The sequence below is a fragment of the Pteronotus mesoamericanus genome, unplaced genomic scaffold (assembly GCF_021234165.1).
Source record: "Pteronotus mesoamericanus isolate MK-2021 breed Mesoamerican mustached bat unplaced genomic scaffold, CSHL_Meso_final contig_78, whole genome shotgun sequence".
Classification (NCBI taxonomy): domain Eukaryota; kingdom Metazoa; phylum Chordata; class Mammalia; order Chiroptera; family Mormoopidae; genus Pteronotus; species Pteronotus mesoamericanus.
The window spans coordinates 18,389,575-18,529,570 of record NW_026555258.1 but is presented as its reverse complement, the minus strand read 5'-3'; the positions used below and the strand labels follow the sequence as shown (position 1 = coordinate 18,529,570).

Here is a 139,996-nt window from a genome sequence, read left to right as displayed (position 1 = left end):
AAGGTCAGAGGGAGGGCAAAATATGGAAATGAGATGTACTCTCAAACAACTTTTGAACACTGGCTTTTAAAATGGGAAACAGTATGTCTTTACTCATAATTTGGACAGATGCGTGGTCTTCAGCTGTTGGTATGAATGAGATCTGGGAATAAAGTTATCTTCTAGTAATGTCTCCATATTTGTTGCAGACACATGAGGATCGTTGTCAGAAGAAAGAAGGGTCGTTTTTTGGAGAAACACTGTAATTAATACTAATAATGACTTAAAGAAGATCCAACATAGGACTTACTATGAAATTGTGGACTGTTCTAAATACTTTTCCTATATTAGCTCAGGAAAAAACATGGGCTTGGAGTCACTTAGGTCTGAATCCAAGTCCTGGTCCCATTACTTTATAGCTGTGAGGTCATAGGAAGAAGGTTCTTAAACTCCAACATTAACTGTCTTCAAAAGTAAAATACTCTTAAGGAGGTTGTGTTAGCAGATGAGATCAGGTATGCACGAACATCAATGGGTGCTAGTGCAGAACGGTGCTTTTCCTCTGCGTTTGATACACTGGGAGCCTTCAGATGAGGCATGTTGGTGTCACATGAACCTTGTCTGGAGGCCAGTGAGTACTTGGCTGTTCTGATATCACATGATATGGAATATTCACATGAATGGCCATGAATTTTAGAAAGACTGTGTGCCTCTTTCTGCTTGGGAAAAACAGCCCATTCCTATGACATGTTTTCTACAAACACGGAGAGGTTTGGAGACAAAGGATCTGGTAGGATTCACCAAAGTCAAAGGAGACATTGCAAGAATGCAAAGACTAAATATCTAGTACGAAGATGATGAAATTAATTTGCATTTCCTTTCTGGGTCCTGTGATTTAAGATTGTATTAAGATTGCATTTCTGGAGAGGTAGCTAAATGTCTGCATTCACTAGAAACATTTATTACTTGTGAACTGGCACTTGTAAAAAGAGTGACTTATACCTTGTTTCCTTTTATCAAAAAAAGTCTGATATGTGATATTTGCCTTTCCACACATACAATTATTAGTAAAGAGTGTAGATGGTTGATGGTCATAATCCTTAGTACTAAAAGACTTGCTGATTACAATAGTCAACAACCACAACTGCTTTGGGAGTGGGGCTAGCCCTTATCATTAAGCTGATTTTGCAACTGAAGGGAGGAATGTGAGCATAGAAAGACATGACCTAGCCAAAGCCACAGCTAGTTGAGGGCAAGGATAAGACTAAAAATCAAAGAACCCTGAATTTCAAATCACAATTCCTATTCAACCTTTGCTAACCTTTGTAGGGGTTCAGAACGAGTCACCCCAATATTGCCTCTTTGGTATTGAGACAGGATAGTAAGACGCTGGGAAAATTCCTGGGCAAGTGGAATGGGGAAACTGAGGCCAGAAAATTAAACAAGGCCAAACAGTTTGAGCAACTTACAGCCAGCTGGTGAATTGCAAGACCTTGTCTCCCCTAAGGACGCCTGAGAGCAAAGGCTTCTCCCTCTCTTCCCTAACCAGAGAACACATAACCTCCTGGCCATAAACCACAGGCCTCTGGGGAAGAGAGAAAAGCTAATCCGAATGTAGAGATAACATTGGAGCTGCCTGACTTCCCTTTCAGCTCCCCTCCCTAGAGAGACAGCATCTGAGCTCCTCTTAGGCATTTCCCCCTCCCAAATTATCCCCTAGATAAACTCGCCTCTGCAAGCTCCAGGGAAGGGGGATGATAGGGTTTAACCTGCCGCCTTCTCAGACTGCTGGCCTCTGATATTAATAAAAGCCAATTATAGTCCACTTCCTGTCTCTGCGTTTTGGCTGAGCAGCAACAGGCAGCACGAGGCCTGAGACTCAGTCTCAGCTGCCCTCCGGTTTCAGTGTGAGGATCCTTTCTGAGCTAAAGGCAACCAAGACCCTGCATGCTTAAGAGAAACTTCTCCACCTCCCTCCTCCCCCTGCCCCCCCCACACACTCTCTACCTAGAAGGATTGGAATTGGGCCTTGCCCATAGAAAGAGATTATCAGAGCTACTCTTTTGTGTGTGTGTGTCTGTGACCTATCTACAGGGCAGGGCAAATTTCTCATTACTGCAAACCTCCTCTTAATAGTCCTGCGATGACCTTCCTCCACTCTGAAGCCCCAAGGTGACCCTTAGCACAGAATATCATGTATACCTCATTTTCCCATTCTGTCTTCCGACCTCTCATGTATGTGGGTGGGTCTCTGACTTTCTTATGAATGTGGGGTTCCCATACATATGCATATCATTAAATTTGGTCATTGTCCTTGCTATCTGTCTCTTTGATTATTGGACCAGCTCAAAGATCCTTAAGGGAAGAGGAAAGTTTTTTTCCTCATCCACAATTTCAACAATTTTATGGTTCTTTTCGTTGGCTGTGCTTGTGGGATTCAACATGGACTTTGTTGTTGTTTTTTGGTATCTATAATAAACAGACAAAAGAATTATAATTGAATCTCTTCCTATTTCTTTTACACGCACATGCACACATAGTCTATTGAGGAAATGTCTTCCTAAGCAAAGACTTTTCTATCATATGTGCTTACAGATAATAAAAAGATAAATTCATGGTTGTTGATGAAAAGAGGCCACATACTAAACCTGACAAGCTCAGGGGAGGCCTACACGGGGGGCCTTACAAACTCAGAGACTGAAAGTAACCACATTAGATGATATGAAATTAAAACTTTCTAACTAAAAGAAGTACCTGTCTGGTAGTCATGTCCTAGGGTGGTATTTTTCCCTAAGAAAAGTCAATATTTACCTTAACTGAAGTCTGTCTGCTGCCTTTTTGCACCAAGGATAACATACCTGATAACATGCTTTTGCAATCAAAGCACAGGCACCTCACAAGAGTGAAGACCACAATCCCCTCATTATTGTTATCGTGTTAATTGTTGACTATTAACCATCTTGTACCCACCTTTATAAAAGAATTTTGTGTCTACCATTTTATTTTGTATCCAACCCCAAAGGTTCCCCCTGTCCCTTTGCTTTCTCCCGCCACCCTAATCTATCACCAGTGGATTTCATGTAACCTACTTACGCCTCCTCTTTTGATTGTAATGTATTAAAACTGCCATTTTCCAGAGCGCTTTCTCAGTCCGATGAGATTTTACTTCCCAGCACTTGTCAGTTTGACTCAAATAAACTCATAAAAATTCTTACAGGTTCGGATGCTTCTTACGTTGACGTGGTCCAGCTGAGTCCTTTTGGGGGGACTTGTAGGCTAAGATGCTGTATATAGAGATACAAGGAACACTTTAGGACATAAGGTGGTTCACTTACACGCTATGTGTGTTACTCTGTTCCTGGCCCTTTCAGTTTAGCTAGCCCATGCAGAGCATGTCAGAGTCAGTCAGCAGTACCAGACCTCTGTGCTGGCTTTTGCCTAGGTTTGGGGCATGGGTCTTGCCACCCCCATCTTAGGATGCCTGAGTATCATGTTATTTTGAATTCTCACCTTGCTGAGCTCTCCGATGCTCTGCTACACTCTGGTTTGAGGGAACTATCTCAGGTTGTCTCTGGCGGACTGGTTTCGTACTCCCAGAAATTTTAAGTAACAGGCTTTGTAGCCATGATCTGTTTTATAGCCAAGCTAATGGCTGGAAAATATTTTCAGATATTGCAGATTGTCTTCCTTTTGGTCCTTGTGCTTTCTTGAACAAGCTACCCTCTTCCCAGCTTTCTTGAGTAAGCTATTCGATGGCAGTAACAGCTTGCAGGGGCATCCAAACTTTTGGCGTCTCTGGGCCACACTGGAAGAAGAAGAGTTGTCTTGGGCCACATATTAAATACACAAACACTAAAGAAAACCAAAAAAAAAAAAAAAAAAAAAAAATCTCATAATGTTTTAAGTAAATTTACGATTTTGTGTTGGGCCACATTCATAGCCACCCTGGGCTGCAGGTGGCCCACGGGCTGCAGCTGGATACCCCGACAGGGACTGCCCCAGAGGAAGGACTACACAGCCAAGGACAAGAAGTCAAATTCTTGGCTTTGACTGCAAAACTAGGCCCTTGAAGTTGATAACATTGAAAATAGGCTTGCCAGGAGACTTTTTTGAACTGCAATAGTTGGGCTGTTTGAAAGTGAAAGTATTTTTCAGTTCTGAAGCTTGGCTTTGACAATCAAGAGTCAAAATCCATATACAGAATTATACTATAATTGTTAGACTTTGGATCAATATATTAAGAACAATTTTCATAGCCAAAAGGAAGTAAAATTCCCAGGACTTGGCAGGAGAAAAAGAACTGGAAAGGATATGAAAATAACTTGGCTTCATGGGGGGTTTTCCATCCTTTACGCTTCTCAGGCTGAGTTCCAAGAGCGATACTGAAGAACTACACCAACTGCTGCGCTGAGTCTTAGGGGGCTCTCAGAGCAGGAGAACCATCATCAAGCTCCCAGGGTGTTGCCTGGTGAGATAGCACAACTAGTGGTAAAGCCTTGTCTCTCAGAGGGAGCAAATGAACAGAGGAAGAGCAATGGCTAAATGAGGCAACCAGGTAGATGGGCCTGAGGTATCTCCTGGGAGTTCTGAACACCCTTGTGTGGTATGGGAGAACTTTCAAAAGTTCCTATGCCACAATATGACAGTGATACAGAGATCTGATTAGATAACTTGGCAGGGGCAGGGCTGGAGGAATAAGCAATGGCAGTCAGTCTAGGACAGGATTGGCTGAGTAGCTGAATGCCTCCAGAGTGCATGGAATTATGGGCTAGAAGGTTTGAAATAAAAGAGGGCTAGCTCTCTGGTGGCTGGCTCAGGCTCTTGGGCTCCCTTGCTGGCTCTCTTCTTCCTCAAGGATTCTTGGATGATCATTCTGCAGCTGCCTGCATTTCCCAGTGGATGGTATTTTGGATGGGAAGGAACTCCAGGCACAGCCTAGGATCAGGCCGGCCTAGTAGAGGGACGCAGGTTTATTTTTTCAGTGTTTAGAGGGGATGAAGTGTGAGGCAGAAGCCTGCCATTCTTCCAAAATTGTGTAGCTTTTATATCCTATGTTGTTTTAGTTTATAAACTAACCCTATTGAAATAAGATGATTTAAATTAACAAGGGGAAATGAAAGAACTCAGGTGTTAAAGAGTTTAACCTTTAGTGATAGGCTTAAGTGATTAAAGCTATAACTAAAGAGTTAAGAGTTTAGCCTTAATTGATAAGCCGAGGTGTCTAATTCATGTGGAAAGATGTTATTCCAAACTTTGTGAAGATTTTGAAGAAAGACTCCTTTCCTTTGTCACCAGAACTTTGCCTCTGGAATTTTGCCTAGATGGCGGCTGTGGGCAACAGGACACCAAGTGCTGTTCGGTAACAACAGTGCCTCAAAAAAGTAAACATGGAATTACCATTATGATTCATCAATTTTACTGTTGGCTATATACTCAAAAGAATGGAAAGAAGGAATTTGTTGACACAAGAAAATATCCATGCACCGGCTGGTGTGGCTCAGTGGATTGAGCACCAGCCTGTGAACCAAAGGGTGACTGGTTTGACTCCCAGTCGGGGCACATAGCTGGGTTGTGGGCCAGGTCCTTGGTAGGTGGTGTGTGAGAGGCAACCACACAGAGATGTTTCTGTCCCTCTCTTTCTCCCTCTCTTCCCTCTCTCTAAAAATAAATAAATAAAATCTTTAAAAATAAAAAAAGAAAAGAAAATGCCCAGACCTATATAGAGAACTTTTGTGAGTTTGAGTCAAACAGATAAGCATAGAAACAAAATCTCAACACAGTGAGAAAAATGGTTCCAGGAAATGACACTTTGCATCTTCTTTTATGCATTTGGGATTAAAGAGGGAACACTAGGAAGGTTACAGGAAGGTAAGAGAAAGCAAGGTGGGTATCTGATTATAGGATAGTTAACGAGATTATGTGCTCTCTTGAGGGTGGTCCTCCTTTGGGACGAGGGGTCTGAAAAGAGGCATTTCAAAGAGGCATTGACCTAGATGTGCAGCAACAATGGACAGGGCTTGCTTAAGTTACAGATCAGTATTTTGCTAAAGAAGTTACATGCCTGGGGCATGACTACCAACCATGACCTGGCCAGTTAGGAACTTATTATCAGATCAGCCTGTGAGGTTACTTTCCATAGGACCCACTTTTATTATCCACCAACTCAAACATATATTTTTATAACCATGATTACAGCAGCATTACTCACAATAACCAAAATGTGGAAACAACCTAAATGTCTATCAACAAATAACTAGATGAATAAAATGTGGTATATACATACAATGGAATATTACTCAGCCTTAAAAAGGAATGAAATTCTGATACATGGTCCTATAAAATAATGTGCTGACTGAAATAGCTAGATGCAAAAGGACAAATACTATATGATTCTGCTTCATTTCTTTAATATGAAAATTTCTCCTTTCCTTTTGACTCGAACTGGCCTCATCCAGTACTCTGTCTCACCTGCCTCTTTCTCCCTTGCATGTCCCCTCCCTTAACATTAAGCCCTCAGGACAATGAGATTCTGATCAGCATCAAATAATCAGGAACACACTGATCAACTACTCCCTACCCTAGCACCGACTGATCAGTAGAGACCATGACCCTAACTCCCTTTGCCACCGTGATTAATGATTTTTCCCCTATATGACCCATCCCCTGGAAGCAATCGGGAGCCAGGTCTTTGAGCATTAGCTCACTGGTGACTCCAGGTGTGGGCCACTTCCTCACATAGTAAACCTTTATTTTCTTTGCTGCAAACTCCTGTTCATGTCTTATGAGGTTTGATGTATGCAGTCAAATGGACCCCTTTAATCAGGCAACCAGTTTGGGATGATGGAAAAGTTGTGGAAATGGAAAGTGGTGATAATTGTACACCAATGCAAATGTGAACATGATGCCACCGAACTGTACACTTAAAATGGTGAAGATGGGAATTTTTATGTGATGTTATTTACCATAATTTTTTTAATCAAGGGGGAAAAAGTTCCTATGCCCACAGTAGGAAGACAAAAATGACTGAAAGTGAGGCCAGTGGACCTGGAGAGGTCAAGACAAGGAGGCAATGGAGTGACTTGTGAAGTTTTGGTGACTAGTGAATCAAAGGGACACAGACATTTCAGCATAGTTATAGTGGAAACAGGCAACCAAAACAAGGGAACTGGATCGTTCCTCTCGGCAAAAGCCACCTACATGGTTTGCTAATAAAGATGAACCATATTCCTCTCCCCGAAGGTCAGCATGATAAATCGCCCAGGATTTAGATCATCCAGAACTTAGATTACTACTAAGAGGAGGCAGAAAAGGGTGAAAAGAGAAAATACTAACTTGACTATTTATATAAAAATGATTGAGCTTAAATTGAAAGTTACCAAGATTACTTTGGGTTAGGTTTTCCATCAGCAGTGAAATAAGGACTCAAGAACCAAGGTAAGTTGAGTTATAAGAAGCTCTTTTCCATTTTGCAGGCATAAATGTCTATGACTATGAAATAACTCCCATTGCATTGTTATGTGCCTTTTCCAAACCTAAAACTAAAGTGCTCCTCGAATCTGAGGCAATCTCGAAGCCCTTCTGTGAGTAATGGAGTTCTGCTTGGCTCAAGATTCCTGCTCATCCTTGGGCTCGCCATCTGAGATGGCCACACAGTTTCACTGATGTCCAACCCTGGGCCAGCCCCAGAATGTGGGTGTTCATGGAGCTGGATCTTCGGGGTAACTACCATTAAAGTAATGAACAAACATGGCTCTCCAGGTCCCATGTTATATCTTAGCCTTTGAGAACACCTTTATGCTATTCAAACTTTTGGATAATCCTCCTACTATCATCTTCTAGTGGTTAATGGTAAGGATCCAGAAGGGGCTCCTGGATCCTTACCATTATATTAATGGTAACTATTAATAACTGCTGTTAATAATTGCTAATCTGTATTACATACTAACTCTGTGCTGGCACTGTGCTGAGTATTTTACATGATTATCCCAATGAAGCATCACAACACATCTATGAGGTAAGTACTACTATTAAGTATATTTTGCAGAAAAGGCAACTGAAGTTTAGGAAAAGCAGATAACTTGCTCCAGGTCACACAGCTAGTATGTAACAGAGCTAGGAAGAACCCAGACACCTGACTTCACAGCTCAAATGTTAATCATGACACTGCGTTGCTTATGTTATTGAGCCATCCTTCTTATCTACTCAAAAGATCTAGCTTCACATGGCTCACTGACATGGATATTCATGGATGCAAAATAGTAAGAACTGGCTTACCGTTAGATATGTGTCTGAGGACTTGCATGTTGATTACTGGTCCACATAAACAAGGCATCCACATGATACTTAATAAGTTTACAATGGTTTTGAAATAGGACTTTCTCAAAATTATGAAGAGCATTTAGCATATCTTAGGGTTTGCTAGTCTTACGGGCAACTCATCCCCCTGATTCTATCCAAGCCACCTCATGAAAGAGAACATATTACGTGATGCCATCATCAGGCCATGAAAAACCCTCAAGATTGCAAGCCTTCTCCACCCCCTATACCATCTGTCCCTCTGGTGTACTGTTATCCTGTTCATATAGGAGCCAGGTAACTGTGACTTCCACAACTACCTCATATAGGAATGAGAGCAAATGGTTTTAAAGGCTGCCTTAGAAGCATGATGGTTAAATCACAGAGGAGCTTGGAGCAACTGAGATAGACCTAGAGACTTACTTCATGTCATACGAATTGGTCCAGCTTTTTGTTTCTGTCCTGTAGGCACTGGGCCAGCAGGTAGATCACACCTTATCTCACACACAAGGGAAATAAAAGTACAAGCCTTTCTTCATTCTTTATTTCCTCTGCCCTGGGATATCTCAGCAGCCCAGCCCCAGCGAAGACGGGATACTGTCTGGTACGGGAAGCACGCCGATGCTCTTCACCTGAGCTTGGTTAGGACCGCCAAGCCATCCAGCGTTGACCCGAAGAAACGCAGGATCTGCAGGGGGCCTGTTCTAACCAGGAGCAGCCTATTAAATCCAGGCCAGAGAAGCCCACCTCCAGGTGTTTTGTCATCTTGAAATGAGCCTAGTCAACCTCTCCAGGCTATCCAAAACCCTGAACACTCACTCTTCACGGAGACATTTGTTAGCCTGACTTGTTCTTTTCTAATGTATGACAGTAATGACAACTGAACTAGATGTAAAAACCACCAAAGGCCTAAGGAATTGCTCACCTATTTCTGGTCCTGAATGACATCTTCCAGGACATGTCCTTTCCACATAAAATCCTTCCAGAATTTTAAAGTTTTGAAAGAAGATTATTTTCAAGCTATAATCCAGCACTAAGCAAATTATTAATCAAGAAGGATAAGGGAAGAAAACAGATATTTTCACCAAAAAAAAAAAAAAGACTGAAATGTTACGTTTCAAGCACCTGTTGTTAAAACTTACTTGAAGATGGACCCCAAGAAAATTACGGAACAAACCAGGGAAGATGAGACATGGAATCCAGAAAACAGTGTGCCACTCTCACTCAGTAAAGCAGTGGAAGGACGTTCCTTGATAAAGATAATTAGCAAGACTATAGAGGAACTAGTCCAGATTGAAGCTGGAAGATTAAGGGCTTTTGGAGGAAAGTTTACAGAACTAAAGGGAACCCAATATTAAAGAAAGTATTTATTTTTATTTTTATTGAATTTATTGGGGTGACATTGGTTAATAAAATTACATAGGTTTCACAGGTACAATTCTATAATACATCATCTGTATACTGTATTGTATGTTCACCGACCCATGTCAAATCTCCTTCCATCATCATATATCCTCTCTTTACTCTCTCCTACCTCCCCAAGCCCCCTTTCCTTCTGGTAGTCACTAGACTGTTGTCTGTCTAAAAGTATTTTTGACAACTTGGAAAATTTGTGGAAAATATAAATACAAATAAATCAAGAAGAAAGAAAAGCCATTAGAAATTCCAGGAAAAGAATTATGAAATATGGAACAAAATGAAATAAGAAAAATGATAGTAAAGAGAAAACATAAATTAAGATGGTAGAATTAAGTTAAATTTTGTTATTAATTACAAAACAAATAAATTAATTAAACGCACCTAAATAAAGGCAAAAATTATCAAAGTGGATTTTGAAAAATATAGCTCTATGTGTCTGAAGCAAAACTACCCCAAAAGGACGGAAATAGATGGATGGAAATAGGTCATTTAAATATTAATCCTGTAGAAGCTGGGGTAGCAATATTAATATAAGACAAATATGATTTAAGGTAAATAAGAAACAAACTAAAATGTAGCATACTTTTAACCAGTTGATAGTATAAGAAAATAAGTGCCTTGATTTGACCTGGACACTAGAAACAATCTGTTTTAAATAGCTGAAGGATGATGACATTGAAGGAGAAAATGTAATCCTAACACGCCGCCTGGCCCAGCACCACACACCATTTACATTGCCATACTAATGCAAAAGTTGTTGATTGGTTTGCAATTTTGAGATTCATCTCAAAAAAAAAAAAGGAAGTCTTGGTTGCAGTTCGAGGCAGAATGCATATGTCAACAGCTTGGTGAAGTAAAAATAAAAGTGTGCTGCCGGTGCTGGCATGTGGAAGGGGGAAGAATGTGTATGGGAATTACCACTCTCATGTAATTCCCATAAAGAGTCAAAGGCCCCATCAAAAGTTGATGGAATAAGAAGTGGAAGTTTAAGCATATATTTTAAAGTTAAACAGATAATCAATGCCAACATAAATCAATAAAAGAACTAAAGATAATAATATAAAATTATCCACAGGAATGGTGAACCGAATCTTCAACTTCAATGAATGAGAGTCAACAGAATGATTAGAACTGATAAATCAAGAAATAGGGGCACAAGAATGTATATATAACATGACGGAGGTAACAAATGGAAGTTCTCAACTCTCAGAAAAGGCTGCCTGCTAAGGACAGAACTGAGGATGCAGCGGGGGTGGTGTGTGAGACTATTGTTTCTTATGATAAGCGGAACTGTTTGCTATGTTCCCATATCCATAAAATACTTCAGTAAAAGTAGAAATTAAGATGAAATTTAAATAGAGGAGCTGTATCACGAACGAACCCTCACTCTTTGGGCCTGGGCCACTCTACTCCACATTTTCCCATCGGGAAGGTTCTGTGCAGCCCGAACAAATTATTGGCAGTATGTGCTGGAGCCGCTGGGTGTATAGCTTGAAAGGAGCCCTATCTCCATGGCCTTTCTGAGACTTCTTTTGATACTGGCTTTGACCCTGAAATTTTGGTTGTTGGAAATTATCAACCGTTGTTGGTAACAACCACACAGTCTCACATCAGCTAACACTGAGGTCAGTGGCTTTGGGTCCTTCCTGTTTTAAGTGGAATATATAAATTTGTTTCCCTGCCAGGGGGCAGCAGTCAACAAATCATTAGAATTTTTACCTGCATGTTCAGAAAACATATTAGTGGCATTGCAAAATTTTGACAAGGGTTTTTATTGTTCAGCCAAAGCGCTTTTGTTCACCACAGATAAAATTTCTGACGAAGAATGACTGTCTCTTTGAGGAAGACAGCAGAGGTAAGAAGAAGACTTGCCTTCCTCTGTACTTTTCAAACTTGGGGCATGGATGCTCTTTTTTTTTTTACAAAGAGTCTATGGAACCCACTGGCTTCGATCTCTAAAGCTTACATTGATAATATTACTAATGTTTAAGGCTCTCTTTATGGGTTTTTAAGAAAAGCAGGGCTTTTAGAACCTAAGCCCAAAGATCCTGCTGACAATTTTACAGAGAAGACACCCAATAAATATTTGCCGGGCACCCAATAAATATTTTCTGACCTCGGTGTTGTTAATGCTGATAATGATTATGACAGTGCGAATGATGAGACGAGCAAGAACTCATTTTGTCACCGTGCAAGCCAAAGCTCTGGAACTTTGTGAAGAGTCAACACATGGATTTCCCCACGATGGCATCTCAGCAATGCCATTGCTCATTTTCCTCAGGGCTGCCCTCTGCCCTTGACACGACTTCTACTCCGTATAGAGAGTCTCTCTTCCATACTTTCTCAGCGTATTATTCTGCCCCCAGAATGGGTTTTCCAAATATCTCATCATCAAGTCTGACTAGAAATCCCCTCCACTCTCTCGGTAGTTGATGCTGTGTTTGAGAATGACCCATGCATTTGGGAGGAATCTACCCGTCAGGAAGCCGTAAGTGCTTACTAGTCAAGCAAAGCATCATACATAGAAAGCATATTATTAAGTGGTGTGTTCTTATCTTTTTCATGCCAAACACATCCACTAAAGCATTGTCTGGCAATTACACACCTGCAGGCCGGAGGCAGAGGGGGAGACACCTGAGATCATTGCCACCTAAACACACAATTTAGCGCAATTAATCAGGCATCAGCTGTCTGAATACAGCATAGCCCAAGGCTGATCCTCGTATTCTATGTCCGTCATCACATGGACATGATTTTTGTCCAGAGGATTCTCTGTCTCTACTCCTCCCTCTCTTCTTTCTTCCCTTTTTCCTTCCTTCTCTCACCTTTGAACTATATGTACCAAACACTGCTTCAGTAAAAAGGTGCCAAGAATCACATGCCAACTTTACAGTTAGGAAAGTCTGAAAGACCCCATATCAGGAGCTATTGTGGGTTTTTGTCACACTCTGACTCAGGGATAAGTGGAACAAACTCCAATTAAAACAGAGTTACATCTGCTTGAGTAACATCCTCTCCTACACCCACAAGGTAATTTGGTCTGGAAGATTCTGTGGGCAATTATTAATAAGTACAATGGATGGAAGTGTCTGGGCTCTTTGAAGGAGGAACAGAAGGGACCACTGCACAGTATGGTTATACAAGTCAGGCTTTGCAAAGGAGTGCCTGGTGGAGGTGAGTCAGGGCAAAAATCTGGCTCCCTAAGCCAGAAGGGTTAAGGGTGCAGAGGACAAGCACCTTTTCCTCATTCCCACAAAGGTACTGCATGTTTTAGGGGGCAGATCTGTGTTCTTTGTAATTTTTTTGATGGAAGGTCAGGGAGTTATAAACCAGAGTGTGAACACAGGCTGCGTGGAGAGGGATAGGCTTTCTGGAGCAAGATACAGAAGGGCCATCACCATCCACATCAGGCTCCTGCTTTGAAACAGCCTCGGGCCAGTGTTTCTCAGAAGACCCTGATACGTTTCTCACTTGGGATTCAGACTTCATAATGGGTCTTCCGGTTTCTAGTCCCTCCTCATGTTAGTTCTGTTGATGTTTATCTCCCAAATAAATATTTCCCCTGAACATAAATATAGTCTCTTCATCCTCACTGATAGTTTCATATGGGAAGTCTCTAGGGAATCCCCAGAAATATGCAATTGGACTTGAATTCTAAAGATTTAAGGAGATATGGCCTTGAACTGCTGACTTCCCAGGGCCAATCTATTGTCACCTAAAGATCCTGCCTGGAATAAAGATCCAGATTTCAGTTGTGGTTATGATTCTAACTCTATGCCTGCTCTTGCATAAGTCCCTACCTCTCTCTGGGCTTCAATCTCTTGGTCTGTACAATACAAGGACTGGGTCCTTATTGTTCTCTCAGGCTGTGGTTATACCCAGTTTGGCTTCCAGATGTTAGAAGCATAAAAGCAACTTGGCAGCAAGTCCTGGTGGGTAGCCTAGTGGAGCCTACGCCTAGGAGAGGAGGGAGAAAAGACAGTTGGAAGTCTCAGAGCCCTGTGCTTCTCCCATCCCATTCAGGCCAAGTGAATCAAGGATATAATTGCTATTGGCATAATAGACATTACTGTTCTTACTTCATCTTCAGCTTCTCCTTTTGTCCATTAAGCCCTGTGGAAGTTGCCACTCCTCCCACCTGTACATGAGTATGCAGGATGCTACAGTGAAAAACCAGATTTGAAGTCACAGTTCCACCCCTTATTCGTTATGTGACTGATTTCACAGTTTCCTAATCTGTAAAGTGGAGATAATGTTTACATAAGGGAGTTGCGGTGAAGATTAAATGAGATTTTATTTTAAAAAGCACATAGCACAGGACCTGGCTGATACAGGATACCTCCCTTCCCCTTCTTCCCCTCTTCCCTTCCTGCCCCCACCAGTGTACACATGTCAATACAGACCGTTGCAGTCTTGCACCCTGGAGGAGTGGACTGACTGGCTAATGACACAAGGTCAGGTGTGCAACAAGTAAACACTTGACTCTTTGTGGCTTGAAATCGCACCCCTGCCATTTTTTCATTTTGAGTTTCACCTGAAGAGATGTCTCATTAGAATGATGAAAACATCTACTTTTCTCTCTGAAGCAATGGTTGCCTCTAATTATGCTGGATGTGTTAATCCTACGTGTGTCTATGGAAGAGATTAGCATCCAATGGATCCCATCGAATGGCACTGGGAGATCCCCTTAAGTTTCAACCTCAGCGTCCTCTAAGTTGACCACCTTCCACCATCCATTATGATGTGAAGCCTCATCGATACCAAGCTGTTGCTTGAAGAATTTTACCTTCTAACTTAAGCAGCCCATTTACCTCTGGAGTATTCTCTTTTAATGGAATGTACAATGTGCAACAACCACACGCTGTTCCTATCTGTATAAGACAAGCGAGTTAGTATAATGTGCTGATTAAGAGCAAGGTCTCCATATCTGATTTTGGAGACTGTCTCTTCTACTCACTGGCTTTGTGACCTTGGGTATAGTTAACTTTCCAGTTTCCTTATCTAAAAAATTGGGCCAATGGGGCCAACCTGCTGAGGTGGTTAAGATGATTGAGTGTGTGTGTGTATGTGTATAGTTTCTGGTACATAAGTTCTCATAAATATCTATTATTATTAACAATGATAATGATGTTTTTCCTCATTATAAGTTGTCATATCATAGAACAAAGCTGAGAATGGCTCTGTTAACTGCAGAAGACCTAGAACTTGAACCACTTGTTTCAGAGATATACCTAGCTGCATGTTCTAGAAACCTTATCTTGAGACAGGTCATTATAACTGGAAGAAAAGACCACATACAGAAGGTGGAAGATACATGATGTGAAGGGCAGTTTTCTGCTTATTGTTCTCCTACCTGATCTTACGAGAGAGTCCCTCTGTCTGTCAGGAGGGATACCTAAGACCAGTAAGGTCAGAATGGCTGTGAATTCCTGATCACCAGTCTTCTTTGCCTTGTTGATTTGATGATCATGACCCAACCATCCCCTGGACCTTCTAGATCATGGTCTTTTACTTCAGTCTGCTGCTGTGAACAGTATATGCAACTTGTGTCAGACCAAATGCTTTGAGTACTTGATTGATGGAATTTCTTGGGAGGAAAAAAGCAAAAGAGATGCTCTTGGCTCTAACCTCATGCCTAAACCCTAACAGTGTGCGTGCTTCTGGTGCTGAAGGCCTGAGTCTTTAGGAGGGACACAGTGAAGAATCTGTTGGTAAGGGTTCCCCTGGCTTTCAGTCAACCCTGCCATGGGAAAAAAAAAAAAGGCAGGAACTAGGGTGTATTAGGATTACTAAGGCTTCTTGGCAGTCAGAGCAAGCAATAACTACCCACTGCTGATCATTCTCAACTTGCTTGACCAGCTGAGGAAATCTGGGATATTCACACTGTCTGAACTCATGGAAATGTGTAACTTCAGAATCTAGGAGGAAGCCTGGAAGTCAGGATCCTCCAGTGACTCAGACATTCTGAATACTGAGGGACGCCCTTCAGTTTCTGTACTTGAAGACATTAATATTTAGAAGAGCAGAGAATGAGGGATAAATAAAAACTGTCCTTTCCATACTCCCTCTACCACAAGGCTGAGCAGAGAGAACAGCATTCTTACATCCCAGTGTAATTTGTAGACTATTATTCCTGTATCCACAAGTAAAAAATTTTCCTCTGTTGAATTTCAGGCCATTAGGTTATATCATAGCTCCCTTTCTTGACTCAAACTGCTATCTTCCTTGTCCCTCCCCTAAATTTTTTTACCTCTGTCCCCTGATCCATCTCCAGTCCCCAAATCACCATGGATGACCACAATATCCACATGGATGACCTCTCCCACAGCTTCATGACTATTCAGCCCCATGACCACCATGTAACTAGTCAGCCCCATTTTTAGACCAATCTTGGGTCTTGTCAACTGCCCCAAACTACTCCACCTCCACAATTTTAAATGCAATATGCTGCCCTCTGGCTTCAGCTTTCCATTTCTATCACTCTTTGCTCCTTCTAGACCATTTTCTTCCAGCCTATTTGTCTCTCCCCAATCCAACCTAATTTCTTAGCTCTTCAGATCAACTTTTGTGTTGACAAAACTATCTGTTCTTTTGTCCCTTTAACCTTGTATCTAACTTACCTGGATAAACAGCTGGGCTTTCTGCCATGACACATCACTGGTCAGTGCTCCCATTCCTCATAGCAGTTATTTTAAACTTCTTTATTCTCTTCAAATTATCTACCCCTTCTGCATCCCACCTTACCCTTCACCCTTACAAGATGACCTCATTTAATACTTTGGAGAGAAAATAAAAGTATTAGAGTACCTTAAATCTTTGTTCCTCATTTCCATTATGTAAAATTACCTTCTTCAGTCTATATCCTTTCCTCCTTTCTCTGGTCTAAAGCAAATCCTCTGATCTAAAGCTGTGCTCTGAGATGTGCCCTCTTGGCTTCCTCATGTGCCACACTCATCAGTTAACTCTCTAGTGTTATTGTTTCCCTCTCTACCTGCATCTCAGAAGCCCCTATACCAGATAAGTCCGTTTTCACTAGGCCTTTGCCTTACATGGGAAATATCCTCTTTGAGTGTTTCTTTGGGGGCACCATTGATAGAAGTAAGAAAATCAGAAAAGGGGAAATATTTTTTAGGAATAGGATTAGGAGTTGGAACATTAGTTTTTAAAATACAGAGTTTGATGGGCCATTCCAGTAGAAATGTAAAGTAGGAGGTTTGGAGAGGCACACATGTATCTTTAGGAGAGAGATAATCTTAGACATCCAACTCTGTTCCTTACTCTGACATAACAAAGCCACATGACTACATATTAACTTGGATGGGATGGGGATGTCCCTGAGTATTTCTTTTCCTCGTGTTTTTCTCAAACTGGCCTTTAAATTTGGGCATATTAGCACATTGAATTTAAATGTATTTCAGTTTAAAATGCAGATGTTATCTCTGAATTTCATCTCAATCTCTAGTCTTATGATTGAGTAGGAAATGACTGTGTCACCCTGGGTCTTTTTTAGGAATTCTTGTATTTTTGTGTAATTGAGAAGCCAGTTAGGGACAACATGCTGCCATGTTTATAAAAAAAAAAAAAAAAAAAAAAAAAGGCTCCCAAAACTCTTGTTTAAAAAGGACTTCAGTATTTCTCTGGGAGACAAAGTGCACTCTTCTGCAGATGTCTCAACCTCTCTTTTTGAGTACTACCTTCTAACAGAGTATATGCTACATTGGCAGCAGAAAGAAGAGGCTGAGAAATGCTGATGAACACTTGGGTAGCATGCCTTTGGCCTTTGGTTGAAACTACTCAGAAGAAGTTGAGCATATTCCAAATTCTCTCTGATAAAGTTGAGCTTTATTTCTCTGATTGATAATTGCTTTGTCAGTCTCAATTACCTCTTTACATACTTTAAAATTATCTTATGTAACTTTGAACTACCACAATCATCAGTCTTTTTTTCATGACAACACGTGGGTTATAAATATTATCAAAGTGCACTTGAACATTCATCAGAAACTTGAAGTTCGCCTTGAACTAACAGGATGTCATTCATCATTGTACATGAATATCTACAGTGCAGCTCTGCCAAATGGTCATCTGCCTTCTCTTTGAATCATGGGTTATTTATTTAGAGTTCAGATAGAAAAAAATCTGTAAACAAAAAGACAGACTAGAATGATAAGACTAGAAGAGTCTTTAAAAGGTCACCTACTCTTTTTGGACACTTTACTGTAAAAGCCATCCCATAGAGGAGATGTGTCCCTCTTGACCTCCTCATGTGCCACACTCATCAGTTAACTCTCTGGTATTATTGTTTCCCTCTCTACCTGCATCTCAGAAGCCCCTATACCAGATAGGTCCCTTTTCACTAGGCCTTTGTCTTACGTTGGAAATATCCTCTTTGAGTGTTTCTTTGGGGGCACCATTGATAGAAGTAAGAAAATCAGGAAAGGGGAAATATTTTTTAGGAATAGGATTAGGAATATGCTATTCCTGTCTCCACTCCTTTCTTCCTTACTATCTCTCTTCTTCCTTGTCTTCCTCTTTACACATTTACTGAGCACTCACAATATGCCAGGTTCTATGTTAAATGTTGAGGATTTAGTGATGACTGTTTAATACTCTGTCTCATAGAGGAAAGAGAGAACATGTTATTACATCCAGGACCCCAGGCAGTACACCTATATTCCTTAACTCAACTGAGTGAACAGGAAATATTTCCGGGGAAGAGATGCTTGAACTCATCCTTTAAAGGATTAGTTGCTATTAGCCAAACAGAAAGAGGGGAAAGGACTTTCCAAAGAGAAGGGATGTCATGAAGCAATGCCATTTGTGAGAAGAGTGAGAGCATGTGATGATGGTAATTATAAATAAGTGGCCTGACTGAGCATAATGTGTAAATGAGGATAAAAGAGAGTTCTTGTCACCTACTCTGATAATGACACTTCAGTAAAAAATGAAATTAATCCTTAATTTTAACACTCTTCTTTATTGAATTCTTTAAAAAGCTAACAAGAATAAAATGCGATTGTATATCATTTAATCAGAACTGCCTTAGCGTCAAATACAGGAAGAGGAAACTCAAAGGAAGTTTTTCATCTCTTCAACTTCGTTTTAAGACTTACTCTTACTAGTTGCTCAGGGCAATAGTTATTAATAGAAAAAAATCAAGGAAATAATTTCTCAATTATTCTCAGCTGATTTTCCTGGCAATGTTTTTATTAAAATAAGAAGGATGTTAATAGTATTTTTTGTAGGATAGAGGAGCATGACCACTTGTATCAAATAGTATCCAAGCTTTAAAGTGTTCCAAGTCATTTTGGATTAACCTCAGGAAATGCTGATGTAGGTCCAATTGTTATACTCACAAGACTGTTCTTTAGCTTCATTGTGCCTTCAGAGGCAGACAGTAATAAATCTGAAAGCAAGGTCACATGACTTTTAGAACTGATGTCACTGAAGTCTCTTTGAATCTCTCCCTCTTGATTTCTGTCCTGCCTTTTGATCCCATCCTTCCTCTTTGCTCCTCCCTCCCTTCCTTCCTTCCTTCCTTCCTTCCTTCCTTCCTTCCTTCCTTCCTTCCTTCCTTCCTTCCTTCCTTCCTTCCTTCCTTCCTTCCCTCCTCTCTCTCTCTCTTCCCTGCTTATTTTTTTCCTGTTAGTATATGTCTTATGCCTACCAGTATCTCTTTGGACATTTAATTTTTTTTCTAGTTTTCCTAAAAAGAAACTTGAAATAATTCTTCAGACTTCTCACTCCTCAAGGAATATCAAATGAGTTTCTCTTATGATTCCTCACATACTCATACTTCCATGCTTGACAGAAGCACACGTGGAATGAGATTATCATCTGTGTCACTCAGGAGGAAGTCTTGTAGAGTATCCTGTTTAATCTTGTCCCTGCCCTGTTTGGCATTTTTAACAGGGATGCAAATGATGACATAGGTGACAGAATTACCAAATCTGCGGGTGAATCAAAGTCAAGAAGGATAGATGAGACCATAAATGGCAAAATCAAATTCCACAATGATCTCAATTGGCTGGAATTCTCATATGAAACCAACAAGCTGAAATTTAAATCAGGCAGACGTAAATCCAAAGTGTTAAATTTAAGGAGAACGTATAGAAACTCAAGTCCTGACAGGTTAGCTCATGTGGACTCGGTTGAAGTATTTTAATAACATATTAGCTTGATAGAAGCCCAAAGCATGAAGCAGCTTTTGAAAAGACCAACACATTATTAGACTGTGGATTAGAAGTCAGGTCCAGATCAAAGAAAGAAATTGTCATACTGCACTATGCATTGTCATATCATATTAGAGACATGATTTTCCTATGGTGAGGCAGAACAGGTGAGGGGGATGGAGAAGGAAGGACAGTGAAGTCACAAAACTAAGAGGCTCTAAAACCATGTCAGATGAAAGGGTGAAAAAACTTGGAAAGAAACCAGGAGGAGGGGACCTGTTAGACGAATTCACCTATTCCAAGGTCAATGTGAGCCAGGGAATAGCCCAAGAGGAAGGTAGCGATATAGCTTCAGTCAGCCCTCATCTCTACCTTATCTGTGTCCCCTGCCCAGTTTCTCTTATCCCTGTGAGTTCTAAAAAGAGTCTAAACTCCTTCCATCACTGTCCTTAGCTCTAAGTATACAGATTTATCTGTCTAGTATGACTAAGGTATGGGCAGTGTCAGCTTCATGGGTGTATGATCTGTGCTGTTGCGCAGGCCCTGGGCTTGGAAGCACCCTTTGTGATATTTAATGTCCCCTTCTTAAAATCCGTAACAGTTTTTGAACAAGAGGCCTGGCATGTTCACTTTGCACTGAGCCCTACAAATTGCGTAGTCAGTCCTGGGTATAGGACCAGCTGGAGTTTTCTAAAAGGAAGTTTGTCTATGAAAATGAGCTAGCAGACAATGTCAGACACACTGATTGCTAGAAAAATAAAATAAAATTTCAGATTACAGGTTAATCCCAAAGTGAACAAGAACTCAGCCAAAAGTACAGCTAAAACAGTTAAGAGAACCTATACCTTCTGATTTCTTTTCACCTCATTTTTATGGGCCCAAAATGTTAAATTAAGCTATGCACATGATCTGAAGTTGATTTTGGATGGCAAGAAAACCAACCTGTGGGGTTTGCAGCCCAGGGTCCCTGCGAGGAATGGGCCTCGGACACTGGACACCGGCTCTAGCGTCCTCACCGCTTGCCAGTCTCCCGTTTCTGACCTCCTCCTTTGGCGTCCTTCTAACCATTGGAGAGTGCTGGGGCTCTGGCTTTTTAGGTTTGGCTCTAGTCACTTCCTTTCTGTTTACTAGTCAATGGGAAACGGCAGTTACACAAAATGGAGACTCTTGTCTTTCTCAGCTGTTATTGGCATCCTGTAAGGTTGCCAGATTTAGCAATTAAAAATACAGGATGCCCAGTTAAATTTCAATTTTAGATAAATGATGGATACTTTTTAGTTTATGTTCTGAATATGGCATAACATATACGTACGCTAATTTTTTGTATTCTAGCTGAAATTAAAGTGTAGTTGAATGTCTTATATTTTACCCCAGGGATGCTGGGCTCTCCCAGACACTGAGGAGATGCCCGTCGTCTAGTCTTGCTGGAGGCCACTTGTAGCTTCAGTTTTCTCCAGACCAAGACTGCCTCCTAGCCTCCTCGCAAGCCACCTTTAGTGCTTCTGCAACAACTTCCGCTTTCTCTCTTGTTCCCATTTCAACAAGAGCAGAAATGACTAACGGATCCTGAATTTATGAACAGTGAGGTATCTTTCCAAATTCACATTACTGTTTCTTCTGATTTACTCAAAATCTCTTGCATAATTCCATTTCCATATCTCCAGAGAAGTCATTGTTAGTAAATTTTGCAACAGAGGTTGTGACAGATGTTCTGACCATTATTTCCCCAATAGCTTTTATAGTGCATGACACCCCATGGAGTTCAATAAATATTTATTGAATGAGTTAATTAAAGAATAAATTCTGAACAGAATGTTTGTTAGAGCAGATGGAACAGAGTGTTTTATTTTATTTCAGAGATAGCTTTGAGACATCTATACCTATTTATGCATAGGATACGTTTGTGAAAAAGCTATTTGTACATGGACAGGTTATATGTTTATGTTTGGATAGGCATACGAGAAAGAGAGAGGGTGTGTATGTGTCTCTGTGTGGTGGGACAGAGTGTATGCGTATTGAATGGAGCCCTAATGTGTTGGTGAGTGCATACACCAATGTACATGTCTCTGACAAGTGTGTATGTTTGGTTAGTATGTGTGTGGTGCAGGCCCCATGATTACAGTAAGACCTTACAAGAAAGAAAGCCAAATCACTATTACACAGTATTTCTGTCTGACCTGCTTATCCTGTTTATGTTGTCTCCAGGTACCAGGAAGGTACACTAAATGCAGATACACTAAGTCCAGGCTCAGAGCAGGCTGACTGTGAATAAAAGATCTTAGCCCCTCCCTTTGGGTTAGTCATGCCAAAAACACAAGTGGCAGTGAGATTCCCACACAGTGCCTCCTCATTTATGTCCTGGACATGGCCTTCAGTGTGCTAACCCAGAACTCAGGGGTGAAGGGTACAAGAAAGATGTGTCCACCCTGAGGGTTTTGTGTGGTCACCCTCTCAGCATGGCTGAATCTGAGCCACATCCCTGAGATGGACATACCAGCCTTATTGTCTATATACAGTATTAATATTTTATTCACCTCTGTCCTAGAAATTTGTATACCCATAGATTGTTAGGTCGGAGCTCCTCTAGCTAGTGGTTCTCATTCAGGATAATGGGGAGGTGGTAGTAACTCTAACAGAAGATTAGACTTTGAATGAGTGTGCGGATGGGAGAATCGTTGAGTGCTCCTTACCTAACTTGAATGCCACTCTTTACTCCTCTAACTAAGACATCCTGCTTGGGCCCAGTTCCTCCTTATTTTAGAGAATAGAAATCTAAGACCCAGAAAGGGTAAGAATCCTGTTTAAGGTGAAATGATGTTATGATCAGCATGCGTTTTGCCAGGCTGAGGTTCTCTGAAACAGTTAGGACATTAACGTTTTATATGTGGATCTGTATGTATTTAGCTCCATCATTGCAAGCCTGAACCCGGCATCTGAACTAAACCATTCTTTGTGAAATTAATTAGAAAAAAACAAAGGTTTGTTACAACATAAAATGGGACATGAGGGACATAATAAATATACTACCTGAGTTTCAATAAAAACTGAAAGATGAGCATTCATGACTTATGAGATACTTGAAATACACATTCATAATGGATAATAAACTAAAAATATCAGGTGATGTAAACAAGCATTTTTATGCATTAATATTCTAGGAAGGGACTCTGGTCTTCCAAATCTTCCAAAATTAGAAAGCTGTGTGCCTAGGAAATCTGTTTCCTAGAAGAAATCTCCCAAACTTTTTACCTTCCTAACTTGTCTTCACCCTTTACACTGGCCTTCAGATTTTGCTATAGAACTCAGAGAAAAAAAATTTCGGAACCCCTTAAATTTATCTGTCATTTACTTCCTGCTCGCTTTGATCCCAAGTTTACTTTGTTTACCGCTCAAAAAGAGGAACAACAAAAAGAAACTCATAATTTAGAGTCAAATCTCTCTGTAAATACTGGCTCTGTCTCTCACCGTGTGACCCTGGGCAAGCTTCTTAACTTCTCTTAGCCTCAACTTCTCCAACTGTAAAATTGTATGATAATGACTACTGTAAATAATTGTAGAAATTAAATGGTTTGCATATATTGAATACTGGCCCAGGCAGGCAATAAATAGGAGAGCCCATTTCCTTCAGCAGATGCTTTTACCTTTGTCAGCTGTGCTGACAGGTGCCTTTGTCCTGCAGAGTCACCAAAGGCAGGAAATAACCCCAAGCTTCATGTGCCAGTGGAGCCCAGCCAGGCCACCACTGGGGCGTGATGGGTGAGGTGCTTTTCCTGGGCGCAGAATTTAAGGAGATGTCAAAAAACTCAGTAAGTAAGATAAATAATATTTAAAGTAATATTTTTTAACTTTTTTTAATTGTCATTCAAGTACAGTTGTCTCTATTTTCCCCTCACCACCCCTCCCTGCCCCTACCCATCCCCACCTCCGTAAAGTTGTATTTTTAAAATAAAAACTGATGTTTTGGGTGATGAAGGATCCTAATAATTTCCTAGGTTCTAAAGTTAGATAGTGGTGATAGTTGCACAACTTTGCAAATATACTGAAAAACCACTGAATTGGACACTTTCAAAGGATGAATTTTGTGGCATGTGAGTTACGTCTCAATAAAGCTATTATTTAAAAATTAATACCCAAACCCCACAATGAACATAATATCAAAATGTTAATGAAAGTAAGGATTAGACCAGAGCCTACCCAAACCCAAGATGTGCCATTCCAGATTTCAGATAAGTGGTAACAGAAAAAAAACACAATAAAAAGTAAGCAAAAATAAAACAAACAAAAATATTTGGGTACTTTATAAAGTTATACTTCACTTTGGGTAATTTAGCCCAGTTAATACCTTTAATAAGTTACACCTCAATGAAAATTAAAAGAAAAAGAAGAGTGATTTAATAAGGTTTGCATTTTGGAGTGACCACTCTAGTTGTAGAATGGGTGGGGGGGAAGGGAAAATGTAGCAGTCATATCAGTAAGAGAGTGATGGCTTGAAATAGGGGGTGGGTTAATTTTACACATAAAAGGTAAGAAAAAGCGGCCTTGGTATTTCCTGTATGTGGTGACGAGGGAAAAAAAAGTGTTAAGAATGATTCAGAGGAGTCTGACTTAGGCAACAGGAGGGACGGTGATGACATGCACTGAGGCAGGGAGCACAGAAGGTGGGACAGCCTTCCAGTGATATTTAATAATTGAGAAAAACTCTGCGGAGGAGAAGGGGATGTGGCCAAGGCAGGTCCCCTGCTCTCGTCAGCTGGCCTGATGAGAGGGTCATAATCTCACTTGAATCACCTGCATTTTGCTGGCACAGGAAGGACAGGTTCTGGCTATTTAGAGGGGTGGAGGGAAGTATTAAGGAGTCACTGTCACCAGGTGAATAGGAATCTGTATTTTTAAGACAAGGCTCCTATGAAAAATAAAGATGGATTTAAAACATTGGACCTCAAGTTTCCAAAATGACAGAAAATGAAAAAGTAAAGACAGATTATGCCAAAGGAAACAAATATACTGACCATCTTTAGACATGTGATGAGGAACACAGATCTTGAGCTTTTGAAAATGAGTTTCTGTGGTTGGTTGTATGGATTAAAGGGTGAGGGGAGGGGCAAAGGCTCTGGGGTCACACAGACACAGGTTCAAGTGCCATCTCCACTACTTACATTATGACCAAGGGCAAACCAATTACCTAGACCTATAGCCTCCGTTGTGTTTTATTTTTTTTTAATTTGAAAATGTAGCAAATAATATGCACCATCCCAGGTGTGATGTTTAAATAAATTCCATATATGTGGAAGAAGTTAATTCATTATAGGTATTCAATATACTTCATATGGGTTTTCCTTTTCTCTTATTAGGGACAAATTGTGTCTCCTGTTAAATTTACATAAAAAGCCTTAAAAGGTAAACGACTCACTAATACCACTTAACCAAATACCACTGTACCTTCTGCAAAGTGGTTTTCAAAATCCTATTCTGCAATCTTTCCTAACTGTGTGAAGTAATCATCTTCTCCCTGTAATGTATGGTAAAAAAAAAAAGTAACTGTTAAGTGCTATGGGAAGTAGCTTTATTCTTGTCTATTCCATCTCTGATTTCCCATCTTCTTTTCAGTATAATTCTGTTAAATATGTGTACAAAATTCTGTACAAAACTCAGAGATAGAATAATTGGCCTTATTACTATATTATAAAATCAATTTGACAAACATATTAATTAGGATTAACATGTAACCAAAAGCCCTAAAACCATGATGGCCAAAAATATAGAAATATATTTCCCATGTCAAAAAAAAAAGTCTAGAGGTAGGCATTCCTGGGTTGGCTTGGCAATGCTGTGATAATATAAGGGCCTCAGACTACTATATTTCTGTTCACCATCTTAGCACATGGCTTCCATCCTCAAGGTACCTCATGGTTCAGGATGACAGCTGCAGCTTCAGGCACGTTGTCTTAGTTGCAATCCAGAAGGAGGGAAAAAAAGGCATAAGGGCAAGAAAGGACCTCTTCCAATGACACAGTTTTCTTTATGTGGCCTTCATGAAAGTTCTACAAAACATGTCAGTTTACATTTCATTGACCAAAACTAGCTGCAAGGGAAGCTGGAAAACATAATTCCAGGTGGTAATATGCCCAGACAAAAGTCCAGATTCCATACTAAGGAAGAGAAGAATGCACGCTGAGGTAGTAACTAGTACTCTCTTCCTCTCTTCTCAGGGATTTCATTCATCCAACAAATATTTATTGTATTACCCTATTTATTAGATATCGGGTCCTATTTTAGACACTAGAGGCTCATCAGGGAAAAAAAAGACAAACTCCTATCTTCACAGAACTTATATCCTACTGGAATAATAATTGATAACATTTATTAAATGTTACTATATGCAAGACATGGTTTTAAGCATTTTACGTATGTTAATTTATTTGATATTCACAACAGTTCTCAGGGGTAGGCATCATCATTATCCATGTTTTGTAGGTAGAAGCAACTGAGGCACAGAGAATTTAATAACTTGTCCATATTGATATGTCATGACTGATGGAGCCAGAACTTGAACTCAGTTTAACTCCAAAATACATACTTTAAACCTCTATACTATATTGTTTCTCGTTGATTTTTTTCATGTTTAGTTTATGCTCCCTTCTAGGCATAAATAAATGTATATATGTTTTGGAGGCACGAACAGTTGGGCCCAGCTTTCCTGCTTTCTCTTAAGTGGTGGGAGACATTGAAAGGGTGATGGTTAGCTGTACGTTCTGTCAGGAGTAAATGGGAGAAAGTCACCATATAGAGAACCTAGGAAATCGTTAGGATCCTTATAATTTGCACTGCTGCTCAGATGCTCTAGGAAGTAGAAAGTGTCCTCTTTTTTAAAAGCTATGATTTAAATTGGGGTCAGTGATGGTATCATTCATTGCTCAATCCAGAAATCTGGACATCCTTGCTGACTCTTCCCACTCTTTCACTCCCACACATGATCAATTAGTCCTTTTGACTGAACCTCCTAAATACTTGTAGAATTTGTCAGCTAATCTCCATCTCTATTGTCACATCTCCAAATTCATGGCATTATCATCTTCTGTCTGTATAATTCAGTAGCCACACGTACAGTGTCCCTGCCTCCAATCAAGCCCTCTTGGGCCCACTCTCCATAATGTGGTCAGGAGATCTAATGCCCTCAGCTGATCGCGTCCCCCTTCATTGACTGAAAACCCTTCAATGACTCCACCTTGCCCTCAGAGTAATGTGCAGACTCTTAACCTGATTTGCAGAGTCTTTCATTCCCAAAGCAGGCTCAAAGACTGTTGCATGTTAGGTTTCCCAGAAGCAGACTCAGATGGAGATTAGCATGCAGGAGGTTTATTAGGGAGCCCATCTATGGTACCACATCTATGAAGGGGAAAGGAAGATTAAATGGAGGAAGAAGTTAAACTATAGTCTCAATGGAGTCTTCAGCTGCCAATACATCCCCATATGAAGCTGGGATGACCCATCCCAAGTTGGAGTGAGAGGGCCAGGTGTTTTATCCCCATAATGATCAGCCATTGGATGTGGACATGACTTGGGAAAGGGACATGACCTTGGATGAGGCCATCCACACGCACGTCCTCTTATGCTGACCCCAAGCCCTCCTTAGGACATTGACCCAATCTCAGCACTTCATGTGCCACAGTCCTGAAGATTCAGGATTTTCCCAGTTTATACTGGAGAAACTAAGATCGAGATGAAGTTGGCTTCCCTTAGGCCCACCCTCCCACTCATTCATCCTCCCTCTTAGGCCGCACACTAGACTTTTGGCTTCATTATGAAACTTGCAACTTTTGAGTTCCGGCGTATCTTCACCCTGTCACTCCCTGGGCCTCATCTTATCCCACCACCAGCAGGTATTGTTTTAGGAATCATCCCAAGGACTCGGGCAGATTCTAAAGTCTAGGCACTGTCCCTCCCTTCTATTCTCTTTGAATGGAAGAGTAGCTCTTATGTTAACCCTCATCAATCCCAAAGTGACTCAAAGTTTTATGGTGAAATTCTATGCTCTGACTCCTCCAGCTTTACTCTTATTTTTAGAAGCCAAACTTTCATTCTCTTTTTTTTAAGCATCAGGCTCAAGCAGTTGAAAACCATGACTCAAAATTATTGCCTCTGCTATAGATTTATAAAAGTCTACTCAAGAGCTCAAAATCCAAATAATTCAACTCCATGTGTGCGTGTGCATGTGTGTGTGTGTGTGTGTGTGTGTGTGTGTGTGTGTGTGTATAAAACTCTCTTCCTGCTCCTTGAATAGTTGGGGGAGAATGATCTGGGCAAGAGGAAAAGAAAATGAAAACCCACATTTACCCTGCTATACATATGAGCCTGCTCTGTCTCCTCTGTCTACTCCTTCCCTTTTCTCCCTGGCATCATCTCCCAAATAAATTACCCGAATCCAAGTCCCTGCTTCCAGGGGCACTCAGTGAAGGGAAGTGCACTCCTCATCAACTCCTGGGCATTCTCCTGGGTATCGCCTTATGTGTGCTCAGGAAGTAGCTGCTCCTCAACTCCCTGCACTGCAGACTCTGCTCTCCACAGCTCTAAGGTAGCTGAACCAGTGGCTACTGAATTCTTTCTCGGGGATCACAGCCTGCTACCACCAACAGACCCTCAAGGTCAGGGCCACTTTTCCAAAGTATGGAACACACTATGTGTGACTTACCACAGTCAGAGGAAATTGGACTGTAACTTTTAATGGGATCGTGGAAGGGCAGTGCAATAACTAACAACTTATATCCATCACACAAGCCCAAATCTGTCCCAAGGTTCCTTTTTAACAGGGTCAACTTTTTGCTTTGCTCAGGTGACGCTTCCATAGCTGGAGGGTTAGTTCACAATTCTACCACTGAAATCCCTACTGGTACCTCTGCACCTCAGAGTTTAAGTCAAACTGGCTCTCTTGCCTCAAAAAGAAGGCTTATTTTTCTTCCTACTTCATTCCAAAATCCACCTACATCCTCTACTTTTCTTTTTGCCTCAAAGGTACATCTTTTTTTCTAGTGTGATGTATATTACCTTCAGGGAAACTAACCAATGAGCATATGATCTAGTTCTATGGAATCAGCAAGATATAAGCACACAATGTCTTTAGTCAAATTTTCTAAATCTTAAAAAAAATCATATTTGGAAAAGCAATACTCAGTTTAGATTATTAAGTTTGGTTGTCTGATAATTTCAACATTTGGGTCATCTCTAGTCTATGTAAACCTTATTTTAGTTCATTTTTACTTTTTTAAAAATTGAACATTCAAAAGTTGGAGGGATCCAATCTCACTCAGGGTACCTTGTTACAAATATAAATCAAAGAGGATGGCAAGTATTACAATTCAACTCATGCTACCTCAAGCAGACTATAAAATCGTGGGAAAGACAGGAATGACATCTCTTTTACCAGAATAAAGGATTTGAATGCTGTCAGTATGCTCTTCCTTCCCATCTCATCTATAGACTTTATTCTTTCAGGCTTCTCTAATGAAACTAAACAGCAATTGTGGTCTCATAGATAACTTAAAAGATTAAAATTAAGAGAAAAAAATGTCATTTGTATTTGCCATATTTTTTTCTCATTTCTGATGCTCTTTCTTTTTCATGTAGACCCAAGTTTTCATCTGGTATCATATTTTTTTCTGCCTAAAGAACTTCATCATTCCTTAATGTGCAGGACTTCTGACAATAAATTCTTTCATTTTTTGTTTGGTAAAAATCTTTAGTTTGCTTGTATTTTTTAAACATATTTTAAAAGATTTTATGTATTCATTTTTAGAGAGGGAGGGAAACATCAAAGTGTGGTTGCATTTCTTGTGTCCCCCTCTGGGGACCTGCCCTGCAACCCAAGCATGTGCTCTAGACTGGTAATCGAACCTGACCCTTTGGTTTGCAAGCCGGTGCTCAGTCCATTGAGACACACAAGCTAGGGCTGTATTTTTGAAAGATATTTTCACTATGGATAAAATTCTGGGCTGACAGTTGTTTTTTTTCTCCCTTGTGTTTCCTTAAAGATACCATTCCATTGTCTTCTGCCTTACATAGTTTTTAATGATAAATATGCTCTAATATTTTTTCATCAAAAGATATTTTTGTTGTAATTTTTATTTTTGACTCTATATAATTTTTTCCCTTTGGCTGCCTTCAAGGTTTTTTCTTCATCTTTTATTCATAGAAGTTTGACTTTGAGGTGCCTAGGACCTTCTTAAAAAGAGAAATCCTGCTTGTGGTTTTTCTGAGCTTCTTAAATTTATATCTTGTTTTTCACTAATTTTGGAAAATTCATAGCTATTTGTTCTTCAATATTTATTCTTCCTAGTTCTCTAGTCTCTGGTACTCTAATTACACATATACCACACCTCTTGAATATTCTCTTTATTTTCTTTTCATAATGTTTCAGTTTGCACAATTTCTCCTAACCTATCTTTAATTCATTGATTTTTTTTTTCTTTAGCTGGACTTAGTCTGCTTCTGAGACAACTGAAGGAATTCTTTCTTTCATATTTTCCTTAGCATATCATTTGATTGTTTTTTAATAGTTTCTGTCTCTCTAATAAAATGTACTATCTGTTCATACATGTTGTCCACTTTTTTCCACTGGATCCTTTAACATGTTAATCATGGTTGTTTTAATGTCCCTGTTTCTCTTGAGTGTTTTATTTCTGGGCAGTAGGTTGTTTCTGTCTTGATTTTTGTAAGCTTCCTCATTTTTTAATTGGATGCTAGAGAGTGTGCAAAGAAAAACAGAAGAGACTGAATTAATGGTATCTGTCCCCAGAAATGAGTATACCTCTTTTTCTGGCAGACTAATGTTATGAGGGATCAAGTCGATCTAGTCATGGATTGATCTGCCTTTGGGTATTGTTGACTTCAATAACTGTATACCACAGGCTTCCTATATCTCCAGCAGTTCTTGTGTACCTGGGCCACAGATGGGGTGTCTCTCTATGCTCTTGCTTTCCTAAGAGCAGACTAATATTGCGCGTTACTAGGTGTTAGACTTATAAAAATAAAGGGTGGCGGGGGAGCGGTCTCTGTTGCTTTGGTCCCACCTCAGTCTTAGACGGGCCTGTGTTCTTGTGTTTGGGGTTGGGCTTTCTCAGCATTTCTGCCCCTTCCTTATATTTCTTCCTTAATTTCCTATGCCAGTTAAACTCTGACTGGTATCTGTGGTTGATCTTGGGCAGGAGAGCATTTCCTGCTCCACCTTAAGGGTAGCAGATTTTTGCTTAGTTTCGGTGCAGAATCCTGGGCCTAAAAAAGTGTTGCCCCTTCTTCAGGAACAGAGGATTTTTGCTTCTATTCTTCCTCTCAGTGGGTTTTTGCCTTTGTCCTAGAGGTGAGAGAACTTCCTTCCCCTGCTTCAGAAGCAAAATCATTTTACTTCTACTCCTCTCCCACAGGTCACCACACATGGACATGTACAATATTATTGACTGTATTTCCTATGCTGTCATTGACATCCCCATGACTAGTTTTTAAAAGGTTTTACTTACTTATTTTTAGAGAGAGGGGAAGGGAGGGAGAAAGAGAGAGAGGAGAGAAACACAAAAAACATCGACTGGTTGCCTCTCACATGTGCCCTTTCAGGGATGGGGCCCATAACCCAGGCAAGTGCCCTGACCGGGAATCAAACTAGTGACATTTTCTGTGTGAGACGATGCCCAACCAAATACCCATCTATTCTTCCCAGTCCCTTCACCTTGATCACCCAGTCTCCCAACCATGCTCCTCTCTGGCGACCATCAGTCTGTTCTCTGTATCTTTGAATCTGTTTGTTTTGTTTGTTTATATCACCTAACATGTATTCTGAACAAATAATTTAAAATTTCTCTGACTCTTTCCCCATTATATCTTTTATCTCTATTCTGCATCTTTCAACATTGACTACAACTTTCACTAAAAATTATTTATGCCTTAAATGATCTTACCGTTGCCTGTCACTCTGGTTTTATATTGTAACAATCTTCCTTTCTGCCACGGAGCATAGAACTATTATTTATGATAAACGACGGGGATAAAATGTTATTAACCTTGGCAATGTCAGTGTATTTGTCCATAGTAGGCAAGTGTAAGTGTAAGAGAAATGGAGCAAATACAGAAAGTGGGACAAAATATAAGAGTAAGCATTTATAAAATATGTTCACTTTTAATTTTTGTGTTTCTGTTCTATTTTGAAAAATTTCAAAGCATGTCTCTATATTAATCTGATAATTTTTTTAAAAAAGTAAAGAAAAAAAAGTACCAAAACTTTGAGAGAAATCAAACTTGATCATGGTGGTTAATTCTATTAATTTGTGGCTATATTTGTCATTGTAGTGCTATATTTAGAATTCTCATATCTATAATAAATTTGGTCTGGCCAGTATTCTTTTTGTATGTGCTAACTCTGGCTTTGGTTTTAGGATTATGTTAAGTTTATATAATAACCTGGGAAGCTTACCAATTTTTTTCAATGTTCATTCATCAGTTTATTCACTTACTCAGTCAATAAATATTTACGTCATGTTGGGCATAATTTTAGGTTTTGAGGCTACAGCAGTAAACAAGACAGAAAGGGTTCCCACATTCATGGAACAGAGCATTCATTCTGAAGTGGGGGGAACCAGAATAAAGAGATAAATCTAAAAGTTAGAAAGCCAGGCGGCAGGCCCTGGCTGGGCCGCTCGCGGTCAGAGTGCATTCTGATACCCCGCGGCTGCAGTCTGGGTCCTGCGTCAGGGCACACGCAAGGACCAGCCGATGAATGCACCAATAAGTGGGACAACAAATCGACATTTCTCTCTCTCTCCTTTCCTCTTTTTCTAAAAATCCCTTTTTTTTTAACTTTAACATTTTAGTATTTTTTTTCCTAAAAAGTTATACACATTTCTGGGATATACTATGTGATGAATTTTTTTCCAAAGGTCATCCATTATATTTTCATGCCTTAGCATAATTTTCATTTGCTCAAAAGCTCAAAAAGTTGACGTTACTCGTTTTTATTTGTTTCATTTAGTTTTCTGTAAGTAGATATAACTTTGCAACAAGGTAGCCAATTCCTCAACTTTTACAGCCTTTTTCAAACGCATCTACCTGCTCAAGACACTGATTATTGCGTACAGAACCAAACAGTCTTTCAATGTCAGCATCTGAAACATAAAAGGTGGGCCCGCGTGTTTAGTTGGATCATAAGAAACAGCGCTCAAGAGGTACTGAAACCCTTTTCTCATGAGGGACAGTATTATATCTGTATAACGTTTACCATCACCTGGGTTAATAGCAACTAATGCTCCTCTCTCCCAAATCCTGTCAAATTTGCCAATATTTGCTCTGGGAAGATCAAAAAGGTTGCAGCAGTACAATGAGATGTTCCCTGAAGAACTCTTGAATACTTTGGCTCCAGGCATTGCCGCGGTTGGCTCTTCTGTGTAAGAAAGATTCAGCTCGGTGAAAAATCCCTGTATCCCAGCTTCACTGATTTCCACTCCAACTATGCTGTGTCCTCGATCTGCAAACCATTTCATCCCAACTGCTTTTCCACAAAAGAGGGAAAAATGATTTCAGGCCATTGTCGCCTTTAAGGAAATTATCCAAATGCTTCTTTAATAGCTGGTGTCCTTGTTCTTGAGGAAATGCAGTGTTGCGGTCCACCCACTTTTCTTGCCATTCGTCCAGAGTTAGTGCTCGGTTTTTCTGTTTCTCAGCATTGGGGTGTTCTCTAATATCAGGTGAAGTGCTCCTATCACCCATCGCTTCGTCACTACCTTCGCCTCCCAAGCAGAAGTCTCCAGTACAGAAAGGTCCTTCCCTGCCCGACCTGGTTATTCCCAGAGGCCGCTCTGCTCCCCGAACTCCGTTTCAGGGCGCGAATGGCTCGGCTGTCCACGCTCCAGAGGCTGCCGGATTCGGGAAAGCTGTGGCAGGACCGCACCTAGCAACCCGTCCCACGTCTCACCCGCGCGGGCTCCGGGCGAACGTGGGTCGCGCGTGCCCGCTGCCTGGCGGCCTGGCTCCGAACCGTGGGCGGGTACGTAATGGACCACTGCCCCCACCTCTAACAATCAATTTAAAAAAATCAGACGCAATGAATACTAGGCAGAAATAGAAAACCAAGTGGCTTTGGACTCGACGGTGTGAGCCATCAAGCAAAAAGAGAAATGCGTAACTCTCTGAGTCATGTGGGTCATGCCGCTGCTGTCATCAGAAAACTAATTTCACCGACTTAAAAGATCATGTATTTTTTTGTAGGATCATATGCACATTTTTCCTCATATCGAAACTAAACTCCTCACATGCACGCAAATGATCCTTCTCAGGATCAATACAGAAAGTCCCGGTTTTTGTTAATTTAGTCAGTGTCTAAGCAACATACCTTATGTCTTTCTTTTTCCATTGTAGGTGGAAACCAAACAACATGAGCACGCGCATGAGCAGATTTTGCATGTGTGACCTGGGTGGTAATTGCCTGTCGTTCCCCTTTCCGAGGACAAGATCCTCCTACGCGCAAAGGGAGCTCCTCTCCAGCGCCTGCCCCTGGGGATACACCAGATTGACTTGCTCTCCTGAGAAGCAGCTTAACCTCAGTTCATCGCTTATTATTATTTTTTCTTTAATTAGCACTTATTTTTGCTGAACTTACTCCCAGGCCATAAGTTTTTGTCTCTTCAGTTTCTTCTGGGGCATCTGGTTCCTCTGCGCAGCTTCCTCTTCTGGTTTCGGGACAGTCCGTGAGGATCCTCCCAGTGCGGCAGGGCCCGCTCACAGCGGGGTCACTGCGCCCGTGAGCTCTGCAAGCTGCGTGCGGCGTCTTGGGAGCTTTGTCTACCTGGATGTGCTCTGTGACCAGAGGACCTACATCAAACCCTTAAGTTCAGCATCACTCTCTGAATTTTTAAGCATGTGCAGCAAAAACTCAGCGCTCTTTTTGGGCCTCCAGCCCCACTGCGTGGCCTGCGCACACCTACCAACTCCACCATTGTAACAACGGAAGGACACACATTGCTTCTGCAAAGCAACATCCTTTAGCTACTTGGTGGCTTTTCAGATAAGCATACCTTCGATGGCCCGAATGTTCTTAAAGCGAGCATGGAGAATTGAACCTCTCTAGTTGCATGATTTTGTGGGGGTTTTGGGTTAAGTGAAGAGCAAACCATTTTCAGAGGTCACCTCAGGCCGCTCACGGAAGAGTGAAATGATTCCTCACGATTTTGCAGCTCCTTCTTAGTTACACACTGTCAGGACTCAACAAAAGTTTGCTTGGAAAGTTGATTTAAAAAAAAGGAGCTTGTACAAGACAATCTGCGATAATCTCACTACTGATTTTCCCTTTACTGCAGTCCTTGTAAATACACTGTTTGGGGCCCTCAGATTGTAATTATTATTAAAACTCTTATTATTTTTAGTGTGGATTCTGAACACTGCTTACGTCATGAAAATATCAGCAGCTGTGGGGACTTGGTAATAAGCTCCAGTTTGAAACAGCACATTTCCTTTTTTTTTTTTTTAATTAATTTATTTACTTTTTAAATACATTTGTCTCTGCCTTCCCCCCACCTCTTTCCCTTGCCCCCTTCCACCTTCCCTCCCTCAGCTCTTCCCCTTTGGTTTTGTCCATGAGTCCTTGCTATATGTTCCTTGACTTTCCCCTTCCCTTCCCTTTCCCTGCACCCCCCCCCCTTCCCTCTTGTCTCCGTTGATTTCTTTTCCTTTCAGTGTTGCTGGTCATATTTTCCTTGCATCTTTGTATTGTTGGTTAGGTTCCGCTTATAGGTGAGATCATATGGTATTTGTCTTTCACCCCCTGGCTTATTTCGCTTAGCATGATGCTCTCCAGTTCCATCCATGCTGTCGCAAAGTTTAGTACTTCTTTTTTCTTTCTGCTGCGTAGTATTCCATTGTGTATATGTACCATAATTTTTTGATCCAATCATCTACTGATGGGCATTTAGGTTGCTTCCAACACTTGGCTATTGTAAATTGTGCTGCTATGAACATTGGGGTGCATAGGTTCTTTTGTATTGGCGTTTTGGTGTTCTCAGGGTATAGTCCCAGCAGGGGAATCGCTGGATCAAAAGGCAGTTCCATTTTCAGCTTTCTGAGGAAATTCCACACTGCTTTCCATAGTGGCTGGACCAGTCTGCATTCCCACCAACAGTGGACTAGGGTTCCCTTTTCTCCACAGCCTCGCCAGCACCTGTTGTTTGTGGATCTGTTTATGATGGCCATTCTGACCGGTGTGAGGTGGTACCTCATGGTGGTTTTGATCTGCATTTCTCTGATGGCTAGTGATGCTGAGCATCCTTTCAAATGCCTCTGGGCCCTCTGTATCTCCTCCTTAGAAAAGCATCTGCCCAGGTCCTTTGCCCATTTTTTGATTGGATTGTTTGTCTTCTTGGAGTAAAGTCAAGTGAGTTCTTTGTATATCTTGGAGATCAAACCTCTATCTGATGTATCATTAGCAAATATATTTTCCCAAACGGTTGGCTCCCTTTTCATTTTGCTGATGTTTTCTTTTGCCGTGCAGAAGCTTCTTATTTTTATGAGGTCCCACTTGTTTATTCTTTCCTTTATGTCCCTTGCTTTAGGAGACATATCAGTGAAAAAATTGCTGCGTGGGCTATCTGAGAGTTTCCTGCCGATGTTCTCCTCTAGGAGTTTGATGGTGTTGCGACTTATATTTAAGTCTTTTATCCATCTTGAGTTTATTTTTGTGTATGGTGTCAGCTGATAATCCAATTTCAATTTTTTGCATGTAGCCGTCCAGCTCTCCCAACACCATTTGTTGAAGAGGCTGTTATTGCTTCATTTTATGCTTCTGCCCCCTTTGTCAAATATTAGATGTCCATAGAGACCTGGGCTTATTTCTGGGCTTTCTATTCTGTTCCACTGGTCTATGGGTCTGTTCTTGTGCCAGTACCAGATTGTTTTGAGTATGGTGGCTTTGTAGTAGAGTTTGATCTCCGGTATTGTGATCCCTCCTACTTTGTGTTTCTTTCTCAAAATTGCTGTGGCTATTCGGGGTCGTTTATGGTTCCATATAAATTTTTGAAATGTCTGTTCTATTTCTGTGAAATACGTCATTGGTATCTTAATAGGGATTGCGTTGAATCTATAAATTGCTTTGGGTAGTATGGACATTTTGAGGATATTAATTCTTCCAATCCATGAGCACGGTATATGCTTCCATTTATTTGTGTCTTCCTTAATTTCTTTTTTCAATGTTGTATAGTTTTCTGCATACAGGTCTTTTGTGTCTTTGGTTAAATTTATCCCTAGGTACTTTATCTTTTTTCGTGCTATATCGAATGGTATATTTTTCCTGATTTCTTCTTCTTCTATTGCATTGCTGGTGTACAAAAACGCCTTTGATTTCTGAATGTTGACTTTGTATCCTGCTGTTTTGTCAAATTCACTTATTAGGTTGAGGAGTTTTTTGGTAGAGTCTACAGGGTTCTCTATGTACACTATCATGTCATCTGCAAACAATGATAGTTTTACTTCCTCCTTTCCTATTAGGATGCCTTTTATCTCTTTCTCTTGTCTGACCGCTGTGGCTAGGACTTCCAATACGATGTTGAAAAGAAGCGGTGAGAGCAGACATCCTTGTCGTGTTCCCGATCTTAGTGGGAAAGCTTTCAGTTTTTGCCCGTTGAGTATGATATTGGCTGTAGGTTTTTCATATATGGCCTTTATTACGTTGAGGAATGCCCCATTTATTCCAATTTTGCTGAGTGTTTTGATCATAAATGGGTGCTGTACCTTGTCAAATGCTTTTTCTGCATCTATCGAGATGATCATGTGGTTTTTGTCTTTTCTTTGATTTATGTGGTGTATCACGTTTACTGATTTGCGTATATTGAACCATCCCTGCATCCCTGGGATGAATCCCACTTGATCGTGATGGATCATCTTTTGAATGTATTGCTGGATGCGGTTTGCCAATATTTTGTTGAGGATTTTAGCATCTATGTTCATCAGCGAAATTGGCCTGTAGTTTTCTTTCTTTGTAGGGTCTTTATCTGGTTTTGGGATCAGGGTGATGCTGGCCTCATAGAAGGAGTCTGGCAGTCTTCCCTCCTCTTGGATTTTTTGGAATAGTCTGAGAAGGACAGGGGTTAGCTCTTCCTTAAATGTTTTGTAAAATTCTCCTGGGAAACCGTCTGGCCCTGGGCTTTTGTGTGCTGGGAGTTTCTTGATGACTGCTTCAATTTCCCCAACTGTTATCGGTCTGTTCAAGCTTTCTGTTTCTTCCTCCTTCAGTGTTGGAAGATTATACTTTTCTAAAAATTTGTCCATTTCATCAAGATTTTCAAATTTCTTGGCATATAATTGTTCATAGTAGTTTCTGACGATCCTTTGTATTTCTGTGGTATCAGTTGTTATTTCTCCTCTTTCATTTCTGATATGATTAATTTGGGTCCTCTCCCTTTTTTTCTTGATGAGTCTGCTTAAAGGTTTGTCAACTTTATGAATCTTTTCAAAGAACCAGCTTCTGGATTGGTTGATCCTCTGAATTGTTCTTTTTGTCTCTATGTCATTCAGTTCTGCTCTAGTCTTGACTATTTCCTTCCTTCTACTTGCTCTGGGATTTATTTGTTGTTGTTTCTCCAGTTCTTGAAGTTGTAGTGTTAGGTCTTTTATTTGAAATGTGAAACAGCACATTTCTTTAGGCTCTTCCATGTCAGGGTTCAAAGGTACTCACAAAATTAACCTTGAACCACCGCAAAGATTCTTTAGTACATTTGAGGTGGGGTTCATTTAAAAAATCTCTCTTCGTTTTCTCTGTCCATGGAGTATTAATATGAATGACATTAATCCTGAGTTGCCTTGAGCATAACTGCATGTGGTGGCCCTTTAAAAAGGTTATATGCTTCAGAATGGCTTTGAGACACAGTCAAGTTGTTTGGCTTATGCATACAAGAAACTGAGATTTGTGCATTTTGTCTGGCATAATTTCATAGGTACATGCACAAAAGGAAAAAAAAATCCAAATCAGCTATTTCAAAACATAAATAAATATCTTAAGCCCTCCTTATCTGCCCACAATTTTAAACATGAAGTTACAGTAAAATTTTTGAAAATTTCCACCTTTGAACTCAATTCCCTAGGCGTTTATAAGCCTATCTTTTTATTACTGTTTACCGAAAGCCACCCCCTGCCCCCAAACTAAGAGACAAGATTGCTAATGTTCTATTTCATATTTCTTCAATACGAGTCAGGTGAGGGAGAGCTGGGAAGTTAAACAAGAGAAAGCTTCTCCCAGGGAGTAAAATAAACGTCTATTATATTTCCATTTTCAAAGGATGGACATGAGGCTGAAAGATGTTTATTCTGCTTTAGTCTCCTAACATCCACATTTCACCATTCTCATTGTGTACTTGGTTAAACTGGGTCTTCCACATCACAGGTACTCTAAGAATTTCTGGTGGGCAATATACCTTGTCCCAGATTTGGGGAGCACCCAGGATTTGATTACAACATTTGGAAGCCCCCAACATTAGAAAGGGAGTGCCCCTCCCCTCATCAAATGGAATTCAAAATAAGGAACAATACCAAACCATGAAGATTTCCCCTACGGTGACCACATTGACTCCTTAAAGAAACATTAAACGTAAAATATTTCAACATTAATTGTTCTTATTTTTTGGTGTCCCACTTTTCTGGAGCCCTAAACATCGATTAGGGTCCATACTGCCATTTGCCACCTGGATCCCATATATTCACCTCCATTTTAGTATTTTCCTATATCACCCCTACTCTCTACTTGGTCACTTGCATTAGTCTAAAAGCTTGCTGTGAGATCTCATTCCTTAATGGAAATAAAATCTCCCTAGACAGCGTGCTTCCTTCATGTAGTTCCCTGTTTCTCTGCTCTCCCTTATAACACTCAGACTGTCATCTATATCCACTCCAGAAAAGGTGAAACTACTCCGTCCATGTCAAAAATGGCCTTCTTATTGCCAAAGCTAATGCTTATTTTTCAGGATTTATTTTATTGTACTTCTCTGCAAAAACTGATATAATGTATCATGTTCTTCCCTTTTATCTCTTTATTTGGTTTCTAAGTCCTCTAGTAACATATTCAAAGTTAACATAAAAATATTAAATTCTATCTTTTTGAAATACTAAAAGCAATATGGACACTAGCAAAAATTGTCAGAATTAACGTTTTCAGAACTCTGGAAATTAACCAAAGACCTACTATTTGAAGAGCCTTTATTTAAGAAAAATAGCTGAATCTTGGTAAGAACAGTTAGCTTAGTGACATTTTCATGAGCCCTACTTGCATACCTTGAGGTGAATGGGAACAAAACTACAACAATACAAAACTTACAGTATGTGTGGAAAGAAATTTATAGCTGCAAATACCTATATTAAAAAAGAAGATCCCTAACCAATGTTGCTCAGTTGGCTGGGCATTCTCCTGTAAACTGGAGGGTCAACGGTTCGATTCCCAGTCAGGGTACATCCTGGGTTACAGGTTTGGTCTCCAGTCAGGGTGTGTGCAAGAGGCAGCCAACTGATGCTTTTCTCTTGCATCAATGTTTCTCTCCCTCTCTTTCTCTATCTCTAGAATCAATAAAAAGAAGGAAGGAAGGAAGGAAGGAAGGAAGGAAGGAAGGAAGGAAGGAAGGAAGGAAGGAAGGGAGGGAGGGAGGAAGGAAGGGAGGGAAGGAAGGGAGGAAGGGAGGGAAGGAGGAAGGAAGGAAAGAAGGAAGGAGGAAAGGGAGAAAGGGAGGAAGGGAGGGAAGGGAAAGACCTTAAATCCATTATCTAAATTTCTACCTTAAGAAAGTAGGAAAAAAGAGCAAACTAAACTTAATGTATGCAGAAATAGGAAAATAATAAAAATTAAAGTGGAAATAAGTGAAATATAGAATTTAAAAAGAGAAAAATCAATGAAATCAGAAGCTGAAACTCTGAAAAGATCAACAAAATTGACAACATTTAGCTAGACTGACCAAGAGAAAAGAAGACTCAAAATGCTATCATCAGCTACGAAAGAGGGGACATTACTACCAAGTTTACAGAAATAAAAAAGATTACAAGAGAATGATATGAATAACTGTTTGTCAACAAATTAGATAACCTGGATGAAACAGAAGTTTTCTTGTAACTATACAAACTACTTACACTGACTCAAGAAGAAATAAAATATGTGAATAGACCTATAACAAGACATCAAAATATGAATTTTTAAAAAAATAAACAACCTTACCCAAAAGAAAAGCCCAAACCCAAATGGTTTTTACTGGTGAATTCCAGCAGATACTTAAAGAAAAATTTACAAAAATCCCTCAGAAACTCTGCAAAATTTAGAAGAAGGAAATTTCCAGATGTTCTGTAATGTCAGTACTACCAATACCAAAACCGAAAACATTAAAAGAAAACTATAGACCAATATCCCTTATGGCTATAGGCATAAAAACTTCAACAAAATACTAGCAAGCTGAATCCAGCAATATATAAACCCTGCGTTTGGGTGTGATGTCTTCACTACCAGCTTCCCCGGGCCCCAACTCGACCATTGCAGCCTTCCTTGCCACACCCTAAGCCAGTTAGAAGTGGCATCAAGGGTATTTCAGTAAGGGGGGAAAAAACGCTTACGATGTTTGTTAGGTGGTTGTGAATAACAAAAAAAAAAACTTTCTTCTCCTGCATGTGAAGGGAAAACTATTAGATACAGATAACTGTTAGCAGCCATCTTGTAACCGTGAGAGAAGGCAGCATGAAGATAAAACTGACATAGAAGAAGAGAGGCAAGACTACCTCAGAAAAATGAGCCCTGAGTGAGCTTCGCCTCACTCCTGTGTCCTTTAAATAGTGTTGGGCCAGCTGACTAATTTGCCTAGAACAGTTTCCATTTACACCGTTCTCCTAGCCTGGTTGTTAATAGTGCCCCTTTTATTTCTCAAAAGTGTCCTGATTTAGACAATCATTTATAGGGTCACATTCCATATAACTAAATCTTCAATTATATATCAGCTAACTTAGCAATGAACCAGCGTCTCTGCTTCCCCGACTGTTTCCCACCCAGGCTGTGTTCTGGCTATCTCCCAGCATGCTCCCCGAGATTGTTCAGTCCTCTCAAATACTTAGATTCAAAAACTAACCACAGAAGACACCCTGCTTTCCTCTCGCCCTTCACCTGATAACCTCTCACTCTGTTCTGTCAGAACCCAGCACATCCTCATGAAATCTTCCTAGACTTTTCTAGAGAAAAATAATCATTCCCAAGTCCCAAACAACCCTCCTTGCGCCTCTTGAACATGACGTTATAACACAATGGTCTTTTTGTGTTTATCTTCAATGGCCAACCATAAATTTCTACCGAAACAAAAATTGTCACTTTTAACTTTGTACCCAAGCCATGAGGACAATGTGCTCTGGAACCAACAGGGTTGCTTTTGATGTTTGTCAAGGGATTTAAAAAAAAAAGAAAGGAAAGAAATAACTGGGATTTGTTATTTTGCTTACTTTGTCATCTTGACAGTCTGTTCAAATAATTTTGCTCAATATTTTCCATTTTATAGTGACTATTAATGATGGTACTCAAACCCACATGATCTCAAAATAATTAAGATGAGCAATCGAATTAGAGATGACCTTACTATAGAAGACGCCTCAATAGTTGTTTTTGTTTCCTTGAATTGCACAATGTACTGTTTCATGCTTCCTCACATTTGAGATAATGTTTCAAATTTATACCCACAATGAAGTAAAGGCTTAAAAATAATCTGATATGATTTCTGAATCATAAAATTATTAGACTGGGTGGAGGAGTCATCTTCACAGATTCGTTGGTAGTTTCATACTCATTCATGCAAATGTCATGAGCTTTTTTTTTTAGCAATTCTGAGCCAAAAAATGTATGTATAGTCATGTAAACTAGATTCTGAAAACTCTGCCTTCTGTTAATTCTAATGTCCTGATGCATTCATTTTATTCTGAGTATTGTAAGGTACTTATTACCAAAAATAATATGAGTACTTATTCAATAAATGTCAGTACTTGTTTGTTACATGTCAGAGGCTCCTAGTATACAAAATACCTTTTTAAATCTTATTCTTTGCTTGTGTAGAATATTTTATTTCAAGGCCTAAAAATTATTTTTCTCATGGAATAAAAGTATCTTTGTTTGCTCTTTACTATATTTTTTATTCTACACAATTGTCATCTAATTGTTTTTATTTCTAATTGACTAAACCAATTATATTAGCTTGAAGATGGTTTCTATAGAATATTCTGGTTTGTGTAAAAACAAAAATCATGGAGTGTTGTATGCTTCTGTTACAGAGACTGATTTCCTTTAAAATCCTTATAAGTATAGTTAATTTTATTTTTTTATAGGTAGAAACACTAAAGGGAGAAATGGAGGGGGAATATTCTATGTGAAATTAGAATAAATGTGAACTCTATTGAGGTTAATAATAAAACTTTCATAGAATTTACATTTGCCTAGAACTGTTCTAAATATTTTGCATATTAACTTGAGTCCTCACAACACAAGTCATATAGACAAGAAATGGTAGAACTGGGATTCAGACCCAGCCAGTTTGATGTACACAGTGCATGTGATTAACCAAGAGTCTGCACTGTATCTTAAAACAAAACATTCTTAAGATAGAAGAAATTTTGTAGAGATCCTAAATTCAGGAGATCCAGATTCTCTCAACAGCCTTTGTTCCATAGTAAAAGTTAAATGCACACTTTAATTATAGTGCCATTAATACTATGGAATACACTAAGAAGCATTTTATTGGTATTTTCTTTTCTCTTAAAATTCTATTTGTTGTTTACTCTTTTAAATGAATCATTTTGAAGTGACAGTATATTTCATGAAATTCCTCTTAACTGAAGCAGAAGATATGGTAAAAGGAGAGTGAAGTATTTAAATTGCCAGTGCAACTTAACATAAAATATATGATCTATTCTTAATATATCTTCTTATGTCTCAGGTGGTGAAATTGACTAATACATAATATTGGTTACCAAACTAAATAATACTAAGCCAAATCTACTTTGCAGTCTGAACTTTGAGGATTGATCATCTACTCTATATCAATTAAATTAACTTAATGTTGTACTTGCTTATACAAAGAGTATTAACTTTGGAGTCAGACAGACCTGGGTCCAAACTCTGGCTCCCTCACTTATGAGAACTGTCACCTGAGTAGTTAACTTAAACTTTTTTGGCATCCAGTTATACATTTCATAACTTTTTCAAAAATCAAGTTAATATTTTAAAAATTTGCCTGACATATCACTTATGTCCTTGTGTTCAATAAATATCAGAGCCTCCTTTTCCAATAAACTTACCAAGTTTGTTTCCATACATTCACTGCCTACGTCAATATTTTAATGTTATAAATTTGAATAAATTGAATTGAGTCATAAATATCTAAAAGTAAAGCAATTTAAAGAAACATTTTGAAAAAGAAAATAGTTGCTATTTACACAAGACACATTTGGACATATGTTAAATAATTTGGTTTGCTTTAAGAATGAACACTGGTACGTCAACCTGGCGTACTATGGGTTCCAACCCAATCGACTATGAAATTGGAAGAGACAAATGAGTCTGAGGTAAAATATTTTAATTAGTCATTTGGATGTGAGTAAGTAAAACAGCTGTGAATGAAATGAACTTTAGTGAACTCTGGGCACTCCCCTGGACCACACCCATACATACCAACACACTGTAACAGTGGTTTATCAAGATCAGGCCTTGAACTGAGCTTCCCCAGAACCTTTGTACATTTGAAGGCTATTCACAGTCACATAGAATCTGAGGATCAGAAGGCTTTTTACAAAGTCACCATTTCATGGGTAATAAAACTACTGTAAGTTAAGCACCCGAGTTGGTAAGCAGATGAGACATTTTTCTAATTTCAAACATGCTTAGTGGGGAAAAAAAAAAAAATGAACAAGAATTAAATAGCTTCTTTTGGTATTAGCCTCACAAATTTCTGATCAATTCTAACTTTGCTTTTGAAATTTCAAATTTACCCAATTTCTGGAGAATCTCCTTTTTTTCTTTAACCTTATTTTTTTAAAAACGCTTTTATAGGGCTGAGCATTTACAGTTAACCTGACTTTTTAAAATAACAATGCATTAACCAGAGGGAGCGGAACTGTGATCTTTAAAATGGTTATATATGAGTCTTTGTAATAATGATAAACATGGAAACTATGTCCAACATTGACACTGAAAGATGCCGTTGGCCCTGTGAAGCAGAGCTTGGGCTTTGCAGCGGATCTGCAGGTTGTGGTTAGGGCAGCTAAAATGTAGTTACTCACAAACTCTGTGATCTAATTTTAAAACATAAATGAGGGGATACGGTAGTATGTATTTTTTCAACAAGGGAAAAAAAAAACATTTTAAAAGTATCTGCAAACAAAGGAGAAAGTTGAGCAATTTTCCCAGTGACTTTTCTCAGTATAATTTATTCACTTGTTCAACAACTATTAGAGGACCCAGAACAGGAATTCTCAACAGGTGCACCAGGCAGGCAGGCTGGTGCACTGCAAGAATTTTTTAAACATGCAATACCTGACTGTTCAGTCAGGGGCACTGACCTCTTTTCCCTTGGATTGTCAAATAAAAAAAATAACAACAGCCTACACAATAGCTAGCCAGTATGAATGAATCGAAATTATACCTACTTTTTTTTTTGGTCAGATCAGCAAAGACTGTATTTTTGGGTGTGCCGTAGAACTTTAGTAATTAAGTTTACATGTGCCTCAGAATGAAAAAAGTTAGAAATCACCAGCCCAGAAGGGGCAAAGCCCTGGGGTCTAATGACAAACTAGCTTAGCTCAGTTATCCAGACATATAACATTTCCAATAATTTTCTTTCTGCATAGCACACACTAATTTTTCAAAAATACTTAATTTTTTAGAGCAGTTGTAGGTTCACAGTGAAACTGAGCAGAAAGTAGTTACCATATACTCATAGCCTCCACATGCACAGCTTCCCCCACTGTAAACATTCTGTAGCAGTGTTGTTACAGCTGATAAACCTACACTGACACGTTATCATTACCCAAAGTCCATAGTTTACACTGGGTGTTGTACCTCTGTGGGTTTTAATGTGTCCACCCTTCTAGTACGAACAGAATAGTTTCACTGTCCCCAAAATCCTCTGTAACCTGCCTATTCGTCTTTTCCTTCCCCCCCTGGAAACCACAGATCTTTGTATTGTCTCCATAGTTTTGCCTTTTCCTCAATGTCATAGAGGTGGAATCACACAATATGTGGGCTTTTCAGATTGGCTTTTTTTCCCACTTAATAATATGCATTCAAGCTTCCTCCATGTCTTTTCATGGTTTGCTACCTCATTTTTTTTCTTAGTGCTGAATACTCTATTGTCTGGACATACCAGAGTTTACTTATCTGTTCACATACTGAAGGACATCTTGGTTGCTTCCAAGTTTTGGCAATTATGAATAAAGCTGCTATAAACACCCTTGTGCAGGTTTTTGTGTGAACATAAGTTTTCAACGCATTTGGTAAATACCAAGGAGTGTGATTGCTGGATCATATGGTAAGAGTAGGTTTAGTTTTGTAATTGCCAAACTGTCTTTTTTTTACTTTTCCTTAAACTTTTTAATAGATTTTTAGAAAGAGAGAATAAAAGAGAGAGAGAGAGAGAGAGAGAGAGGCAGAGAGAGAGAGAAAGAAAGAGAAAGATCAATTTGTTGTTCCACTTACTATGCATTCATGGTTGCTTCTTGTATGTGCCCTGACTAGGGATCAAACCTGCAACCTTGGTGTATTGGGACTACACTCTAACCAACTGAGCTCCCCAGCCAAGGCACCAGACTGTCTTCCACAGTGACCATTCCACTCGTTTTTTAAAATTTTTTAAATTGATTTGAGAGAGAGAGAAACACCAATTTGTTGTTCCATTCATTTATGCATTCATTGGTTGCTTCTCATAGGTGCCCTGACCAAGGATAGAACCTGCAACCTCGGTGTATCGGGACAATGCTCAACACTAAACCACTGAGCTACCTGGCCAGGGAATGTACCACTCACAATTTTTTTTTAATATGCAAAATTTCTATACAGTTTTCATCATTGATTAACTTTTGTAAAATAGAAAGTCACTTTTCATTATAAAAACAATATAAAAAGGCAGATTTTTTAAATCAACAAATTTTATTCTTCAGACAAATAATCGTAATCATTTGGTATAATTTCTTTCCGTCTTTTTCCCATGCATAGCTTTTCAGTATCACATTTTAAACTTGATTTATACAGAAATGTCACTAAAGATGATCTTTTTCTCAGACATCACCCAAGTCAAGAAACCTGATTGTTGAAAGTGTTACTAACTTGTAAAAATGTAACAGGAACTTTTAAATATAGTATAGGCATTCTGGATACAATGTAACTAAGGGTATCAATTTTCTCAAGTTTGCTTTGTTTCTCTGAAGTAACTTACAGACCTGTGTTCTTACAGCTTTCTCCTCCTCTTTTCTGGGACATAGGACTAGAACATACAATTTTATTCCAGTTTTGGTTTGGAATCAGCTATAATTAAATTATTTTGGTTTGGGTTTGGTTCAAGCCAAAAATGTGTTCCAACTACTTGGTTTGAACCAGACATTTTGGATTCTTGTTTAGGTTTTTAAAACTGCCACATCGAGGACCATTAGATGACAGTCAAATTTGGATTTTGTTTGCCTCTAAAAACATTGCTCCTTAAGCTATATGACTTCTAATATATACTAATGTTACTGCATTACCACTGGAAAAAGCCAGAAGCCCTGAAGTTGGTGGAATTGGTTTTCTTAAAAAAGAGGCCCTTTAGATATGCAATCAAAACAATGATAATTACCAAGAGTGTGATGAGTGGACAGGGTCTTTGCTAGACTCTTATGCTGCTGCACTGCATGGAAGACATTTACACATTTATGGTATCTTTAGAAAGTTAGGATTACACATTCTGAAGTTGCTGCTTTAAAATCAGCAACGAGGTTTGGATAGACCAAGTTTAACTATGGTCAAGTACAACATAGCTGATCTTTAATCAACTGATTATGTTCAACTATAGCAAATCTGTTAACTCTTAATATCTGCTTCTTCATCTTTCTTGGGCCTCATTTTCCATGTCATTGATCATACTGCATAAAATCCTTAGTTAGAAGATTCCAATAAATGTTTTGGAAAAATGCAGCATATAACAAAATGCTTAAATTGCCATTGATTGTAGTTCATCAAAGCTATGAGGGTATTAATTGTAAGACGCACTATTTTTTAATAAGATTTTATTTATTTATTTTTCAGAGAGGGGAAGGAAGGCAGGAAGAGAGGGAGAGAAACGTCATGTGAGAGGTACATCAATCAGTTGCCTCTCACTGTCCTCCAACTGGGGACCTGGCCGGAAAACCAGGCATGTGTTGGGACTGGGAATTGAACAGACTTTGGTTCACAAGCTGGCACTCAATCCACTGAGCCATATCAGCCAGGGCAGATGCACTATTATTTTATATATGATTAAAAAAAAAACCCTACCAATTAATTGTAAGATGTCATTGACTATGAGATGCATTTCCATGTCAGAAATGTTAAAAAGGCTTAAATTGTTTTTTTTAAATATGTGTTTGAATTAACTGCAACAGTGAGGTTTTAAGTTTTCCATTTGTAATGTTTTTTCAATGTTAATACACTACCCTGCTATAACATTAAGTTATCAACCAGTAACAATCAACAATGGAAGTTTGGTTTCTAAGCTCTGTTTTTTTCTTGCTGACATTAAAGCTGATAAAACAATGGGCACATCGAAACCATGATTGGTTTTCAATACAGATATTAATTTAAACTCTTTCCTGATTGTAGTTTATCATTTAACTGTAGATTGAGCTAGCTCATTTAATCAATATTAACTATTATAAATTGTGAGTATAAAATAAACTTTTCAAAATTGAATTCAATTCTGAAACCTCTAAAGGCTGTCATGGATTATTTAAATGGAAATCACTTAAAATAATAAACATTGCCTAAAACTGAAACAATCGAGAAACACTATAAACTCATCTAGGCTAAAGAAACAAACAGAAACATTCACTACTAGATTAAAACATCTCCTTGGACTGACTTTTAATTAAGGTAAACACAAAGTTAACTTACTATCCAGAGTGCCACTTCTTTCCTTTATAGAGCCGTATTGCTCCTGAGTAATTAAAATAATAGCAAGCTACGCTTAAAAAGTAAAACAAGAACAGTGAAATTACTTAATTTAAGCCAACATATAAAATATATCGTTGATTGAACATATAATCCATATAAAGTTTACTAATGAAGTGGTCTTGGACCTCCAGGGCATGGTTTTACACTCAGGCAGGGCACTTCTCAATTCGGTACTGGCCACACATGCCTACCCAAATAAACCGTAGTCTTAAAGGAGTTCAATTGTAACTGAATCTTTACATTACGAGTTAGAGAATTTCTTTTATGTTACACACGATCTCTAAGTTTGTTGGAGATCAGAGAGACACAAGGAGATTATTTTACTCTCAGGTCCGTTGTGATGCAAACCTCCACAGCATTAAAAGCCGGGGGCTGGGGGGCGCGATGGGAAACCCTTGCGCCCAGGGACGTGGCCTGGGGAAAGGCCTAAGACGCTCCGAGCAATGCCTGGCGGAGTGGCTGCGGATGCAGCAACGTTGGAAGCCGGATTGTGAGACAACCCGGTCGTCTGCCTGGAGCCCAGTGTCTTTTTCTGGAACGTCGTGTCCAGAGCCGCACAGAGGGAAGGCGGCATACCAGGCGGACACAGGGTCACACTCCGCCTCCGCTGCAACGCTGGCCTCCCTGGGCGCCTGGGCCCTAGGTAGGCAGTGGAACGAGACAGGAGCTTGGGGAAAAGCCCGGCCAGCATCCAACAAAAGCGTCCCACGGTTTTGTTAGCGACCGTGACGCAGCTGGCGCGAGGAGACCAAGGTAGGCGGAGGGAGAGAGGAGGCGCGCACCGCCCCTCGGAGGGGCGGGCGCCGCAGTCGCGGGGGTGGTGGCGGGGGCCGGGAGGGGAGGGGCGCGCCGGGGAGTCGAGGCGCTAGCCGGTGGTTTCGATTAGTTACGGAGGTACCGCGGCAGAGCTGGGTAGGAGGCTTGCGGCACGGAGTCCGAGGCGAGGCGGCGGGGCGGCGGGACGGCGGCGGCTGGGGCTCAGGCGCGCAGGGTCCGACCGGCGGCCGCGAGGGTGTAGGAAGGCGAGCCGGACCGCGGAGACACGGCCACCCCGCCTACCCAGCCCGACCACCGCAGCGCCTGCAATCGTGAGCGCGCCCAGCGCAGCGCGCTGGCGAGTGCGCGCGGGCGGGGGCGCGCAGGCCCTGCCCGCCCCTTCCGTCCCCACCCCACTCCGCCCCTTCCTCTCCCTATCTTCTCCCCTCCTGCGCCCCCGCTCCGGGAGCCTACCCTGTCCTCCTGCGGGAGCGCTGTCCGCCGCGGCGGCCGGAGCAGGCCGGGCCGGGCCGGGGGATGGCGCTGCTGGACCTGGCCCTGCAGGGAATGGCCGTCTTCGGGTTTGTCCTCTTCTTGGTGCTGTGGCTGATGCATTTTATGGCCATCATCTACACGTGAGTGAGGGGCAGCTCGAGGAGCCCTTGGCGGGGTGTGGGGGACAGGCGAGGGTAGGAGGGATTGCGCTTTGGAGGGTGTAGGGCTCGGGTTGGGGTACAGAGAGGTAATTCTCAGAATGTTTCCTTCATTCCCCCTCTCCCTGGACCAGCTGGGGCAGGGGAGTCCTTGGAGGGAAAAGTGGCGAATGAGGGGGCTTGTGGGCTGCAGGCGATGGCACAGCCAGGGAAAAGGAGACTACGCTCTTCTTACGTGTCGCGCGGACGGTTGCTTGCTTGGTTTGTGTGTTGTGTTTGATTTTTCATCTGGGCCAAGATGTATGGTTGTCCCCCCCCCCCCCCCCCCCTTGACCTGGGACACATTTCTATTTTGGTGATGATCGTTTCCACTCCTCTGGGAAGGTGCACGCAGCCACCTGGAATCCTCCCTGAGGATTTTCTTCTTCCTAGAAGAGCTCTCTGCCCTCAGATAGGTGTGAAGCACCTGTCCACCTTGAAAAATGTCCCCCAAACCTCCGAGCTGGCGTTAGGGCCTTGAGTCCCGTCAGTGTGTCCATTTCAGTGTGATTTTCTTTCCTTTTCTCCCCCAGTTTCTTGCTTATTATCTTGTTTAGATTTGTCTCGTCCCCCTAACCCCCCTAACACCTTTTCATTATTAATTTAACATATACTTCTTGAGGCCTATTACATGCCGTTCACTGGGGAACACAGTGATGAGCAGGACAGAATTCCTGCCCTCACAGAGCCTACAGTCCAGCAGGAAGAGACATGTAAGAGTCCGAATAAGGCTCTTTCCAGTAGTGATAAAGTATATGAATAAAACATGATGATGAGAAATGACACGGGGTATGTGGCTGGTTTTGAAACTTCAATTGTTTGAATGTCTTGAAACTGAAATCACCCTTCACAAAGAAACGAGAGTCGCATAGGTCATATTACTGATATAGATTCACTGGGTTTCTAGTTTGAGAAGAAATGATTGTGCATGGTTATCTTTACCACCAACTAGAACAGGGTGTATAAGAGGTGGGGAGGACTTTAAGAAATTAGTTACTTTTAGGGTTGTTTTTTTTTCATTTTTTACTACAGAAAAACTATGTTTTTTCTCTTGGAAGTGCTGCATTTTGTGAGTATAGCGTGGCTTTTCCTGGCATTGGAGGAGGATGCTACTGTACAGGCACACTGATAATTCTTTGAAAATGAACGAAATCATGCCACTTGGGTGTTGTTGAGTTTAGTTTTTGGAGTTTGTTAGCTGTAGTCACTGAACACATTCTGGGGTTCATTTTAAATACATGAGTTTTTAAAACACAATTTTGTTACTTTTTCCAGTCATAAAAATAAAAATAAAGTCTTCTGTATAAGGAATTTACAGAATACAGAGAGGAATAAAGAAGAAAGTTAAACACACAACTAAAACTCCATTACTTTGTCAACCTTTTGTGACTGTCCTTCCAATTATTTTTCTGTTTGGGGAAAGAGGAGAGAGGAAGGGACTTTATTATGATTATTGTTCTGTAACCTGCTTTTAGTATTCAAGTATTTAATGTATGATTTTGGGGAAGCTCTTTTGGACAAGGCACTGTTCTAGGTGCTAGAAATAGGATTGAAGAACAAGATATCTGGCTGCTCACAGGGGGCTTCCATGTAACATCATGAATATTTTTTGCATGTTAATAAATGTATGATCTCTGCATCATTTTACATAGATGCTTGGCATTTTCAATTCTGATGTGCAATTATGGATTTGTTGTTATTGGTGGACATTTAAGCTGTTTAATTTATCAAGATTAACAAACACTGATGAATTCATATGCATACATGTTTGAGAGATACTGCCTTAGTTTATTTTTGAAAGAGGTATTACTGGGCTGGAAGTAGTACACATTTGAAACTGACACATACTGGTTCTGTTGGCAGCATTTGAATTTCACCTGGTGTGCTGCAAGAATTTTTAAAGCATGCAAGACCTGACTATTTAGTCAGGGGCACTGACCTCTTTTTCCTTAGATTGTCAAATAAAAAAGTGACAACAACCAACACAGCAATTGCTGGGTATTATGAATGAATCAAAGTTATACCAGTTGTTTTTCAGATTGGCAAAAAAATATCTATTATAATTTTTTGGTGTGCCACAGAATTGTCGCAATTAGTTTATGTGTGCCATGAGATGAAAAAGGTTGAAAATTGCTGTTAAACAGGAAGGTCATATCTATTCATAGTCCTGGTAACATTGTATGATGGTCTCCATTTCCCTTTACTAAGTATCCTGCTTTTTACTATTTTCTGTTTGGTTTCTTCATTGCTCTAATTACTAGTTCCACTGAATGCTTTTCATGCATTTATGGTAGTTACATTTAGTTGTAAGTTACATGCTCATAATCCTGTGCTACAGTCTATTGCTGGATTGATCTTTTTGATACGAATGTTGTTTTTGTTACATTATAATTTTTTTCCAGTTTTTTTAGGGGGTGGGGGGGTTCAACTTTGTACACATTTTTAACATGGAGAAAGTGTGTGTGCCTGCGTGTTTTAGATAATCAAGTCTTCTAATGTTTTCTGACTCAGGCGTAGCTTTTATATTTTCTCCATTCCCCCCAATTACTTCATAGTTAGTGTTTTTTTAGTATTTTGAATTTTCTCGGGTTTTTAAAATATTTTGTCTATGAGATCTAGAGTCATAGTTTTAGATTCACCTAAATATTTAGCCACTTTTCCAAGAATCATTTATTAAATGATTTTTTGACTAATTCACAGTTTTGAAATATTATATTTATTATAAATTCTTTTGAATACTTGGGTATGTTTCAACGCTCCCAGTGCTGTTTCATTGACCTATTAGTGCTTGTATCGGTGTCCATTCTTTTAATTGATGAGAGCAAGCTCCATCTTATACTTCTGCAAACTTTCTTTGCTTTTCACACATGTTTTTTAAAAGATAAACTTTAGAATCTTTCTATTCAGAATAAGAGATTTTGTTTTTTAATTGGAATTGTTAAATTTATAATTCAGTTTGTAGGAAATTGACTTTTTTCAGCACAACACCATGATAAATATCTCCTACCCTCTATTTTATATATACATAATGACAGTCACACTTCTCTAGTTAAACTTAACACAAGTGATATGGCCTAATATCCCCAGTAACCATCTGAAGTGTTTAGACTTGAGACAGCTCTAGAATTGTTTTATTTATTTTGTACTTAATGATAAAAAGCAAAGTTTTCTTAAAATACTCCTAGTTTTTGAGAATAGTGCAGACGTTTAGCTTAGTTGAGATACTGTATAAAGGCTTCGTATTTATTTTCTAATACCCCATAAAGTCACCTTTTTTATTGACGGTCAGAAGATTTGGAAAAGTTATGTGAAAATAGAATAAAGAAAATGCAGTTCATTTATAACAGATTATAATGATTAGCTAATTACAGGAATCATGTAAATACCTTTCTGAAATGGATAACTGGACACAGAGCAAATAAACTAGAGCTTAATTTACATATATGTAAGTTAACTCTTTTTCTTTTTGATAAATTTCTTCTGTTTCACCTTCAAAATTATTTTCATGTTTGCTTTGATTGCTTTCTTACTGGGTTCCTTTCTTATTTGTGTTGAAGCAGAAAACTTAAGTCTCCCCCCCTCCCCCGCTTTCTAGAGTATTTAGCAAAATTGCGAATTTGGTATCTCAAAATTAAGCAATTTTGCTTAAGATACTGTGCTAAACATTCTGTATTTCATTGAAAGATATTTTCTAAACACATGTTCTATGTCCTCTTGAATCCTTTTGAAATAAGTAAAAATATAAATAAATTGAAATAAGCATTTATCAATACTTTCCTTCCAAAAACCTTGTGTATGCAACTGGTGGAAATTGAGCTTATTTTTTAAATTTATATGGCTCCATATCTGGTTTTCAGATTAAAGTGCATAATCTATGGGCTCGTAATTTTTTTAAACAAATGTTTAGGTAATACAACTGTTGTAGTGAAATTGTTAAGAAAAACTAAAAATCACTTTTTGAAAACTTACATGTTCTCACTTAAAAGAGGAATCTAATGAACAAAATCAACTAATGAGCAAAATAGAACCAGTGGCATAGAAACGTGGAACATATTGACAACTATAAAATGGGATAGGGGAGGAAGGGACTGATTGAAAGAAGGGGAAGGGCTCTGGCGGGTGTGGCTCGGTGGATTGCGTGCCATCCTGAGAACTAAAGGGTCGCAAGTTTGATTCCCAGCTCGGGCACATGCCTGGGTGAAGGGCCGGGTCCCCGGCTGGGGGCGTGAGAGAGGCGGCCAGTCTATGCTTCTCTCACATAATCCATATTTCCCTTTCTCCCTTCCTTCCCTGTCTCTAAAAATAAATAAAGTCTTTAAATTAAAAAGAGCCATTTAGGATATTTCTTAACAAAAAAGAAAGAAGGGGAAGGGATTGGACAGAGAACATATACGAAGGACCCATGGACATGGGCAATGGCGGGGTGATTGATTATGGGATTAGAGGGCGGGCTGGGGGGGGCGGGAGGGGGAGAAGTGAGACAACTGTAATAGCATAAACAATAAGTATTTAAAAAAGAAAAAATTAAAAACCAGTTGGTTAGTTTTTAAAAATTAAATGAGCTGTGTAATGGTATCATTAATTGAAATTTGATGTTTTATTATATTGTACCTTCTTAAAATGAGATAAAGAACTAAGAGTTGCCCTGTATTTAAAAAAGGGAGCCGAATGTGATTAATACAATGAAGAGTTCTTATTTAAAGGAATTATTTGTTCAGATTTCATAAATGTCTTTAGAATTCCTATAGGGGTACAATTTTTAAAAATGAGGTTATTTATAAACCAGAAAATCTTTTTTAATATTTTGAAACTATATTCACTGGTATCTCTACCTACTGCTTTGTTCCTTTCCAATTTTAATATTAAACTGATGCTTAGTCATATCATAACATTTTGGATTGTACGTATTTGTGAGATTTCTTCCTATAATGTTAAAGATAATATTCAAATTAGAGGATGTGAGATTCAAGGGTTTTATTCCCAAGATTTCTTTTTTCCTAACAATAACTAATGATTATAGCCTCAATAGGCAGAGTTGGTTGAATGATCTTTATGAGTGTTTTTCTCTTTTGAAATCAGTGTGGTCTGATAGTTTGGCAGCTGTAGTGAAGTCATATAAAAGCCCAGAAAACGGTTGTTTTCCCCTTTTTAGCCCTCAAGGAGCCATTTTGCTGGATGACAGGGGTATCTAAACGGGACCCCTTGCCTTTTTTCTTCTCCACCTCCGTTCTTTTTCTGCTCTCTCTCTTCCCCGTTCCTCTCTTTCCTCAGATTATCACACCATCAGCCCCCCTCCCCCGCCACCCCATACATAATGTCCTAATGTTTAGCATTAAGCTCTGTCTTTTCTGTTAACTGACTGGAGGTGCCAGGCCTATGTAGAGATATATCTTGTATCTGTAATTATTAACTACCCTCTAGTAAACCAAAGTTTCTTTTCCTGGAGATTCTCTTCCACTTAATTCTGCCTTTTCTGACTTTTCTAGTATTGCAGCTTTTATACCTGCTGCGTAGCTTTTGAATGGAATTTAAATACTCATAGTATCAGAAAAACTGTGGTAAAATCTCATGGCAACTACTAAAGTTATGCAGCACACCAAAGAATGTGTTATATTTTTTGCCAATCTGAAAAAAATGTATGTATAATTTTGATTCATTCACTTCGACGGCTGCTGTTGTATTGGCTGTTGTCATTTTTTAAAATTTGACAGTCTAAGGGAAAAGAGGTCAGTGCCCCGGACTGAATAGTCAGGTAGTGCCTGTTTTAGAACGTCTTGCCGCGCACTGGCTGAAAATTGCTGGTCTGGGTCATTGCTGCCAGCAGCACGTTTTAGTGAATGAATGCCAGTTGAGCTCCTTTCACTTGAGTCTGGGAAGACACTGAACTGGACTAGATTTTGACAGCTTTAAAGAGCAAAATGAAAATTGTAATTCAGTGTTAATATTCAGACATGGTTCTGTTGATTCATCATCACTCCTTTTTCCTACATTTTCCTACATCATTGGTGCAGTACACCTCATCTCTACTCTAGAGTATTTAAAACAACTGTATTTTGCTGTGTATAGTGTGCACTTTTTCTCAGATTTCTTTTTGAATATTTTATTGATTGATTGATTTTAAGAGAGGGGGGGCAGGGAGGGAATGAGGGAATCATCAATGTGTGGTTGCCTCTCGAGAGCCCCCTACTGAGGACCTGGCCTGCAAACCAGACATGTGCCCTGACTGGGAATTGAACTGGGAATCGAACTGGCAGCCCTTTGGTTCCCAGGCTCGCACTCAATCCACTGAGCCAGGGCATTGCCCAGGTTTTTGAGGGGGAAAATAAGGATGTGCATTATACATGAGTGGCACTGGAAATACCTTGTATCTGTCCTTATGTTTTGTAATTATTTGCTACATAAAATTTCTTGTACCATAATATGTTCAAAAAGAAATGCTAAAATTTCTTTATAATACAAAAACAAGTATCTAACTATGTAAAGAAATAAGTAATTGAATTAATGATTTAAAACGAAAGATTTTTTCCCTGGGCCAAAAACGTGGGTGCGCATGGCAAGATACTGTATCTCTTCTTATTGGTCACCTCTACCTACAGCCTTATTCCCTTTCAACTTTCAACTTCAAATTTGCCCTGGTTCCCACTGCCTTCAGGTTAAAATTCATTCCTTAATAAGGCATGTATAGTTCTTTAGGAGCAGAGCCATCCGCTGTAGCTGTATCTTCAGCAACATTGAATTCCCAGCATTCCCCTAAACGTGCAATATACTTTCTCTAGAATTCCCTTTCTTTCTTTTGCTCTTTACTTCGCCCCCACCCCCTTCCTTTTTGTTTAAGTCCTCATTCAAGCGATTTTAGATTTCAGCTCCTTCCTGGGTTAGGCGCCCCCTCTCCGTCCTTCCATAGTACCTTGAGTGGACCCATCTAAATTGTAAGTGTGTGTTCAGTCGTCTCTTCTCCCAGTTAGATTGTAAGCTTCTGAGGGTAGTGATAGTGTCTCATTCACTGTTGTATCTCCAGGGTCACCTGGAACTCAGTTATTGCTTGTTGAATGAATGATCGCTGAGTTTTTTCTAGTAGTAGTGATGGATTTTCCACTCATTCATTAATTCCATGTTGTTTGACCATTGTGATTTGAGGTAGGTGGTCAGAATTTGGGATGCTTTCAGTGGCCATGGACTTGAATGAACTTTGTTGGACCAGAGGGAATCTTTATCTCAATCTCACTATATCTAGTTAGTTGTCAGGTAAATAGAAACAGGGCACTTTTGATAACATGTTTACCTACAGATCTGAATTTCCCCCCAAAGTTTTCCAAAGGCGGAGCCTGTCTTGCTGTCTATAATCTTTACATTTAGCTCTGTCCTTCGGGGAATGCGAGCCCGGTGTTATCCTATTAGTTGGCATGCAAATCAGAACAAGCGCCTCCCACTTTTCTACCATCCACAGAAATATACTTTATATACAAAATAGCTGAGTTGAAACATTGCCATCAGCTTTGAAAGCCTGGTTTTGGGGAGCTGTGTAGAAGAGGATCGGGACAGTCCCACTGGTTTCCTTTGGATTTGAAGAGGAGACTTTGAGTTTATGGTGTTGTAACTGAGCGCACCGGGGCCCATCCACATGTCGCCTTGATGCATGACACAGCAATTAATGTTGAGGGAAACAGGCTTTTATTTAGAGGAATGCAGCCGCAGGGGGCTGCGGGGGGCTGCGGCGGGCTGCGGCATTCCTGCTCAGAGTCCTGTTCTCCCAAGAGACCCAGCACTTCCCTTGCCAGGCTGTAAGCCAGACACATGCCCAGAAGTTCCCCATATCCTTTTTTGTCCTTAAGCCGGCCGTGCAAACGGTTCTCCATCTCCTCTGGAAGGCACGCTCACAGGTGTCGGAATCGCCATCCTCTCGCAGCCGCTCTCTCCTTCAGGATCTGGGGTGCATTGTCCTCCGCCTCCATGGAGTAGTTCAGGGAAGCATGTGCCGTGTTACACTGGATCATGGTGGAGCCCAGGGAGGTACACGTGCGAAGAGAGTGGCTTCTCCATACGACGCCCAGAGACGCTGAAGTCTACAGTCTCAGCATTCCTGGTCACAGTTGAGCTCAAGTATCTCCCATGAATCCCGGTGGCGAGGCAGGTCCCCGCAGAGCTCTGTCAGCGCTCTCCTTACACCCTTTCCTCGGCCCGCGTGGCTGCTGCTTCTGCACCACAGCCTGCGCGGCTGCGTTTCCCTCCCTGCACCGGGCAGCATGGCAGAGTCCTGACTCCCGGCAGACACTGCTTCTGCCTTACACACCAGCCCTCGTGGCCAAATCCTGACTGCAAACTGCATAGCGGCTGGCTGCCTCCTCGCTCAGACCTCAGGGTCAAATCCCTTTTCAGACCACGTGGCTGCCTACCCCCTTCTCTCTCAGCTGCCCTTATTTTAAATGCTGGCCTGGAACTTCCTATGTGACCTCATATCCGGCCCCTCCTACAATGTGCTACTTTTACCAGTTCCCCCGTATCTTTTACCTTCTTTGAGCTGCCATCTTTAGTCAGGACAAGAGTTCCCAGTGACATAGGGGCCTCTGCCTCCCTGTCTCTCATGCAGGCATCATATAAACACCCACAGCTACATCAAGAGGCACTGTAGGCTCTGAAAGTCTCGTAGTCCTTTGGCCCTGGGTGGGCCGCAGTCCACAGGAAGGACACAGCTATCAACTTGCCATTGTTATGAAAAGTATCCTAACCACCATACTATCCACTCCCCCTTCCCTCAACCACGGGCTGTGGGGAATTTCTTCTATGTACTGGGGACCCCTGCTTCGCACCCCGTTACAGTATGGTTGAGGGTCTTCTGTGTTTCTGGGCAGGACCTGCTGAGACCACACCTTCTGCCGGGTGCCTTTCTTATTTAGTTGCAGTTAGCAAAATACCATGCTCTATTTTCCATACACTAGAGCTAACTGTTGTCACCAAAGGTTTCCTGAGTTGGGGAGGATTTGAGTCGGGGACAAGGGCAAAATTAATAATTAATAAAGATCTCCTGTTTGTTTTTTATGACAATGGAATCTTTTGTATCCTGGAGTGTATAAATCTATTATCTGGTGGAAGTAGTTTATGTTTTCATATAGAGTGAACTCACCATTCGTTACTTTGTGTTCAGCAGGGACTCTTTCTTGTATGTGCAGAATTCAGGTCGCACCGGAAGGTGTGCTTTGTGTTGCTGATGAAACCCCTGCGCATTCAGTGCCACTTTTGGAAAAGATTAAGTGCTGTGTGGAAGTCACATTAGTCATGACACATACCGATGAAAAGCACACAGGAACAGCCTTCCGAGGCACAATCATAAGGAACAACAGAAACCTTTAATCATTGGAAATTGTTGGCACGACTCTGTGAAGTTGGGAACCTGCTGATAGAGCAGTCAATCCAATTTTCTATGAAATATTAACAAGCTTGGTGGCATACAGCAGAGATAAATTCCCAGAGTCAGATCAGTTGGTTCAACTGAATCGCACAGCACAATCTAGGGCTGTAAAGCCAGGTGGACTTTGCCCTCAAGGAATTTGTATTCTTCGCAGCTGGAGCCAGGCGTCTGAGCCTCCCCGGTGGGAGGGGTGGCGCTCTGTCACCACTCTCCCCAAGGGTTTTCCTGGCTACCAGGCTTCCCTCCTGCTCAAAACTTCTATTAGAATGCAAAACTGTAAAGGAAAGCACTGGAAAATGGTCCAGACTATTAAACAAACTATTGAGTGAGTGAAGGAGTGAGTGGGGAGGTGTGCTAAAAGAGTAGAAGGGAATAACAAGAAGCTAAACCGGTGAAAAAAGACAGTAACACTTGAAGAGACTGAGATGTTAGGAAATAAAGCTCAACTAGGGGAAATAAAAGCATCCCATCAGTTCAAAAGGTGCACACCCTTACGCACAGGGGCAGTTAGGTTCACAAGGTAGAGCCTCTAGAAAGTCCAGCAGGACCCACCCCTGCGTATTTCTGTGACGTGCTCCCTGAGTCGCTGCCCTTCTAGCTCACAGTAAAGAACGGGACCCTGAAGGCCTCTCTCTTTTGTCTGTGATTCATCCCTCATGACCTTTCGGACTGAAGTTACTCTGAGATGGCACCCCGATGGTCCCCGCACTCCTGTCCTTGTCCTGCTGCTGACAGGGACAGACCGCTCTGCAGCAGCTGGCGGTGAGCACCTACCTCTCCCTCCTGGTCCTTGAGGGAGATGCGTCTTCATTACATAAATGGCATTTTTTTTTTTTTTTTTAACAGTGGTTCCAGCTCCTGAAAACTGCTCACTTACATTTCAGGATCATTTTATTCTTTCAAAATGAAACAAATTAAAACAGTTGACTAGCCGTAGAGGAGGTCTGTTCTTTTATACCCAATGTGTTCCTGAAAATGTAACCAAATCAAACTTGTGAAAACAAGCGGAGGTACATGTTAGGCAGAGAGAGTCTGTTTCAAGAGAACTAAGAATATTATTAAAATCCCAAATTATGTTTCTGCTGGTGGAAGCGCCTGGCACGCGTGCTGCCACGGATTGAGAGCTTTCCAGGTTATGGGGTGGGGCGCTCCCTTGGGCGCCAGGTAAGAAGGCCGCCTTGTAATCTTTGCTCTGGGGCTTTGTGCTGGGTAGGTGTGGTGATTTCATGGTCAACAACACAGCACAGAGTCTCTCCTGGTAGCCTCCAAAACATCAGTAATTACTTTGTACATTGTACCTGTTACTCTGTACGAAGTACCTGTACCTTATACATTGTACCTATGGGAGTTATATTACCTTTGCTTCTCAGCTCTTGGCAGGGTGACAACCTCTCCCTCTAACAGAGCCAAGTGAAGGGGGATTGTTGTGGTCCTGAAGGCAGAGGAATTAAGAAGAGCCAGGACTGTGGCCTGTGCCCAACTGAGAATCCACCTCATAGTTTAAAAGGAGACCTCAGTTAAAAAAAAAAAAAAAAGAGTAACAGGTCGTTGGTGGATAGTAATTTATGATATTTATGTCCTTCACTCTCATACGTGCATTGTTTTTACATTTTGGATGATGCCTATAGAACTTTAAATTGGTTCCTGAATATTAGGTGCAATTTTAACTCTGAATATAATTTTATCCTAAATAGTGGATGTAATCGGAACTTTGCATCAAATGTGTCTTATGCCACGTATTAACTTTTTCTTTTTTTTAACCATGATTTGGGGCTATTGGTGGTTCCCTTCCCCCTGTAATCTTTCCTAACACAAAAGAGTTGGTTTTATCGGTATGTTTTTTTAAACCAACATAATAGCCTAATATATAAGAATATATAAATCTTTAAATATATGAATTTCTAGTTCTTTCATTTTGGTGTAAGTCTCATCAATGTTCAACATCTTTCAATCTCTTATCAGAACTATGGTACTTCAGAGAAGTTACATTTGGTTGAAAATGTCCCTAAAACGAGCAGGGTTTTTAAAAATTACCAATAATAGCTATTATTAAATGTTTACTTGGTAACTGAACTCATCTATTTCTTACAACTTTTTTTTTATGAGGTAGGTACTGTTATCCACACTAAAGAACAAACAAAAAAACTGAGGTAAAGAAGCAGCTTGCCCAAGGGTAACACAGCTGTGAGGCTGCTATAGAAATCCAGGCAGTCTGCCTCCAGCCTAGGCTCTCATGGAACCCGAGGGCCGTCTGGAAAAAGTCCAGCCACTGACCATATACCGAGAACGGTTTGTGGGACACTGATATAACCTGGCAGCCAAGGAGAGTGGACTGGAATGTGCCTGCCTGAACAATGACACCTTCACTGTACAAGTCAGTGGGGGTGGTAGATACCATTGAGTGAGCATATGTACTGTGTGGCTATCGCATTCAAAATGACTGAGCAAGTAGAATAACAAATCTGTATCAAATTTTGCACGAAGCTTGAACATTCCTCCATGGAAACTATCTGGATGATTCAGAAGGCTGCAGCTACAACTGGCGATTGGCAGCTTCATCACAGCAACACGCCAGCTCATGTGTCCTGTCTCGTGCAAGAGTTTTTTTGTGAAACATCAGATCACCCAGGCGACTCAGCCTCCCTAACAGCCTAGATTTAGTGCCCTGCAACTTTGGGCTTTTCCTGAAACTAAAGGGAAGAGATTTCAGACCATCGATGAGATTAGAAAAATACGATGGGGCAGCTGATGGCGGCTGGGAGAACTGTGTGTGGTCCCAAGTTGCCTACTTTGAAGGGAACTGAGGCATCATTGTCCTATGTACAGTGTTTCTTGTATCTTCTATCTTCTTCAATAAATGTCTCCATTTTTCATATTACACGTCTGGATACCTTCTGGACAAACCTCATATACTGCCAGTGACAACCTAAAAATAATCCTGGAAGTAATCCATAGGGACAGGGTATCTGAATGGGAGTTTCTAGAGTTGCTGTGAACCTGAAGTTTCTGATTATTGGCAACATTTAGATTACTAAGGAGAGAGCCCCTGCTCTTTCCCCTGTACACCCTTCTCCCTGCTCATACCGCTTGTATTGTTTGTTCTTCACAGGCTTCTGCTTTTCAATGCATCCCATAACTGCTGATCTTTTCGAGTTTCCACCGCAGTCCTCTCCAGTCCTAGTCCTCCTAGGTCACTGGGGGGTCACTGCTGCCTGGGTCTCAACCCTGGGGACTGTGATTTAATTGGTCTGGGCATCATACAAATTTTTTAAAATCCCAAGTGATTTCCTTTGTGCTGTCAAGGTTGAGAACAACTGCCCTGGGCTATTTCTCCAGGGTCGTGGCCTCCACCTCTTGGCTTCAGTTAATTCTCCATCTCGCCCAGAACACACAATTCAACACTTCATTATGTTGCCCCACCTCCTACCAGCCTGCCCCCTTGACTTGAGCCTGATTTATAGCTCTTTCACTTTCAGAATCCCACAGAGGCTGATCACAGCCCTACAGATTAGTACTACTGCACATTCATGGTCTCAGATCTCAGCAAGCCCACAGTGCGATCTGGCAGTGCTTTGTTTCCATATTTAGCGCTGTCACCCGTTGCTGGCAGAACCTCTTCTGGCCTTCATCATCCTACCCTCATGCTCGTCAGCTTACTGTAAGTCCTACTTCACACTGTGGATCCTAACATGTCATTAATTATTTTTTATTATGTTTCTTTACACGTTGACTAGCTCCTTTCCCTTACCATGTATACTCAAGTATTAAAAAGTGAATTAAAGATTAAACTGAAAACCCCTTCCCCATCTAGTTTTTTGGCCCTTTTCCTCGCCCTCAGGTTTCAAAAGAAACCAGTGTCTGTTCACTGTTAGCTCATCTCACCTCCCATTCATGTGCTCTTTAAAGCGTTTTTATATCTACCCCTGCTCAGAGTGCTCTGAGCTCACCAAGTGCACAGGGGGCTAGTGGACATTTCACTCTTGTCTTGATGTTCAAGTGTTGTTCTTTCTGGAATCCTTTCAAAGACAAAATTACTAGCCAAATAAACCCTTTTGTGACTTGACTTTCTTTGTGATTATTTTTCTACTTTTCTGTGTCACTCACTCACTCACTCCTCATCTGCTTCATGCATTGCTAGTTCTGTAGTATTAGTGACATCAATTTGTGGCTACCTGCTCATGGCAGTGTTATACCTGGGTGTGTTAGGAATAATGCTCATCACCGTCTCCCGTCTCTTGTTGGGCCCAGGTGATGAGGCCGCCGCTAGTTTCCTGAACCCAAATCTGGGACTCATCCATGTGCCCTCCTCATTCTCCACGCCCTCATTGTCCACGGGCCAAGCCCCATGAATTCCGAATTCTTACTTTCTTTTTTATTTCCTTTGCCACTTCCTGCTAATTCTTTAGTTTATGCACCTATATGTTTCCTTTGGACCTTTATATACAGCATCTGGCACAGATATTGCCCCTTTTTAGTGACAAAATCTTTCATTACAAAATCATAAGCATGTAATTCTGTGATATAACAATATCACACTCAAGCACACCATATGACATTTTAGGTGAAATGTTCAAACTAAAACTACAAATTACCGCATGCATTTTATTACCCTACCAACCACCCTCAATCAGGCCTTACTTCTGCTGGACCCTGTATTTTCCCTCACCTTCTAACTCCCCTGCCTCTACTTTATTCTCTTAACTTCTGTAAATACAGAAATGATCCTTGTCCTTTTCTGGTGGTCTTTCATGATTATTTTTGCCTATGGGATGAGCTACAGGCCTTGTCAGTGAAACCAAGGAAGACTTTACGTAGCAGAGGTGAGTCTTAAAGCAGTGCCTCTCAAGCTTGAACAGACCTCTGAACCCCCCTGGAGATCTTGAAAAATGCAGGTTCTGTTTCAGTCGTTCTGTGGGTAGGGCCCGAGAGTCTGAATTTCCAGCAAGCTTCCAGGCGATGTCTGCTGCTGGTCGGTGGACCACAGTTGGGGGATGGAAGTCTTAAATGACCACCTCCTAGGAAAAGTCAGATGCTTCCTTCTGTGCACTCTCAAAGGAGTCGAAACCTAGGTCCTTTAGAGTCCATTTTACATGGCATTTCTAGAAGCTTGTACAGAAGTGCTTCTGCACACGAAGTGGCCTGTGCACTTGTGATAACCACTTCTAGTCTAAACACATGAATTGCTGTAATGGTTACACGCACGCACGCACGCACGCACGCACGCACACAGCCTGAAAATAAGAAAGGAAAATCTCCAGGTCCCAGAAATGAAGAGAGAACGCAAAGCAGTGAGTTGGACTTGTCTGCTCATTTTAATCCCAGTGAGAGTTCTGAGGGTTGGTTTCCAATTATTGATTTTTCTGTTTATTATTAGCTATGTTTTCCTGATCTTTGCATGCTTGGTAATTTTTTATTAGATGTCAGACATTGTGCATTTAACTTCGCCAGCTGCTAGACATTGGTGTATTCCCGGACTTTCAATTCCATCTCTTCATTCGAGGGGTGTCTGCTGGGTCCTGCTTGGGTTTCCCTTCCCTGGCCGCAACCTGAACAAGATCTCACAGCAGGGTGCTGGGGTACTGGAGGGCTCCCCTCCTTTGCTTTCCGAGCCTTAGGAATCACTGTCCCTTTTTACCTGATTGCCAGTATCTTAAAAACCACCGCTTTCTATATTTGGTCTGATTTTTTTAAAAAACTGTTTCAGGTGTGAGAATGAACTGTCCCTGTTTCTTCACCTTGTCCAAAAGTTGAAGTTCTGGGTGGTGGGAGCGGGGAGGCCAGGGTTTTGATACTTACATGAGGATTTATGCAGAGACAAGACTGCAGGCTGTTCATAATGGCCGAACCCTGGAGAGAACCCAAATGTCCGTCAACAGAAGTAGATAAGTACAATGTGGTTATATTAATACAAGGAATACTGTGCTGAAATGAGAGTGAATGTAACCACAAAGATGAATCTCATAAACAAGCATATCCTATGGGGTTGTGTTTAGATTAAATTTTAAAACCAGCAAAATTAGTCTATGGTGTTAGAATTCAAGACAGTGGTTACCCCTCAGTGGAATAAGCAGAAAGGGACATGCAGCGACTTCTGGGGTTCTAGTCATACTCTGTTTCTTGATCTGGGTACTGGTTACATGGATGTTTTACTTTGAAGAAATTCATCAAGCTGTATAGTTTATGTGACGTTGTGTATGTTGTACATCCATTAAAAGTACTTCTCCACCCCGAAAAGGTCAGGGCCTTAAGCCACATGCATGATAAGAAGGTAGACCTGGATTCCCAGTATAGAACGTGAAACTGAGAAAGTACCCAGGATCCTAGAAGAAAGCAAGCACACCGGTCCAGGCGGAGGATAGGAACGGGCATCCACAAGAAATCCTGTGTCACGTGTGGGTGTGGAAAGCTCAGGCTCACACTGTTCAGGCGATGCAGAAACCATGACCTGAAATGCTTATATCAGAGCTGGCTGCAAAAGCAGGGAGCCTTGAAGGGCCCTGTCAGAGCCACTCATTGAACGGGCCCACCTGCCGGACAGCACCACTGCGGCCACTTTTGCGCTACCGGGCATATGGTGCTGTCAACAGTTCGCTTCCCCGTGAGCCTGGAGAGGGCTTCCTTGTTGATGGTGAGTCAGAATGCGTCTTCGATAAAATACGTCGTGCTCGATGTGAAAGGCTCTTCAAGGGATAGGAGATATATCTGTATTAGGATTTAAAGTAAACTGTCTTAATGAAGATGGGGAAGAAGGGAGAAATAGGATCAGCACTTGACTGTTTAGCACTGTTTCAGTTATCCGTGGTTTTATACTAAAACATGTCAGTCAGTGGGCGAGGTTTCCCTGTAATTGGTCTTCACCGCACGTGCATGTTTTGATACAGTTTGTCAGCACTTAGTAATCATACAGTGGGACCAAGGGATGAAAATTCTCAGACTCTTTGATGATTTCGTTGTCTTTACATCTCATGCTCCCTAGGCTGCGTTCTGGATGTGTCTTCAAATCTAGAGGCCAGATCTCTTTTAAATTGGCAATCTTCTTTTCACCTGTCTATTGAGTTTCAAATGTCAGTGATTGTAATTTTTACTTCTAGATATCGTCGTTCTTCTCATCTCTTCGCGGTCACATACGATGGTCTCTCTCATTCCATCTCTTGGGTTTTGTTCCAGCAGCACAGGTAGTTTGCCTCCTGGGTTCCAAAGCCATGTGGTTAGGTGTTCTCCAGAGAGACTTTTTCCTTTTATTCCTCTTCACTCAAGACTGAGTCCAGGACAGGCAAGCTTCCCCGTTTTTTACTTTGCCTCGCAGTGATGCCATATTTACACAGCGTTCCCTGAACAGATTTTCTGTGATTCTTGTCTCAAGTTTGTCACCATCTCTAGGTCATCAGGCACCAACAGATGGCCATGGGGCAAGCAACAGTGGCAGCATACATTGACTTAGAGGGTTTTCCTTTCTGTCCTGGAGGCTATCCCTTCTTTTCCTAACAGTCCAGTCCTGTATTTAATAAAATGCTTTTAGTGTACTTGTATATAAAAAGGGGGGAGAAAAGTATAAATATTATATAAGGATTTGTGTATATATGTATGTTTGGGCATGTATATGTATTAAAATCTCTGAAGGCTAAACAAGACACTAATAATACTGGGGAGGTGGTGATAGGAATAAGGCAGATGGGGACATGAATTTCTTAATATTTTTTTGTGATTTGAGCCAAATGGTGTCTATATGACCAGTTTATTAAATATATTAATAAACACTATATTTTAAGTATACAGTGAATTAAGTATATAATAAAACTTCCCTCCCCCAGCAATCTAGATGTTCTGTATGGGGTGAGTTTCTCTAGACATCTAGTCTACTATTTTGTTAGAAATGGAATAGTGCTCATTTTTGTGGCTAAATGAATTTTAGATCATAGAGTAACCTCTGTCCAGTCCTCTCGATCAACTCTGTAGATCAGCATTTTCCAACCTACCAGTGGTAACGGATCAGTTCTTTAAAATTTTTCAATCTGTCATGGACTGATACAATAAAAATTAATTATTGATTACGTGCTTGGATTGCCTGGCATTGTCAAATTGCTACAAAAGTTTCTAGGTGCTTTCTCTCTATTTCTTCTCATCACAGACCAGTCAAAAACACCGTGGATGAGCCCTCACTGAGCAGCCCTCCTGTAGGCGATGCTCCATTATTGGCGTTTGGCGTCATGGATATGAAATTGATACACCGTCTTTTAAATTTCTTGTTGGTCTAAAGTTTTTTCCATTGGTGGTAACCTGTTTTCTTTCTGTAAAGATGCTTGTTTGTCTGACCGTACCTGAAACATTAGGCGTTTACTAGGGTACATCTCTGTCTGTGGCTGGCGGCTCTGGGTGATAGTACTGGCATACTTCCAGAAGTTATTCGTGGATGAATAGTGCATTTCATCAAACCTAAGATGCATTCATGCCGGTGTTTTCTTGATCGTCTAAAAGGTCTCATTGGTTGGTTTTCAAGCTACTAAGTTAGCATACCAGCAACTGTAAGATGTCATTGAGTTCAGAGATACTAAAATGTGAAAGAATGTGTGGCTGAAGCAGCTTGCAGGTGGCCCCGTGATTGTTCTAGCCTCTGTGGAGAGCTTGGAGACTTTCTTATAAGAAGGAAGGAGGAGGCAGCCTGTGGTGACTTCCTTTAGACATCTCACCACTCTGCTGAGTGGCATCTCATTTCTTTATTGTGGCAGCTTGGCCTGACTTCCCTTCTGAGGAGCCCAGTGCAGCAACACCTTTGGGATGGACCAGCACTGAGAGCCTTGACCAACTCCTTTGTGAATGGGTGGCACTGGTGTATTTTCCAGTGTCACAAATACACATTGTTCTCATCACTGAGATTTTTTTTTCTTATTTCAGCTTCCCCCTGGTCCATCTCTGCCATTTGGAGCTTGTGAATATTGGGAGTTCAGCTCATCATACCATTGTCTTGCTTGATCCATGGGGCGGCTTACTGCTTCCTTCAGTTGTGTTATCTGGACTGTTGGTTATACAAATTTTCCTAATTTTTTCTGGTTACCCTTCGTATTTTTGTGGTGTAGGTAGGGATGTTAATTCCCCCACTATTTTATAGTTCTTTGGCCAGTTTGATGGCAGTGTGGGAGGAAGAGCAGTTAATGTGTGGGCTAACTTGTTTTTTTGCCATGTATTTATTGAATGTCTGTGCCTGGCATAGGTCTCAGCACTGAGAGTACAGCAGTAGACAGTGGTCTTCAGTTCTGGCCTTCATTGGACTGTTCCTTCCGCTTAGTTCTGGTTTTCCTAAACTGGAAGCTTCCCTGGTTCTACTTGCCTTCATTTTCAGATATCCTTATAGGAGAATGCCCATTAAAAAATAATTTAACTTAAAATTTAATAATTCTTTACAACTTGGTGCATACTATATAGATTGGGCACTTAGGTAGTCTCCAAAAATAATGCATACAACCTTTGCCTTTAGGCGATTGCACCTCAACAAGAAGGCAACGGACAAACAGCCGTATAGCAAGCTCCCAGGTGTGTCTCTTCTGAAACCACTGAAAGGAGTGGATCCCAACCTCATCAACAACTTGGAAACATTCTTTGAATTGGATTATCCCAAAGTAAGTACCGTATTGTCCTCATTAGAAATGAGATAGGCTATGCTTGCACGCATGCACACGCTCTCTCTCCCTTTCTCTCTCATGTTGAATTCTTAAAGAGGCATTTTGACATTCTGTAACATGAAGGGATGAAGAATTCATGATGATGTCAACCTCAAAATTTATGCTGTAGCAGCAGTTGTCAGAGGACAGAAATAAGATGTGGGAGATGTAAATTCCTTTTTTAACCTACCCTGTGTGTCCCTCCGAATTAGAAATCCGCAAGTAAGTCTCCTGGAACTCGGTGTTAAGGACACGGTCGTTTGAACATAAAGTCTTGTTCCACGAGAGTCCCATGTGAACAGTAGGAAGAAGAGGAGAAAGTGAAGTGAGAGTGAAAAAACATGGCTCCTTGAGCTGAAGTGGGATGCAGGACAGATAGAACTCAATGGGAACCCCCTTGAAAATCTGGCTTTGAGCCAAGAACAGGTTTCAATTAGTGGTAAGGTGGGGCCTTCATTATACCTAGTTTTCAATTTATTTACTTTTCTGAGTTTTAATACCTAATTGCATTGCTCATATCATTTATCTGTATGCTCTGTGTGGCAATTCACTCAGTGTACTTACTCCCTTCATTGGAGAACTTCCTGGAGATGGGAGGATTCTTTTTATCTCTTCCCTTTAGTTTCTTAGGAGAAATTAATGTTCCTTGATTTTTGTAGTTAGCGTTTTGGGGTTTTTTTGCAGCTTTTTTAATTGCCTGTTTGAGACACTGCTTTTGAAAGCTCATTCTGGTGGTGGTAGATTACTTATGAGAAGGATGTTTCTTTAAATTTCTACTTGCTTGATTCTTAGTCCAGTTTAATCTTCCCTCTGTGGACTCTATTCACTTGCCTTAATTTTTCCCCTTGTTGCCTCAGTTTTTCTGTAGTTTTTGCCACTTGGAGACTCTTCTCCTTTTATTTCTTTAGCATAGTGGAGCCCAAGTAGTCAGAAGGAAAATGGTATATACAGACCACACTTCTCGTGGTGACTGGTTTTCATGCTCTTATTTTTTTTTCTTTTAGCCCTAATTTTTATTTGTAGCACTAATGAAAAGAATAGAAAAGATACAGACATGATAGCCTTCTTGCAGCCCTTAATTAAGTATGTTGACATGAATATCATTTAGTTATTTTTTTAGTGTTGTTATTGCTTTCAGAGTTTGGAGTCTAGGTATTTAAGCTAATTTGAAGCAAAAAAAATTACATATCTCTTCTAGTTTGTGTGTTAATATATAGTGAATAATTTTACCGATCTGAATTATATGCATGTATTTATCTATCCAATAAATTAATATGTAATTTTTAAAAAGAAGAAGATATGTACTTGATTATAATTAAATTTCAAGGTGGTAGCATTGTTAATAATCATATATAAGTTTCAGGTGTGCAGCTTTATAATGCCATCATTTGTACATTCCTTTGTGTGCTCCCTGCCTAAAAAGTCTTAGTTTCCTTCCGCCACCACAAGCTTGACCCTCCTTACCCTCTTCATCCTCTGCCCAGCCATCTTCCTCTCTGTGACCACCATATTATTGACTGTGTCTATGAGGTTTTTTTGTTCATTTGTTGCCTATGGTAACCCACCATATTGTTGACTGTGTCTATGAGTTTGTTTGTTTGCTCATTTATTGCTTTTTAATTTAGATCCCACAAATGGGGGAAATCACATGGTTCTTGTCCTTTTCCATTTGACCTGTTTCACTTAATGCTCAAAGTCCATCCATGTTTTTGCAAATGACAGTATTTTATCTTTTTTTATGGCTGAGTTATACTTGATCTTTTTTCAAATTAAAAATGTAAAAATTGACCTTTTATAATTCAGGAAGAATTATAAAAATAAAATTAATTGTAAAATAAATTTTGCAATAAGATAAATGCAAGTTTTTCAAGCCCCACATTGTATAAGCAAATGCAAAGGAGAATTTATTTCTATGAATGAGAGAGTATTTTCATTGATTATGAGTAAATCTTAGAGCATAGCTAAGAATCATATGAATTCATCCTTGTAAAACTTAGTGTCACATTTCAGGTTTTAACCATCATCCCGTTCTTTCCCCTTTTCCCACTAAACCATTTTTAAAATCTAATTATGGAGTTTCTATGTTGCAACTCTTGTGAAATGATAGTTATGGAATTTAAGTGGTTGCAAAAGTTAGTGTGGGTTTTAATTGTAGAAAGAGTTTTTAAAAATAACTCCAGGAACATACATAGCCATTAATTATGAACATTTGGGATGAATCAATAATTGTTTTCTTGCTCTGAATTTTTTTAAATTACAATTTGGAATTATGTTGAGCTCGAGTCTTCATAGTTCTTTTTCCACTTAAATTATGTCATCAAGGCATTTAAATTGGCTTAGGAGAAAGCTATTCCGATACTTTTATAAAATGAGTTTATGCAAGGGATTGTTTTTATTCCTTTTTAGATCACAATTTTATTTTCTAATTGTAGAAGTATTGTTAGCCATGTAAACAGAAAATTTAGAAAGCAGAGGAAAAGCACAAAGTACCTGCAATCTAAGGGAAAACTTCGGTCTCACAGCATTTTATTTGCTTTCTTTTTTTAAGAGTTTGTTTATTTTTAGAGTAGGGGAAGGGAGGGAGAAAGAGAGGGAGAGAAACAGCAATGTGAGAGAGAAACAACGATCCATTGGTTACCTTTCACACACCCCCAACTGGAGTCCTGGCCCACAACCCAGGCATGTGTCCTGACCAGGAATCAAAATCCGGGACCTTTTGGTTTGCGGGATGGTGCCCAACCCACTGAGCCACACCAGTTGGGGCTTATTTGCTTTTTAAAAAAACACTGAATGCTATTTATTTTGCCAGATAATTTGCATGCATTGTCAAATACAACGGCAGATGTTCCACAAGAGACTGAAGTTAAACCACCAAAACATCACACAAATCTGAGTATGGACAGATGACCCCTTTGTGTCCCCAAGGAGGCACGTAGTTATAAAATGAACATTCGTGTGTATGCCAAGCCCAGTGCACTTTAATATTTGCATTTTGTCAAGTGTGAACATTGGTTTTCAAAAGTGTGGAAACATTTTCATTCTTGACATAACTTTTTCTTCTGTCATTTGATTTGGAAATTATAGGCCATTTGGGAAAAAGAACATTAGGTTGAAATTTTAAAATTTTATTTAATTTTGGACATGAGCAAGATTTACTACTGGTACTGGTTCTGAATTTCTAGGTTTAAATTTCAGTGAGATTATTACTAATTACCATGAAAGATTACTGGTATTTAAATATCTTATAACGCTACCTACTATTGATACATATTCCTTGATTTAAAAATTATTACTTGGAAAAAATATAAGAATGAAAAAGTGATACAATTCATTCCTCATGAAATTGAGTGTTCCTTTGGCATCTCATAGAAGGCATTTGGGAGAGATTCAGCAGTAGCAGGGAAATGCAGTAGTCTGCATCTAACGCAGCTTGATGGCTTTACTTCAGTGAATTCTGCATATGAAGAATTTTTTAATTAATAGTTATTAACAGAGCTATGGTCATTTTGATTTTTTTTTCCTGCAAATACATAATTGGTTTAAAACATTACAAGTCCAGTGACTGTTTGAATTCTTTGTTTCCAGTGGTGTAGCTGTCCTTAAGAGGAAATGGTTTTTTAACTGAATAGTTTTTCAACAAAGAATTAAAGATCAAAAGTAGGATTAATTAGTGAAAGATGAAGCCCACTACATGTAATAAAACTTCTAAGTCAGAAAGATTTGGGGTTTTTCAAATGAATTTCAAGAACTGTGTAAACTACCTAATTTTTAAAAGTAGGTAAGTGTTTAATAATGTCTAAACTTTAAATTCAGAGTGGTTTTCTTATAAAACATTTCCTGCCTGGCATCAATCTTTCCACTCAGAAGTTACCCTAGGATAAGTGCCTTGGCTTAACAATATATTCATTGCCTGCTCTGTGCCAGAGAATGTCCTAGGCATTTGGGATCTAAGTCCATCCATTCTGTCACAGAATTTATGTACTACTGTAATCCAGATGTCATCATCAGATTTTTCTATAAACATGATGCTTAGTTATTTATAAATAATTAAAGATAGTCCCACTTGACATGCACTGTAATTGATTAATATAGTAAAATATTTTTCTATTTTAAGAGGATATTTTATGTTGTTTTCTATAGTAAAAATTTTATATTTCTAATGTCTACAGAGTTTAATCAATGAGGAAATTTTTTCTAATACTATTTATACACCTAAATCTAATATTTTTATTAATACTACTTTTTATTCAAAAGCAGAAAAAGTAACATTCACGATTATTTCAGTTTCAGTTATTCAGTTCTTAAATATCAAAGGGCTGAATTACAGTAAGTTGGTTTTCCTATACCTCTGTTGTTCTCAGCCTTTTAGTCAAGTCACTGTTTGGGAGAAAAAGGTAAAATTGGTCAGTTTAGCTAAAGATTTGGTGGAGGCTAACCTTCTCATCCTAAGTGCTTGAGGTTTATTTCTCATTTAGAGTGGAATTTACTATACCTTATATCCCTTTCAGATTTATGAAGTATATGTTTTCTTGAGATACTTATTTTTAATAAACATTGTATTTTTGAACATATATTTGTACCTAATCCTTTAGATAGTATAAAACATCTGAAAAATTAATTTTGTGTTAGCTAAAAAAGTCTTTAACCGATTTAATATCTGTGTTTCACCAATTGTAGTGTAGATGGAGTGGTTTAACTATTTAAAACAGAGAGCCTTAGCAAACTTAGGCAATTATCAGAGCTGAAAAATGAAGATTCCTGGCTGAAATCTAATACTTTAGAAAACACTTGAAATGCTACCTACAAATTGGTATAACTTTAAATATCAGAAACAAATAAGTGAAAGATGCATGCTTTATAATAAAAGTCTGAACATTTTTTTGATAATGTGAATTGAGCTTAATTTGCACAAAGGCTAATCAGAAGGTATTTGTTTTTATTTAAAATTAAGTTGAAGATGTGTAATCAATAATAATAAAAACTTTAAGCCTTCAATTTGAATAAAGATAAACTATACACACTCTCTTACTTATATTAACACCATATACTTATCAAAAATTTTTTGCTGTAACCAAGTATAACTTTGTTCCTTCCCATTGAGTACATTTCTAGTACGACACTCTAAAGTTTCCTTCTGCTGGGGAGAAAGGCTAAGATTAGCCTTTTAATTCTATTTTATGGACTTGTATTGCTTATAAACATTTTCTTTCACTAGATTCACTCATACCTGCAGAACAGCATACATTATAAAAACATTAAAGAAACTGCTGTTTGGGAAAACAAGGAACCTCTTTAGAGCAAGCCTAGCAGAGTAGCTCACTGAAGTTGGAAAGCTAATTGTTGCTAATTCCCCTTTTTAATCTTCATTGTTAAGGTCAAACCTTTCGGCTGCTCACCCAAACATTGTTTAGAAAGTCAGGCTGGGATGATGGCTGACACTTTACAGGACTCAGAGTGAACCCTTTGGGAAATTTCAGGGGTGCAGCAGGAGTGGGACCCTTCCACTTCGTAGATTTTTATCTGGTCTCAGGAAACTTGGTAGCTGTAAAGTTGGCTTCGATACCTTTTGAGTGACAATTTGGTCATTCAGTGTTAAAGGTAGATAATTGGGTAGAATATAAGAAAACATTTTCTTCACTTGAAAAAAATCTGAACTCATCATCTTCTTCATGGATCTTTGTCGTCTTTTGTGCTCAAATGACTAATTTCTAAATTGCCAATTTTTGCTGAGACACAGATATATTAAGCAGACAGTAACTACTGTGTTCAAGGGCACTGTAAACATTTTATTTCCACTTTTTATTTGTGTATGATTATCAATGGAAGTAAATAAAATAGGCCTTCCCTTTACCCGAGTTAAGTCCCTGCATGTTAGACACTTGAAATGTTGTGTCCTTAGTTCTTTATTTTTTACAACACAGAGTTTTGTTATTTTTTTATGGAAATAATTCACCTCCCTCTTTTGCTTAAAAATGTCCAACCTGTTTTAGAAAGAGGGTTAGTAGGAAATTTGTCACTGAGTCATCAGGAATTTATTACTGCTTCTGAAAAAAAAAATTGCTACTTAGAATACATGTCCCACAAAATACCAAAGTAGCATCTTTGTATGTGAAAGCAAATATTTTAAAAAAAATTTAGTTTACTAAATGATAACTTAGAGCTCAAGATTTTATAAACCTAGTTATATGTCAAAGTCACCCAGAGATTAATTCAAAAGTATAATACCGGGGTCCAGTCTTAGACTCTTTTTAAAATATACTAAATGTGCCAGAGTAGCTGTGACACAGCCAGTTAAGTGCTAAGAAATGACTTTTTAAATTTACTGTCAAAGAATAAACATAGCACTGGACACACACACAGATATCTATATCTATATCCTGATTATTTTCATATATCCAAAGTATTTTTGTTGTTAAAAAGCTAAGCACGCTTTTCAAGATGACACATTTCGAATCAAATCAAATTCTATTTTATTTCCAAAAATTACTATACTACAACAACAAAAAAATCTAATCTCACTTTGTCCTTTTCACGTGAAGAGTTAGCAAAGCCCTTCAAATTGATCGTATTGGGATTCAGTGTGTGATTTATTGCACTTTCATGAAATAATCAGTTTAGAGGCAAGGGTCTGGAGAATGGAGGATGTGTTTGTTTTGCTTTCCACATTGCTTTTCACACTGCTTGGCACCGTGTGAACATTTAGTATACCTGCAGTAAGGAAGGGCATGAGCTTGAGATCCTATTTAATTACTAGGCCATGCCTATCATGGAATGGCAAGACTTGAACCGCGGGTGCCGCCAATCTCTTCATTATCTCTTCAGCTTGCAAACAGGTGCCTGTTCTGAAGAAGTGGCTCTGATTTACAGCCAACACTTAATATCATAAGTGTTTGCATCCCTTATGAGTGCTCTCTTAACTTTTAAACTGTGTGTACAATTGCTTGTTTTTCCTAATGCCTTTTTTTTTTTTGAGGGGGGAGGGAGGGAGAAAGAGAAACATCGATTTGAGAGAGAAAAATTGATCAGTTGCCTCCCACACACACCCTGACTGAGGATCAAACCCACAGCCCAGGCCTGTGCCCTGACCGGGAATCAAACCCGCAGCCTTTCCGGTTTACAGGGTGACACTCCAGCCCACTGAGCAGCACCAGCCAGGGCCTTAATGCTTTTTGATCAATGAGTAAATACTAACAACTGCGTCATTTTGTAAAAGAGGTTAATTTACGTATAATGTGTTCTTTGACTAGTATGAAGTACTCCTTTGTGTACAAGATCATGACGATCCAGCCATTGACGTATGTAAGAAGCTTCTTGGAAAATATCCAAATGTTGATGCCAGATTGTTTATAGGTAAGTTACAAATTCCACAATAACTATTTGCTTTAATTGTATTAGATAGCACTAGTCTTTGCTTTAAACTGTAGATTAAGGTGTTAGCCACAAATTGAAATTATTGGCATGTTTGCGTTATGCGTGTTTGTTGGAGTAGCAAAAGGTGTTGATATCCTTATGAGAATACTTAAGTTATAAAAACAAAGGGATTTTTTTCATATCTGGGGTTAATAAAATACCAAAAAATCACCCCAAATTATGTGTAACTCAGCAATCAGATATAAGAATCTGTTATTTTTGCTTCTTTAATATTTTCACTGTGTGGCCTTTTCTGTATCTCATTCGCTATAATTGGGAGTTAGCAATAGAATTCACTCTTATTTTGTTTCAAAAAAAAGTATTTTTCCAGAAGCTTGTAGGCTTATTCTAAAAACTTTTGTAGAGATGTATTTTCCATTAAGTATTGATTTATGCTTACTATTAATACAAAAACTTAATAATTAGAAAGCAAACTAATAAATTTTTTAAGATAAATGATATAATTAATTCTCTTTTGAGAATGAACTTTTTTCTAAGTATGTCTTCATGAATAATAAAGAATATAAACTGTAATATTAAAGTATGTTCATTTCAGTTATTAAATATACAAGTACTTTCACTTCTCTCTACCATGTACCTGTAGAATAGAAAATATTTTCAGTGTTTCATGAATTTTTCACTGCTGTACCTTTAAAATTTTAGGTGGCAAAAAGGTTGGCATTAATCCTAAAATTAATAATCTAATGCCAGGATATGAAGTTGCAAAATATGATCTTATCTGGATTTGTGATAGTGGAATAAGAGGTGAGTTTTTTCTCATTTATTTTACAAAACTTACTTCGCTATTCTGTAATATTGTTATTTTCTAATTAGCTTGAGTTTCTCCACCTCAACGCTGTTGACGTTTTGGGCTGGATAATTCTTTGTTGTTGAGGTGGTCCTGCCAGACGGTTAGCACCCACTAGATGCCAGTGTGACAACCAGAAATGTTTCTAGATAGTGCCAAGTGTCCCGCTATGGGCCAGCATTTCAGAACCGCTGCCGTAGAATATGCATATTTAAGGTCCCAATACATTTTTATGTAATAGATTTATTTCTTAAAGACTTGAAGGAAATAAAAATGAAGTCATGTAAAGTATGAGATGTTTGCTCTTTGAAGGTGGAACAATGATTTAAAATTTTTGTATTACAAATTTGTGTAATACAGAACTCAAATTTGAAAATTAATAGACATGTGGCACTCCTAATTTATCAGGATCATTACTTCTCTATCAGAGATTATGTTCATCACATTTGGTGTCTAAAGTTATATATTATCATATATTCATTATGTTTCCAGTGCACAAATCTCTGTCAAATATAATCCTATTTGATTCCTGTAAGCCACTTTATGAGACAGGATATCTCATACCCTCCAAGAAAGTGTGGGCTCATTCCCTATGGTGAGGAATGGAGGAGCCATCCTAAGAGCTGACGTCCTTTGACCTTGGATCCTGTAGCTTTTGACTTGGACACGTTGTCTGTTACTCCAGTTTGGAGGATCTGAAAGGGGGGGTAGTAAAGTTTTCAGGGTATATCTGCCTCTGTTCTATATTAGATATACACTGGCCTAAAAATGTATAGGGTAAATTAGCTAATCATAAATTATTCCTCTTTGAAATTGTGTATTCTACTCAGAGAGGTGCGTTTGAGATTTACTTCATTAGATCCAAATGTCAAAAAGAATGTAATTTTTAAAAATAGTTTTGCTAACAACTCACCAAATAATATTGTACATTAGTGGGCATTTCACCAAAAAGAGTTTTTTTCTTTCTCTCCCTTGCCACCTTTTTGTCTTTTTTGTGTAGTACTTCCAGACACCCTCACTGACATGGTTAACCACATGACGGAGAAAGTGGGCCTGGTTCACGGGCTGCCTTATGTAGCAGACCGACAGGGCTTTGCCGCGACATTAGAACAGGTAAGCACGATGGGCATAAGTAATACTCTGGTCATCAGATTCCTAATCGCCCAGAAGCTTGACTGCTCTGAGAGTCGGGATGACACTTTGGACAGGACTAATTGTCAGCTAATCGAATTGTTTAGTTAAGGAAACTCTGAGTAGTTACTTTAAAATAAAATACGTTTAATTCTTACATGCCACCTTGTGTTTTTCTTTTAGAAATAGCCCAGTTGATTTATATGTCGATGATAAGGATCTCCTCTCTGGCCCCCATAGTTCAAGTTTAACCTACCATACTTAGAATGAATGGAAAAGACCAGAGGAATTACTCTGTTCTGTAAAGAAATCTTTGGAGCCTCCAGCAAGGCCCTAATTCCACCTCATTTCTCAGACCTCACTTAATAACTGCTTGAGACGTATATTCCTGGTCTTAGAAATTTGGTTCAATTGAGTACCACAAAGGGCTTCAGTATAGTCTGGACTTGGGGTAGGTAGCAAGAATCATATTCTTAATTTCCCCGATGATTCTCTTGCTCCATGTTGTGTGCATAACTCTTGCCATTGAGAAAGATCACTGCTTTCTACTTCAAGCCAATTAGAAAAAGCAGCATATCTAAGATTCAAATAATAAATAGGGTTTTATGTCTATTAAGTAGGGCAATGACCATCTTAGTCTACCATTAATTTAGCAGCTTGCATGTCTCATGACTTCAGAGCATATCTAAGGGAAGGGCAGTAAAATGGGAGACAGGATCCCAATTGAGGTGAAGCTTGGTGACTCAGGGGCAGAAAATAGCTAGCTGTGAAAGGATACAAGAAAAGGAGTTGAGAAATATGACTGTCCTTTAGGTTGATATAACTGTAGGTGATGTTTGTGTATGTATGCATGCATAAAAATGTATATATACATACATACACACAGACACCTATGTATGTAGGTGTGTGTGTCTAATTTACAGGATGTTAAATATTTGTTAATATTTTTTATGACAATTAGTGATATTTTACCTATCTCATTTTATACCTAAATTAAGTTTTATTTGGATAAATCTTTGAATCTTGCAGTTTTAGGGAAGATAATATTTATTTTAAAATAGAATATGCTTTTCCCTAGAAGTAATAATAGGATAATAACAGGAGTAGTCAACCAAATAAATTACTCACTGCCTAGAATATGTAAACACTATTTTGCACCAATTTTTATTCAGGTAGTTTATGTATGAATAATAGGATTTTCACTCAATCATACTTAAAAGAAATTCATTAGGAATAAGAGTTTATAAACACCAGACCTAAAATTCTAATTGTATAATACATATGTCTTGGGGTTTGTTTGTTTGTTTTGGCAGGTATATTTTGGAACTTCTCACCCAAGGTCCTATATCTCTGCCAATGTAACTGGTTTCAAATGTGTAACAGGAATGTCTTGTTTAATGAGAAAGGATGTGTTAGATCAAGCAGGAGGGCTAATAGCTTTTGCTCAATACATTGCTGAAGATTACTTTATGGCCAAAGCAATAGCTGACCGGTAAGAAAACTAAATTACATTAGGCTACCATATATTTAGTACCTAACTGCTATTGGTTTATTCTGTTTGTTAAACCCCTGAATTAAGGGCTTTGTTATTTTATTTTTTATTTTTTGTTTTTTGCTAGTGAATACAAAATAGCTTAATATTTTTAGAAAGTAATTTCTAAAAATTATTCATAGATAATGTTATACTAATGAAGCAGATAAATGTTCTGATCCATCTACACTCATCAGATTAATGGGGTTTGAAGCAATTAAAAGAAAATGTCTCTGTGATTATGAATGTTCAGAATGGGTGTAAATAAGCCAGTAGGTGAAAATTTGAAGAATGTAATTTCAAATTTTGACATTTTCAATTTGGGGTATCGCTAAGAAGCCACTTAACGGTTCACACAATTGACTTAACATTTCTCTATCACAAAATCATACTGTTCAGTTTTAAAGGGGATCCTTGCACTGTGTGAGAATTTACTAAAGACGTGATTTTAAAAATTGAAGTATGTTTTTAAAATGCTCTTGTGAATGGTGTTCATGCGGTTTATGGTTGTATAGTGTTTCACAAGGTATACATAATATCATTTTTTGTTACATTTTTTGTTGAATATTCACACACATATTGCCCCACCCTCTTTTTTGGTTGGTAGTGACAGAGACCAAATGATTAAATACAGAACCTATTCCATTTAGAACTTTGAGAATGCCTGTATTTTAGGTTCCTTAGATTGTAAACTGGAGGGGTTGTAGGTTCTTCCCAGCTCTCTTAAATGATACTGTCAGCAGCCTCAGTAACTGCTAAGACATCCATAAGTAGGGTGTCAGTCCTGAGGACTAGACTCACCCTGATTACGCTTCCCAGTGATGAGTGAATGCATAACCGGTCATGCTTGCGTGTATGCATCATCAACAGCTCATTTTATAATTGTCTTCATTTTCAGAGGTTGGAGGTTTGCGATGTCCACTCAAGTTGCCATGCAAAACTCTGGCTCATACTCAATTTCTCAGTTTCAATCCAGAATGATCAGGTGAATCAGCAGCTTTCTTCTTTTCATACTTTGTTAAAAAGAAAAGGGAAAGGGAGTACTTTTTTATGTGGTATATCTTGTCTTAAAAAAAATCTGAAGGTCAGATGTTCAGTTCCCAAAAGAAAGTTTAGTTTCTTTATTAACACTGAAAGCAGGATTTCAAAAAAAAAAAAAAAAAAAAAAAAAAGTCAAAACTTTGATTTATTTTATATGCTCATCTCTATTTTCTCCTTTTCTCCACTTTGATTTTTATAATCTTTATTCATCAGAGTATAGACCATACAAATGAATTTCTAGACCTTTTCCTTGACATTCTAAATAAAAGCAGAAGAGAGATTCCTTAAATACCCTTTAAAGAGGCGAGCCTTTAAATAACAGGGTAAAGAACTGATCATTTTGAGGGGAAAATTGGTTAGTCTTATAACCACACTTTTGTATAAAGAAAATCCTTTTTTTTTAAGGTGGACCAAATTACGAATCAACATGCTTCCTGCTACAATAATCTGTGAGCCAATTTCAGAATGCTTTGTTGCCAGTTTAATTATTGGATGGGCAGCCCACCACGTATTCAGATGGGATATCATGGTATTTTTCATGTGTCATTGCCTGGCATGGTTTATATTTGACTACATTCAACTCAGGGGTGTCCAGGTATGTAGACAGACATAAAAATGTTGGCAGTCATTTGGTGGAACTATAACTTTTAATTTAGAAAAAGTAGAAAGAAAACCTATCTGAGCCATTCTTTAGCTTCCCATTGAAAGCTAATATCAGATTTAAACATTCCTTTGTTTAGTGGAATGTGGACACAAAACTTCACTTGATTTTCAACTTTCAGTTGGTTATACAGTCAACTTTTAATAAGACTCCAAAAAAAAAAAAGGGTGTTAAGCAAATCAAAAAGTATTCAAACTCAGAATATATTGCTCATAATTAACATTTTCTTTACCAGTATAATAGAGCATGACAGTTAAATTATCCAAAGAGACAGACTTGATTTTATGTAGTATACTTAAAATAATGAATTTTTTAAAAATTTATTTTTCTGCTGTTAGCCTGACAGTAAATCAATTCTTGTTGTTTTTTTTTTAAATCCCTAGGGTGGCACACTGTGTTTTTCAAAACTTGATTATGCAGTAGCTTGGTTCATCCGTGAATCCATGACAATATACATTTTTTTGTCAGCATTATGGGACCCTACGATCAGCTGGAGAACTGGCCGCTACAGATTGCGCTGTGGGGGCACAGCAGAGGAAATCCTAGATGTATAACCACAGCTTTGTGACTGTACTCACAGGAGAAAAAGAGAAGTATTATGAATTACGTTTATATAAATGCTTTTAAAGACCTACCTTCAGTAGTTTTATCACATGTACGTTTTTGGTATCTGTTCTTTAATTTATTTTGCATGGCGCTTGCATCTGTGAAAAAAAAAACAAACAAAAACACATCTGTAGTCTTGGCCAAATGGTATACTTTATTTTGTGGAAGTAGAGAATCAGAATTGGTTCTAGGAACCTGGGTTTGTTTTTTGTTGTTATTGTTTTTTTAAAAATAAATATGTATGTGTATGTGTGTGTATATATACATATATACATATATGTATACATATACACACACACTCTGCAACAAACACTGACAGTATCCTTCAGTAGAGAAAGTTTCTTATTTGTGAGTACACACTTTTAGAACATTTATGGGATGGCAGCAGCTTTGTTTGAGGGTGAGGGAAAGACTAGACGGTAATCACTGTTCCTGTCTGAAGTGAATGGTTATGCAGTGGACAATCCCCGTTGAGGTACTAACTGGGAAACTTTTTCATGCTTTATGCCTACCTCTCGTAGTTGTTGCAGAGCAGATATAAATTGTAACAAGGTAGCTAGGCCTTGCAAAAGCAAACGGAAAAACTTTAAAAATAATAATAATAATAACGAAAGAGCTGGAGTCTAGTGTTTCTATGAATCTGTGAGAGAGATTTTTTTTGTCTCACTGCAGTGAACCCAAAGGGGTTGAGTTTGGTTTTTAACCATAGCCATGTATTGAAGGCATCTTCTTGACCAACTCTCGTTGGTTCTGTCTTGAACCATTGTTAATCACTGTGCTGGTAAACCTTTCCTTCCCTCTCCTCACCTGACCTGCCCCATCTTTCCTTAACTTACTTTCTTTCTTTCTTTTTTTTTTTTTTTTTGAAGGGGGGTGGGAGGGTTGGGGTGGTTTTGTTTTAGTGTGAGTGGATGTTTGATAGTTGTGAGGAAAAATGCATTTCAGACACATTTCACACATGAGCTATTTTCTTACACAGTATGTCTTATTGTTAAAAAGAATGTAATTTCATGATACAGGTATTTAATATCTTTTTTAAGTAAGTAGATATTCTAGCCATCAATAAATAAATTGCAGTAGGGTATAAAGAGGGGACAGGATGAGTTTTACTCAAAATTAATAGGTATCAAACTAAGTCTACTGTGTGGGGGGGGGTTTCTGTTTGTTTTCTTGGTTGGCTTTTTTTTTTTTTTTTTTTTTTTACTATTACATTTAGCCTAGTCTTATTTAAATTGGATTTTTGTATTCCAGTTTGTATGACAAAATAGACTAGATCAGCGCTCCTTGTAAATGCATGCTGCATTTCACTCTTCTCTGCCCATCGCGCCGCTGAACTTGCTTGTCAGGTTGGGCTTACCTTGTGGTGAACTGGACTTGTTTTTTGTTTTTAAAAAAATAGGTAAATATGTAAGGGACAGTGCATAAGCCTTTCTTTTTCTTTCTTTTCTTTATTTTTTTTTGTAGTGGAATCTTTGCTTTTTCTTTAGGATTGGATGGCATGTTGTCCACATGAATGCCTGCTGCGGGCTGACGCCGGCCATATGGCAGCTTTAAGTCTAAGTTCCTACAGTTTCCACATCAGACCATACTGTGTAGCATATTAGCAATAACTACATATTTATAGAAAATGAACACTTTTTTCACTGCACTGAGCCAATTCATTTAACTGTTGAATGACTATATACACAGTTTAAATTGTAATATATCTATAAATGTGTATATACTGTATATACACATGATATAATAAGCTTTTCTCTGGGCCAAACCGCTTCATTCTTTTTTTTCTTTTGCCTTATGATGAATTTGTTTGAAGGGCACCTTCTTCATGCACAAAGGCTTTGATGCATAGTCCTTCCTACATGAAATGGGTAGTGTTGTTCCCTGAGGAAAGTTGCACAGTGAAAACCAGTCTAGTTGTGACCCACGTCTTGTTTCTGTTTTTAAATCACTATTATACAAATTGAATTTTGCTGACCATGTTTGTAATTTGTTGGTTTGTTTAATGAAGTTTGGTTGATGCCATCCTTTGCACTGCTGAAGTGAATCTTGCTTATTTCTTAGCTTTTTGCTGAGCTCAGTATGGGCAAGGGAACAACAGAACTGAAATGGCTGGACAGACTTCTTGTGTTTTGTAAATATTTAAAAAAAAAAAGACTGTTCTGTATGTGTGTTTTATGTGTTAGTGGAGTTTTTCGTTAAAGTGAAACTTCACTTAAAGCAGACAGACTCATTTTTTTTGTTTAGCAAGTTTAGAGTGATGATAAAATGGTAAGAAATAATATAAGTGTTGATGAAAGCATTACAATGGAACTGTAGAAGTCCAAATTTAGTAAACTGTCTTTTAAAAAGTATCTGAGTATACTATGTTTTATTATTTAAAATCATTGTCCTTAAGTTTTTTTGTTCAAAAAATAAAAATTTGAATACAATCAAAACAGTAGCAATAATGTATTTTTGTTTCCTGTCTTTCCTTTTATTTTACATTTTTAAAAATACTCTTAATGTGTTCCACTGTTTGCATCAGAATTATTAGAACAATTCTGTGAAGTATTGATTTTGAAATCTCCCCTTTGACCTGCGCTGCAGGTAGACTTAAGGCTGAAAGTTAGACTTTTCAACATTGGTTGCATGTTAGAATTACTGGGGAACTTTTTTTAAGAACATAGGTGCCTGAGGCCTGCCCACGGAGATTCTGGTTTAATTCTTCTGGGCCTGAGCTCTGCCCATTGTTGACTGCACAGTCAGACCTGGGAAGCACTGGCCCGTAAGACATTTAGAAAAGACCCATTGGTCCCTTTGGGCCCCCTCACCTGGGCTCACATCCTTCACTCAGCTCCAGTAGCTCGGAACGGCAGATCCAAGAAGAACGGGATGGCGTTGCTGCTGAACACCTAGATGGGGGGTAGACTGAGCCGCGCCCCACGCACCGACCGGGGCCAGGCTCCTCCCAAGCTGGAGGCATGCCCAGGCCTGCTTTACCAGCAGCCTGTGAAAGAAGAACACTCTGGCCCTGGCTGGTGTGTAGCTCGGTGGGCTGCGTGCCAGCCTGCAAACCAAAAAGTCACTGGTTTGATTCCCAGTCAGGACACTTGCCTGGGTTTCCGGCCAGGTCCCCCGTTGGGGGCGCGCGAGAGGCAGCTGATTGATGTAGCCCTCACACATCAATGTTTCTCCTCGTTTCTTTCTCTTTCCCTTCCCCTCTCTCTAAAAATAAATATTTTTTTTTTAAAAGAATATTCTTAACTGGAGAACCAACCTCATGAAACGGGTGTGGGGAGAGTGGAAGAGGCCTGGCTGTGGCTCCGCTCACTCACCTCGACCTGGCCACTGAGCTCATTCTCCCTAGTTGGTAAAGTGTCCTCACCCTAATGTTTAGGAGGTGATTAACAAAAACTGGAGTGTGAGACCTCTCGCCCTTAAGAGTAAAGCAGCCGAGGCGGCCGCTGTGGAAGTTGTGATCACAGGGGCGAGGGAGACAGGTGCCTGCAGCCTGGGACCAGCCCCTGCGTGTGCGCCAGGCCCGGGTGCGGAGCGTCTCAGCACTAGACCGCATGTGAAGGTCTGTCTGCGGCAGCTTTCCCGCTTGTTATACAAACCCTAAATTTTTTTTTTAAATCTGTATTTTTAATAACCATCTATATTCCAGCTCTCAAAAATTATTCTAGAAAACCAGTTTCAAACCTGCAGAACAAGAATGTAAATTATTAGAAAGCTAGTTTAAGGTAACATGCTTACCATGCACTGTTTGATGGAGAAGATTAGTACATGCCACAAGACCATTTCCTTCTGAAGTTGAGTAGAATATATTGTTTGATTTATTATTTATTCATTTCACCTTATAGTTTGGCTACATCAGTTTCAGTTTTTTGGAAAGGAAAAGATTGCTGCAGAGCTGCAAGGATATGCTTTTCATGAACTCTTTTGCCTTCAAAAAATACCTAGTTTAAAATCACTACCTCCACATGTTCTAAAAACAAAAATACATATCTTTAATGGTTTCCTAAGCAACTAGTTGCCTGAGAACCAAAATGTGCTAAACCCTTTGCTTGGCCCCTCCGCAGCCCCGGGGGAGATTGGCGGAGGCTGCAGGCGTCTGTGGCGTGGTTTCCTGTGATGATACTATTCACATTATTCGTCTCCAAGACCTCCATGCTGAGAGCATGAACTTGAAATTACCGAAACAATATTAAGGATATTGTTTCTTCCCATGAGGACTGCAAGTATCTGTACCGCCCTCCCCCACTGCTGCCCCACCTCCCATTGTCACTTTGTGTCTACTTTGTTTCCTTACCTTTGTCATCGGCCCTAGAACTTGTTCCCTTTCCCCTCATGACTGACCAATCCCAGGCCGGCCAAGGGGCCAAAAGCAGGAAGCCGGAGAAGCCCAGCAGGTGTCCGCGGCCCTGGAGTACGGAGAGTAGGTTTAGAAGTGAGGACTTGGGAGGAATAACCACTCAAGTGATTGTGTAAATGTGATAGCCAAAGTCGATGTGAACCGACGAGGGCCAGGAACAGAACCTTGGGGACCTATTTGTAAATAACAGTGGGAGAAAAACATCCAGAGAAAGAGCCTGCCGCATGCGGGGTCTGCCTGCCTTTTGGTTGTGACGGGACGTGGGGCGGCTTCCTTAATCTTCCAAGCCCGAGTCTTACCAAGTGGAAAGGGGAGATACGTAGAGGTGGTTACATAGTTCCTCTCCCTTTTCAAAGAACAAAGAAGTAGTCAAAAGTGCCACAGGTGCTTTGGAAAGAGATTTCAAGAAGGAAATGGCCAAGGGTGGTGCCATGGGCAATCAAGGAGAAAGCCTGGTGAATTCGGGAGCTGACATACTCCGCACGCTGACACCAGTGTTGTTGGGCCTCGGTTCATTGTGCATTGTCTCCTAGTGAGAGAGGAAGCAGCTCCTTTATGAACAATCTGTCTTGTTTTGCATTATGACATGTTTTCAGTGAAAGAGAAAGGAGTGGGATTCTGAGGTAGAGCCAGGAACTGCCGCTGACCCAGGGGATGGCCATCCGGCTCTTGTGCCAAGAAAATGTTTTAACAATGGCTGCTCCTAGGAAGCCAGTTTAGTAGAGAGGAAGGGGCAGAAATCAGATTCTTTGGTTTTAGGAGCACGTGAAGAAGAAACGAAAGCTATGGATACAGATATTTAGAAACTGCAGCGGGGATGCATTTTCCACCTAATGTCCCAGTCATTCTAGGCTCCAAAAATGTCTCAGAAATTTAAATCAGGAAGATGGCGATGAGAATCCGTTCTCCCATCTTCTCAAGCTAGGTCTTCTCTTTCAATAAACCTTCCTTACTCTAAAACTGACCTATTCAAGATGACGTGTTGTAGAATTGTGCTCCTAAAACCTGTGTAATTTTGTTACCTGCTGTCGCCCCAATAAATTCAATAAAAAAAAAAAAACCCTGATGATTGAATATTGGCCTTTCTTATGAAGCACTGGGCACACAAACCTTGTACCTGTAACAAGATGGCCTCTTCATTGTGTATCTTGGTGTCTCTCAGGAGCGGCTTCTATTACAGCCACCTCAGGAGTTAAAACTGGCGATCAGCGCCCAAGTACTGTCAACGTGCCACTCCAAAGGTGTTGCGTCAGTTCCATGGGTAAGGACCGACGCCGTGGGGAACCCAATGGTCACGTAGGACCCGTTAACCCTCTGCAACGGGCTCGGGTGAGGGAAGAAAGGCCTTTGCCTTTGCCTGGGAGCTGCGTTGACAGGATGCCGTGTGTTGTAGGCAACGGTAGTCTGGGCGGGGTCCGCCATGTGGACTACCGGAGTGCCCTTGGTTGACGTGCTGCAGACTCAGTCTCTTGTGTTTCTTAAACAACTTCATAGATTTTCTTCCTTTTTAAAGATTTTATCTATTTCTAGAGGGAGGGGAAGGGAGGGAGAAAGGGAGCAAAACGTCAATCAGTTGCCCTCGCACTCCCTCTCAACTGGGGGCCGGCCTGCAACCCAGGCACGTGCCCGGGCCGGGGATGGAACTGCCAACCTTTGGGTTTGGAGGCCGACGCTCGATCCATTGAGCCACACAGCCAAGGCCATAGATTTTTCTTGAATAAAAGTTCTTCATTGCCTCATGGACTATATCCAGTAGCTTAAATGTTTATTATTAAGTTTCATTAGTTAAAAAAAACTCAAGTCAGAAAGAGAAAATGAAGGGTTATTGTCCATCCCAATTTCCCCGTCCTGTGACTTCATCCTAGACCAACCTCTCTGCACCGTGATCAGCATTCACTACGGAGTCTGGGGCTCCACAGCCCCACCCACAGTCTGCACCTTTTTATTTTGTACCTACTGTGCTTACTTTGCTTCCTGCTTTGTTTCTTTATAGACCTAGAGCTTGATCTCTGACTAGCTTCTCTTTCTGGTTCCGTGTTGCTTAGCATCTCTCAAAGCGCAGTGAGAGGGAGTCTTTCCTTTCTCAGAGCGCTCAGCCTGCTGTGCCTCCGCACCAGCCCCCACCCCTGTGCCTCACTGTCATCAGACCACTGTTCTCCAAAATGAACCAGAGCTTCCTTCCTTGCTTTCCTTGGCTGATAGTTCCTTCCTCTGTGGTCACTTCTCTGCCTGTTTGCATTCTCCGTCCTTGAACCCTCAGCTCACGTTTGCTCCAGGATTTCTCCAGAGCTCCATGTACTTAAATTGCCATCTGCTTCGTTTGGTCAGCCGTCCTACCCTGGGCCTGCACGTCATCTCTAGCTTTCTAAGGGCCCCAACCTGGCACGCGTGCAGTCATTCCTGAGTCCTTTTCACTTTCCACTCCTCTCCTTTGCCCTCCAGTGCTTTCACATAAGACTCACCCCATAGATTTTATTTTTATTGCTGGTCGCAGAGAAACTCATTAATTCTGGTTCAAATGCTATGTAAAACTTTTTACTTGCCTGTTGTCTTAGAAATGCATCTGCTATTTCATTTTCTCCCTCTGCTTAAAAAAGGGATTTCCCTGCATATGAGTAAAATACTAAATTTTTGTTTTACTCCTCCGGAATCTTCTAGTTCTGGTTTTTGTTTGTTTACTTCAAGAAGCCAGTGGTTATTGGAAGGAATTACTGGTAAATCACCAACGCCCTACAAGCCTATCGCTTCTTGTGGTGTTTTATTTTTTTAAGGTAACACGTTGCTTTTCAAATCATGAGAATAGTACATAAATGAATAGAAGCACTCCTATGTATATACCCAAGAGAATTGAAAATGGGGAGCATATGTCAACACAGAAACTTGTACATGAATGTTCATAGCATCATTATTCATAATAGTCAAAAAGTAAAAACAGCCCAAATGTCCATTAATGGAAGAATGAATAAACAAAATCTGGTACATCCATACAATGGAATATTACTCAGCCCCTCAAAAAGGAACAAAGTACTGATACATGTCACAATACAATCTTGAAAACATGCTGAGAAAAAGAAGCCAGAAACAAAAGGCCACATAGCATATGCTTGTATTTGTACAAAATGTCCAGACTAGGCAAATCCATGGAGCCCCGAAGTAGACTAGTGGTTGCCAGTAGTTGAAGAACAGGAGGAATGGGGAGTGACTCCCTAACAGATCTAGGGGTTTTTGTTTTTGTTTTTGTTTTTGAGTGATGAAAATATTTGGCAATTAGGTAGTAGTCATGGTTGTTCAACTCTGTGGACATACTGAAAACCACTGAATTGTACACTTTAAAAGGTGAATTTTATGGCCTGTGGATTAATCTCAATTTTAAATAAAGGAAAAATAAAAGTCACTGTTAATGTCCTATTTCAATCCAGTGTTCTGACAAGTGCTACTGAGATGCTTTCCAGAGAGAGTGTACAATCGCTCACTACTTGGCACCTTTGCTAGGATGCAGAATGGCTGTCTTCTAGATCTTCTAAATTTGACAGTACCTCATTGTTTAAATACATAGATTTTTGTAATGACTGGTAAAATTGAGTATTTGTGTGTTTTAAAGGCTTTATTTATTTTTAGAGAGGGTAAGGGAGGGACAAAGAGAGGGAGAGAAACATCAATGTGTGGTTGCATCTTGTGCTCCCCCTACCTGGGACCCAGCCTGCAAACCTGGCATGTGCCCTGCACTGGGAATCAAACCAGGGACCCTTTGATTTGCAGGCTGGTGCTCAATCCACTGAGCCACCCCAGCCAGGGCAGAGTATTTATTTTTGTAGGTATGATTTTTAGCTAATGGAATGTCTTCTATTATTTAAATGAGGGTCAGTGTGTTCTTATTGCTTATTCTACGACTCTTTTTAACTATATAAAACAATTTACATTTTAAACTGAACACTGCTAAAATCTTTGCATTTGGGATAATGTTTCCCCAAGGCAAGATTGGGTAGGTGTGGAAATAATTGATTGGCATTTGTGCAATTAAATGGCCCACACAAGTGTCTAGATCAAAAATCAGTTTCCCAAATGTTATTTCCCTTCCTCTTTTAGCACAAAGCCATTTTCAGCTTTTGAAGTAACACTATTTTCAGAGTCTATATATATTTACATTTCTGAAATAAAAATTACTTGGCCTGTGGGTGTTGTTTTTCAGTATGTTTCTGAAGTTTATTTGCTAGTATTTTATTTAATATTTTCTAGGCTTTAGAGTGAGGTTATACTAACTGGGCTTTTTCTTTTTAACCTATGTTCTAGAAAAAACCTTATGTAGCTAGGAATTATCTGTTCCTTGAAAGTCTGAAAGAATTGATCTGTAAACTTTTAGGGGCTGAGTACTTTCATAATGTTTTCTATTCATTTCATTGGTAATAATTGTTGCATATTTTCGACATCTTTTGAAGTCAGATTTAGTCATTGACACCATAGAGAAGCACATAGCATTTTCATAACTCTTTACAAACTTTCTGGCCACATGTGCAGTTGGGCAGGCGGTTGGCAACCCCCATGCCAAGTGAACTTGATTGGGCCTCTGTGACCTGTGAGTGGAGTTGTGTTAGATAGGACAAGGGTCTCAAGGTCTGGGCCATTATTACTAAATGCTATTCTTGCCAAATGTTAAAATGTAGCACAGTATTTTGCAGACCAGCCATAAGTAGGAGGAGCCTAACAGGAACACAAGCTGATAAATGCAGCCAACTGCAAAGAAGAAGTCAACATGTAATTGACCACATAGTACATATACACAATGGTTAAGCCTCCCTTCCAGGAGACAGAGCTTTGAATGTGAATTTCCTGTCTCCTTTATTTACTGCAAGTATTGTAAATAAAACCGCCTGGTAACAACCACATCTCCTTTTTGAATAGAGCACCCCTAACTGGGAACCCCTTGAACAGTTGCATGCAAGACCATTCCTCCAGTGACCACCAGTATCCTCTTGCTATAAAGAAAACACCCACTTAAAATAGTTTAATGGCATGATATTTCTTTCCGGATTAAGCCTAAGCCTTTCTCATGACAGTCTGTTTAGGTTAGGCCCTTGCCATCTGCTTCAGCCTCCTCCCTTGCCATCTCCCTGAACTAAATAAACCCACTCACATAAACACTCCTCACAGGAAACTTCCCGCAGTTTCCTTGACAACTGCCCTGCTCTGGGCCTCCGTGTATGTTGCTTCCTCAACTGAGTCCCCCAATTCCTCTAACTAATGCCCACCCCACCCTTGACACTTGACTCATGCCAGCTCCTCTGTGACTTGTCTTCCCATGAGCTATGGACCTCCATGTCTGTGTTTCTACAGCCTCGCTTCTGCCCTAGCACGTAGCGCTAATTATTTTAATTTTCCCTTTAGTTGTTCATTATTAGATTGGGAATGTCAAAGGCAGGGAGGTCATTAACACTTAACTATGTGTCCCAACCACATAGCTTAGGACTTGGCACAAAGTCCATTCCCCTGAATGAAGGAGAGAACAAATAAAGATAGGCATGCCATTATCACTAATCTTATGCCTATGGCTAATCACGTAATGGTTAGGAGTGCAGGCTGCAGAGCCAGACTGCCTGGGTGCACTTTCCATTGTCAACATTTGCTTCCCATACCTCTCTCTCTGCCTCAGTGAATACCAATGTTATCTACTTGTCAGGGTTGATAGGAGAATTAAAGGAATCAAGTCACAGAAAAGCCACATTCTCAATTAAAGCTTTATGTTCTATAATAAGGACCTCAAGGGCTAGGCTGTGGTCACTAAGTGAAAATGAAAGCTTGGTTACCCCCTGGACAAAGTTCCTCCTCTTATTACTTCAAGGCCTGAAGAAAGGAATTGTTCACAATCTGATGGGGAGGGCTGCATGCTCTTTTCTAGGGCAACTGATCCTCACCCCTTGGTCCTGCAGAGTAAAGATTCTAGTGTTCAAGGAGAATCATCGATCTGATTATACATAGTGCACTTGTACCCCGTATAACACTGTCTAGAATGTTAGAGCCAATGAACTGAGTTGCAAGGCCGAGCTGGAAGCTGCAAGACTTCATCGTTCAGGCCTGTGTTCCTGCAAGAATAGTCCACAAAATCTGAAGGCTGAGTGAATCTGGTGTTCACAGCAAAGCATTGCACACATATGTGGAATGAGATACACCCATGACATGGGCAATGTTCAAAGAACCGACCTGGCTGGATTGCATCACCTTATTATTCTTTTAATGAACAACTGGTTCTATATAACTCACAGATAGCTTCCAAGGTGGTCTCTGACTCTGGGCACTGCGAGTGGTGAGTGGGGGGTCGGGGGGCTGAGGTCTTTTTAGAACTGGCTGCCTGAAAGGGAATTTTCTTCGTGTGGCTTTGTAGCTTTCCTGGTTCTCAATATGTTGCACGAATAAAAATTATTTTAAATGCCAACTGCAGTGCCCCACTGCCATGTGGTAAAACCAAGAATTCTAAACCTTTAAAAGCTTTCCGAAGGTTCTGCTGCGAGCACTTTCCAGTACGCCTTGGAGAATGTCCCATTGAAGGTTATCACCAGGGGATGCACTTTGCACAAGTCAAAGACAGGGGAGTGGAGGAGCCTTGGGAGCAGGATAGTTGAGGCTCAGACTTTAAGACATCATTTTCTTTTTAATTTCAAGGTGAAATGTCTGGGACAGTGTGATTTACTATTTAAAAAGCATATATTTTATTTTCATGTCCCTTTTTGGCACAGAGCTCCAAAAACCCTTAGAATTTCCCCAATGGTGAGAGCCCTACAGATGTCTTTTGTTATGATAATGAGTTGACCTTTGGGCTGCACCTAAGATTGCCAGGGGAACCTACCATGTGAGTAGAGAGTTGGAACCCCTGTGACCTCTGGGGGCAGGACATGGGCAGCAGGAGGTTGACCCTGTCGCCAAGAGCCAGTGATTTAGTCAGTCGTGTTCACAAAATAGATCATCCACAGAAACCTAAAAGGGTGGGGTTCAGAGAGCCTCCAAGTTGGTGAACACTTGGAGGTTTGGGAAGAGCGGTGCCTCTGAGAGGGCGTGCAAGCTCCAAGATTCCTTCCTTGTATTTTGCCCTATGCGTTTCTTCCATCTGGCTGTTCCTGAGTTCCATCCTTTTGTAATAAGCCAATCGTCTCGTAAGTAAAATGTTTCTCTGAGTTCTGTGACCTAATGTACAATGTATGAGAAACTCCAACCTATCGCCGGTCAGTCAAAAGCGCAAGCGACAACCTGGATTTGTGACTGGCCTCGACAGGCGGAGGAGGGGAGCAGGCTTCTAGGACTGAGCCCTGAACCTGCGGGATCTGATGCTCTCTCCACGTAGATGGTGTCAGAAATGAGTCAAATTCTTGGACACCCAGCAGGTGTCCTGAGCATTGCTTGGTGGCATGAAGGGAATTCTCCTTCTTCACTTGCTGGAATTTTGACCCAGGAACCAAATAGTGGCCCAAGAGAAGTGTAATCACCAGAGGTTGTGGCAACACACAGGAATCTGCAGAGCAGGCCACATGGGACAACAGATGTTGATTGGCCGACAAGAGTTCTGCAGCACAGGAAATGGAGATAGAGAAAAAGTTGTTGAAAAGTTAACAGAGCATTTTCCTTTCAAATTTCTTTTTTCTTAGAAACAGCCATTTGGAACTTTGTCACCAGGGAGGTGAACTAGAACTGAAGTTTTTTACTTTGTTTTCATGGGATAGCCCGAGGTGGAAAATGGGCGGAGGAGTAACCATAACTGTGTCTAACGAGATTGAACCAAAATTGCCCAGCGAGTGTAGGGCGCAGCCCCTGTCCTCCCTCCCCGCTGATCTGGGCCAGCAGACCCGCACTGCCCGGCCTTAGGGGATTCTGTTAAAATGACAACCCGTAGAGTCACTTCAGATCTCAGTCATTCGCGGCTCGGACAACTCAGCCCCCAAAGGAAGAGTCCAGACACAAGGGTGAGATCCAAACCTGGCGGCCTCACTTTTCGCTGAGACAGTGTCTGGGGAAACTGACACCATTCCGCTGAGGCCAGCAGCACCAGCAAGGAGGTTTCGCTTTCTTGCACCTGAGACCAGAGACCTCGCCCCCAAAAGCCTCAACGGAAAAGTCCCAGCTTCCTGTCCCAGCTGCAGCTGGGCCATGTGAGAGTGGCCGTCAGTCCACCACCGCTTGAGGGATACCAACAGCTGACGCCAAATTATCAGGCAAAAGAGATTACAAACAAAGGAACAAAGGGAACCTGTCCTTTTTGGGAGAGACCAAACTGAATCGCCAGAAAATGTGGATAAGCTGAGGCAGAATTAGTGGGACACACAAAAGAGAAATTCAATTAAAATGTAACGAGGGGGAAACATAATGAGAACTTCTAAAACGACAGAATTAGAGCATAAAAAATGAAATTATGGAACTAAAACTCCTGACATCAAAGTTTAGAGATTCAAGGTGGAAATTATAGAGAATGATTACTTCTGAAAACCAAATTAGTGTTTGTGGGGAGTGTCCCAATAAGTCAGAGGAAAACAAAACAAAACATACTAACTATGAAGAAAAATACGCAGATACAAAGACATAGTGGACCAATTAGATGGAGACTTAAAAGTTCCAGAAGGAGAAAGGAGGAGGAAAACTAGAGAGAGACGATAATGTTAATCTAAAGGACTCCCTAGTGCCAGGTGGGTATAATGAAAAGACACCTGCTCACACAAACAGTGTCCTAGAGACATTTCTGAGCTCCCAGGGTAAATTTAATGCAGAATGAACCATCAGCCAGAACAAACAATGTATCAACAAAACAAAGAAAAGGCAGACCATCAAAGGAATATCAGCAATACTGGAGTGTCTTGGGAGATAAAGGAATGATATTTATAGGTGACTGAGGGGAAAACGGATTATGATCTCAAAATCTCATATCCGGTCAAAACATTATTTATTTTATGAAGGCAAAAAGAAGGCATTGTTGAACATGTAGTGTCTCATAAAGTATACCACCCATTTACTCCACTTGAAGAAATAAAGAAAGAAAGTACTTAAGAAAAGTAACCCCGAACAAAAATTTCTGCATGGGAGAAGACAAGGAATATAAGAAAACAGTGGCGAAGAATGAAGCTTGTATTTATTAGTCACAATCGAAGTGGATGATGCTAGCATGACGTGGGATAATGAGAATTTTTGAAACAGGTAAGACTTATTATGGGGGAAATTTTAATAGCCTTGGCTAAATGGCTAAGTTATCTCAATACCTAGGAGCAAAGGTGTGACAGAAAATGGGGAAGTAAAGGTGGTTTCAAGCTTTGTTGAGGTTTGTGAGTTGTAAGGGAGGGGCTGCGATGCCATTCCACGGTGCCCAACAAACAACTTAAAATTGCTTCCCAGACACGAAGAACCCTTGCCTGTTCTTCCACTGACGATTTCTTACTGGCAGTAGTACCCCTTTCTCTCTCTCCCTCTCTGCGTAACCTAATTTTACCTTCCCAACTTCTCATCCTTTTTGGTTTCCTACGCACATTCATCTCAGTCCTTATTCAGGGCAAATTAACCACAGACTGCAAACGTAGCTCCAGTAACACGTCTCCAGATCAAAAACCCATCAAGATGCCCAGCTGAACAAAAATAAATAAATATTTAAAGAAAAGCTCTCCCTTAGTAACATAAAGGACTAGCAGGACATTTGTGATAGACACTTTTGCAGAAGCCCTCATTAGAGGTGTTCGGGTGCTTGGTGATGCGGTCTGGGAAAGAATTCACAAAGAGAAGAAAGTGCAGAGAGTGGAGGTTTTATTCCTAAGAAAGAGAGCAGAGGGGCATGATGTGGAGAGATATACCAGTATTGAGGGGTAGGGACTTGGAGCTTTTATTAGATTATAATTGGGTTAAAAAGCAGGGGTTGCTGTTGTGTGGTCCCCCAGCTGTTGGGGTGTTGTAACACGAGGGCGCAGTTTGTTCCAATGTTATCTTCCGCCTGTGGCTGTAGGGAGCAGTTCTGTGCTTGCTTTCCAGTGATTTCCAGTCTTAGGGACAAGCTCAGAAGAGTAAAATGGCAGTCATGTTTAACAAGGTCACATGTCTGCTCAGCAGATGGTGCCACGATAGCAAATGGCTCTAACTTTATCCTTTCAAGAAGGTTGTGCACTTTTAAAGAACATTTCTCTCATTGATAAGCTGTAAGGTTGAGAATAAGGGTAGGGACGGAGGTGGGGACACGCAGACGAAAATGGAGAGGTTGGCAGGACCCAACCATGCTGAACCTTGAAATCCCAGCTCAAGAATTTCAGTTTTATCCTGTAGGCAATGGGGAGCCGTCAGAGTTTTTGTGTGTTGGAAAGATTCCTGACTGCTGTGTGCAGATAAATGGGCGTGTGGTGATCATGACCTTGAAGGCAGAGAAACCAACAGGAAAGTTGTTGCTTTAGTTCTGGCGAAGAGCTCTGTTTATTTGTGGAAGCATCCCCACTCCTACGACCTCAGCGTGGCTAGCAACTTTTCTTTTCTTCCCTTTGCGCATGTCAGATGGGAACATGCCACTTAGAAACGGCTCACTTTCTACCAGGGGAATCTTTCCTTGTTCCAGACTAACCCTAAGTCGGCCTTTATCAGGGTCTGACCTCACAAAGTCCCAGGAGGTTGACACCTAAGAAAACTCCACGTCAGGATCACAGCTGACTTCATCTGACCTTTCCTTGACCTCCCCAGGACATCACTCTATGTTGTTCCTGAGTATGACTGGCTCTCAGTGCCACTGGCATTTTCTCCCTGTTCCAGTCACCTGCTCACTCTTGGATTTGATGACCACCTTGGCTCCTGCTGCTGCCAAATAATCTGCATCATGTTAAATTAACACCTTAGTTAAATTTATAGTGTCATCAGGACTATTGCAAAGGTTATAGCACTAACCAGAAAAAAGTAGGTCCCCAAGAACTGATTCTGGTGTCGGGGAGCAGGGGAGATTCAGGTAATTCAGAGTATCCCACACCCCACTGGGCCTCCGGCCAGCAGATGCAGCTACTCTTCCTCCTTTTCTGTCAGGGAGCCCACGATGATGTTATAGGGGTTCAGAGGAGTCACCCCAAGTTATAGATGGATTGTTTTGACCTAAAAGCAACCAACACCCTGCAGATTCAAAAGAAACCTCTGCCCCACCCCCTACTAAACTGCAGAGAAGAATTTGAATGAGGGGCCTTGCCCATAGTAAGAGATCACCTTTGTGACCTGCCTACAGGGCAGAGCAAACTTCTCATTACTAAACATCTCCTCTTAGTGTCCTGCAATGACCTTCCTCCTCTCTGAAGCCCTAAGGTGACCCATAGTTCAGAATGTCACATATGGACAGGATATTGGCCTATTGATGATATCAAATTAATAGGACTTAGAGGCCAAGATGTAGCAGGTGCATTAGATGCCTCGGGTAAGTTACGTATGTACCTCAAGTGAGAGGTGCACCTCAGGCAAATAGAGGGGCTGCCACCTCATTAAAGTATCTGTCGCTCCTAAAGTCCAGGGGGTGGATATCACCTTCAAAGGAAGATATAACTTCTACCATTGAAAGAAGCGCATTGCTTGGCAGAGCGCTGTCCATTTTGGGGGCACAGTCTACCACATAAAAGCAGGCTGCATTGACATTTTTGTTGCATGACCTGCAATGCTTCCAGGGTTGAGCAGGGCTGAAGACAAGAAAAAACAATGAGGTGGTGGGTGAGGCATCTTTCACTATTACATCTGATGACCCACTTAGGAAAATGTTGACGCTCATTTCCACAGCTATAAGCTCTGCTAGTTTAGAAGGAGTGTTTCCACCAAAGATACAAAGATGATGACGCTGAGGTTAAAGCCAAAACAGTCACTTGGCCCTTTGGGGCTCCTCGGATCACTTGAAGAACAAGCAAAAGGGTGTTGTGGTGTTGACTAGAATGATTTATCCAGATCATTGGGGAGAAATACAGGGTTGCTGTTACACAATGGAGGCAGGGAGGAGGCACGACTGGAACCCAGGACATACCTTATACCTCTGTAAGGAAAAAGAACCAGTTTTTCCTCCTGTGTCTTCTCCTTTCACATTCACAGTGCGTCTGACACCTGACATGTGAAGGTTCCCCCCTCATCGAGCAATTCTCTGAGGCACCCGATGAGTGTCCTCCGATTTAATTCAGTTCTGACACTCGCTGCTTGGAGACAGTGTGAGGTCCCACAGGTTAAGGGTTCAGTCCCACAAGACTGATCCCGCCCCACTTTAGATGGCAATTGCAAGTGCGGGTTGTCACCTGTCATTCTGACCAATCATAAATCTGAAGTTTCCACAACTCTCTCCCTAGGTTCAATTAACTTGCTAGAGAGGCTCGTAGAACTCAGGGAAACACTTTACCTACATTTACCAGTTTATTAAAGGATGTGATAAAGAATACACATGAACGGATACGTAGGGCAAGGTCTGGGAGCGTCCCGAGCACAGTGGGGCGAGTCACATTCCTGGTACGTGGATGTATTCAGCAACCTGGAAGCTTCCCAAACCTCATACTGTTGGGATTTTATGGAGGCTTCCTCACATCGGCACGATCGATTATTAACTCCACTTCCAGCCCCCTCTCCTCTCTGGAGAATGGGTGGGGGTGTGAAAATTCCAAGCCTCTAACCTGACCTTTCTGTTGACCACCCTCCATGCAGGAGCCACGCAAGAGCCCACCCAGAGTCACCTCATGAGAGCAAGACGTACCTGCTGCTCTTATCACTTAGGAATCTGCAAGGATGTCAGGAGCTCAATGTCAGAAATGGGACTGGCGGGGGCCGGGAGCAGAGACACATATATAAACAATTTATATATTACATATAAATAAATACATAATATAAACATATAAATAAGTATTTATAAATATATAAAAATAATATATAATATATAAATATCTATAATAGATATATAAAAATAACTTCACAATGTGCCAGTACTTCTTTGCTCAGTAATGTTGTAAATGAAAAGAGTGTATAGAATCATCCAACCAACATGCTAACTGGAACAAAGCAGCACAGACTGGATGGTGGAGGAAAGAAGACATACAAACCAGTTCTGACCATGTAATCAATTGTGGGGTGAAGGTTATACTATGCACTTTTATTTTTTTCTTTGTTGTGTCATAATTAGTTGTCCTTTTTCCTCTTTTCTATCCCCATAGTAATTTATATGGAAGTTTGTGGTGATGTTGGTTATCTTTACAATATAATACTTAGGTTACAGGATATAAAGACCGAATCCAGGTGGAACAAAAAGAAGACTATGCATCACCCACAGATCCTCACCTCGAAGCTGGACGCCCTAACTGATGAGACCTTGAGTTCTCTCCTTTCTGGACAGAGAATAAGCCTCTTGTCATGTGGGGGATAGTTGCATTATCTCAGGCAGGAAAGTTATTATTGATAGGCTTAAGTAAGCAAGGAGGCTACTGTGTTCCTAAGCAAACCAGGTTGACTATACTATAGATATTCATTGCATTTTCTGGCTGCCCAGCAATTTTTTGTCACCCTTACAATGTTTCAGAATTTATCACCTGAGAAGTCTCACCACCCCCTCACCTGACCCCCAACTAACATCCAAAAAAACTCCCTTTCCCAGCATCCCTGTCACCTGTGGCATGACCAAGCCATCTGGACTCCGTCACCAAGGCTAATCCACGGAGACACTGATTTGGGAGTGAGCAATATAAGGCAGCAGTACTGAATGTGTACATGTATTTTTCCTCCAATAGTGTAGCAGAAGTATCTGACTCTCAGAGCCCTCAAGACTGAGTTCTTGGTGAAGAGATGTCACAGATACTGGCCGCAGTACTGACTGCAATGGAATTGAATTTCTGACCCAGTAGCGACAGCAGGGAAAACCAGATTTGGTTGGTGTTCAGGGGAAACAGCTAAGGTGTTTTCCTCATAAAGCCTGTTCTGAGGCCTGGCTGTGGGCCCTTAGGAAAGTCTGGTTCTGGCTGATTCTCTGGTCTTGTCAATTAGCCTGCAAAGTTCCCACTACCTAGAGACAGCTTCTGTTGCATGTACTTGGTGATCCAGGGAAGCACCTAGTTCCTTTTGAAAGGACTGAAGGTTACGTAAAAAGAAGGCAAGTCTAGAAAGTGTGATCGCGAAACCAGTTTCCCGGCAGGGAGCTGATGTAATGATAAGAGTGCTTCCAGAAAATCAAACTGACAACAACAGGGAAGCTTTATGAAGGAGGAAGTTGAGGCAAGTTCCTTAAGGCCCAGACAAAGCTGATTAAGAGACCATCATAGCCATTTAGGTGGGTCACTGAGGCTTGGACTAGGCCAGGGCTCTAGATCAGGGACAGCAGAGGTGGATGACAGTCTCATTCCTGGATTGACTGTTGGGGAGAAACCCACATGGCTTTCTAATCACAATTTCTATTACATTAAAAGTCACTACTAATCATTTTTCTGGCATTTGACAGAATGAACTATTAAACTCAAATTTGGATGTCACATAACAGTGTCTTCTCGGTGTGATTCAAGTTTGACATTTCCTAAACCTGCTTTGTTGTGAGGACCTCAAAAATTGTACTCCTGCAAAGCAAGTTACTTCTATAAGTAATATTTCTGAGGAGTATTCAATATTCAGTATTTCTTACTCAGTGTTTATGGAAAAGGGGGGAAGTAACATTTGACGGTCTTATCATGAGACAGATCCATGAGCCTCTTTATTCCCTCCAAGAACTTTAGGAGGTTAGAATGATAACCTCCTAATGATCGATCATATTCCTTTTACAGATGATAAGATCAACCAGGGATTCTTGTAAGTGAGCTCCCCACTGTTTTCAGAATTCCCGTCCACCAGGTGAATTTAGCCCCAGGAGCCTGGCTGAGGCCCTGATTTTCACGGGACTCATGGAAAACAGCATGGATTTCTTCCACAGTCAGGTGTAAATTTTATTTTATTGTCTCACCCATAAAATTAGCAAAGTTTAAAACTCATTTTATTTACAAGGGTATAGGAAAAACAAGCACTCTCATACATTGCTGGTGGAATTATAAATTGGTACAATTTGCGGTATGAACATGACAATTCGTATGCCTTTTGACCTAAAAGTTCCACTTCTAGGATTTAATTCCACAGATATTCTATACCTATGGTGAACTTTATTTATTTATTTTGTTTATTTTATTTTTTTAATCTCTTTCCCTCGGGCAGTATCCATTCAGCATGGCTCTAATGAGGAAGAAGCAGCCTTTGGAATTCTCAGCAGACCATGACACGCCAGAACCAGTGTTGCAGCCAACAGCCCATCTCAATTAAAAAATGGATATAGGGAGTCCTTGACCAGTGTGGCTCAGTGGATTGGGCATTGTCCCGCAAACCAAAAGGTCGCTGGTTCAATTCCCATTCAGAGCAGATGCCTGGGTTGGAAGAGGCAACTGATGGATGTTTCTCGCCCTCTCTTTCTCTCTCCCTTCCCCTCCCCCTGAAAAGTAAATATTTGTAAAAGAAAATGGAGAGGGGATATATTCATCCATCAAAGGCTCCTCTAATTTCTTCAATAAAATGACAAGATAGCATCTCACTCTATCCCTCACAGATGGTTACCAAAGGACTCAAACTAGTCACCAACTCTTCCGCCTTTCTGATGGATGACAGAGGATGAGAGGAGATATTGAGCAAAAAGTGATTCAAAGTTGCCTCTGCCATAGACGCCTTAAGTAATCATGCACTGGAAATGCCAGTGTTGTGTAAATGGAGAAGTCACATTTAGTTCTGACCTCAAGCAGGAAGGGACTCCTTTAGCTGGAGAACCTTTACAACCCCAATTTGTGAACACAGCCATTAGAAGAGAAGGTTCCCAGCAGAGTGCACACTAGAGCCCTTGGTAAGAGATTCAGAGCAACAGCCTCACCTGGCTCCTCCCAGGCTGAGCACCCTAACGCCGTGCCTGGAGTGTGTGCAGGCAGACTGTGGGAGATGAGGAGACGCGGTCTGCCTGCAGAGGGTTAGACCCAGCCTGGCCCTGTGCTTTCAGGCCTTCACTGAAGGGTCTGAAGAGAAGCAGCGGTCACTCAGTGGGTACTATGACCCCTCTCTCCAGTCGTCCTCAGTGTTCTGTCCTGCCAAACTTCTAAAGTTTTGAGCTTGGTAAATTCCAAGAAAATATTAGAATCTTCTAGAAAAATAAAAACATTAACTACCTTTTACCAATTTCTCTCCCATTGTTCCTGCCACACATTATCGCAGATTTTCCTTTAAGAGGGCCTGGTAATTGAGTGGAGAGAGAGCATTTCCCTTCATGTTGTATTGTAGAACAAGCCTGACTATGCTTCATTTCCTTATGTGCAGTACCAATTTTTATGATTCCGTGGTAAATTTACTGACATGTAAAGAATAAAGAGGGACACAAAAATGGTGGAGTCTGGAGTGCCTGGATGGCAGGGAGAAAACTCAGACAGAAAAGTAGCAAAACCTAAGTAAATTGTGCCTTTGAGAGCCTGCAAGAGAGGGAGTCCTAGTCTCTGACCATAATTTACCTGTGTTCACTGTGAGGTCAGGTGTTTGCCCTCTGATAGGAAGAAGACTTTAATCCTAGGTGTGAATACCAGTCATGTCAACAGGGGCGGCTCCAGAGAAATTCGAAGTAATTGCCTAAGACACGACATCAGCCCACAGCCAAATTCTCACACTGAAGAGTTACGAGCAAAGGAATGCCAGTCTTGACATAGCTCATTAGGTAATGGAAGAGGCACGTATCCTTCCAAGTCAACAAACATCTTCCGATGCTTCAAGAGCCAGCCAGGCAAGCTATTCCTGCAGTGGAGAGGTGCGGTTCTGGCATGTAGTGACGCACCATGAACACCCAAGTGCAGTAGTGCCACTGAGTTACGTAATGAATGGATGAGTCATCGATCACACTTCCTGGTTTGCTGGCTACTTGGAAGCTGCCGGGAACTTGCTCCCGTCTGTTGGTGGCTCCACACGAACATTCCTGGTACTGACTATGAGCCCACAGGGTCACCATCAAGGCCTGAGTTTCAGCGTCTTAGGGGAAGAGGCAAGAGAAGGGGACTCCTGACCCACATCCATTAATCTAAAGAGGGAGATTAATCCCAAGTGTTTCTTTGAGCATCTTCATTTTCTTCAGGGCATCATGAATTTATGAGGACAGCACAAGGGAAGGAGCAAACTAAGAATCCAGTCCAGCAAAGTCAGCTCCAGCAAGGTATGACATCTTACCTGTAAGACATGGCCGCCACTGACCAGTCAATAGCACCCACAGCTACGGTTCCATGTTCTCTTCAGTGTGCTTCCTCCCACAAGACCCCTGACCATAAATTGGCATCAACACTGGTCAACCTGCTACCCAGAAGTCTGGGGATGTATGGATTGGTTAGTTCTCCCTATCCCAGGGATCCAGGAAGAATCAAGAAGCCATGTACTCCCAGGTTTAAATCCTGGCTAAGCTACTTAATAATTGGATGACCATGGATAAATAAGCTCTGAGTATCAGTTTCTTCATCTGTAAATTAAAGATAATAACATCCACTTTGTAGAGTGGTTTTGGAGATTAAATTAAATCAGATATATAAAGTACCTAATGCAATGCGTAGAGCCAGTAGAATCTCCCTAAATGGTAGCTCCCATCCCTGGGATTAGTGACCCTCAGAATTGCAAAAATGTCAAAGGTCATCCAGACAACACCCTCCCTTTGCTTTTCTGTTGCCAGAATCCCATATTGCATGTCCAAGATATATGGTCACCGGGCTTCTGCTTTGAATCTCTATCCAAGGCAGGAGAAAAATCCTCTTCAGGAGTTTTGGGGTTCTTGCTGAAATTGAACTGAACTACAACTCCCGGGGATTCTACTATTTGGAATAGGAACCCTTTGTCCACATGCAGGAGTAGCACTTCTGATTGCGCAGACATGCACTGCACAGCTCGGGTGCTGGTGTTCAACTAGACTACGGCGTAAACGGTGATCCCTTGGAGTTGGGCAGAGTGATGGCTCTGTCTTTGTAATAGTCGTCCAAACATTTGGTGTCATCCTGGTATTCCTTTGAACCTCTTCTTCCCCGTAAGGAGCTCCAATTTTCCTTTATCATGCCTCCCAAGGCAGTGCTTGTGTCTCCCATCATTCCAGTCACTCTCCCCAGGATGCCCATCTATATGGTGCCTGGATCAGACATAGTATTGGAAGTCATCATCTGACCAGTTTGGAGAAATTAGACTCATTTTCCACATCTCACAATGCTAAGCTATGTTCTTATATCTCTACCCCATCCTGTACTTGCATAGTTTGTTCTATCATTTTAGTTCTCACTTAATCCAAGAGCAGGACTTTACATTTGTCCTTATGAAATTTCACCTTCTAGGTTCCACTCATCATTCCAGATAGTTGATGGTGAAGTTTCCTTTGTATCATTCTCTCATGTTGCTATAAAAATTACTCAAGATTCATAGGATAAGACAGAGCTCTTTAGCTGACTCTTAGAAAATTTCCACCAACTTGACATACATCTTTTTTCCTTCCTTCCTTCCTTCCTTCCTTCCTTCCTTCCTTCCTTCCTTCCTTCCTTCCTTCCTACCTTCCTTCCATCCCTCCCTCATTCCTTTCCTCCCTCCCTCCTTCCTTTCTTTCTATTTTTTTCTTTTGATTTTTTGTTGCACTCGAATCCAGTTAAGATGTCTCTTCTTGATCACAATTATGGGAGACTTTGTCAAGTTTCATGTTCAAGTTACTTATTCCTTCAGACAACAGTTTTTGAGCACTTGCTGTTTCCTGGCACTGCACTAGATATTTAGAGTACAGGCAGTGTTGTGCTGGTAAATGTTTAACAACCAACTATCCAGAAAAAAAAATCCCTGCTTTGTAATATTTGCTGATTCCCACCGTATAACGACTTTGAAATGGCGTATTTCAGATTACCAATGTGATGTCACCAAATGTGGACAGAGTTGGGAAGAGAATTGCACTGTCAGCTCTTGTGAGTCAGCCTGAGCCAACTCCAGCACACCGCTGGTAATGTGCAGGTGAACCACAGAAAGTGTCTGCCTTAGGAAAGCTCCATGCAGTGCTAATAGTTTGGTGATGCAGAGTGTCTGTCTTCCTTCTAGACCTACCAGGGGGAGAGACCATGTCAATGGAGGAAAGAAGGTTTCTCTGATATGATTTGTTCTCAGTGAACCCATGTCATTTCCAAATTGCAGTAAAACCTTTTAGGTGCTTGTGAAACATCCTTCCCCAGGTTTCATTCAGAATTATTTTAGAAGCAATGTTGAACTCATTCACCTATAGTTTAGGGAATTTATAGTCTCCCTTTTAAAGTTAGTATATTGTTTTGCCCATTTTTATTCTTCTAATATGAATATTCTCTGTAAGTTCTCAAAACTCCCCACAGGTGATTTGGAAATCTTATTTCTAAATTCTCAGTATTTTGGGGTGAATTCTATTATGATCCAGGAACCTAGAGCTGCACTGCCTCTTCACTAATTTTGAACTTTGGTTCCAACCAGTGTTGACTTTTCCCTTTTGGATCTAAAGATCTTTCTACCTGATGAAAATTATAGAAGAAAATAAGGATAAAGATCCTTTCTCCATGTTTCCATGGCAGATCCTCTTTGTCTGCTAGCTGTGATAGACAGAATAAGGCCCCCCAAAGATGTCTACATATTAACCCCTGGATTAAGGGAAATATGTTATATTACATGTATACATGTTATATTATTTGGCAAGGAGGAATTAAGTTTGCACATGGAATTAAGCTCACTAAACAACACATCTTAAAGTGAAAAGATTATCTAGATATGCCCAATGTAATTGGAAGAGAAAGACAGAAAAGATTTGAAGATGCTACATTGCTGGCTTTGAAGATGGAGGAAGGGACCATAAGCCAACGAATGCAGGCGAAGGCTGGAAAAGGCAAGGAAATGGGTTCTCCAGAAGGAGGAGAGCCCTGCTGACACTTCATTTTAACACAGTGAGATCCACTCCAGACCTCTGGCTTAACTTTGTGTTTTTAAGCTACCACCTTCGTGGTCTATTTGTCATAGCTGCCATAGAAAACTCATAATTAACCCATTCCAGCCCTCGTTCTCCATGCCATCTTCCACAACAGAGGCTGAAAAGTCCAATAGTTGCTATGTCACAGCTCTGGGCTTTTTCTAACCCATTACCATAAACACAGTGGTAACCTAGATGCCACTTTCGTCAAAACATGTTGTTCTGGAAACCAGGGGGCCTTGACCCCTGAAGAAAGTGCTGTGGTTATCAAGATGCACCCTGTCACTGTAGCCTGGCTATATTTAGACGGGAAGGTAATGCTTCCCCTCTAAAGTGTTGTGCTCAGGTGTAGTCACATCCAATGTAGGAGCACTCCAGCTACACAAGTCTGCCCGTAGGTGACACATGACACAGCCTCTTTTCTCAAGGTGTCTTCATATCGCTAGAGTGTTATTTCCAGACAGGTTTTCAGACTTGACCATCCATTTCACTTGAAACCAACTACAACCTCAGGGTCCCAGCTCCTGATAGCAGAAGTCTCACTTCTTAATCCCACAACCTACTGCATTTCCGGGATCACAATGAGTGTTCCTTCTTTCAAAGGGGAAAAAAAAAAAAAAAGGCTACTTATCACAGTAAACGTGCATTGTTGCTTCCTAATCCCCCTGAAGAAGTGACCTCATTCATGCATGTCCTTGTGATTCTCATATATTTAACTTCACATTTTGATCAGTGTTGCTTCTCCACCCTGTTTCTCTAACTGCTTTCTCCCCCTTACCCCCACCACAGAATCACCAGCAAAGGAAGGACTTGGCCTCATACCTGGGTCTTGCATGAATGAGAATTTCAGGAGGGGGTGAAGACCTTGGGTACTGGCATATCTTGCCCCTCTCTCCCCTTCAGCTGGTGGGCAGCTTGCAGTTCTCTCCCACAATCTCTGTACTTATTCCTTTCTTCTTTTTTATCCTTTTCTATGTGTCCTCCCCCAAGTCTCCATGTTAAGGTCCTTGATTTCCACACTGTCATAAATATTCCCTTTGAGTAGCTCTGTTCTCTTCCATTCTTAAGTTTCATGCCTTAGAGTCTCCAGAATCATATTTAATATTTACTCAGTGTATTACTCACGCTCTGAACTCAGACACCCTTGGTTCATTACTTATTAATATATTCTAGGTGCTCTGGGAAATCAAAGATGCTTGTGTGATAGGCATGAATTCTGTCTCATGGGTCACAGTCCAGGTGGGAGATTACTAGATAACTCTACTGCGTGGTTGGAAGTGCAATGTGCTTTAAGGAAAGAACGGATAAGCTACAATGGGAGTTCAGTAGTGGGCGAGTGGTCACTTCCAATTTGAAGAGGAGAACCAAGGAGGAGGGACTTCTAAGCTATCTCTTGAAAAGCATAAACAATTTAGAGGTGTGAAGGAGACGGGTGGCACTTCAGGCAAAGGAGGCTGTTATGTGAGCAAAAAGTTTGGAGCGATGATAAGGCTGGGCATATCCATGGAGAAGAATGAGGTCTAGCTTGGATGAAGGATTCCATCATGGGTGGAAGAGTGGAATGTAAGACTAGAAATGTAGGTGAGGCCCAACCTTGAAGTGTTGTAAAGTCAGCCAAGGATTTGGTTTTTCTGTTGTAGTGAGTGGGACTCCTGCAAGTTTGCTGAACAAAGAGTAAAGTAATATATGTATTTTAAAAAGTATAATAACCACTATTTTTTTAAAAGTTGGTGTTCAGTAATTTAATGAAGTTGCCCACATTGCCATTGAACTTCTGATGGCTTTCCATTTCTTTCTTTAACAAAAGTTCTGAATTAAAAGGGACAAGTAAAGATGTATAGGGATGGAGGTCAGAACAGTGGGTACACTTTGTGTATTTAGAGAGGCCAAAAGAAATTTTCTAGGGTGTTGAAAATGTTCTCTATCTTGACCTTGAGCTGTGCGTTTGAGATTTGTGCATTTGAGAATAGGTTTGTTACATTTCAATATTTTTTTTAAAGTTTGCCTACAAAGAAAATAAGACAAAAAATAAAAGGAACAAGTAAAGAAAGTACAACTTGGGTTCTGAAAGGCCCCGCCTATGCATACCCCAGAGATCAAGGCTGGGAACAAAAACATTACCCAGATCCACCAGGCACTGGCCTTTCCCAAGCTGTGCAGTTGGAGGAGGCAGCTCTCAAATGTGATAAGGGCTTCAGTGAAGGTGACCTTGAAGTAATATTTGGGAACCCAGCGTTGTCATTGATTCACAGGTCTCTTCCCTTATTCAGGGCTTAGTTTCCCATCTGAACACTGAGGGGAGCTTATTAAGGTGGCCCCTGGGCATGGGAAGTTTAGTGACCTGTGCCCTGTTGGTTTCTACAGTGTTTCAACCCTTTTGACCCCAGCATGGACTTGAAGGGAATGTGCACCACTCTCCTTGCCTCATCTCTGGGACTTCTCTTGTCCTAAAATGCTGCACACAGAACTCCAGATATGAGGGACATGAACTACAGTCTCCTTAATTCTGTGAGCTTCCCAGGTGGTTTTTGGCATGCATTGGACAGAAGTTGCAGGTGGAACTGATGCTGGGGTAAGAAAATCAACGATTGCCCTTTCTGTGAGGTGGTCTGCCCTGGAGTACTGTTAGAAAGTAGCTTTTAGAAAAAGAATGGCATGCCCTGGCTGGTGTGACTCAGTGGATTGAATGCCAGCCATTGAACCAAAAGGTCACTGGTTCAATTCCCAGTCAGGGCACATGCTTGGTTTGCAGGCCTGGTCCCCGGTTGAGGGTATGCAAGAGGCAACTGATGTATCTCTTACACAATGATGTTTCTCTCCCTCTTTTTCTCCCCTCCCTTCCCCTTTCTCTAAAAGTGAATAAATAAGATATTTTTTAAAATAGAGAGAGAAAAGAAAAAGGAAAAGCATGGTGCTATGGCATTAACTAGGTTGCAGAAAGCCATGAAGCACCAGGCAGAGTGAGGATGACAGTCACCTTCTTTGTGAAGTCAGGTCTTGGATGGAAAGTAGCATTGGAAAATGGCCATGTAATAGGGGTTCTACTCATCACCGATTCACTGGTCCCAATACCTGGGATTGCAGGTATTTTGACATCAGCTGTCCTCAGGAGGAGAACAGTGATAAGACGGCAATGAGAAAGTAGACATAAAAGTAGGTATGGGAAGGGAAGAGGAGTCGGGCAGGGAAATGTGCCCCAAGGTCTTGCATCACAGCCTGGCCATGGATGGGTCCTCCTCCTGGGCAGATCTTGCCAAGAAGGTGCCACATTTTCCCTGGCAACAACTTCTACCCTCTGGAAATAGGTGCCTTCTCGCGGCCAAGGGAAATCCTCTGCTGAAGCCAAGGCCGCATCTGTTGGTGAAGTCTTCCAGCCAAACCATTCACCAAAATGATGGTTTGGGCCCAAGCCTGGCATGGCTAAGCTAGAGGGCCTTTCTTTGGAGGGTACCAAGGTGAAGCCCCTCCTTATTTTACCGAGGAGGAAAATAAGGTTCAGAAACAGGAAGGGGTATCATTCATCTAAGCAAGTGGCCACCCTCGTTCTTAATGCCAGGCCTTCTTATACAAGCTGTAGTGATGAAGAGAACATCAGTTTAGAGCCAGACAACATAGGTTCAAATCCTGCTTTTACCTCTACTAGCTGAGAGATTTAACCAACTTTCTTAACCTCTTTCAGGCTCAGCTGACTCATGTTAAAATGGAGACTATAATAGAATCTACCTCATAGGGTTGTTATAATGCTTAAATGAAATAATAAATGAAATTCACTTAACATAATTGACTCACAAATAGTAAGTGCTTGGTATACGTTAAGGGGGAAAAGACCATGCAATAACACCTCCAACCTCCAATTCTTGCCCCCAGACCAAACTACTAGGTCAATGTAACAAAGCTCTTCCCCAGCTGGTCGTAGGCAACACTCCTTTGGCTTTGTTCAGAGCACGGGTGAGCGAGAGAAGGAAGAAGAGGGTCTCACTGCACAAGGCCTGCCTCCATCCATGCTCTGTTTACAGAGGGGTCACAAATTTAAATATTTGCAGAGAACAGACAGGTATGTAAACAAGTAAAGCAGGCCAGGTGAAATGTGTGGCAAATTGGAGAGTACAGTTGGATCTTGGCCACATAAAATTGCTTTTGTTTGCACTTGCTGTGACACCGAGGGCTAGTAGAAAAGCAGTCATTATTGGGGAGTGCAGTTGGAACCGGCCACACTTTGAATTAGAAGAATGCTTGCACTGTCACCTTTGTGAGGACAAGTGGAACATTCTTAACTGACACCACTGTTAACACAGGGTGTATTCATTTTAGCCACTGAGCTGAGCTTTTTATCTCACAGACGTGGTGAATGCTAACCAGCAGACGTATATGAGTCGCATTATTGACAGCTCAGAGGCAAATTTGTGACCATACCCAGAGATGTGCTGGTTAGTGTGCACTGAGTTTTTCTTCTTCCTTTTATCCTACCTAATTTTTAAAAATTTCTTATTTTTCATTAAGAAAGAATTTGTACTTAGTTCATACATTTAAATAAAAACATATAAAATAAAACATATAACTAAAAAGCTCTTGTAGAACCACTCTTCCAAAAGTAAACTGAATAAGAGTTTGATAGATTTTTTTTTCCATTTTATTTTATTGCATACACACACTGTGTTAGTTTGCTGGGCCTGCCATAACGAAGTAGCACAGACTAGGTGATTTATTTTTTTTTACGATTTTATTTATTTAGTTTTAGAGAGAATGGAAAGGAGGAAGAAAGAGAGGGAAGGCAACAATAATCAGTTGCCTCTCACACACCACCGGCGGGGGACCTGGCCTGCAGTCCAGGCATGTGCCTGGACCAGGAATCGAACCAAGGCTTTTTTGGTTTGAGGGATGACGCCTGACCCACTGAGCCATACCAGTCAGGGCCAGGTTAAGGGATTTAAACAGAAATGCATTTCCTTGCAATTCCGGAAGCTAGGCATCTCAGATCAAGGTGTCACAGGGTTAATTTCCTCTGAGGCCTCGCTCCTTGTCTTGTAGGTGGCCGTCTTCTACCCCTGTTTTCACGTGGTCTCCCTGTGTGTGTCTGTGTCCCAATTTCCTTTTCTTATTCAGACACTAATCATATTGGGTTAAAGTTCAATCTAATGACCTCATTTAACCTTAATTACCTTTTTAGAGACCTTATTTTCAAACTTAAGTCCTGAAAGACCAGGGATTAGTCATTAACATTTGGGGGTGGGGAATACATATTCACCCAAAACACACAAACAATGATTATTTTTCTGTGCAGTTCTGCAATTTGCTTTTCTTACTGAATGTGGTTTCAACATGTTTTGAAGTCAGAAGATTATGTATCTTTCTGAGGAGGTTGAAATATTGAGCGTTTAGATTTTTCATCCCATATAAATAACAAGGAAGAAGGGGGTTGGGATCAATGTTTGGGTCAACAACCAACAGGTCAGTCAAAAAGATATGCTGGCTCTTCACTGCCTCGCTCCCTTCTAATTGCTTTTATTTGTTTGTATTTTCATCCGAAGTTTATGTGATTTTTTTTATGCTGCTCTTCACATCACACATTAAATTGGTTCTAGCAAAAATTATGCTCTGGTTGCTATTCTTATGATAGGAATTTGTTAATTGCTATATAGTCTTTGTTCTCTTTTCTTAGTTCTCCTAGCTGCCTTGTTCTATCTCAGTTGATTTAATTACTACATCTTTTATCTATTTTTTCCCACAAAAGTCACATGCTTTTTTTTTCCCCCCTGTGAAAGTTACAAGACATGTGTTATCTGAAAGCTCCTGCTCCTCTCTGGGATGTTATATCTAAGTCTTTGGTTTGACTCTCCACTAGTGTGAGTAGTTTCTTCTTTACTCCCCTCTTGGTGTCTTTGGGTTCCTTTTAAATTCTGCCCCTAGTACTTAAGAACAGACATTGATGCTCTACGTTTAGCCTTTCAGAGGTCTGCAAGCATGTGAGCTGCGTGCGTGCGTTTGCACGAGCAGAAGTCTTGAACTGTTGGACTCTAAATTTTGTCTCAACTCTCTTCCTCTGGAACTTGACCTTGTTAGAGCCCATCTGGTCCTGTGGCCATAACTTCAGCTTTTAGATTGTTCCCATCCCCAGGTGGGGCTCATTTCCTTCCCTTCAGGCTCCTTAAGACCCGATGCGTTGCTTTGATGTTTAGTGTCTTTAGTATCATGATTAGAAAAGAATTTCTTACTTCAAGATTATATAAATATTCATCTATATGTTCTTCTATTAAGTGCAAAATGATTCCCAATTTATTTCATATCTCAAAAATATTTCATCATCCATTTAGATAAAGTTGGTTCTGAGGTTGTAATACCTGGTCATGAAGTATAAAGAGGGTTCAATGGCTATATGAGAATGAAAATTACTTTAGACTCTTAAGAAGAGGCAATAGAAGCAAGATGGAAAGAGAGTGCTCTGAGCAGTGTGGCTCGATGGGCTGGGCGTCGTCCCATGCACCAAAGTGTCACCGGTTCAATTCCTGTCGCCAGTTCACAATGAAAAATAAGAGCCAGCATATCCACAACCCGCCGGCACATGCCTGGGCTAGGCTGTGGGCCAGGTCCCTGGTTGGAGCTGTTCTACAGGCGATTGATTGATGTTTCTCTCACACATAGGTGTTTCTCGCCCTCTCTTTCTCCCTCCCTTCTACTCTTTCTAAAAATAAATAAATTTTTAAAAAGAAAGCAAAAGTCAAGGCCAGTGATACAATCAAATCCCCAGTGATGGGAGATCTGAACAGACTTTTAAGAAGCTCTCTAATATTTAAATTGAGTTTTGAGTCTTATTTTGACATAAACTCCATCTCTCCAAGTTCTCAGCATCATCTGCTCCTCAAATGAAAAACAAGTGTGTAGGGGGGCTGGGACTGAAGAAAAGTCTCAGTGTTCATGTCAGGGTCTATGTGCTGTCGTGTGATGGTCCGTAGTCTAAACCTATTCAGCAGTAACGTGATCTTGGAACAGAGGTGACCGTGAGCAGGTAAGTTTACCAAACATTTGCAAAAACCTGGAGATGGTCATTGATTTCTACAAGCTATATAATGGGGACTTTACATTATCTTCAATCTTGCAAGTAGGGTGACCTCAGCTGACATCTTACAGTTATCTAAAACTTTACTATATCTGTTTTTGCCTTTCAAATGAACTGTCATCATTCATCGTCTTTGGGGCGATGAATCTCCATTTTACCTCCCAGAAACTAGTGAGGAGAGAGAAGAAATAAACAAAATTTTAAAGCCTCTTTCAATTCTAATGGTTCATTTTAAAGCAGATCAAATTAGATATGATTAAGTTTTTCTTCTGTAAAATGTGGCTAATTGTAATAGTTTTTCCACAGGATTGTGGAGAAGATTAAATGATTAATATACGTAAAGTACTTTAGAAGGGCCTAAAACACAGTAAATTCTATTTATGTTTATTGTGATGATTATTAATATTATTGTCATTATGCTCAGTAGAATAAACAAAAGTGACATGGGAGAAGGACTCTAAAAAGAAAGGACCCCAGGACCTTCAGAAGTACGGAGAGGGGTACTCCCAGGAAATTGGCAATCTAATTCCCAGCTCCTCCCTCTCACCTCAAACCTTCATACACCTCAAACCTTTAATGTTGGTCATTTAAAAAAATGCTTGTTGGAAGTTTTGAGAGGCAGTAGCCAGGCAAAGAATTACAGAATAGGAGCTGAGTTATGGAGCACTGAAGAGAAGACAGCTTCAGGAGGTGAGCTGTAAGCAAGACCACAAGTGCCAAGGGAGGTAAAAGTCAGGCCAGAAATGACCAGGAGTCAATAAACCTCCTAGGTATCTGCAAACATATTGGAAAGGACATTGAACTTCCCACTGAATATGGGATTAAAGAAATCATGCCAACCGGGAAAAAAAAATAACACTCATGTGATGATCTCAGCTGACCCAAGATCACATTAAAAATAGAATGTTCAAGAAAGTCAAGAAATAAGTTAAAAATATATCACACTTCTGGGAAAAGGGATAGCTTAAATACACATTTACAAGGACCCTTCCAGCCTATACCCATCAAAATAAGCAAAAATAGCCAAATATAGAGAAGGTCCCAATCTCATATATGTTTTTAAAATGGACCAGCTATGATCCAATTTGTACCAAATTGAACACTGGTGATGGCAGTTGAAACAATACTCAAGTTGGTGAGTATTGCTGTTACTGGTAGGCGACAAAATTCTGAGGGCCCCACGATTACTACTCGATATGGAAATGGGATGGATTGTCCTTCCTCATGAGTCCCTCCACTCAAGTGAGAGGCAATGGCTGGAAGTAGCTTTGTTCCAGCTGGGGAAGAACCGTGGGGGAAAGTTTTCTTCTTGTTAATGAGAGACCTGGAGGATAATGGCTCTGAGAGGTCGTGCAACTTGTGCCCTGATCTGGCCAGTCACTGAGTAGGTGTGTCTGCAGGCAGGTGGCTGGGGCCCGTGGCTGGGGTGCGGTGAGCAGGGAGCTGGGGGGAGGGAGGGGGCAAATGTGCCAATTGACAGAACCTAATTCCTACTAGCTTCTCCCTAGCCAGATACCCACTGAAACGGCTACCTTTCCCCCAGGTTGGGATCAAACAGAAATTTGGAGACTCCTCCAAATGTGGAGACTCATCACTGTTCCCCTTGCTGGGAGGACAAGGCCCCAGACCAGGAAGCTGCGCACAGTGACGGGGTTTTTGACAACTTCTGAAAGAAACTGTAGATGCCTAGATGATTGCATCATCATCGTCAAATACAAATAATAATAAAAACATGAAATACAAGAGAGAGTCCAGAAATAGGACTTTACATGTATGGTCAAGTGATTTTTGATTAAAGTGTCAAGGTAATTTAAATAAGGAAAGATGGCCTTTTCTTATTTCCTTGTGCCATTGAATTCCTTACCTCACACTATATTTACATCAAAATTTATCTTACACTATACTCAAAACTTAACCAAAAATGGATCAGAGACTTAATGTAAGAATTGAACTATAAATATAAAAGCCAAAACTATAAATCTCTCAAAAAAAAAATGTAGGAGAAAAGCTTTGCAACCCTAGCCTAGATAAAAATTTCTTAGAAAAAACCAAAAAGCATAAACCACACAAAAAAAAAAGCTAAATTAATCCTTATCAAAATTTAAAACTTCTGCTCTTTAGAAGATGCTGTTAAGGAGGCAACAGGCAGGGAAAAAAATGTTCATAATATGTATATTTGCCAAAGCACTTATATTCAGAATATCTAAAGAACTCTGTAACTCAATAATAATGACACAAGCAACTCAATTTTTTAAATTTGCAAAGGTTTTAGCAAGCACATTACAAAGAATGTATATGAATGGCCAATAAGCACATTAAAATATGTTCAATATCATTAGTCACCAGGGAAATAAAAATTAAAATCACAATGACATAATATCACATACCTACTAGAATGGCTAAAATGAAAATGGTGGATGATACCGACTGTTGGAGAGGATATTGGAGACTAGAGACTCATCTGTTGCTAATAGGAATGCAAGAAGCTACAGCCACGTTGGAAAATAGCTCAATGGTTCCTTATAAAGGTAAGTATATGCTTGCAATATGATGTAGCAATTTTACTATTAGTTATTTACCCAAAAAAATATGTCCACACAATGATTTACATGTGAATGTTCACACCAACTTTATTTATACTAGCCAAAAACTGGAAACAACCCAAATGTCCATCAAACGTCAATGAATAAGTAAATTGTGATATAACCGTACAAATGATAATATAGCCATATTACTCAGCATTAAAAGGGAACAAGCTAGCCATGACTGGTGTGCCTCAGCTGGTTGGGTGTCTTCCCATGAAGCAAAAGGTTATTGGTTCAGTTCCCAGTCAGGGCTCATGCCTGGGTTACGGATTCAATTCCTGGTCGAAGAGTCTGCAAGAGGCAATTGATTGATGTTTCTCTTCCTCTCTTTCCCCTTCTCTTCCCTCTCTAAGAAAAATAAGTAAATTTTTTTTAAAAGGAACAAGCTATTGATGTAGGCAACAAAATGAATGAGTCTCAAAAACATATGCTGAGCTAAAAGAAACCAAACACAGACAACTACATATAGTCTGATTCTACTCATATGACACTTCTAGAGAAGACAAATCTAATACATAGGAAAAGAAAGCAGAGCAGTGGTGCCTTGGACTGGTGGCAGGTGGGTGGGGACTGTCAGGGAAGCAGAAAGGAACTATTTGGGATGAGAGAAATGTTCCGTATCTGGATTGTACAGATAGTTAAAAGAGTGCACACATTTATCAAGTCATTAAACTATACACTTAAAATGGGTTCATTTCATGGTATGCAAATCTGTTTCAATAAAATTGACTTAAGACAAAAAAAGAATGAATTATTTTTGTTGAAAAAAACCTATATAATATAAAAATAGTATCATCATGAGGATAAACAGGAACTTGGACTAGTCAACTGAAGGCCAGGTATGCCGGGTGGTCGGATACATATAATAACCTCATCTTTCAAAAGAAGAAGTTATGAATGGATAACTGCAGATTCAGATTCTGATCAAGATAATGAGCTTACTTAGCTGCTTGTTCTCTCCCTTGAAGATGCAACAGGAATATGAAAGAGGTGTTGATGAACTCTGGGACCTAACATAGCTCTTGAAGAAACAGGATCTTGGTGAGGGAGAGAGATGTGCTATAGAAGCCTAATAGTAATAATGTAATACAAATGCAAAGCGTTTATTGTTTTCCAGGCACACTCATAAGCCCTACATATATACACAAATATATATGTATACATATACATGTTCTCATCTAATTCCCTGAATGATTCTATGATATGGAAATGAGTGTCCCCATTATACAGGTGAGCAAACTGAGCCTAAGGTCACAGAGCTCAGGTAAGGGCTGAGCCAAGATTTAAACCTAGACAGCCTAGCTCCAGAGCCAGGGCTTTTCTTCCTGTACTATGATGCCTCCCATTTCAGTGTCAGGAGCCACAGAGCGAGAGAATGAATGGCTGACAGACCACACTCTCCCCTGCCATTCCCTCTCTCCAGGTAAATGGCAGGACCAAGACCATGCCTACAGAAGGTCGAGCGGAGAGGGCTCTTCTGTCCCTTGTGGCATTTTTTGATATGACCAGCACAGGCGGGCAACTGGCTTCTGATCATTACCTTGCTCCTCCCCCGACTTGTGACTAGGAAATGCCAACCTAGGACACCACGCCTGCAGATGATCTGTGCCTCAATAAAGCAGCGTACAGACCGCCTAAAGAGGAGGGTTATCTGGGGGACTGGGAGGGCATGGTAGCCTTTCCTAGATGAGTCTGATGCACAGCCAGGATTAACAGCCATGGCTTAAGCAGGATATTATTTTACCAAAAATAACAATATATAATAATACATATTACATGGTGATTTCTTAGGAACAAAGTTCTTCACCCGAGTGTTTTATTAAGAGGTTCACTATTCCTGGATTGCTTCCTTTAAGGACTACAGTTGGCAGGCACACTTTGCATTTAGATTAGTCCTCAGGAACGTTCATTGCTTCAGCTGTCAAATCAGAATGGAATCTTTACTTTTCCTTGGTTCAGGTGAGAGAAGACTGTACAGTGTGGCTGAACCCTAACCTGTCCATTGGGTTTGTCCTTCAAACTCCACAAAGCTGGTAGTCCTGTTTACTTGCCCGACTTGGGCACTGCTAGAAATGCAGGATTAAGCCAGGTAAGCATGATACGAAGAAATTACCAGACCCCAGCTACAGAGCTGGAGGCAATGAGGAAACCAAGTCTTTCTAAAGTTAAAGAGTGTTTTCAGATCTTCTTGGCTTCCAAGCAGCCAGCCACCTGTGCTCAGCTTTCACCTAGGGCTAAGCAATTTAAGGAAGGAAAAGATCATTCTAGGTCAGAGTAGTTCTGGGAAACTTTAAATAACCTTCCCTCCGGAGAGCCTATTTCTTGGCCTCTTTCCTGTAGTAGGCATGTCCATCTTCTGGGGGCGGGAGAAGAAAGCCCGTTAGCTTTTCCTAGTCAATGCCTTTTCCTAGACTGAGATACCTGAGCCATGCTGAAAGCCCTGAGAAGCTTTGAGAGGAGGGGAGCTGCTGAAATTAGACAAGGTAAGATTGAACAGAAGAATCGATTGCTAGAGTCACTTATTTTTTAGGTATCCACAGAGCCTATGGCGCAGTTTTGAAATAAGCCCACAGAAATATAATTTATTGAGGCAGAAATGACAAAGCATGTCAGGTCTTTCTAGAAACCTGGGAATGCTGTCCTTGGGAGGTGAAGGCAAGCTGCAAATAGGAATGGCTTGACTGAGCAGTTTAAGAAATGATTTGGCTGCTTAATATGGACACAATCCTTGCTTTTGGTGCCCATTACGACTTCTGGTCTCCATGTGGAATTGGAGCAACTGCTAGAAAACCAACATTGTGCAGACTAAGCACTACTCAGAAAAGCAGAGTTGGCACAGGAAGCATGAAAAGAAAAAGTAAGAAGGCTCATGAAGGTCCCAGCCAGGTCTCAGATTCTCTTTCCTGCACACTGGGCCAGCCTGGAGCCAGTGGAGTAAGAGTGAGCCGCGACGCCGGGGCTGGCCCTGGCCAGACAGTGGGAAAGACAGGGGCTACCTTCACCTTTAGGGTTGGCCAGGTGCGCTTGGTCAGACTGCCACCTGCTGAACACCTCCCGAAAAACCTGTCTGTGTTTATGTCACACACCTTGACTCCCCTCCCCGTTAGAGATTTTTCTGGCCCTCGAAGTGAGAAAGATCATGAGTTTGGAAATGAGAAGATGGGGACTCTGGGGCTGTATGACTGAAGAGTCTTACCTTTTCCTTCTCTGAACCTCACCGCCTTGTTTTAAAAGAACAGGAAGCTTTAGATCCCGCCCCTCCTGCCTTTCCATCTATGGACATTTATAGTGCCCCATACCTCCCTTATCATAGCAGCTATATTATCATTACTTCATCTGTCTCCTCAGCTAGATTGAGAGCTCAGTATGAGACAGATCATGTTTGTCTTATTCATCCTTGTGTCCCAGCAGGGTGATAGACATATAGGTACAGGAACTTGAAAAACGTATGTTAAATGAGAGAGGAAGGAAGGGAAGAGGGAATGAAGAAACGTAAGATATCTCAACAAGCCACCGGGGGCCTATTTGCCCTGGGAGCCCTGAAGATTGTTGCAAATTAAGAAGGAAGAAAGCTGCTCTTCTCCAATCTCTATGAGGGGAAATGAATGAGGCAAGAGGCAACTGACAAAATGAGATACGGCTTAGATCTCCAACAGAAGGCTCTGTAAACTTGGAAAAACTGCTGGGAGCACAGTTTTGTGAATACCCCGGGGCTGGTCCCCAGACACGGAGTAGAAGGGTTTTCTTCCAACGGTATCAGAGAGGCCTGCAGGCCTGCAGCCCAGCAGGCTCGGCTCGGTGAGAGCTCGGCCATTCACACACGTTTTCTTAATCTCAAAGGAACTCTGAAGAATTGAGAGGTCCCCTGGGGGCCGGGCCAAGGAGAGACTGGCAGGAGGGGCCCCACAACCAGAGGATGGCCCCAGAAATCCCCCCAGTACATGGAATGATTTGGAGGAGATTCTGGGGCATCTCCTTGTAGATGAAAAAGGGGTTGTATGGAAAGTAACCTCAGCGGGTGACCTGATTATAAATTTCCTACTAAGTAGGTCAAAGTGAGTAGTTATGCCCCAGGCATATAACTTCTTTAGTAAAAGATTTTTACCCTAAGCAAGCCCTGTCCATTGTTTTTGGGCATCTAGGTAAACACACCTTTGAAATGCTTTTTTTCAGGCCTCCTCAAGAGAAACGACCTCCAAGGGAGCACTTGCTTTCTCCCACCTTCATATAATTTTTCTTGAAGTCCCTCCTTAATTCCAAATACATAATAGAAGCTGTAAGCTGCTATTCTAGGAACTATATATCTCAGTCTGTTGAGATTTTGTTTCTAAGTGTATCCTCTGTTTGGCTCAAATACATTTTTAATAAAATTCTCTACATGTTTGGATGGTATTTTATTGACACCTTTAACACATGTGACCTCAGAGGGGAAAGGAGAGGGTATTTCCAGACTAAATGGGTCCATTTGCTGGCACACATCAAAGCCCAAAAAAACATGAACAGGAGTTTGTAGTCAAACAAGTAAGGGTTTATTAATTGAGGACTTCGCTCACACCTGGAGTCACAGGTGAGCTAGTGCTCCCACACCAGGCTCCCGGATGGCTTTCAGGGGATGGGTTTAATGACTTCAGGGGGGAAATCATTAATCACGGTGACTAAGAAAGTTAGGGCCATGGTCAGGGTCACGGTCTCTACTGATCTGTCAGTTGCATCTGATCCTGATGTCAGCCAGGGTGTTGTTTGTCTGGTTTCACCGCTTTTCTGAGTCTGAAACTGAAACACAATTAAGGCCTAGATGTTCCCTTTACTTTGATTGAAACTCTTTTTGTGGCCAATAGACCTGAGGCTCTGTTCCTGAGATTGTTTAATGCTGACCAGAACCTCCTTGTCCTGAGGGCTTGAGGATTAAAGGAGTGAATAAGCAAGAGAGAAGGAGGCAGGTAAAGTCCCAGTGCTGGATGAGGCCAGTATGAATTAAAAGGAAAGAAAGGAGAAAAAAAATCTTCTGAAAGAAATGAAGTTTCTGTGTGGTTACCATTCCCTCATTTCTTTTGATCACTCCCCAGTCTTGAGGAATATAAGGCAACCGGGTCCAGGTTCAATCAAGAGGGAGGATTACCTCATAGGATGGAGTCATATCTGTCCACCCAATGTGCCCCTTATCTGGCTCTTAAAATCTCACACTCGCCTCTTCCGCAAAGGTCCCTCAACCTTAGAGGGGCAGTCTAGGTGTTCTATTTACAAGCAGGAATCACAGCAATGGTAGGACCCTGGCCCCGTTATTAATCTTTAACTTGATTTAACCAGCCTGGCTGTTGTCTCTAGCAATTGCCGGTCAGGATTCTCACTGTAATCTCTTTTCTTGCAGTCTTTTAAATTTCTCCATACCAGGTAACAGAGCAGACTTGTTTGGGGCCCTTTAATCTTAGGGGGACAAAAGGGGGTCAATTTGTTCCCATTCAGCTTTTTGTAGTGCAAACTAAGTTCTTAGGACATAAAATTTTAGGTTTTTCTTTTAGTAAGATTTTACCATTTTTTCATAGGTGTGTAGCTAATTGTATGCCAGTTCTGTAAGACACAGCCCAGAGAGCTACATTGGGGTACAGAGATGGAATTACCCATGTTACTAAGGTCTTTATCAATCAAAGTAATTACTTATTTTTAGTTTGTGCAACTTTTAAAAAGTCCTAGGGGTAGACAGTTCACACAAAAGAACAAACAGGAACCAAACAGTTACAAGATCAAACAATTCAGCAACTCACATACTGGGCTGGCTAAAAAATCCATTTAGTTTTTCTGTAAAATAAAAGACACATTTTTCACTTTCACCAATAATTTTATTGATTGGGATATTTTGAGTACATCAGCTGTCTCCAGCTATTGGCTTCTAGTGGGTAGAGGCCAGGGATGCTGCTAGACTTCTTCCAATGCATCAGACAGTCCTGCAGCAAAGAATTATTTGGCCAAAATGTCAATAGTGCCAAGAATCTTTGCAAACCATCAGTAAGTCATGGCCCCTTTTCCATATACTGCACAAATTTTTTGCATTTCAGTTGCATTTTTACCTTTCTTGAAACAATAAAGCATCATACGTCAGAAACATTGTGTATTTTCTTCCATCTTCAATATTTAAATGACTGCACAAAAATTCACCAATTTTGATAAGTTTTTAAAAAATGCACACTGAGCAAGGGAAAGTGGTGGGGGGGAGGCAGAGACAAATGTATTTAAAAATAAATAAAGAAAGAAAGAAATGCTTGGGGAAAAAAATTCACATAAAAAAAAGAATTGTATGGGAACTTATCATTCAGGTTGCAAACTGTTATTTTTATATTAGTAATAATTAAAATAAATTTAACAACCGAAAAAAAATGCACACTGATATGACAGCTGTCACAATACAGTCTGAGAAAAGTGTTTCAGATGAAGTTAAAGACAACTAAGTACTACTAGAGCCATCATATGGAAAAAAACCAAACAAGCTTTTTGGCCAACCCAATATTCCTAAAGTTCAGCTGGCAACAAGTCAGATACAACAGACAAAACAGTAGGAAAGGTTGAGTGGCCCAAACTTCCGCTACCTCTGGAACCCTGAGTATTATTTCCTCCGTGGGGACAAACAAGAGGTCTGCTCAGTCCAGTGAATAGGAGACAAACAGTTGCCTCAAGTTAGGCCAGGATGAGCTTCTGCTGCCCACTCCTTTTCTGAACCAAGGTCAGAGTTGGCCCCTTTGCACAGGATGAGACACAGAATTAACAGAGAACAGGTACAGCCTCAAGCAGACTGCCAAACAAGATCTCTCCCTATTGGTTCCTGCCGAGTTTCCCCAAATCCAGAGAGGGAGAGACTAGATCAGACAAAGAATTCTCAGAAACCTGTTCCCCTCTCTGCTCCCATTTGGGTTTCTCTAAGCCCAGGGTGAAGAGGGTGGCTTTCCTGGAATTGTCACCTGTGAAACCTTACCAGAACACATCTTAAATTTCAAAAACCAGAGCAAATTCCAAATCTAGGCCTTTTCACCTCCTCATTTCTTATGCTACAAACCAAAGCCCCACGGCTTCGAGACAGCCAGTCACGGACTGCTGTCCAGACTCTGTCTCAAAGACAACACGTCTGGGCAGCTGCTATGCAGAGGCCTGGTGGCGAGCGCTGGGCCTGGGGTCCCAAAATCCACAGGCAAAAGGCCACCCCACATCGGGTGCTAAAATTGTTACTAGACTAAAGGGACTGGGCAAGTAAATGAGGCACTTGCATTCCTGCAAAATTTAAGGGATGACAAATAAACTCAGTGTTAAATAGAAAACCACAGGCCCGAAACAGTGTCACTTGCGCTGAAAGCCCATGATACCAATGCTAGATTTAATACCTAATCTAATTGCAGTTTCATTCCTTCCCAGAAACATAATCTTAAACAACAGTTGAGGTTTCTGGCCAGTTGCCAGTAGGTGGTCTGTCCTGCTGGTTCTCCATTCCTCCCTCCCGCACTCTAAAAAGGAGCAACCTGCGGCATAAAAACCCTTCCCGTTCTCTTTCCCCAAAGAAAAGATGTCCTGGCCCCCAAATAATACTTTGTTTTCTTTCCCCTATGGCTCCCTTGTCCCATGCTGCTTCCTATAAAAGCTTTCCTGCCTCGCTCTAACGAAAGTTAGTTATCTCAGAGATAATCCACTCTTTTAGCCTCTTAGCTCCACCCCCTTTCTGCCCCTAAAAACCTTCCATTTTGTACAGCTCCTTGGAGCGCCCTTCTCATTGCTAGATGTGATACTGCCCAATTCATGAATCGCTTAATTAAAACCAATTAGATCTTCCAATTTATTTGGTTGAATTTTGGTTCTTTTAAACGTTATCTCAATCAGTAATGTATTAATGCAATACTTTTAAAACTCAAAATTAGAAAAAAAAATTGTAGCTGTCTATGGTGATGGATGTCTGCTAGAATTATATGGTGATAATGTTGCAATATATAAATATCAAATTACTAAATTGTTGTGATCGAGAAGGTGCGGAGAACCCAGAGCCAAGCAGGAGGGAGGTCTGCAGGGATTTGCCTCCTGTTTAGCACCACTGGTGAACAAATACAATGTTTATGTCAATGCTATAAAAAATAAAAATTCAAAACTGATGCCAAAAGAAGTCCATGATGGATGAAATATCAAAATTTTAGATAAAGACAGCCTCTCAGCCAGGGTTTGCTTGACCCTGAACGTGAGCACTTCACGCTACCTCCTCCCCAGTTCTGGATCTGACCAAACTCATTCTCATTTTAGGGCCTTTGTACATGCTGTTCTCTCCATCTGGAATATTCTTCCCCCATCTTTCCATAGTTGGCTCCTTCTCATTATTTGGGTTTCTGCTCTAATGTTATTTTCTTAGAAAGGCCTTGTCTTTTCTGACTTGGCTCTTGAAAATCACGCCTGCCCCTGCCCTGCCCCTCCCCTGCTCTGCTCTATTCCATTCGTTTTACTTCTTTCTGAGAATTTTCCCCTGTGAAATCATGGTATTTGTTTATGCCTTTGCCAATGCCTCTTTAGTGCTTAACACATAGTACATACTCAAAAAATATTAGTTGAATGAAGTAGTGAACGAAGCATCTGTCTATCAGATACCACGCTAAGTGCTTCCCGTGGGTGAGCTCAAATTTATTCCTCTTATCACTCCTCTGAGTCGTGTTAGATCACCACAGTTTTACAGATGAGTGAACTGAGGCTTAGAGAAGTTAAGAGGTATTTTAATTTCATGTGACGCAAGGTCACATAGCTAGTAAATGAGTGGAGGCTACAATCAGCTGGAATTCTAGTTCTTTCACCACCTCTGGGGCTACCATCCATCCTTTGGGTCCCTTATCATCTAAGGAGATTCAACTCTTTTATTCCCCAAATCACTTCTACCTTCTCCACTGAACCATTATTGTGAAAACAGTAGAATCCCAAGTCTTTCCTCTCTTAAGAGCACCCCCAAAAGAGAGGGATGGCCTTCCCAGGGAGGGCTCCGGCACAATACCTTTGTGGACGGGGCTGCTCTCACCAGGCAGCCTGTGGCTGGGTCTGCTTCCTTCCTGCAAGTCTTTCCTGTAATGCAGAGTATAACGAAACTCACTGTCCTCTTCCAATTTCCTTACTCCAAACCACTTTCGTCATCTTGAGGCTATGAACTGGCCAACTTGCCAATCAAGTTTGATGAGAAAGTAGCAGCTCTGGGACCACCCGGGGCTAGAGCTAATTTCCTCTTTGGCCTTGTATAAAAGGCGCTGTGCCTTTGGCTTCCCCAACGGGGGTGTGTGTGTGTGTGTGTGTGTGTGTGTGTAAACAAGTATAGATAGCCTAATATAATTCACTAGTAATTTTGTTTAACCAATACCATGATTCTTGTTTTAAACTTTTCGGTAAGATCTCTCACAGCCACTTACAGTTAATCTCCATGTCTAGTTCCAACCCTGCGCAACCACTGATCTGTTTCTTGTATCTATGAATGGGCCTTTTCTGGACGTTTTATATCGATGGAGCCTTTCAATATGTGGTCTTCTGTGTCTGGTGTCCTTCACTTAGCATAATGTCTTTGAGGTCCATCCCTGTAAGGTGTATACTTTTTTCCTTTTATTACTGAATGTCATGGCAGATGTGCAGATTTGAATGGGATTAAATGAGCAGCCGTGGCCAAGGGCTCCCGCCTTCATGTCTCTTTCCTGGAGAAGAAGTCCGGCAGCCCTGCTCACAGGGCCTCCCCCAGCTCTGCGTAACCTTGTTCCACTTCTGTCTTTGCAGGAGGGCAAACCCAAGTCACCTCATCTAACACTTGGAAACAAGCCGCTTTAGGTGTGTTCCCAGCCCAATGTGCCCTGGAGGCCCTGGGTCTCCTTCACTAGACTGAAAGCTCTCTTCAGGGAGAAAGAGGTTCCCCAGTTGCTCCTATACTGTCTCAGTTTTCCAAGAACAGCGCTGAGCAGAAAGCATGTGTGTGACAGAGGGAGGGACGCTTGTGAGGGAAGCGAGGATGTGGCAGGGCCTGTGGGACGCCCTCTGCTCCTTCCCTCCTTTTGGCCCCGCCACCTGGAGCTCAGTGTCTGCTTTTAGCGCCACAGCACTGAGCCAGTCCAGGGAGGCACAAGCCACAGCGTGGCTGTGTCAGCTCCCCCGAGGCCAGAGGCACAGATGGCCCTCCAGTCAGTTCCGCAGAACATGCTAGAAAGAGCACAGGCTCCCTCCAAAGGGCTCTGGCTCTGAGTGGCCTTAGGAGAGCTTTCTCTTCTAGAAACCAAGAAAAATACCTACCCCACAAGCAGTGAGGATTCAACGAAATAAGGTTTCTATAGCATAGGCCCCGACTTAGTAGTTTCCATCCCTTTCCTCTGTCTTCTCCCCTGCCCACTTCTCCCTAAATTCATAGGTAATAGAGCTATGAAGCTGCTTTAGAGTTTTGGTAAAAAGCGGTGCTCATGCAACACCTAAATGTGTTACTCTCTGTGTGGAAGGAATTAACATGTTTGGGGGCGGAGTTCCAAGGCCTCCGAACTCAGTTCTGATCCTGCTGCATTGGTGCAAGAAAGGTGACGCGTGGGCAGCTGTCAGATGAGTTTCATTTGCTTTGTATAACAAAAGTCCCAGAGAGGTATTCCTTGTTTGTTTTAATTTCCTATCTGTGGTCCACATTTTACAATTTAGAGAATTTCTATTTTAACCTGGGTTTCTGTCTTCTCATGGGAAAAAAAGTAAGAGAACATCTGGTCATTGGGTTTCATGCTTTGAAAGGCTAGCGCCCTCCAGAGGCGCTCAGCTCCCCTGGGTTTTCTCTTGCCCCGCAGACGGGGGTCAGTCCGGTTTCCGTCCTCGCCGGGACCGGCACACCCGCGGTCACCCTGCGTCTAGCTGCTCCAGGTCAACTGTTTTGACCACCTAGCCCAGCTTCTGGCCTAAAATGCAGGCCCTTAGAGGCAGTCCTCCCAGCCGACTCCTTAACGGGCCCCAGACGTCAGAGGGCATGAACCCACGGGCTGCCACGAGCATCTCAGGGCAATCAGGAGCCCCACAAGGGCAGGGACGCGTGTGTGACTCCTTCGGTACCTAATCCCAGTGCCCAGGCCACTCCCTGGTACACAGCCAGGGCTCAATAAATACTTGTTGAATGGATATATGAATGAATGACACATGAATAAAGGAACGAATACAGGTGGGTCAGGGACTAGAGTGTACCTGTGTACCACTCTCCTACTTGGGTTGGTTCTGCGGTCCTGCCTAGTCCTCTTTCGCAGTCATTAAAGGAAGAATAGTCGGTGTGGGCCCCCTGGGGGGCGGGAAGCTTGGTATCTCCTTCTGCACTGCAGTCAGGCTCTGAGTAGGGCACGGGGGGACCAGTGGTGACCTCTGATGGAGTTGGAAAGGGAGCGCCCGCAGCGTAGGAAGGACAGGGAGCTTGGGGAGCCATCCAGGGGTGGAGAAGCCACCGAGGGCTGAGGGCCAAGTAGGAGAGAGGCCTGCTGGGGTTTCCCTCCGGGGGGTCCCACGGGTGAGAGACCTGCTCCACAGATCCTCACCATGACTCAGTCCCCAGCTTAGGTACGGCCCTCACCCTCAACCCCAGAGTCAGGGGATGTGGCCTGCTCTGAGGTTAGCACAAGTTAAGATGCCTCATAAAGGTGGCTGGTTATCAGCCTTGAATGTGTCAGCCTGACAGCATCACCAGCCGCAATGCACGACCTTCCTCCTCCACATCTCTGTTCAGTTCCTCTTCCTGCCTATTGCCTCGCTCAGTGCTCAGTGGGCGGCTAAGGCGGCCCAGGTCTACCAAGTCCCCCGTCGACCATTCTGCTTCTTTCCCTCGGAGTAGTCCCAGCGTTGGGACCCCAGGTAGAGGTCCTCCACCGTTCCTCCCCCAACCCCCCAGCCCCTTTGTCCCATGCAGATGAGTCAGGATGAAAGAACCAGGTCCCAAGCACTGGACAGAAATTTGCTACTTCTCTTTCTTCCAGGCACAAGTCTCTCTCTTTGAGCAAAAGTTAATTTTAGCCAACTTCTACCAATTTCCCGAGGTTGGTTTTCTTTCACTATGATTTTTCTGGAAGTCTGTACTTCCTCTTTTTTGGTGCACAGCACACCTGGGGGCCCCTCAAGGCTGGGATGGCGGCACAGTCTGAACAACTTTAGGTCTCTGGGATGCTGCCCCTTCTGCCTCACCCTGGGGCACAATTCCCCGCCACCATAATGATGGTATAATGGGGAGGGCACCAGGGAAAACGCTTTGCTGTGACATGTACCACTGCGCCACCTGGGGACTGTTCCCTCTCATTTGTTACTCAGGATCCAGAGGGCCAACAGGTGCTCTGCCATGCTCACCTCCTTGTGGAGGCGATAGTCATGGCTAACATTTACTGAGCATTTATTTGATTTGACCAGGCATTATACCAAACACTTTATCTTCATGATCTCATTTGATGCTCATAACAATTCTACAAGGTATGTAATATTATTTCTGCCATCTTTAAAGTGAAAAAAACAACAACCAGCCTTAGAAAGCTTCTGCAGTTTCCCCCAATCACCGCCTAATAAGTGGTAGAGCTGGAATTCAAACCCGGGAAATACAACTGCAAAGCTTTACAACATAAATGGATTTCATTTCATTTCACTTCAGTTTTCTTAACAACTGTGAAGTTGTGAAGTTTTGATAATAATCGCTATACTGTGCACTAGAACTCCAGGAATTTATTTATCTGAGGTACAAGTTTTTCCCTTTAAACCACATAGTCCTCATTCCCCCAGCTCCCAGCCCCTGGTAACCATCCTACTCTGTTTTTCGGAGTCATAGGATGGTGGTGCCTCCTTACTACTATCTCCATACCCCCTCCTGAAGCTGAGGGGTGGAGGAAGGAGGGGAGATCTGTCGGTGGGGGGGGGGGGTCTCCCTTTGGGTCTGGCTGTGAATGAGCTCTCTCTAGGGATGGAAACCCAGCACCGCTCTGACCTTGAGGCAGCTATCTGGTCTCCCCCATCCCTGTCTGATGGGGAATGTGTTCGCCCCAACTAGAATCTAGCATCTGGCACTTATCATATCAGGGCCTCTGTTTGTGCCCTAAGAATTATCCCAGCCTTCAGATGAGGGGAAAAAAAGGAAAAAAGAAAAGCCTTCTCTTTGGATCCTCAAATGAGCCACGCTCCGACCAGCTCCCAGGGGTTCGCAGCCTTGGGGAAGTGGTGAACTCCTCTCCACCCATCTCCTCTGCTCACACCTTCTTCCTCTGGAAAGGTCCCTCCTGGGCCTTGGCTGTAAGAGTCCCTACCCTGAAGGAAACCACCCTTTGAACGACAGCCCGAAGGAACCAGCCCTCGCCACCCATCAGCCTCCTGCCCCCTGCACGGCCTCGGCTCTGTCTGAGCCTCTCTGCCTCCAGGGGAACCCCCGGGGCACTGGAGATGGGCAGCCGCTGGCCGACCTCTGCCCCCCTGCCAATGGGCCCGTGGGAGCCCTGATTTCACTGCACCAGACCTGTGGGTCTCAAACTGAGAGAGATGTTTGCACTCACACTGCACATGCCAATTCTCAGAAGCTTTTTTTCTTCTTTTTTTTTCTTTTCTTTTTTTCTGCAGCAGAGTAGGAGTGGAAAATAGAGTGTATTTTAAAATTCTGCTTTTTCTCATCCTCTTTTTAAACTCTGTGGCTTAAACTCTTGTTCCTACCCTGTCAAACCCTCAACTTTCACTTCCCACATTCTGCAGCCTTTTTAAATAGAAAACTGCTCACAAAAGAGTGGCCTTGTTCACAGGTGCATGCTCGCACACCAGAACTTTATTTTTTCTGGTTACAAAAGCAAACTGTGCCCTAGCTGGGTGGCTCGGTTGGCTGGACTGTTGTCTCATACACTAAAAGGGTACATGTTCGATCCCCAGCCCCCGCGCATACTGGAGGCAGTCGATCAATGTTTCCCTCTCACACCAATGTTTCGCTCTCTAAAATCAATGAACAAATCTGGGGGTGAGGATTTTTTAAAAATAGTGAAATGTGTCCACCATGGTCTGAGACGCCTTATGGAGATGGAACCGACAGGCTTTGCTAATGCGGAGTGCGAGAGGGCGGGAGGGGTCGGGAACGATGCTCAGATCTCTGGCCTGGGTATGAGGATATAGAGGAGGCTAATGAAAGGGAGTTTTTAGTCGGCAGCTCACAATTCCACTTCCTGAGAAGTGGGTGTGCTACCCAAGAAGCAATGAAGAGGAAACTCGGGAAGCGTGTCCTGCCGCCTAACGTGGAGGAGAGAGGCCAGAAGGCAAGGGTGGGCCGTGGGCTGGGGCACCCACTGGGTTTGCGTCACCTCTGTCACTGTGGATCCACAGTGGTCGGCAGCAGCTTCCCTGATGCCAGAGGGCTCAAGGGCAGCAGGGGACGTAGGCGCCCCAAGCAGGAGGCTGCACACCACTGTACTCTTCCTGGAGTGGCGGCTGAGCCAGGGAGAAAACACATGAGACAGCCGGCCCCTGGTGCCGCTGCTTAACCCAATACAGGGAAGAAACCACAAAGAGTGAAGCTACACAAACAGGGCAGCTCTTGGCCCAGCTCCCTCCTGAGCCAGCCAAATAAGGAGGGGTAAATTTTCCCCTTCCAAAGGAAGCTTCTCAAAAACAGGAATAACGCTTAATGATGAAAATGCCAGGCACAGAGAAGGTGGCTGGGGAAGCTGTTCCGGGGCAGTAGGAACCTTCTAGCAGGGCCTTGCAAGTTAGACCACACAGTAGCCCCTTCTGAACACAGGCAGTTTGGAGGAACCCGTACAAGCCAATGTGAGTTTTACTGCCTGACACCGACCTGTAAGAAATGTCACATTCCTTCCTTTCTATAAATAAGAGCACTTTGCTCAGGGCCCTCACCCATTCAGTGAGCGGAATATTCCATCTAAGCCACAGTCCGGATGCCCTCTCTCATCTCAACAGCTGCCTACCTCACACCCACATGTTCCCGCCGGGGGAGACTGAAAATCCCAGGATAGTCCAGGGACGCACAGTAATGAAATCCATTCCTGTGAGACGGGAGCCCCTGGCTGTGGAAACCAATAAACACTTCAGAGCTGCCAGGTGTGAACCAGATTGATTTCTGCAAAGGAAGCAGCTAACGAACTGGGGAGAAGAGAGGCAGCCCTCGTCTGGGCCGCCTTAGGCTGTAGACAGCTTCCCCCAGAGAGAGAGGAAGAGAGTTACATGGGCCCAGTCAGCTGCAGGCACAACCTGTGAGCCACACGTCGGGCGGGAGAATGCAGGAGAGGGTCCCCAGGGGCTCGGTGGCCCTAAGGGCTTGCCTCCTACCCAGGGCTCTGCGCGCAGCTCCTTCCTGCTGCGTTTTCCTTGGACGTATCCTCCTCTACCCACTTGCTCTCATCTCACAGGCAGACCTTAGCCTTGTAGCTCGTCTCAGTTCTCCCCTTGACCTCATGGACCTGGTGTTTTGGTTCTCGGCCCTCCAGGCTCCCTCACGCAGGATTCCAGCTCGGGTTCTCTCTCCTCGCACTGCAGCCACGGGTCCTTCCCTGGCGGGCCCAGGGGAGCACAGCCTGGGATAAATGCTTGCCGTTCCCTCGAGAGCCAAGGTTCAACAGCTGCCTTTGCTGGCCCTGTGGTCCCCATTTCTCCCAACCTCCAGCTCGTGCTTGACAGGACAGCTCGGGCTTGCAGGGGCTCACCCTGCCTTTGCCCTGAGCCGTGGCTGGGTGATTTTCCAACAATGACCAATTCTTCTTATTCACATGAGGGAGAGAGCGGGGGATTTTTCAGGGCTGGGTTCCTCGGTCCAGAAATTATGTGTCTATTATGAAGGGGAACTGTCCTGCCCGGAAGGCTAACAGCCTCTCTAGGGGTAGTGATGCAACTGCCACCAGGGGCCCTGAGCTGTGGCAGACATTTGTGTGTGTGTTCGTAGGCCGTGCTTAATGTATTCTACATTTATAAGAAATATAATATTCACACCAATCCATTGAGAGAGGCATTATGAGTGTCACCATTTTACAGGTAAGGAAACAGGCACAGAGAGATTAAGTTACTAGCCCAAGGTCATACAGCTAGTTAGGAATAAAGCCAGACTCTAAGCCCAGGAATTCTTGGTCCAAATTTGGTGAGTTAACCTCTGTACTACATTGCGACTCCCAAAAAAGACAACACCCACCCACCCCACTAATTCCTTCTGACACACCTCCACGCCTCCTGCAGAAACTCCATTTGCAGGCAGAGGTGTTTCAGGCTTGCAGAGGGGTAGTGTGGGGCCCCTCCTTCATTGCACACTTAGTAGAAAAGGTGAGAGAAGGGTGATACTTCTCTGGCCAGCAGGCCACCCCTCTAAGGTCCCTTTGGTTCTAGAGCAGCAAGCAGAGGATGCTATGGCCCTGTCCAGTGTTAGGTCATCACTCACTTAAGCTGCAGATTTAACCTGGAGACACGACCGGTTCTCTTCTTGCTATGTGGTTATGGCTCCTCAGCCAGGCACAGGAATGTCAGGACTTTGGACTCTCCAAAGAACTGTCTGCTCTACCTCTGCAGGCTATGAGACCTCACTGTGGAGAGAGAAGCAAGGTAAACACCTTAGCTGCTACCCCAGGCCAGAAGCTAGCACCCAGAAACACCAAGGGACCACACAGAGCTCAGAAACCTGAAGAGATGCCCACTTCCTGTCAAGGGACAATTTTAGACTCAGCCCATTCCTCTAGCAAGAATTTGTCCTGCTGTCTAAGCCCTAATCTGACACCTGGCAGTGGGAGGAATGTGAAGGGTCTTGTTTCTCACTGACCCTAACGTGAGGAAGCATGTAGTCCCTGTCATTGGAGGGCGGGGTCCATGACAGTCTCGTGGGCGTTGTTCTCCGTGCCCGGTTTTCCTTTTCCCTCCACTGCCTGTGTTACCTTAGGCCCTGCAAAGCCCTACTCTGCCTGACATCCCCACAGCAGGGGTTCTGGGAAACACAGCCAACATTTGTGAATCCCAAACTCTGGTGGGTTTGAAGTCATCTTCAAAGAAACTCAGTCCACCATAGGACTTCAAAGAAGCTCAGTCCACCATAGGACATGATAGGACTTCTTAAAGGAAGCCCAATCCTTAACTTGCATTTCTTTGTATTATTGTATGGGGGGGGGGGGCAGATTTCATTTATAATTCCAAATAAGATTCCGTGGGACAGAGCCTTTAAAAGTAAAGCCACCAAAAGAAGAGACCTTGAAATGTATAAACAAACCCGTGAGAATCTGCTCTTCCTTTTTCTGTTACACCATCTGTGAAATGAACTGTCCCCGCCCAGTAGCAGTTGATAGCAACATGAGGTTCGCTAGATACTGCTGCCCCTCACCGAAGGAAAAGGCCAGGGTTCTTCATAGTAAGGAAAAATGGAGGGACACAGCATTAGAACAAATGTTTATTCCTGCTGAGGCCTTAAAATATAAAAGAACCCCACGAGACGTCAGAACTTCTTTAATTTAGTAGTTCCCAAACTCAAGTCACTCCTGCATGCTGAGCTCTTTGAATAGAATCTAAGGTATCATTAAGGTAAAAGCATTATTTTACATATCACTGAGAAAGAAAAAAAAGTGCTGTCACTTAGGCTAAATGTCCTATTTATTTTAAGGTGCATTGCATTGTAGAAATGTTAAAATGTGAAAAGTAGTCTATCTCTTACGGTTGTGTCAGGTGTTCGGGTGAAATGGGTCGCTCCTCATTGTTTGACCCACAGGAAGCGCTCAGCAATGGCTGGCTATGAACATGAATCACTGAAACGTCTTGGCTATTCATCTGTTTAAGATTTAACCCCAGTAGGGTAGGAAGCCATATTCAGGGAGGATAATTCTCTATCTCAAGGCAGAGTGAAAGGCATAGGTTGAGTTGGGGAGTCGGGTGGTCCCAGGGAGCTGCCCGAGGCCAGAACGGCAGGTTGCATAGAGCCCCGGTGGCCGCACTCTGCCCATGTCTGAAGGAGGACCTGTATGTCTGGTCACTGTGGAGAGCCAGGCTAGAGATGAAGTGGCCCTACCTTCTGGAATCAGAGTCACAGCAGGAAAAGCCTGGGAAAGGAGGTTTAAGAAAACTGTATCATTACCTTAAAAATAAGGCCATGGATTAATAACCTGCCTGGTAGGAAAAGGTCCCTCAACACCTAAGGGAATAATTATGTCCTTGAGGGTGCTGGGCACTGATGGAATGGTTGTGCCAGCAGGGCAGGGACAACAAGGCCGCCCCATCACATCTCTGTGCCCCCCACCAAAGTCCTGTGTGGGACCAAGGTGCCTCAAGCCCTTTGTATCCTTCCCCAACATCCCCTTTGGTTGCACAGACAGCTGGGACTACTGCTCAGCGGAAGGTGTTGGCGCCCCAAGGCTTTCACGAAGAATGCACGCCATCAGTCAGAGCAAAGTGACATGAGCAGGTGACAGCACGCCAGACCATTCCACCATTTCTCAGAAACCCACGTTAGAGGAAGAGCCACAGCTGCTGCTAACAGTCTTCACACTAAGGAGACGTTGAAGAAAGCAGCTTTCTGCCCTCCTCCTTGGGCTTTGCTCTGGCCCACAAAGTAGGATCCATCCCTTGTGAATTAATCCCAGACCTGCATGCAGTGGCAGGCGTGTTCAGGGAGGCACGCAGGGGGAGGAGACCACATTTAGCTTCTGGGTGGCTCCATGTTGGGCAGGGAGCACTGGTGCCTGGAGGCAGGTTTCCCACTGAGGAGGGCTCAGCAAGGAGACGGCGGCCGATGCTTCCTGTTCACAGACGATCGTGGCTCACCCAGATTTATCCACCACCTACTGACATACAACATACCTGATGCAAGCACAGTTCTCTCCCCTATGGAAAAGCACAGAAAATTCTGAAAGGAGGGTCACCTGTGACTCAAGAGTTTTACATAGAACCCTTGGTATCCATAGCTGATTCTGGTTAAATCTATTTTAGAATGATACAAGAAAATACTCGAGCAAATCATTTTTAAGACAGGATAACCTGATTCAGCCCAATCTTGGGAAATGTCAGAGTTTATTTCATCTACTGCACAAATACTTTTTTTCCACATCTTGAATTGGGGATTTATGATTTTCAAGCCTAAGGTCACCTTTGAAGTATAAAGGCTATAAAACAGTAACTTCCCATCTCTTAAGGCTTCTGGCTAATGCTCCAATTTCTACACACTCTCTAGGAGATATTTGGTATACATCAAAGAGAGACTATGATCAAAAACAGTGTTTCAGCCAAGGCCAAGCTTTGTGGTTCATTTTCTTTTTGGCCAGGAAAAGTAGGCGCGTGTGTGTATGGACACACATAGATATTATTCTGATTACATTGATTTTGCTGAGAAAGCTTTAACCAGGCAGAAATCTATTGTGATTTCCTAACCTTTTTTTTTTTTTAATAAAAAGACTGGTTCCCAAAAACTTCCATTTAATTCTGTAAGTAAAACACTGGGCGTCACTATCATATCTTGTCCAAATAACAGCAGACATGTCATCCCAAATTCTGCTTTGGCTTTCCCCTCTTTCTGTCTTAACACCATCTTCCTTGAAACATTCAACATGCATTAAAGAAAAACTCTCCACAGTAAGATCTCTAAGGAGGAGGTCAGTTCCAAGTTGCTTGGAATTCTTGCTGGGAGAGTTATCTGAGACTTCTATGAGGCAAAGATCAGAGTATGGTCCTTTAGATACCTCAAAAAAAAAAAAAAATCAAAGCAGCAAAGTATGCATTGCCTGTAAGGATCAAAGGAATGTTGTGTATAGGACCTTTATTAAAAATTGTAATTAACAACTTTGTTGAGGTATAATTCACCTGCCATAAAATTCACCCATTTAAGATCAATGGCTTTCATCCGTGTACAGAGTTGTGCAACCATCATTACAACCTCCCTTTAGAACATTTCCACCACCCCAGAGAGTAACCTTGTGCTCGTTTACAGTGACTCCCCCTTCCCTTCCTCTTTTCAGCTGTTATGAAGAAGGCTGCTATGAACATTGGTATACACGTTTTTGTATAGACATGCTTTATTTCTCCTAGGTAGATACCTAATAGTGAAATAACTAGGTGTATTAGTTTCCTATTTCTACTGAAACAATTTATTGCAAACCAGTGGCTTAAAACAACACAAATTTATCTTAAAATTCTGGAGGTTGTAAGTCAAAACGGCTCCTAGGAGCTAAAATCAAGGTGTCAGTCGAGGTTTGTTCCTTCTGAGGACTCTATAGGATACCTGTTTCTTGCGTTTTCCAGCTTCCCGTTCCTTGGCTCATGGCTCTTGTGATTACATTGGGTTCACCCAGATACTGTCATCTCAAAATCCTTACTTTATTGGACTGTGGAAGTCCCCTTTGCCATGTAAGGTGATGTATTCACCGATTCTGTGAATGACAACATAAACTCCTTTGGGGAGATCGGTCCTGTCTACCACCTCAGGTTATGTGGCAATTCTATAGTAAACATTGCGAGAAGTTGCCCAGCCATGCTCCAAAGTAGCTGCGCCATTTTACATTCCTACCAGCAATCCGTGAGGGTTCTACTTTCCACACATCTTCACCAGCACTTGTTATTATCCATATGTTTAAGTGTATTTTATTGATTATATTATTACAGTTGTCCCGTTTTTTTCCCTTTTATCCCCCTCCACTCTGCACCACCCCCCACCAGCATCCCCCTCTTAGTTCACGTCCATGGGTCATACATACAAGTTCTTTGGCTTCTCCGTTTCCTGTACCATTCTTAACTCCCCCATCTATTTTGTACCTACCAGTTCCCTGTACCTTTTCCCCCATTTTCCCCCTCATGACTGATAACACTCCATGCGATCTCCATTTCTGTCACTCTGTTCCTGTTCTAGTTGTTTGCTTTGTTTGATTTTGTTTTTTAGGTTCAATTGTTGATAGTTGCAAGTTTGTTGTCATTTTATTGTTCATAGTTTTGATCTTCTCTTAGATAAGACCCTTTAACATTTTATATAATAAGGGCTTGGTGATAATGAACTTTAAATTTACCTTATCTGGAGAGCACTTTATCTGCCCTTCCATTCTAAATGATAGCTTTACTGGATAGAGTAATCTTGGATGTAGATCCTTGCCTTTTATGACTTTGAATACTTCTTTCCAGCCCCTTCTTGCCTATAAGGTTTCTTTGGAGAAATCAGCTGATAGTCTTATGGGAACTGCTTTGTAAGTAACTCCTTTTCTCTTGCTGTTAAGATTCTCTCCTTATCTTTAATCTTGGCAATTTAATTATGATGTGCCTTGATGTTTGTCATTGGGTCCAACTTCTTTGGGACTCTCTGAGCTTCCTAGACGTGCAAGTCTATTCCCTCCATTTAATTAGGAAAGTTTTCCTTCACTATTTTTTTCAAATAAGTTTTCAGCTTCTTCCTCTTCCTCTTACCCTTGTGGCACCCCTATGATTCGGATGTTGGAATGTGTATAGTTGTCCCAAAGGCTCCTAGGCCTCTCCTCAGTTTTTAGAATTCTTATTTCTTCATTCTGTTCCAATTGAATGTTTATTGCTCGGCTCTCACCCCTCTTTCAGTCACTTTCCCCACTACACACAAGCAAATTGGGCCCTTCTGAGGCTGATTTCTGGGTGGGTGGGCTTGTTTATGTTCTAGGACCCTGTGGGTCTCTCCAATGAACTCTTCTGTGAGGTTGGGAGTCTCTCCCACTGCCTTAACTCCCACAGAATTTTACAGCCAGAGGTCTTGAGGCTTTAGTTTCCCACCCTGGAACCCTGGGCTGTGTTGTCTGTCTCACTCCACAGCTGTTTCTCCGGGTTTATCTGCATGCAAACTGCCAGGTCCGCCAGCCACTGCCTCTCCCTGCCCAGCCTGTCGCCATGCTGCATGTCCTCTCTGCCCCAGATGCTTGTCTCTGCCCCTCCTACCAGTCTGGATGAATGTTTCCTCTTTAACTCTTCTGTTGTCATGTTACAGAAACAAGTCCCCTCCCCAGGAGTCTTTCTTTACCATGGTTGTTTGCCCACCGTTGTGTTAGGAACTGTGCCTCTCGATGCCAGCATTTGGTAAAGAGGAAAGGAACTACTTATTTAAAAACTGCAGGTCTAGAATAATGGCTGAACATGGCCGTTAAATCTCAAAGTCCCTTTAAAACACACACACAGAGTCTTGCCTCCCCTTGCCAAACCAGGCCAGTCAGGGGGACTGTATCTCAATCCTTCTGCATCCTTTCAAACTGCTAAGAGAGAGCTCTGCGTTGCTGGTACATCTTGCTTTCCTGCTTCCTAAGCCGCCTGGTCAAGGGAGCTCACTCTCTGCTCCCAAAACCAGATAGTTAAGCTCCAGCATGGCTGCTGTCCCTAGATTTAAATCCCAGTGAAGATCTTTCTCTATAGCCCCATTTCCGACTCCTCCCACAATTGGCTACACCTGCCAGTAGTCTGGTTTCTTCTGCCTTTCTTGGCTGCCGTTGTTAGTCCAGGCAAGTGTGGCCCTGTGACGCAGACACTGCCTCCAAGCGGGTCTCACAGGTACAGGGAGCCCTTCTGGCTACACCATATCAAGGGTTAGAGTCACGTCTATCTTCCTGGCTCTGTGCAGGCACAGGTTTTAATATTATTAGAACACTAGCCAAGTTACCCTGTTATAGTTGGACTTCCATACAGTTTCATTTTTCTGGCAGTTCTGGTTGTTGTGTGGTTTTTTTTTTTAATTTGTTGTTGTCCTTCTTTTCGTTGTGCGAGGAGGAAACTGTATCTACCTATATCTCCATCTTGGCTAGAAGTTGCACTGCTAAAATCAAATTTTTTACTATAGCCATCCTTTTTGAAAGGAGTGGTGTCTTGTGGTGGTTTTGATTTGCATTTCTGTACTGGCAGATGGTGTGGGGGATCTTCTTAGGTGCTAGGATCTTTTGTACCCTTTTTGTCTGTCTCAATCAGGAACTGGAGGAACCACAGAGATAAAATGCATCTCTAGCCTTTCTCAGTGTGCCCTTTCTCCTCCTTCTTGTCTCTCTGTCTTGTAGACCTTGTACAATTCAGTGATATCTGTGAGCCAGTCATGGAGTCACAGAACCCTGTGGTACAGACTGCCTCCCCCAGCATCACATCCTGTGTCTCATAATTAGACTCACTCCTGCAAAGCCAAGTCCTTTCTGGGCTCCCAGTGGTAAAAGTTGAGAACTTGACTATGGTTCAATGATACTCTTCCATAAGCAAGCCTCTTGGATAGCATGACGGGACAGCCCAAAAACTATCCTGACCTCTCAGAGCCTTTACAAGCCAGACAGGTGTTCTATCCAGCTGTGATGGATCCCTTACCCGTAGAAACGCAAGTCCACTCACAACTGAAGGTGCAACAGAAGCGCTTGCCCA

The 139,996-nt window shown here is 41.4% G+C and overlaps 1 protein-coding gene and 2 pseudogenes across 2 annotated transcripts; 1 reads left to right on the top strand and 2 right to left on the bottom strand.

Moving 5' to 3' along the window:
- Positions 1-32,870: 32,870 nt before the first annotated feature.
- On the bottom strand, positions 32,871-33,608 carry LOC129079497 (thiopurine S-methyltransferase-like; annotated as a pseudogene).
- Positions 33,609-34,493: 885 nt separating this feature from the next.
- LOC129079641 (60S ribosomal protein L17-like) lies at positions 34,494-34,982 on the bottom strand (annotated as a pseudogene).
- A 15,296-nt stretch (positions 34,983-50,278) lies between these two features.
- On the top strand, positions 50,279-83,585 carry UGCG (UDP-glucose ceramide glucosyltransferase). 2 transcript variants are annotated; one of them, XM_054584523.1, is made up of 9 exons: positions 50,279-50,447; positions 69,383-69,524; positions 76,814-76,916; positions 77,640-77,741; positions 78,785-78,897; positions 80,229-80,407; positions 81,345-81,431; positions 81,893-82,082; positions 82,617-83,585. In XM_054584523.1, exons 1-9 carry the CDS (start codon positions 50,350-50,352, stop codon positions 82,692-82,694), a joined length of 1,092 nt encoding a protein of 363 aa, XP_054440498.1. In that variant the 5' UTR covers positions 50,279-50,349; the 3' UTR covers positions 82,695-83,585. The 2 variants fall into 2 exon arrangements, with proteins under 2 accessions (XP_054440498.1, XP_054440497.1); XM_054584522.1 differs by having other exon boundaries at positions 50,280-50,447; positions 82,532-83,585.
- The last annotated feature ends 56,411 nt before the right edge of the window (positions 83,586-139,996 follow it).

What these genes read in the sequence shown, in the direction of transcription:
- UGCG (XM_054584522.1), top strand. Translation starts at nt 50,350, where the DNA reads ATGGCGCTGCTGGACCTGGCCCTGCAGGGAATGGCCGTCTTCGGGTTT. An exon ending in TTGTGATAGTGGAATAAGAG is followed by an intron (nt 77,742 to 78,784) that starts GTGAGTTTTTTC and finishes TTTTTTGTGTAG; the next exon opens with TACTTCCAGACACCCTCACT. An exon ending in TTCAACTCAGGGGTGTCCAG is followed by an intron (nt 82,083 to 82,531) that starts GTATGTAGACAG and finishes TTAAATCCCTAG; the next exon opens with GGTGGCACACTGTGTTTTTC.